We start from the raw sequence: 144,179 nt of genomic DNA on the forward strand, positions 1-144,179 counted from the left end.
TTACCACGAAAATCCAATGAATAGTGGTAGACCCTTGTCAATTCTTCATCTGTCTCTGTTTCTTTGAAATGAGCTGCGAAGTGGAAGAAGAAGAACCACGCTTTTCTCGGGTCAGTTTGATGTTTGTGTGGTGAGCACTGAGCAGACGACAGAACTCTTCTCCTTTGTGGAAAGGAAGCCCAGCTGCACGTACTACTGTTGCCAACTTAGTATTTTGGATCAAGGTTTGTCCAAATCACGAATCACACCAAGGAACAGGCACGTATCCAGAGGGGGGCTCAGGGGGCTCGAGCCCCCTCCGAAATTTTTCGATTTACACTAGATGAAATGAGGTTTTTGGCTTGTGTGTGTGAAATAAAATATTGTGATTATAATTTAAAGACAGATATAATTATCGAGGAAAAGCGGAGAATGTTCTAGAACCCTGAGGGATAACCCTGTTATTGATAATATTGTATGTAAACTTTTCTTGCTCTTTCGGTGTTGTCGCAACGAACTTGAGCATTATATAAAAATTTGTCAGCATTTGGAAGTTGCACAACAAAGCACTCTTGAAGGCAGCACCATGAGTCGGGCGATTCGTTGGAATTAATAATTCTCTGAAAAGCTCGAGAGGGATCGTTCTTGAATAGCAGGTGGAGTCGAACTACAAAACATTTTATGTGCGGAACATTCCAGAATATAATATGGATATAAATACGCGGATTCAATTTCACGGTTGGTCTGTACAAGAGAATCATTCAATAAGACTTGAGGAGTAAGTGTGACAGTCGATTAGTGATCAGTCAGTGTCCATTGACAGTTTTATAAGATGTAGAGCTTGGGGGGGGGGGAGAATTACTGACACATTTTGCTGGAAAGTGCTGAAGTCTACCACTATTACAAGTTCGGGTCTAAAGCTGAAGACATTGCCGACAGTGTAGTGCTAGTTTCGGGTCATGAGCCAAAGATATCGAAGGTCTCTAAAGTAAATATTTCAGCAGTAATGGGCATTGGAGCATCATTTAATAAGCTGCACAGATCGACTGAAAATCTAAGTTTTGAGTGATGATTTATTAGTGACCGGAGCAGCCATGAAGGTTGAAAATTTTATGAATGTCGAGAAGAGAAAGCAAGAAGATATTGCATATGTAGAAATTTTAGCGGAAAAAGCAAGCTCGACCATGACTCGAAAACCAGGGTCTCTGGCATATACCGTGCCATTCTTTGTTCTACCAAGTGAGCTGCCGAGTCACCCTTGGCTTCGCTTGATCTTTTGTTGTCGCTGTAGAGGAATGGCACGGTATGCCTGGTGGAGCCTGCATTTTCCGCTAAAATTTCTGCATGGCACATCTCTTGTGTATTCCCAACCGTAAGATGTTGCCTGTTTAATTAACAAGCACAGAAAAAGGAGATAGAATAAAACTTATAGACATTAATAGACATTCCCACCGGTTGACAAGATATTTTTCTTCTGTGGTCAACACGAGCTGCCGTTTCAAGGTGACAATGAGATTGACCCACCAGGTTTCACAAGCTATACGTGTCGCTTTAGGATTTCACAAATCGAATACAGGCTTGTGCAACCTGTCGTGCCGCTACGGTGTGAAAAGTTTCTATTGACTGGGTCACTCATTGCAAACAAGTGTGTGCCTTCGGTCTGAATTCTTCCTAAATCTTGAAGATCCAAGTCACAAGGATGGAAAATTAGGATTTTTGTTAAGGTTACGTTTCGAATGCAGGCGACAACACCATAAAGGATCATATCCAAACCTGGGAGAACACATACGAATGGACTGGACCCTGTGGCTGAGTGGTTAGCACATCGCGCTGCGGCGCCAAGGGTCCCGGGTTCGAATCCCGCTCGGGCATGGTTGTTTGTGAATGTCCATTCATCAATTTCATCACTCATCCCCATCTTCGCAAATTAGGCAAGAGGCACAAAACGCGAAGTAAAATGAAATAAATCAAATCAAAACATTCGAATGGATTCTCCATTGCATAACAGCTTCGTGAAACGGACACATACACATACTGAGATCGTTTTGGCACAAACACAACGTTCGTACATTGCAACAGAGGAGTCGAGTGATAAAAAATGTCCCGATATCACTTACTGAAAGAAAAAAACAGCAGCTTAAACAGTGGCAGATTTAGGAGACAGTTGCTCTCCATTTTTTGCCCCGCACTATGGCTTTTCAATGCTAACCTTTGTCTACCAAGAGAAAGTAAACTTTTCTTGCCCCCCCCTCACCGTTTTGGAACTGAATCGCCACCATCGACCTTAAACCTTGCGAGGTTCTATCTATACCCCTGTAAAAAAATGATGTTTAGCCCCCCCCCCCCGAAAATAATCTGAATACGTGCCTGCCAAGGAACTATATTTTCGTCTATTACTCAACTGGTCTCAGTTGAAGTTCAATCCAGCCTTGGCTCTGCAGTCTACCTCTTGTTGCTTCACAGAAATGGTATTACTGTTTTAGGAAGGATTTAGTTCTTTTCTTCCAATCCGATGTGACAACACTGGCTGCTCGGGTAGGTCTGAACGGCAACAGGGCCCCTTAACAGGCATATGAGTAACCCCATAGCACACTATGCCCCAAAGTCCTTCCCCGCTCTTTCCTTGCATCGGCGCCCTCTTCTCCCTTGTTGCCTCTTCAGGGTAGCGGAACGGCCTCCCTCTTCGCTTCTGTCGGCTGCAAAAAAAATGTCCTAGGCAATATCTACTCGACGGCAACGGTGTTCATTAACGTATTTAACAATGTTGTCATTTTATTGAAATTATTGTTATTGAAACAACTTTTTAATGCTTTACATTTTGCTGTTACCTGCGGTAACACCGGCTACATGCACGCCACACCTCTGAAGACGCTTCGGTGCAGAGTCAAAGCGAGTAAAAAAGTGTAGCCAACTAGACGGGGCTAGAGTCAAGCGTGTTTCAAGGTCACGAGTACAGTCCATTTCTTTGAGGGATGCGAAGGTTCTATTTCGATGTAAGTTTTCATAGAGAACCTTCAAGGGTTAAAACATTATTGGTTAATCTTTGTGTTTCGTAGCAAGATTTTTCACCCTGTATTCGGTACAATACTAGCTGACTGAATGTGATATAACGAAATGCAATTATTGACGTTTCTTTAACGTAAGTTTTGAGCAGTTTTGTGTACAATCATGGAAAATTACTTCCCCAATACAGCCTTAATACCACTAGGCTTATGGGTAGTATATCTTTCCACGACTGTCCATCTACAAATAAAATCATTGGTTTTCGATTTTTATCAAATCTGGAAGTAGGCTAAATTATTTGTTTCATTTCTCATCCACGACTGACACTGTCAATTTGAATATAAAGAAACACGGGAATTTACGAACACTTGTGACTTGTTAAGTTATTTAGAATTCTGTAGGTACCATTTTGATTGTTTTTACGAATACGTTCATCACACCCATTCTGTAAAAATAATTGTGTTACAACATAAAATCCAAAACTTTTATTGAAGGCACTTTACACAGCATATACTACTTAACAAATAAGATTGCGAGATTGAAATTGGAATATTCATTAGTCTTTTGGGCTGAATTATCATTACTTTGAAGTATCAACTTTTGTGTGGTTTTTGGAATACCGTATCACCTTTTCCCTAGAAACAGAAGGAAACGCAAGGTTTTTATGCTGTGATACAAAGAGCAGAATGTATTATTATGTTACTTAACAATGTAACACTACTAATTAGGTTCAATTTTTATAAACATTAATGTGTGTAATAACGATTTCATTTACCTTAATAAAGAAGGTGACTAGATAGAGAAAATTTATCTATACGTATGTGTCAAATTTAATAAATTTAACTAGGTTAAATAAAGTGTATGAAATATATTTCACTAATTGCTGAAAAAATTACAACACTATAATTTTCAATTTTTTAATGATGCAATTCGTGGTGATTTTTAACTAAAATAATATGGTTACATAATTACGTCTCTATTTATATTTATGATAAAATTGTATTTTTTGTATTTATTTAACGTTGTGATGAAACCTACTTTATGCGTTATTTTCCATTGACGTAATGTGTCATTTGGTAAGTTCTCGGTTTCTCTATTTTATCATATTTGATTTGTAATACGAAGCAAGGGTGATGTGCAGAAATTGTTATAATTCTGCTATTAAAGAAGGCTTGGCTAGGTAGCTATTTATTTTCCTGTGCTTCCCGGGTTCGATTCTCGGCGGAGGCACATAGTGGTTCGGATCCCACTTTAAACTGTAGGTCCAGTCCCGATTAGCCTCCCTGTGCATAAAGTGGACTTAAAACAACAAATCAATCCAATCAATCAAATTTTCCTGTGCAGTCTCTATCAGACATAATAAGAATAATTTCAATATTAATTCCTTGCCAGTCAGAGAAAAGAAATGGACTCGTTAAGTGTCGATTATGAAGATTTATACACATTTAGTGAAATTCGTTTATCAGTCACCGACATTCATGACGAAGTGGCTAGCCAGCACAGCGCGCTACAATACCGGGGGTTCGAATCCCCGTGAATTTCATCATATCAACACTCGTCTTCTTCTTCGCTACAAGCCAAAAGTGGTTGAAAAGCAAAGTAAGATAAATCAAATCAATCAATCTTTTATCGTTACCACTCTATAACCAAGTATATTCTATCGCAGTAAATAAAATCAATTTGTCAAAGAAGGAAGTGACAAGCATAGGAACATATTTTTCTTCAATATACAGGGTTCATAAAGTCCCGGTACCATTACAGAAAACAGTACCTTCCTCAGTTGGAGGAATTCCAGCCAAACATAATTTTTCAACAAGATTGGTCCAAGGATGTTCCATGTCTTCTGGATAGGCATTTCCCTGACAGATGGATAGGCCGTGATGGACCTATTCCCTGGCCACCGCGCTCTCCTGATATCACACCCTTTGATTTCTTCTTCTGGGGGGTATGTCAAAGATTGTGTTTACCACACTGCTGTTCCAGATGTTGCTACTCTTCGAAGAAGAATAACGGAGAGTATCCTAATTCTTACTGGTGATATGCAGGAACGTGTATGGACACAAGTGGATTTCCGCCTTGATGTTCTAAGAGCAAGTAGAGGGGCGCACATTGAGGTGTATGGCATATAAACGTGGAGAGTTGTAGCTCATTTTGCAATCAACAACATTGTTCTATTGCATGTAATTTCCGAGCTACGTTTTTTTGTAATGGTACCGGGACTTTATGAACACTCTGTATATTACGTATTTCTTGTGAGCTGTGCCTCATTCATGCAAAGTACCTCACATTAAATAATTTACGTTCCATGTTTGGTGGCTTAAAGTTTATTATACATACCTAATATTTTAAAGCACATTGGAATAAAAGTGTCAATCATTATTAAATAAAAGTTCTTCAAAATATGAAATGCATTTTACATGGTCGTACCAGTTAACTTTTATTTTAACAATTAAATTTAAACCTTGTACACTCTGTCCCGGGGATCTGTGGAGTAGCCGAATGAAAGCAAATCCTCTGCACGCGTAGTTATTCCAAATGGTTCGACCAGAGGGGAAGTGAGTACACGGAGGGGAAAACGTGGCCGCAGCTATCAGCCCTTTGCAGCAGCGGGCACCGCTTTGCTCCGCCTACTCGCTTTCTCTCCTTCCCTACCGTTTTTGCTCATCGGTGGTTCACAGATTTCAAAGACAGAGCGTAGGAATAATTTCAAATTACACTCAACTTACCGTTCCATATCGTTGGAGGCATGTTTCCTGTAATATACATACAATACAGACCATTAATATGTTCATAAGACACACACCATATGAAGTTTACAATCAGAAGAAAAGTATCAAAATGTTGAAAATGACAACCATTTTCCCTGAGGCATTCATCAACACGTTTTATCATGTTGGAAGCAACTTTATGCAAGGTTGATTGGTTTATATTGTTAATTACTGTGCAAATGTTCATTTCTAGATCATCAAGTGTTCTTGGGTTATTAATGTAAACTGTTTGTTTCAAATAACCCCACAGAAAAAAATCTGGAGACGTCAGAACCGGGGAGCGACTGGGCCATAAGTTTTTGCTTATAATGTGATCGCCAAAAAACGCTGCCAACATGTCTAAAGTTTCATTAGACGTGTGACATGTTGCGGAGTCTTGTTGAAACCAACAATCACGTTCATCACGTTCCAACAGAGAAATAAACTGTGTGATAAGGTCACGATAAACTATTCCGTCAACTGTTGTGTTGAAAAAGAATGGACCGATTATTTTTCTCCGCGAAATCGCGCACCACACACCGATCTTTTGTGGATGAAGTGATTGTTCATGTAACAAATGGGGATTGTTACTTGACCAGTGTCGAGAATTTTGACTGTTGACATATCCATTTAAGTGGAATCATGCTTCATCCGTGAAAAAAACCTTATCTAAAATATTCACACCATTGTCTCTAATAAAATTTCTAAACCACTGGCAGTATCTTACACGTGCACCTTTGTCTGCTTCCTTCAGTTCTTGCACAGCCTGTACCTTATATGCACGTAGGTGCAATTGTTTTAACGCTCGGTGAGTTGTTGTTTTTGATACACCTGACTGTGCAGCAAGTTTACGATCAGATTTCCTGGGAGATTGTGATATTCTCTGCTCCACATCATGCAGCACACCTTGTGTCAAAACTGGTGGTTGTCTGTGGTAGGGTTTGTCATTAACTGATCCTGTTTCACGAAATCTGGAAACAAGTCGATATATCGTCGAATTTTCTGGAACACTGTTATTCGGATATTTCTCGCGAAACACAGTTTTTACACTAGTGTACGATTTTGAACAAAAATAATGTTCCACAATGAACACCCTCTCTTCCAAAGAGTACTTCATTTCACAGAACAATTCTAATCTTCCCCTACGAACAATGCGAAATGCACGGCTCAAACAGTTCTGAGTACACAACTAACTGATTCTTTTGTTCTCGTTCGGTGGGCGCTCTTATCGCATTGCATGGTTGCCAGGAGTAGGTAAGTAACACTTTTTTCACCATAATTTTCATTTTCTTTTTTTCCTGTTTCCAGTATTTCCATGTCATAGACCATCACTAAATACACCTTTTGTTGCCTTCAAACATCAACAGTGTTGCCACTGTACCTCATAATTTTTTTTAAACACCCATTTGGACCGGTACGCCTTTACGAGGCATTTCAGGATTGGCTATACGCGAAAACGATCGGTTTTCTTCTCTGAACTATAGATGGCGAAATAGTCCACCTACCCAAGTTGGAAATTGACGTCCAAATTTCCGTACGAATGTTTGACATGCAATTTTCCATGCTTTGTGGAAAAATAAATGTACACTTTCATTTCCATTTGGCAACACTGCATGAGCAACACTGCACCCCGTTTGTTGTTTCTATGTTTAAAAATATCTACTTGGACAGGGCTAACATTTGGTGTATGACTTATGTATGTACAGGTTTCGGTTACAAAGTAACGCCACTCTTAATTCCCAGTTGCGCCGTTCGTGGGACACCCTGTATATACGTATATATAACTAGGGACTTTGATTTTTATCTCAAAAGCGCTTTTATTTATTTATTCTTTTTTACTTTTTGGTGTTATTCTCCCAAAAATTCCCGTTTTAATTTTAGCACACTTTTTTTTTTTTGCATTTACATAAAATTATGCCTCCATTGTGCTTTCACATTATACATTTTCATTTGTACATTGCATTCGTTTTGGTTCTGGTCGGAGATAGAGAGCGAACAATTTTGAACAACTCTTATAACACAGGTTAGTACTCGTTATACAATATAAATATAATTATCCACATGCTGAAGATATGTGCGCAAATAAGCTAGACGTTACGGGACGAAAATGCCGGCAACTGAGCAATGTCGCGCTCTATCTCGGCCCAGAGCCAAAACGAACGCACTGTATATCACGTGGCCTACGGATGTTCGTGACAGTTTCATACGTTCGAAACAATTTTTGAGGAAGTTACTTTCCGTTATTTCTCGATGTCACGGCTTCCGTGTGACGGTAGGTGCGCACTCGATCTTCCTACCATTTTGTTCGGTGTGTGAAACCGTTCCGATAGAAGGTGAATAATGTGTGAAGAATTTGTTTACACGTGGCTTCATGTAGCTGTAAGTATTAATCAATGTACAACACGCATCATAGAGTTTTGGGGATAAAATTGCGGAAAACGCGCACGTTATTTTCACATAAACATGGTACAATTAATTTTTAAGCCTAATACACAATAAAAGTTACACTTTTCTCGCAGTATTTTTTAGATTTTTGTGCACGAAATATGATGAAATTCGAGAAAAACATCGTATTTTATGCCAAATTTGTGATATTTCGCGATTTCGAAATACATTTAAAATTCGTTGAGAACATATCACTGCACATTTACAAGCACATTTTTGTAACATTTTCAGGGTTATCGCGTTTTCGAAAACTCTAGTAGGTTCCTAGTTATGTATAACAGGCTTGAGAAAATCGCTTCTGAAGGTCAACGATTGCTCTGTCCGGTGGGAACTTCCAGCCTGCACACAATACCTCAAACGTTCAAACCCAGAAAGTAGAGCAGGAGTGGGTGCCGGAATGAACTCTTGTGTTTTCTGCTACGATTACAATATCACCACACGATTCCGATTTGGTGAATTCATTTTCCGCTTTTCGGGTTCCCTGAAAATGTTTGGGCATACCCCTTGTGTTAATGATAACGGCAATTCGTTTTGACTGTGCAAAAAAGGTACCAGTCGTTAGCTGATTCAGTCGTCTCTTATTGAAAAGTACATTAAACTACACTTCTTATATATATAATTTAATGAATTAAAAATCTACATTTAACACTTACCAGGTGGTGAATTATTAGGTACATTGTAACGTAATGCTGTAAAGCAAGTGGGTATAACTTATTAAAATGAAATATTTCAAATTTAAAATAACTAATTACTTGATTGAATGCTTCAGCTTTAAAAAACTCAATATGCTGACCAAGGCAGAAATTTATTTTATTATAAAGCATGAACTAAACGTAACGTTTCAACCTTCTAGCAAGGTCTTCTTCAGACTCTGTATCAAATACAAATGTAACAAGGTACAGAACAGGACGATATATATAACGATAACACGTGATTTTATCGTTATTATTATTAGTATTAGACTTAGCTTTGCTTTTTAACTACAATTCGGTTGAGATAAACTGATTTCAAATATTAGTATATAGATTTTAATGTTTGAAGGAAAGAATATCCAATTACCTTTACTTTCTTTTATTACAGAAGAAAACTAAGAATAAACTTCAAAAAAAAGGTTCACACTGATTCGCTGGTGGTTCTTGGTTTACATGAGTAAACCCAATACAAGAGTTGACACCAGTACTTTAGATTATCTTGGTAAAAGAAATATAAGAAAAAATCACTCTCACATATATTTATAAAAAAGAACAAATTTAACCCTTTTACTCACGATTACATGGCCGGCCTTTAGAGAGAATTAGCGCTTTTCAAAATTTAGTGGGATTTCTTCATCAGAAGATCGAGCTTGTGGGGGTTAAAACACGAGAGCTCTCGACACTGGGGATCACTTCACTAAAATCCTCGTTGTTCCGTATTCTTTTTCCGACGTTCCTTGGTGTCTTGACGCTGGAGAAAATCCTTCTCTGCCATCTCGGCTTCACTGAATGGAAATCTGCTAAACTGCTGCAGACAGAGTTCACTCCTGCACGATCTCTTTTCCGGAGAGCCTTAATGCCGATTTAACATTTCTTGTGCCTCTGCAAACAACGGCGGACTAGCGTGGTCTTCCGACTGAAGAGACTACTTTACCACTTCGCCGGAAGAAAATGTCACCGGAGGTATGCAAAACTCAACAGACAGAGCAGTAAATTGCGCGACCACCTTCCAGTCAAAATCTCCGCGCCAACTGTTTCAACTACTCCGCGCGCAAATCCACAAGCGCTTACTTCCCTTTGTGTACCGGACTCAGTCTATTATTTCAAAAAGGGGTGTTTCGATTCCTTTTGCTTCTTTCTTCCCGGAACGTTCTGTAAACAATCTGTTACATCAACTCTTGTGTTTTCTGCTACGATTACAATATCACCACACGATTCCGATTTGGCGAATTCATTTTCCGCTTTTCGGGTTCCCTGAAAATGTTTGGGCATACCCCTTGTGTTAATGATAACGGCAATTCGTTTTGACTGTGCAAAAAAGGTACCAGTCGTTAGCTGATTCAGTCGTCTCTTATTGAAAAGTACATTAAACTACACTTCTTATATATATAATTTAATGAATTAAAAATCTACATTTAACACTTACCAGGTGGTGAATTATTAGGTACATTGTAACGTAATGCTGTAAAGCAAGTGGGTATAACTTATTAAAATGAAATATTTCAAATTTAAAATAACTAATTACTTGATTGAATGCTTCAGCTTTAAAAAACTCAATATGCTGACCAAGGCAGAAATTTATTTTATTATAAAGCATGAACTAAACGTAACGTTTCAACCTTCTAGCAAGGTCTTCTTCAGACTCTGTATCAAATACAAATGTAACAAGGTACAAAACAGGACGATATATATACACAAAAATACTCCCCTCCAGACTATTAGAAAGTTGTTCTGGAACATTATAGCAGGTGGCTTTCCCTTGTCAACTTTCTAATAGTCTGGAGGGGAGTATTTTTGTGTATATATATCGTCCTGTTTTGTACCTTGTTACATTTGTACTTGGTACAGAGTATGAAGAAGATCTTGCTAGAAGGTTGAAACGTTACGTTTAGTTTATGTTTTATAATAAAATAAATTTCTGCCTTGGTCAGCATTTGGAGTTTTTCATATCATGGAAACAAGGCTTAATGGTGTTATAATTCAGCTTTTATTGAAATAGAAACTGTTCTTTGAACCTCGCAACTGCTGCCATCTTTAAGGTCATAATAATGTTTTTCTCTTTGTGCATTATTTTATGTTATTTAACATCTCAAGCTCTCAAGCTGATTTTAGAATTTTTTTGTAGTGATTTGGCGATCAGACAATTGATGAAGTTAAACGAAGCTTAACGTATTGGTCAAAATATAAGCATGTAATTACAGAAAACCACCAAATCCGGTGACCAAGACAGTTATATTTACTTTATGAGAACAAAGCTTAATTGTAATTTTTAAAAATACTGTTTACATTAAAAATCATGATCTCACTTTTAGAGTTATGTGGTCCGAAATGTTGTATTAATTTTAAAATGAAACACGTGAACTATATATTGCTAATGAGGCAGGCTCGAATCGAATCCTTATTGTTTTATTTCTTTGCAATGAGAAAATATCTTTTTGCACAGATATAGACCCGGAGGATGAAGAAACAGTTCAAGTCTACATATTTTTATAGGAAGACGTATACATGGACGGTTGTTTTAACTAGCAATAAAAATTTCATTCCTTTATTTTGACATTTCAATGTTAAAATTTCATTTTCAGAATCGGCAAAATATATATTCTCAAATCTTGGTTTCTAAACCAATTTTTTCATATGTGTTTATTAGTGTCAATCATTTCATATGTGTTTGAACCGAGCTTCGTGGTGTAAAGCGCTAGGACGCAAGGTCCATGCGTTCGAATCGCGGCCTGGGCAAGGGTGAGTCATTTCCTTGTCAATTCTATTACATCACTCATTCTGAGTGTTTCGACAATCTGAGGGCACAATTTTCCATCCATGGCCAATTTTCCCCTTCAAATAAAGAAATCATATAATAATGATAAGCTCCGGTAATGGTAGTTGTCGCTAGTAGCCTATATTATTTTCATTCACCCATTTTGGTGTACATGAAAATCTTAATGAAATTAATCACATGCAATCTTACATCCAGCCTTATCGCTAAAGGGCCACATGTCCAGATTTCCAACCCTGGTCAGGCCTGTGCAGTTGTGTTTGTTCAATCGCCAATTTCATAAGTTCATCATTGATCCTAATCGGATTAACCGAAATAGTAGAAAAGTGACGCAAAGCAAACCAAATGAAAACATCAACAGACACAGGGTTTCACTAAGAGGAGCTGAAATATGTGCCAATTAATAGGAAAAAATTGTGATGGAATCTGATTTAATCTGTACTAACATTGAGCTTGATGTTATCAAATTTTCTTGAAATTTTTTCATCGAATTTACCTTCATGTGGCAACACTGCTCAGGGGTTAACGAACTTTAAAATCTTGTTTTTCAATTTAGTATTGTAGAATATCAAGCGGTAATGTAAGCTACGTATTAAGCGTATCCTAAGAAATATTAATAATTCCTAAATTTGCTGTAATTACGAACCAGTAAAATTCTAAAAATTAAATTACGAAATTAAATTGTTCTTTATTTTCATCATTATGTTCATCTCCTCACAGGACAAATAGCTACTTAAATGTGACATTGGTTGTTTTGCCGCACCCTGCCGCCTAGCGGAAATTGAGCGAATTAATCTAAGGGAGTAGTAAAATATTTAATTCCCCGCATCCAGCATACCGGAACGCCTCAATATTTAACGTACGTCGAGATATTAAATCAGGCTAGGAACTTTATTGACCTAGGTAACAAATGTTAATTACTCATTTAGGTTTCCCCGATGGTTTAGGGGTAACGTCTTTGCCTTGTAGATCCAGGGGTCCCGTGTTCGATACCCGGTGGTGGCACATAGTGGTCCGGATTCCACTTTAAACTGCAGGCCCAGCCACAATTGGCCTATCTCTACATAAAGTGGACTTTTAAACTCAACAATATTGGTCCTGTAAATAAAGCTATTTATTTTCTGAAATATTCGAATATATGTATAACTTCGTTGAGTGATGGAAATATAAGAATGCAGAGGTACCCAGCTCCAATCTGCGTAAATAAGTTATTTACCTTGAGGGCGAATGCCTCTATTGTTGTTAGTAATTCCATAGTTGGCATTGTTATACATGCTGGTAGGCGGTTTAGCATTTATAATACCAACGTTTCCACCATTGTTACCAGTCATTGCACCAGGTCCTGGCGAAGAATAGAAAACGGGGGGAAATATTATTATTTATATGGTAACAGTTAATATACAGTGCGTTCGTTTTGGCTATGGGCCGAGATAGGGCGTGGTCAACTTTGAACAACACTTGTAACAGATGTTAGTACTCGTTATGCAATATAAATATAATTGTCTACATGCTAAAGATATCTCGGCTCAGAGCCAAAACGAACGCACTGTATATTGAGTTTTTTGTGGTATAAATGTCAAAAAATATGTGTCACATTAAAAGCATTCATTCTTTATATAAATACTATTGTTCACGAATATATGTTAAAATCTATAAGCGTTGATTTCATATCATCAATGTTGTTACAGATTATGTTATTCAATGCTAAATTAGGAATCGCTTGCGGTGATAAAACCGAATTTGTAAAATATATAAAAGTATTTGTGTTTGTAATTATTAATTTCTCTGTTAATTAAGGCTTAAACATAGTGAGATTCAAAAGCAAGAAATATTAAACCTATTTGAAATGGAAGTGTAATAATACATGTGATTGAATATACAAATATTGAACCAAATTATAGATACAGTGTTGTAAATAAAATATAATGATAGGATATGTGTACACTATTATGATTATGAAACAAATAGTCATTTAAGCGTGTATTTATAACAATCAGAAATATTTGCATTATAGCTGAACCGATACCGCTATTTTTAGCTACTCCCGCCAATACCGATCCTTGAAAGTTGTAACAATTAAAAGTTTTTCTTTAATATATTCAAAATGTACATGGGAATATAAAAATACCTGTTAAGGTATTGCAAAATACAGTTTTTTTTTTTTACATAATATTGATCAAAGTAGGATGTGGAATCTTGGAATTTTGCATAACTTCCAGGATAGACTCTGCGAAAGTGTCACGCCGCATATTATGCGGGCCCTGCGAACGATCAAAACCGCTTGGATAGTATCGGCCGATATCTGTAAATAAAATCCGACCTATTTTCCAATACCGATATAATACAGGGTATCTATGAAAGAACTCCTGGGTTTTGAAGCTAAATATTTTATTAAAAACTGAAACTCGGGAAAAAGTAAATACATATTTTTGAAGGTAATGTTATCAAGGTATCAATTTAGTAAATTCCAATGTGTGCCCCGTTTGTAGCACGGCACACATCCAAACGATAATCGACTTCTTGCCACGTCCTGGGAAGCATGTCTGGGGTGATGGTTGCCACAGAAGCGATAATTCTTTGCCTTAGATGGTTAACATCTTGAATTTTCTACTCATAAACCATGTTCTTCGCATGTCCCCATAGGAAAAAGTCTAAGGGAGTAAGGTCCGGACTTCTTGGAGGCCATGCAATAGGCCCTTTCCTTCCAATCGACACTTCCACTTCCTTTAAACGCCTTAAGCCGTTGACGAATGGTTTTGTCCGAAGGCTAAACACCACCATACTCGGGTCGAAAGTTCCGCTGTACGGTAATAACAGATGCAGTTTCTACAAGCTATATCACGCACTGCGCCTTCTGTTGCGGCGTCGCCGTTGCACTGAACTGCACTGACTGGGTTCGGCAAGGTTCGGCCACTTCAAGGTCAACACTGCGCAGCGTTCTTACCTTTGTTGGAATAAACTCCAAATGGATTGAATAAAACTTGCAGACTTCTGGCTGGAAATTCCGTGCTTCGGTTCCGCACGTTCTCCTGTAGTGGACGTTATACCATTTCATTTCAATACAATCAGACAACAGAAGTTCTGTTGCCGGGTATTTCCATGTTTCACTGCGTCTCAGTGGGCGTCATGCTTTGGGGTCTGGGTACAGGACGCACACAGGTTCAAGTCTCCTGGGGGAAGAGTAACAACTTTTCTCCTGAGATTTCGGCCTGTGTAAGGGACCAGTGGCCAACCACCATCGTGAGGAAATTGGCGAGCTACGGGACTCTTCCCAAGCTCTTCCGTCCGTGGCAGTGTGCCAACGTAGCTCTTTTGGAACCCGATCTGGCTCTTTCGTGCACTCGTTCGGTTGTGAACTGGGACGCCCACCCCCCTGCCCCACTATGATGCCATCACTAGTTCCGGCCCACATAGACCAACTTTTGTCATAATTATACAGTTTGCACGTGACGTGATATTGTTATATTGGCTGCGTCGCCGTACCCCCTCTTACATCCCCAGCTACTTCTTTACATCGCCGTGTTTGACGTGAAATTGACATAATATTGTTATCAGGGAATTCTTCATTTTCGATTTCATACGACCATCGGTGGATTATTGAGATGGGCGATGCCGTCGGATCTAGATGTTGAAAACTAAGAATAAATTGTCATCAATTTAGAGTTAACAATAATAGCAGTGCCCCCACCCCTTTGACAACTAACATTACCCTAGGAGGCACTTTATCCAGCCTTCGTAAATCTATCTCCATGAAAATCAGTTTTAACTCCATTTACGGTGAAATTTAGTTCTTTTATGCGCATCAGGTTTAGCAACACTGCCAGGAGGCAAGGAGAAAAGCATTGATTATATGGCAGTATGATTTGATTCGTTCTCTTGGGAATATAGAACTTCCGATGTAATAGAAAAATATGTCAACGGGAAGAGGATAGTTTGAAGACTCAGTTTACCAGCGGAAAAGTCGAAACTTCCAATCGATTAGCCGTAACTTGATGTTGAAGTTGATTCCCCATAAGGAATACATGGAATTCCGAAAATTCTTATTCATCATATCGTGCCCAGCTTAATAATCAACATAAAAAGACGCTTCCACTTGCAACATGGAGAGAAATGCATACTCTTGGATACACCCAGGTTTTTTTAGTTTTTTTTTTTTTAGTAGCAGTGTCCATTCGGGACATATTGAAATAAATGCACAATTGGTGCGTAACTGTATCTCCTCCCCACGGGCGATATAATAAGAAATTAATAATATTTTCTACAAATTCAGACTAGCCTACAATATAATTGATTGAATGATTGATTTGCTTTATTTTACTTCGCTTTTGTGCCACTTTTGGCTAATTTGTGAAGATGGGTACGAGTGATAACATGATGAATGGACATTCGCAAACATCCAGGCCATGATTCGAACCCGGAACCCCTGGCGTCCTAGCGCGATGTGCTAACCACTCCTCCACGGGGGCCGGCAGAGTACAGTATAGATTTATGACAAATTACGACTCTGGAAATATTGCTTTGAATGTGATAAAATGTTCAATATTACGAGTACAAAGTTGGAATTAAGAAGAGAAACAAAGTTTCATCTTTGGTGAACATTTTAGCAGGCATATTCGATGCATGGAACTTCCATTCACATTTGTGGTTATGAAAATATTTCTAGTATAATTTCCAGATATATATAACTAAATTATTTAAGTAAGTTTATTACATTTTGGAAGAAATCAATTGCGTAATTGGTAGTTCTTGTATGTAGGTAGTGAATGTCTTTGGATAATTTACTGAAGAAATATTCACACTAAATTTACCTTGCAAATAGCCAGATCTTGTTGTTGATTTTTCTCCCTGTGAATTAGCACCCCCTCCACTATTAACACCGCCATAACCAGCACCTTCACTTTCTGTATCACCAGCACCTTCGCCTGCTGAAGAGAGGAGCAGTGTAATTATGTTGCATTACTAAATACTGTAGTTGATTTCAGTGCAAGACACGAGTGAAGTGTCGTTAAATAATAATAAGACTGCAATGTAACAGTAGAGCATACATTTCAGAATGTTTAGCACTTATTCAGTGAAGATAGACATAATTTGTGACCGATTTCCTTGAATTCCAAAATACCACTAATAACTACATACACTCCTACACCGAACACTCATGTAGGTCCGTCCACCTTGGCGTGGAAGTTTCAATATTATTTTAAGCGTCATGCAAGATTAATTAACCTACAAAATGGCGGTCTCGGACACAGCCATGATTTACATGCAGCTATTGCGTTACTGTTGCCAGTAACATTTTTTTAATCAATCAGTCCTTACTTTTGAAATGAGCCTCGTATATTTGTGGAACATTTACTTTGATTGGGATTTAACAATATCATATTTTTGTATTATTTTGTCATTATTTCGTGGCTATTATTCCGATCCATATTAATAATAATATATTCAAAAATGAATCCACACACCCAAAGACTAAAAAAAAATTAAAAAACATTTAGAATTTAACTTACTTTCTCCTGGACGACTCCAGCTTTCTCCTTCATATTCTGTAAATTTGATAGATGATAGGAATGCATAAATATTACTGGCACTGATATTTTAACTCCTCCTTACAGCTACCAAATCCTATGTTCTTATTTCCAAATGCTTTGTATGTAATTCATAAACTCCATATTGTGTCTAAATCCAAATACAGTATTAAAATAGATACATTTCACCCGCCGTATTTATCAAAGGATGCTCTCGTACGTACATGTGGATTGCAGAGCGAGCAGCGATACTGCAGCCTTGCAAGAGGGATGGAAAGGAGGCTTCGTCGGTCACGTTCGTGTCGCGACAAACCTCTCATCTGATTCTGGAGAAGCCGTACGCTGTGACACTGTAATTACGTAAGAGGAAACAGGACGTACATACAGTCACAGACACTTCTGGGTTGTAACCACACCATTGACTTTCAATTAAATCATTACAACCCAGAAGTGTCCGTGAGTCTACATCCTTGAAAATGTGGGCATAAAGCCTTCCTGTACATAAAGTGGACTTAAAGCCAAAAGAAACCCCCCCAGACTCACGCTTGGAAAATAGGGAACCACCTCCTTAGTGCACCAACATGTCTTCTCATATTTATTAAATCAATAACTCGCAACACAGATACATTTTTTGCTCCCATGGATTACGAAAATACTTGAAGTTCTTTTAAAATAATACATATCTATTAATTAATGTGAAAGTAACAAGTTAAAATTTGTACTTTTTTTGACAGAATATTAATAATTTATACAGGGTGTAACATAAATATATGTCAATACTTGGGGAACATATTCCTCACATGGAGACGTTGAAATAATGTTATATGAACATGTGTCCGGAAATGCGTCATTGACGCGTTAGAGCGCATTTTCGAAAACGCTGCACACTGTGTATGAGGCGAAAGCGGTGTAGTGTGGAATGTCGAAAAAGCTGTCGGATGCCACATACCCCACATCTGAACTGGCGGGAAACATGGTGGGAGACATTGGCGTTGACCCCGGGTGAAATGGGGGTGTTCGAGAAACACATCGTAGTCAGGAAACGCTTTATTGACAAGTTACAGTTCGTATGCTACATCACACAACACCCCATACCAGAACACGCAGTCCGCATGTAATGTAGTAGACGTTCTGGTGAACCCCCCGGATGAACGTATGGCGGAGGGGAAGGTACAACGTGTCAGTTCGGCGGTTTACCACAAGTGGTGTCCCGTGCGCACGTAGTGAGCTTGCCATGCGAATTAGCCTACGTCAATGCTTGCCGGACCAGCATCGAGGAAGTACTGTCAGTTGTTGTGTGTCCATCACGGACGTGGGTGCAGGTACAGTCAAATGTACAGGTATTCAAATGCAGAATTGGCCGATGCCCATTTCATGTATGGGTTAGCAGGCGGCAATAGTAGTCGCGCTAAGCGTTTGTACCGCGAGAGATATCCAGAAAAACAGTGCCCAGACAGGAGAATGTTTCAGGCAATACATCGTCGTCTGACGGAACAAGGAACATTCACGCCTGCCACACGTGACAGGTGGAGGCCAAGAAGAACGAGGACACCACAACCGGAGGAGGCGATTCTGCATTCTGTTGAAAGCGAACCGAGTGTCTGCACAAGACAATTAGCAGCCAGACGTAATGTGGACCACATGACTATCTGGAGAGTGTTGCGTGACAACTGGTTGTACCCGTACCGTTTACAACGCATGCAGCCACTGTCAGCAGCCGATTTCCCCGCACGAGTAGTGTTCTGTGAATGGTTTCGCCAGCAATGTGCAAACCCTGACTTTAGTGCAACTGTGTTGTTTTCCGATGAGATCTCCTTCCAACGTGACCAGATTGTGAATTTCCACAATCAGCACGTATTGGCCGACGCGATTGTGCAATCACGTCATCAACACCGGTTCGCCGTCAATGTGTGGACTGGCATTGTGGGTGATTGCTTGGCGGGGCCCTATGTGCTCCTCCCACCAGGCTTAACAGACGGACATACAAAGCGTTCTTACGGGACACCTTACCTGTGTGAATGTTCGTCGGTTTCTGCATCGACATTTCCGTGGTAGGTGGATCGGTAGAGGTGGACCCATTACGTGGCCTCCACGCTCTCCAGACCTCAACCCACTAGACTTTTATTTGTGGGGACATTTAAAGGCTCTTGTGTATGCAACATCGGTGCACGATGCTGAGAGTCTTCGTGACCGTATTATGGACGGATGTGACACGATACGGAATTCTCCATGGATTCACGAGCGCATCTGGGAGTGTATGCAACGGCGGGTTGCTGCATGTCTCTGTACACATGGCGGACATTTTGAGCATTTCTTTTGAATCTGTTTGTCTGTTACCTACAGGTCTGGTGTGCAGTGTTCTGCTATGGGGTGTTGTGTGATGTAGTACATACGAACTGTAACGTGTCAATAAAGCGTTTCCTGACTACGATGTGTTTCTCGACCCCCTCCCCCATTTCACCCGGGGTCAACGCCACCCACCATGTTTCCCGCCAGTTCAGATGTGGGGTATGTGGCATCCGACAGCTTTTTCGACATTCCACACTACACCGATTTCGCCTCATACACAGTGTGCAGCGTTTTCGAAAATGCGCTCTAACGCGTCAATGACGCATTTCCGGACACATGTTCATATAACATTATTTCATCGTCTCCATGTGAGGAATATGTCCTCCAAGTATTGACATATATTTGTTACACCCTGTATATTCAGTTTTATTTTAACTTATTAACTATTAATTTATTTAGGGTAATTCTTAAAGATAAAAGTGTGTAATCGCAATATCTTCAGTTACCTTCTTCATCCGGATATGCAGATGGTGCATTCCCTGAGCGTTCCCACGGTTGTCCATCTGATTGTGAAGAAAAGTGTGGTTATTTTTATTATTTTATATTAATGCAATAATAGGCATTTTCAATAAAACTATAAAAATTTAAATTGCTACCTGCAATATATTTACATTAATGTTACAGAGCACAATACGTGTATTTGTAATATTTGAAAATATATTGCGAGACAATATATATTGTACACATAATTATTTAATTTATACACGTTCTTGTGTGAAGTAGTTCGGTAAAGTAAAATTTGGTGACCATCAGTCTTCATTTGAAGACATTTTCTTACCAGAACACAGTTTCTGACAATCGTTAACCAATTATATGTACGTGTACTGTAATCTCATGTTCCAACGGCCAAGACGGTGGGCCCTGCATTAAGCCTCGGCTGGATGTTTCTCTCAACAGCTGAAAACTGCTTCTCGTTCTGTTGACAAAATCTCCTAACATATGCCTCCAATTTCGGTGATACTCTGCAAGGCTTTTCTAGAAGGATACACGAAGGGATGTATTGAATAAAAAATCGAATTGGGATTCTAGTTTAGCGTACAAAAAATTGGAAATGCAGCATTAATTGGATGTGAAAGCAGCTTTAAATGGGGCGTTTGAAGAATTTTAAACCATCTTACGGTTTAGGTTCAACATTGTGCATCTTAGTGTCGTGAATTTAGATAGATAATTCCAAGCGTTTGCACAATATCTTCAAAAAAAATTCATAATTTTATTACAAAAAATACAAGTATTTAGTTCCCACGCCTTCTAGAAGTTCGAGGATTTTCCGCTTATGGCGCTGCTGTCGCTTATGGGCAAGCAACCCTCTGAATGTGTATTCTCCCATCTGCGGCACCGGTCATGTGCCGCTCGGAGCGGAGGAGGGGGGGGGAAGGGTTAAACACCGCAATTTGCAAACTTATCTTGCTTTGACATCTGGTTTATGTTTTGTCCGCGCAAAGACCTTGGAAACTCAGGGAAGTGCATCCATTCCTTCAGTGGGTGGCTACGTTCAAAATACAAGACAGACAGTCTTGCAAGTCGAGGAAGTGAATCGCCATCACTTACTTTACACAAATTACGTCGGTTTACAAGTCTGATCCAAAACAAGAAAGCCAGTTACTTCGTTGACTTACTCTGTGATGCTCTCCGATTTTTTTTACATATCTAGGTTATGCATCATAATGGGAATTGAAGAAAATGTAGGATGGAAGAGAGTGGTTCAGAGATTCCCATTTTCGCATTTTGGCTTTTTTTTACCTAATACAATTATATTACTTATACTAAATCTTTTGCGGCGCGGTGAGACCCAAGAACTGATTTATTTTAATTTATTGAAGCTCAAAGTAAATAATAGAATAAAAATTTAAATTAACATTCATCATATTATTATTATTATGATCATCATGCGTATTATTATTATTATTATGAAACGTATAAAGCGCAAAATTTAATAGGACGACAATGCTCTGTCTGAGTTTGGTGTGAAGTAACAACATTTTAATAAATTTATTTCCAAACCATGAATTTCATCTGAAATTAATGCTCCCCGATCGCATAGTGGTAACGTCATCACCTTGTAATCAAGAGTTCCCAGGTTAGGGTCCCACTTTAAACTGTAGGTCCAATCCCAATTAGCCTATCTGTGCATAACATAGGACTTAATACAAAAATTAATGTAATATTATGTAAAAATTGACAATTTTGACTGACGTGTCGGCGTTAAATGAACCTAAAAATTAAAATACAAATTATACAAAAATAACAGAAAATTTACGAAGGGGAAAATTAAAGTTACTGGTTTGAAGATGTAGAGGCTGGGGAAAATGAGACAGGAGACACTTTCCTGGAATCCCCTTCAATTTGAACAGTGACTTGACATTGGTAACATTAACTAAGGAAGCATTCATTCATTAACTGACATTCGAGCCTATTGGACTTATGACTTTGCGGTGCATCACAGTCAGAAATCTGGTGAAATCTTAATATTTAGTTTCAAGTGGGATCCAAACCACTCCTTCGGGAGCGGCGTTCCTTCAACGGCTATTGAACCCGGGGCCCTCTGATTACAAGTAGGCCCTCCTTGGTAATGGTGCATAATATTTGAATACAATTGAATTGTATTCCTTTTCCAGCAGTTTAGCGAGTAAAATTTTAAAATTTCGTTTACACTCGAAACTAGGGCGACTTTTTTTTTCGCCTCATTTGAGCTGGAATGAGACTTGGGAGAGTCTAGAACTTGTAATACAGAAAACTCAATTTTATTTATAACTCTTTTATCTCTCTCTGTGTGTAAAACCATAGTATCTTTTTCACGATTAGGTCTTGTTCCATTTTCCCTCCTGCGTTCTTTGCTCTCTCTCCCTGGCTCTTCAGATATAGAGCATCCTTCATTTCTTGCCCTTCTCTTTCTCTCTCTCCCTCCACTTGCTCGTTCTCTATTTCGTTTTCTACCTTTTGTTTCTGTTTCTCATTCTCTCTTTCTATAGATTTCTCTGTATGCCTCTCTTTTTGTTTCTCTTCCTTCCTTTATCTCTTTATCGTTCTGTACTGTTTCTTTTCTTTGTTCCTATTCTCACTCCATCGTGAGAAATGTTTATCTTCATTTCTCTCAATCCACCCCTCCCTCTGTTATTATAGTATGTTTTGGTTGGTTTTCCACTTCCTTTTCTTCTCTTTCAGTCTGTTTTGCCTCTTTATTTCCACTGGAGGCACATGGCACAGTGGTTCGGATCCCACTTTAAACTGTAGGTCCACTCCCGATTAGCCTTTCTGTGCATAAAGTTGACATAAAACCACAAATCAATCAATCAATCTTTATTTTCACTTTCATTCTCTATCCTTTGGTTTTTAAGCATCACGCTCCAGCCTGCTTTAGCCTTCCCCCGCCCCTAGAAGTGTCGTCCTCCACTGGTACCTATTTATTTGAGAATGAGTGAACCCCAGAGCCGTTTTATGCAGAGAGAAGGCCGCAAAAATCCGACCTTACAAAACACGCCCAGGAATCTAATCTTAGTCTCCTGCAGGCCAGTGAGACGCCCAGCCGACTTTACAAAGGGAAAACTTCCCTGTTATTGTCCTTCAATACTTTCTTTTTTTCAAATCAACTTTAATCTCTATTTTCTCATTCGAAAAAGAATAGTTTCGGAGAATTAGAGATTAGAAAAAGGAATTCACCTTGGCTTTTCTGTCACTTTTGAGGCGAGGACTATTTAGGGGAGGGAGATCCAGAGGGCACTGGCATGCATACGCAGAGGGGGTGCTGAAGGATCTACAGCCCCCCCCCGAAATTTTTAGAAAATAAAATATTCAAATGAAGGTAGTAATAAAGTCGAAAAAACTCAAAATGACCCCCAATAACAATTTTTGTGTTTGAATTACTTTTAAAACGAAGGTTTAAAATTTTGAGCTCATACCAAATGAAAATAAAACACCAACACTGAAATTGATTTACGGCAATGTATTCTATCATTTAACCAAATATTTAATCTCCCTCTGTTCAGTAAAGGTTAGATTCATGGCACGGAACCCGCATTCACATTCAGTTGTAGATATTGGTACAATTTCAATTGAATTCACATAATACTTGAGTGAGGTGAAAATGTGTTTTGGCTGACATGACATGTTTCCATAAAACACACGTTCTTAATCATCTAAATGCCATGTGTGTGCATTTAATAGGACTATATTAAAAAATAAACCTGTCTTCAAAGCGGCCATTCATACTGTGCAACGAAGATTGAAAACAATGCTTTCAAACGTATGGTTTTCCTAGATCGGGGACCACCTCGACTTATTTTTATAAAACACAACAAAATACTACAGATCTCAACAAGCTCTCGAAGAAGATTAAATGACCAAGCAACTCAACATACGTCAGATACACCGCCCAGTTTTAGTGTTCGATACAAGAATACTTGTGAATCACCAGAAGTCTGAAAAAATACCGAATACATGGCATTTAAAAGAGACAGTCAGGGGTGCCAATTTTAAAAAAAAAAACACTGGGTGGGCTCAAAAATTTGAATTCACAAATCACATAAATTATTGGGTGGACTCGGGTCCCACAGACCCGTATAAATTGGTGTCACTGTACACAGTCACCATAAATTACATAACGAGATTTTTTTGTATGTAGCTATGGTGTGGTAAACTTAAATGAATCCAAATGGAAAACCATAAGAACGATATAGTTTACAAGTGGGTTCAAAATAATGATCCCAGGTTGAGATGTGTCACTCATAACTAGAAATTTGATGTTTCAAAACAAGACGGGGGGCAGAGGCGTGGCGTGCATGTAGCCGCTGTTACCGCAGGTAACACCAAAATATAAAGAATTGAAGAACCTGTCTTAAAATATTATTACGTACATAAACTGCTAATATTGTCGTAAAGTAAACATTGCAGACTGACATTTTTTCTGACACCGGCAAAAGCGAAGAGGAGGACTGATCCGGTACCCTCCTCAGGCAACATGAGGAAAGGGCTCTGAGCCCACGCAAGGAAGACTTTCCGTCGCGGCAAAGACTGTTACGGCGGGAGGAGGAGGCGGGTTATTGCCATGACTGTTTAGCCGCCGCAGTTGCCGGTGATCCTTACCGGATACAGATCAGTGTTGCCATATTCAATTGACAGAAAAGAGCTAAGTCGCCTAATCGGGTCTATCTTACTCTGAAGGTGTCCAGTCACACTGGGGAACGATGGCGCAGTGGTAGCGTTGCAGCCTTATAATCAAGGGATTCCGGGTTCGATACCCGGTGGAGGCACAAGTGGTTCGGATCCAAATTTTAAACTGTCCCGATTAGCATTACTGTGCATGAAGTGGACTTAAATTGCCAAATCAAAATTTTAAAAAATCAAATCACACTGGGGGAAAAGCAAACTACCAAGTGATATTTTGTATTTACTCTAAATATCAGCAATTACGAAAGTCCTCTTTGTCCTTCTTCGACATCATGGGCGAGAAGGAGAGGAGAGGGATGGGTATGATCAAGGGGTCCGCTGTCCTTCTAAAAATGTCAACCTAAAATTCTATATTTCACACATATAATATTATTTCGGTTACAGAAATTTCTGATAATTGTTGAAAGGTCCAATTGAGATTGACATACGTTGTCGCAGGAATTAAATAATTTCGGATTGAAGCAATGTTCTTGAGATGGTAGAACTGTTTTTTGGTGAAAACATTACTTACAAGCATAATTTCCCGATTGTTATCTTAGCACGCTCTGAAGTGTCAGGTGTCCCAGGTTCGAATCCTAAGCAAGAAATGGTTATTCAATGTTCGTTGTTATTATTTTACTTACATAATTATAAAAATTAATAATTACATACACAAATAAATAATAATTTTATTTCAATAATTCACCATGCATCCTCATCGTCACGATTATCCTATAAAGCGAAAGCCTTAAAGGTAGCAAAGGACGTAAAATATACGAAATAGTAGTGGTGTCAGAAATGAGATTTCAGTGGATTTAGCGAAACATGGGAGTGGGAGTAGTTAGGAAACAGATGAAGACTACATCACTCTACATACGTCTTATTTGAAACGAAAAGTTTCGCGATTTGGGCAAATCTGGTTTCAAATGAACTAAGATGGCACCAGTAGTAGAACTGCACTTCTTGCAGGTTCCGAAGGAAATATTGGGGAAGCGCCGATGCTAAAAGGGGAAGGGGCAAGAAGGGTGCTTCACGTGTTACAAAAGTAAACAACGGTTTGTGGGAGGGACTGTGCAGTGCGAGTTTTGTGAGTGGTGTCTTTCGTCTTTATGTTGTTTTCGGGCATTGTCAATTAATTAATGGAGCTTGCTTCGAGTTCCGAGGTGGCGGGTTCATCCTATCTGAACAGTGTGTGTAATCGTGCGATAGAAGATATTTTGAAGCAATCTTCCGGTTCGTTCTCTTGCAGAAAAAATCGAAATTGTGGTGAAAGGGAGGTAAAAGCCTATTTTGAACGATTTAAAAACCAACTCGTCTGCTGGATATGACCGAAATTTCAATGTTTCGTGGTATAACGACTATCCATGGTTATGTGGATGTGCGCAGTTGTCGAAACTCTTTTTTTGGCCATGTACTCAATTTTCGGGTGAAAAAAAAAAACGTGTGGAATTCAGGTGTGGATAACATGGACCATGACCATGACGCACCCAAAAATTCAAATTCAAATGAAAGACTTCACTTTATGACAGCATCATAGAACTTTTTTGATTTGATTTGATTGATTTTGCTTTCCTTGTGCCACTTTTGGCTAATTTGCGAAGATGGGGATGAGTGATGATATGATGAAATTGATGAATTGCAGACGTACCAGATTAATATTATATGAACTACTTGGAAGACATTGGGGGGGGGGGGCATGAGGTGGGGAGGCGCCCAAGTCTCCCTTAAATGTCCTACTGATAACCGGTAACACTTTTAAAAATCCCACGCCACGCCACTGACGGGGGAAAATCCTTCCTATTGTCCCTTCAAATGTCACCCTGCATTAAAATTATTAGAAATTCGCTACTTTCAAATGACAAAACTCTGATTTTCCGTTTTATATATATATATATATATATATATATATAATATTGAGGACGAATTTTGTACCTTACAGATGAAAAATGTTCCTGCGCCACTGTTTATGCACGATCCAAGTTCACAAGTTCAACCCCCCAAAACAAAATATATAGGAAAATATAATTATAATCTCTAATTCATCGTACACAAGTACTGAAATTAAATAATAAAAATATACGTTTTTAGTACTTGTTGTATAATCGAAGGTTATTTATTTCTGCCGAACTTATTGGAAGGCAACGATTATATTGGGAACATACGGTTGTTAAGGCCAGTGTCAAAGAAGATTTATGGAACTAACCAAGAAATTTACTTTTCGTCTACTGGATCCAACCTTCTTTTTTGTTATTCAATAAATATTCGATCCTTGATCTATTTGACATTTATTTCCCCATTTCATTTTTTTGCGATATTAACTACACCTAAATAAAGAATACGTTTTGTTATATCCCTGTTTCTACACCGTCTTTTTGCCTATTCAAGTAATAATAATAATAATAATACATTAATTTACATATTTAATTAATGTCATTAATCTAATGTGAATACTTTAATTTAATCATTTATATTATTACTAATATTATTTCTGAGACTTGGTTCGGACACCCCCCCCCCCCCGAAATATATTTCTTGATACGTACCTGCTTTTGACTAATCTTGATTGATTGATTTGTTGTTTTAAGTCCACTTTATGCACAGGAAGGCTAATCGAGACTGGACCTACAGTTTAAAGTGGGATCCGAACCACTGTGCCATGTGCCTACAACGGGTATCGAACAGACTAATATTGAGTAATAGAGATCCCGAGTTCGGGGGTTATGTACAGAATGGTATTTTAACGGGAAGGGGAAGTGCTCCATCTACTTGCTAACATTTGGTTATTGTGGGGAGACTATATATGTACAATTTATAATATATCGATGCTTCAAGAGTAGTTGCAGGAAATTTTGCAAATACCTCACTCTTTACGTGCATCTATCCATTTTGGACACTTATCAATATCACCAACTATTAGAGCACAGCTAATCATAATTGTGAACTGATAGCAAAACGTTTGTTTGTTAAACTTGTTTTAAGACCAATTATATTCACAGAAAGGCAAATCGGGACTGGACGTATAGTTTAAAGTGGGATCCGAGCCACTCAGTGGCGTAGCGCAGATATTTGGGCCCACCTGCAAGTAAAATATTGAGGGGCCCCATTAGTGTAAAAAAAAAAAAATGATGCCAGAGTGGGACGGAAGTACAATAGTTAGCTGCCCTCCCCCCTTCGTTGTACAAGAAATTAACTTTTACCTCAAATATTATGCCTTCCCATTTTTTTGTTATCGACTTATATCACTGTAGTACTTTCTTGAAACTAAATCAGGATGGGCTGAATCTCTGAAAAATAACTGGAAGAAGAATCTGGAAATATTTTCTCTACTTCAACGCAGCGACACAGCCAGGAATCACTTTTGGAGGAGGGGGAAGCTTCCAGCTGCCAAATATTTTGTTCGTGATGCTTTGTATTTTTGCTTGAAATATTTTTTATGAAGTTACATATATTACACAGATATTAAAAAATACTGTTTTGGTGGAATTGTAAAAAAATAGTAAACACTCCTCTTTCGGACTTTGAGGTGAATGTGCCTTCAGCCCCTGGTTCCTCCAGGCCAAGATTCAACGTAAGAGTCGCTCATATTAGCCTTCTAATACTGAGTGAGTAGCCCTAATATACTCAAGCAACAAACTTATCGTTCAGTAATGGGGGTTGAACCGGACATCTAGATTGTCGGTAGTAACCTATCACAAGGTAAATTTCCATCTGCTACGAAGAAATAACTGCGGACTCTAGTCTTTGAGTGATAGATAATAAAGCTGCGAAGGAACTCTATTCACTGAAAATTTATCACTCAATGAAATGCAGCTTCGAAGGACTGAGCCCATCCCAAAATAAAATAAGGTTGCCACAGGTTAGTAGACCTCAACATCATTATTCATAATTTTAACGCTGCCATTCTTTTTTCGATAGACCAGTGATCATACTTTCTTAAAGACTTTTTCATGAAACAAGAACCTTTTTATTAATAGACCATCAGTGCTCGAATTTGCATAATCATTCTCCTTCATCTACTTCATTATCTTCAAGTTGCTCCACACAAGGATCCTTCCTTCTATCCCCAACGCGAACAAGGAAATTTGCAGCTAGGAATTTTCCTTTCGAACACTGCAGATAACAAAATCGTAACACATTAGAAAATAAGAACTAGTTCGACAGAAATGTCCACAAAATGCCAAATTGTAAGAAATATGAACTTACAAAATTACACAAAATAATGGTCACATTCAACTCATAAGTTGTATACCCTGCGTGGCAGAGGATGGAATAATGGTCTTTACAGCAAAGGGATAATTTACTATGGGTCCCACCTTTAACTGAGGTTTTCAGCCCCTTTGAAGTAAAACAAGTGTAGACAATGTGGGAAATTCATTTCAGCTCTTATTTCAATATGAAAAGAATTGGGCCCCTCCTTGAAAATATTTGGTGGGAAGTTACATTTTAAATATCACGTGTAAAACTAAAAGGTTACGAATTAACAATTTTGATGTTTGTTGTAAAATAAGGATCGACTGGTTGAGCAACTGAATATTTCTACTGGATTCCTAACTGTAGACAATTGACACGCTACACTACGTTTACGACAAACTGCGTAGATACAAAGGTATGAGATGAGGGATATTTTCCTATCGATTGACATCTGCGAGCAAGTAAGTTAATTCTGCATTTCGGAGGGGGGCCCATATGACAAGTTACCGGGGCCCCTCTGGCTGAGATAATACGTCACTGCTTGTTATCGCAGACGTCGTATATGATGTTACTGGGAACCAGATTTCTGTTTCGTAAATCTATTTTTTTTTTATAAGCGACACTATCTGTGGAATTTCTGCGATTATATAAAAAAATCAAGAGCACATTGTGGGGCCCCTACACCTCGCCCCTTCGTATTTTACTACATAATCTATGTTAGTTGGCCATTTTACTGTAACTTAATGAATGTACCGACGGAAACAAAAAGAAACATGCAGCTTCACAGTGCATAGGCTGGTGATCTCAAAGGACGATGTGTAAGCTTTTTTTCAACTAAGGAAAGGAAAACAGTTATTCTTCAGGGTTCCGGAACATCTGTCAATGGCCAGTGGGTACGACCATTCCATTCTCCCCCTCCCTGCAAGATCGTAAAAGCAGCGAGGTAACGATGGTAAGAATATGGGAGGGTTTGTGGCTGGGAAGAAGGAGAATTTCTTGAAAGCGACGTCAGCGCCTCCCTCGTGTTCCCTTGGTACTGTTGTTAGAACGGAACTAACGACACCCTAGAAATTTGGTTTTCTTTCAACATCCAGCCGAGGCTTAAGTGTACGGTCCTGGATACGAGTGAATAGAAACATTATTTAGACTAGAAATGATTGTCGTTCTGGACACAAACACCAACTGTAAGAAAGAAGAAAGAAACAAAATCGTTGAAACAATATCGAACCGTACATGGTAGAGACAAAGACAGACAGGGGTAGAAAGAGGGCAACAGAAACAAGAAAGAGAGAATAGGGACAGAATGGCAGACACAGAGAGGTTGGAAAGGAGAGACAGAAAGACAAAGACAAACAGAGAGAGAGAAAGAGAGGCAGTGTCAACAAAATGAGTGAAGGGAGAGGGAGAAAGGGAAAGACAGACGAAGTCAGATAGTGAGACAGAACAAGCAACGAGATAGAAAGTCAGTGTCAACAAAATGAGTGGAGGAAGAGGGAGAAAGGGAAAGACAGACGAAGTCAGATAGTGAGAGACAGAAAGTAAAACAGAGAGAAGGGGTAGAAGAGATAGAAAGGCAACGAGAGGGAAAGTTGAAAACAGAGAGAGAGACAGTGTCTACAAAACGAATGGAGGGAGAGGCAGAAAGAAAGAGAGAAAAAGAGAAAGGGAGACGAAGTCATAGTGAGAGACAGATAGACAAACACAGAGAGAGAATGAAAAAGAGAAACCGGAGAGAGAAGGACAGAGAGAGGTAGAGAGAGAAAGACAAGGGGAGAGAGAAGAAAACCGAGAGGCAGAAAGTCAAACAGATGGGTTGGGGAGATCTAGAGGCCAATCCTAAAATGCAAATCCATCCAGGAGAAAAAATACTGTACATTTGACATGCTTGTACGGTTTGGATCCTTGAGATGTTGGTAACGTTGGAATGGCACACAGAAGAAAAAAAAATGATTTACACTTGGTGGAAGAGTGTCATTTTGGGTGAAATGGGAATGAAAATTATAGTTTACAAATATAGAATATTTTAGTCCAGCGGTATCAATACAGAATATCTTTACGTTGAGTGCTGAGTTCATAGACTAGCATATATCTGTGTCATGTCAATTATAGTTATTTAATAGTACCTAGTGCCACTGTTTACACCCATGATTTTGCATTTTAACTGAAGGAACTTGGAACAGTACTCATATGTGGGAATTTTATTTTCAGACGTCATTTCCCCATATAAAATAGTGTAGAAAGCGTTAGATCTCGCTAGAGTTCTAGATTCAACATTCTTTATTGTGTTATAACACATAATAATGGTATTTATTGTAATACTTGATAAAAGTACTTACTTGTATCACTTGAGTATTCTGGGTAACTTGAGGCTTGATTATTTGAAGGCCGTTCTAAAAATATTAATTAAGGCAATATTTAAACACTAAATAATGACTGTAGCTTAAAGATAGCTATATTTATTGTGTAATAATAAATAATTGTGTTCGAGCACATTGAATTTAGTATATTTAGTACTCTTTAATGTCGAAGAAATAATAATAAAAATATCTCATTTAGCACAACACATCTAGTTACATGTGTAAACAGGTTCAATAAATCACATTTAATAATATTTTTCTTTCGATATATACAGGGTTTCTATAAATTAGTTATACAAAAGTAACATTTAATTGTGAAGAAAGTGTATGTGTAACAGAAATGGTTTATACATCAATGAATACAGCATATCTTCAAGTTTATTGTCGCATGTTGTTAGTTTCAGACGCCGCCACTGGAGGCGTGAGCGTTTGTTTATCTTACACAAGTACCGACTTGGATTGGTTGTGGTGGAACGATTCCGTGGCTGCCTCGTCAACGTTGCTGGGAAGAGGGGGAACAAACACAAGTTCTTTAATGTAACCCCAGATAGAGAAATTCATGGGGCCTATCCAGCGAACGAGGTGTCCACGAAATCGTTCGACCACGACCAATCCAAGTCGGTACTTGTGTAAGATAAACAAACGCTCACGCCTCCAGTGTCGGCGTCTGAAACTAACAACGTGCGATACTAAACTTGAAGATATGCTGTATTCATTGATATAAAACCATTTTTGTTTCACATACAGTTTCTTCACAATTAGCGTTACTTTTGTATAACTAATTTATAGAAACCCTGCACCTTACATTAGCTTTCTGTGCCCAATTATACGCCTGTTAATGAACTATTTTGCAGAAGCACTACTTTTTTTCTAATTTCACTAATTTTAATTTAAAATTCATTTGAAGACAACCTTTTTCTTAAAAATAAAGCAATTGCTTAGCACATTTCACTCCGTATTACAAGGCGAAGCTTAGTGAACAATTTAAAGAAAGTTCAATGCAAATTGTTCAAGTCGTTACTGAGAAATTTGCTGTGAAGAGAGCGCTGCAAAAATTTCATCATGGCGGATTTCAAGATGGTAGACCTCGGCGTTAGACACTATTATGGATAAAGATGAGACATCCGAAATGTTGTGCTTTATGCGATAACATCACTTAGCGATTGCGCTTTGTACGGCGATTTTCCTCTCAATGTCCTATTTGCCGCCATCTTTAAAAGTGCCGAAGAGCGGATACGTAGTATGTTTCCTTACCGTGTTGACATGAGTTGTTCATGTTCGGGCTTAAAATATTATATTTTACTGAATGGCATTATTTTTTGCGTAAATGGAACTAACAAGAAGAGTATATGTAAATGTACTACATATATAAATTAAACGGCTGTACAACCGTTAATTTATAACTAAATGCCACGTTCCATAACATAAATTTAAACTTACAATCCATTTACACAAATCTTTCCTTCTTTAGCTTCACTTTAAAACCAAAAGCCGTTGAAATCGTTCCACTGGTTCTAGAGTACTGAGCTTTAAAAGGATTGATGCAAATAATCCAAGATGGTGTCGTATTTCAAGATGGCGGGAAGTCAGGTCTGGCACATCAACATAGGTCGAACATGTGAGTGCTGTAGATTCAATTTGGTGCTTTGATTTGGCTTGTAACGGTAATTTCCATAACAGACTACTACACATAGCACGGACAATGATCGTGTTGAGTAGTTCATCAAGATGTAGTAACTCTGGTTACCCGATTCGGTAACCTCATTGGTTTTCGCTGTCACAAGTGTTACAGTCCTGGCGCCAACAACATGCAGTTAAACAGGATGGACTTTAATACTAATCTACATATCCGAAACGTCTTGACAGAGAGTAGTATTGGAGAAAGTGACTTTGCATTTTCACGTGGCCCTGGCGATGAGGGTTTTAGTTGTGCCTTGGTTAAATGCTTCCGAAGTTCGCATTTACGTTTTCTTCGGTCATCGCTTCAAGCGTGTTCTATGTTATACAGGGTTAGCGTAAAAGAAATGGACAGGTTAAACGTTTTATAAATTGAAATATGTTTGTTACATCAGAAAGCATTTACGACCTCCGCTTTTCGTTTGTCTTCGTGACGTCAGCATCACGTGAACACCCTTGACGTAAGTCGAGCAGAATGGCCGCTCGCCAAGTGGAGAAGGCTTTCTGCGTGCTTGAATTTGCGAAAACAAATTCTGTTACTGTCGTACAGCACCGTTTTAGAACGCGGTATGGTGCTTTCCTTCCTACAAGTGTGAACAATCCAGGCGCGGCTCGTGCATTATTTTCCTGGGGGTTCACCGAAGTCATATGACACATACTCAGTTTCCCAAATAGATTTTTTTTCGGGAAACAGAGGTATGGGGAAGGGGCTTAAAAGATTGGTACATAATTTTTTCATAGAATGAGGTTTGATAGTAGAGGTGTGCGTATACATTTATGACTAAAACTAAGTACAATAAATTGTGCATCTTTGAAAGAAATTTCTGGTTTTTATGGACGTCATGGACGTCCTCAGGATTTGTTCCAGGGATGGAAAGCAAGATCATTTTTTTCCAGGGGGGACAAACTAGGCACATTTCTCCTTGTATTAGTGCGTTCTCTAAAAGAAACACTCCTTCAGTCCCTGCAACGTTTTTATAATAATCATCATCAATTAATGTGACTGAAATGAAATTATATGTGTGTAATAAATAGTTTTAGGTTGACATTAATTTTTCAGGCGGGTGTGGCCCCTTTTCCCCTTCCGGACGTCCATGCCTGCAATTATAAAACGACTGATCACAATGGTTCTACAATTATTAAAGGGAAATGGCAACCAATGGCATATACGTACTAGAAACCTGAGACCCTTTCATTGGAACACTACAGAGTTTCTTTCTTTCTTCAAATTTGGAGTTGGTCGACCAGCACCACTTTATCTCGAATTTTCTTTCAACAGACGAGAAAGTCTGTTAATTGTATGCATTTTAGCGGTCATTTCTTACCTGCGCAGACAGCAACACCTACACTGCATCAAATGACGTAACATAGTCCATCCTTTGGAGCATCAATACTTTGCAACAACTATGAAAGCACTTCGAAAACTTACAACCTTTAAACATTGACACCGACATGGTTTGTCACGTCTTCCTTTCTTGTCTAAGATCGAGCCATTCTTTTACTTTCACATATCCGAAGTGTTTCCATCTTTAAGGAAAAAATCTGAATTCCTGCACGAGTTATTTTAGTAATGTATTTCTTTTATTTTAATTCATCGTGTCGAATTCCAGCTTTCATTCATTTCTACTCATCCTTCTCTGCCACAATTTTGCATTTATGCCAAGACGTTCGGCACAAAAATTATTCAACAGAGAGGATAGAATATGTAACGAATGCGCTTCAAACTTGAACCTCACAGGGCAGCACTGGAAGGGAGGAACTCGCAGCGAGGACGGTGCCTTCTGGCTTCTGCTGCTGCTTCTGAGAAAGCACGAACTGCGCATGACCCTTGGTTGGAGATCGAGGTTCCTCAGTATCCTTTGCCATATATTTTGCCCATATAGCTACCCCGAGCTTCTGCCTGCCGCCCAAACCTTCACTATGGCAGGAGCTCTCCAGTGGGGGTTCAGCTGAGGGTCTGCACGAGGGCGGCCGCTTCGCGGTTTCTCTTTCTCAGCAAAAGAATTTGCCGTGTTACGGACACAAATACATGACTTCTTGTGTAGAAATTTTAGCGAAAAATTGTCAAAAGGTAAATACATTGTTTATTGTCCATTCTCGATGTAAATGCCGTATATTACTGGGGGTTCATTGATCCTGTGCGCTATAAGGCCAACCGCGCCTGGAACGATCTTAAACAGCGCATCACAACAGCTGCTGCGACTGTTGACATGGACATGCTTAGACGTGTTTGGGGAGAACTGGACTATGGCATTGATATCTGTCGGGTTACAAAAGGGTCACACATAGAACACTTGTAACTTACCAGTGTAAACTTCAAGACGTACTCTTCAAACCATGTAAGTGTCTCAGTGCCCTATTACTAAAACTCTTCTTTCTGTGAAAGTGACTATTTATTTTAGGCTAACCCTGTATAATCAAGGCCACACATATTTCCTCCATTTCTATCTTGGGACATCGGTTAAATAAACCAACCGTATTTGCAAACGATATCGTACACAGGATATTTTCGGAAGGGGATGGAATTGTAAAGGTGGATATTACATAGCTGAGTTCTAGGGGGGAAAGGAGGGGATATTCAATATTTTTTTCGTAATCACCATTTATAACCTTAGTTTTAAAAGTTGTTAAAGGATATAAAGGATAATATGGGGAGTCGTTTTAAGGAGGGTTGCATTTTACCAATTGACTTATCCCGAGTTCTTTACTAGTTTCATTCGTAAATTTTAATTTTTCAATTTCAGGAGGGGCTGTAGCCCCATTAGCTTCCCCCTTCGTATTCCAGTGATAATGATAATGAATCGGTTAATTTACATTCCAATCGTGATTGTGACAGCATAACAACTGCGATTGACGTACTATTTCTAATTTTCACCCAAATGTTCACTTATTATTAAAACTTGTTTCTATGTGTTATTAAGGTGAAACATTTGTTGGTCTGAGCTCCAAAGCCAACATGACAGGTGTTATGTTATATATATGTAAATAATTTTACGAAATATAAGTTGAAAATATATAGTCTTTAAGTATGGTAATAATAAAGTTACTCACTTGTTTCACCTTTGGATGATTCTAGATATCCTACTCGAGCGCTATCTTGTGGAAGGAAAGGAAAATGCTGTAATAGTTAATTAATACGAATAGAATAGAAGTAGGTCTTTATTTAAGCAGGGGTGCTTCGGCCTCACCAACCCTTGTCACAAATACAATTAATTAAGATACAATACCAATGACACAAACGATTGTCGTAATCTATCTATCAGCCATACATAATATCATATACGCATTGAAAAACTTGTAATTATTAGGAATGTATTTATTTTCTAGTTAAAAATCTGATTGAGGCAAAACTTTCCCTGCAAAATTGTTATTTAATTGGTGTAACTCGTTCGTTTATTTTGGAACCAGAACAGGTGTCTTTTTCATTCTATTGGTATTGATATTTCGAGAGTAACAATATATATATATATGTAGTTGAAAATATCGAACGTATTGCCAAATGTTAACCAGAAAAGATTGCAATTAAACTTTTACTCTTATAATTATTACAAAACCAATCGGAAGATGTCCCTCCGAATGACAAAAGTGCAGTATGATCTCGCTGGTGAGTTAGCAAAGCTTAAATATCACAAATTTGAAGTTTATTGGTGAATAAAAATATTTTTTAGAACTAGCCACTTACTTTTCTCTTTCGTTTCGTTCTTTTTGCCTAAAATTTTAAATACATTAGATTACTGCTATTGATAAAATTATTTCATTTAAGAATATATATTATACAACAAATTGTATCAGAAAGTTTCTACCCATAACAAGAATGCCCCATGTATTTCTTTTAATACAGTAATATTACCCATTGTGAGCAAACCAGGATTCAGCATCTTACTTATGTACAGGGTGTATCATGATAGAGTAAACAATTTTAAGAATTTATTTGGATTCAACTATGGAATACAACAATGATATTTGTTTTCTATCAATCAGTCTAATAATTCAAGTTTCTATGAATATCTACAAATGGCTACCAATGGCTACAAAAGTTCAATGTGGCTTACACGAGTTATGCGACACACATCCCATCGATATTCGAGTTCTTGCCAAACATTTCCCAAGAACTCCTCGTCCACCAAAGCAAGGGCGTTTCTTATTCTGTTGCACATTCTGTGGCATAGGTGGCACATAGACTTTGTCTTTCACAAAGCTCCAAATGGAGAAGTCTGGCGACCTGTGAAAGTCGCCATTTTCTTTAACACTACACCAGCGTCACAATGACAGTGTTTACAAAAGTCTTGCACATGTGAACGGAACATGAAGATTTTCTGATTGTTGTGTTTCAGATAATGTTTTAACAATAAACCTGATAAGTTGTCTACTTGATGTACTTGTGAATGCTAACGACGGGTCCGTGAAGTGCGAACGTCCCGTCTGCACACTGCATCTCAAGGCCAGTGAGCAGTGGAGTAGTGAGAGTTGAGAGTTAAAAAATGCTGCGAGGGGAGGCGCGTTCCTTTTCACTGAACAACCCCTGCTTACCCTCCCACGGTTCCAATGTCCCATGCACTGTCATTCACGAATCTGAAGACGAGAGGTTTCCCACTGCACGAACGCCACAGACGAAGCCTCCTTCCTTGTTCCTTCCCTTGTTTTCAACTCTCTGGTAAGGATTTTTATATAAGAAAATTTACCCCCGTGTACACTGAAGGCTGCAGAAAGCTCATATCTGGCAAAGCACCCAAAAAAATTACTTAATGGAATCATTCATTCAAATTTAATGACAATATAATTAAGCCTCGTTTCCATATTAAAAACGCAAAAGTTGCTGATCATGGCAGTTTATTAAGAATTAAAAACACTTTACATTTTAGTTTAGTTTGTCTGAGGATGACCCTGATAGAGGGTGGAAACGTTATACTCTGTCCCAGCTAACTGTAGAGCAGGCAAACGAAAGCAAGTCTCTGCGCAAGTAGTGACGCGAGATGGCTCCACCAATGAACACGCGAGAGGAACGGAATTGCGTAGAGTGGAGGAAAGTGATTGCCTTCGCAGCAGAATGTACTGCTTAGCTCTGCCCACTCAATTTCCCTCGCTTCTCTGACGCAATGCGCGGGCTTGCTCTATAGTTAATTGGGACAGAGTATACATATAAAGTGTTTTTAATTCTTAATAAACTGCTTTGGTCAGCAACTTTAGTGTTTTCAAATGTAATATTCCATAGCATTAAATTTAAGAAAATCTAAATTAAACTTCCATATCACATTATGTTATACCTAACCTTATCAAACTATTACTATTGCAAATACAATCTATGAAAACGTTTGTCGTACTAAGGTGAACTTGGGACCTTTGGAAAGTTCCCCCTTATTATTATTATTACAGTAATTTCAAAAGCTGTTATTTGTAAAGAATTGTAAATATCCATTCTTGCGCATACCGCTCCATTAAGCTTTTGCAGTTCCTTTTAGCTGTCTTATTCCGTTATGAGAAAATTGAACTTACCACCTTTATCACTAGGTTTAGTTATATTTTCTTCCTTTCTTGCTGTAGTGATTTTCTCTGCTTTAGTTACGTTACTTCCTCCAGGCTTCGTTTTGTTACCGTCTTCAATTCGAAAGGCTATAACAGATAATATGATAAACATTAAGAATGTTGTGCTATACATTACTCGATAGAATCCAGTAATTTCTTAAGTTATACTCTATTTGTACACTTTAAATGCTGTTATTACGAGTAATTGCGTAATTTTTCTGATGTCCCTTCACTAGATTAGCCAAAAATGAAAGAATTTCAACGTAAGACCAGATAAATGGAATAACACTGTGATCTGAAAATGTTACTTGATATGCAAAATAGTGTAACTCACTTAATATTATTATAATGACCAAGTTAGTACAATATTTAGCAAATAATTATAAATAGTGATGTCAGTGATGAACAAGAAATGGTAAAATAACAATTTATAAAGAAAGATGGCACTAGTGCCAAAATATTAAGAAATAATTGAAATATTTATTTTGTGCAAGTAAATGAAGTTAGAAATATGAAGGCAAATCGTAAAGATACTTGTCCTATGTTAGACAACAAAACAAAAGCAGTGAATTAATTGCGTAAAAATTACTGTGTGTTTATTATTACTAATTTGTAGACACATTCTTAAATTTTTTAAATTAAGATTTTCGATTTTTAAGATCTGTAATCTTTAAATATGATGAGAAATTCCACGCGAAACTTATAAGATTGATATGGTCAAAACTCGTACCTCTTCTGCCGTACAAAATCTTGTTAATTTGCCATATTACTTAAAATTATGATCGACAAAGCAGAATATATTTTGAAAAAACAAGTCTTGTTGAAAGCCTTTACCTCTTGCATTGTCATCAGACTCCTCGGCATAGTAACCTTCTAAGAAAATAAAAAGTTTGATGAATAATAATAATTTCAGGTGTGTGCATAGTCATAGTAATTTTATATTAAATGTTTTGGGCGGAGAGTCATTTTGTGTTTTGTCAAGTTCAAATTTAATACACAAAAAAGCATTTTCAACTTGGTTATTATACATAACTATAACCGTCATAATAAATAACTCCCTAGCACAGGGTATCTTCCCAGAAGCGTGGAAAAAGGCAATCGTTTTACCGCTCGCAAAATGCAAGCCTGTTAAAAATGTGAATGACTTGCGCCCAATAAGTATACTGCCCATAATGTCGAAAATTTTAGAGCGTATTGTACACGAGCAGCTATTCACACACGTAACAGCTACATCTAGTTTTCCAAAGCATCAATCTGGTTTTCGGCCAAATCACAGCACCACAACAGCCATTCTGAAAGTTGCTGATGATGTACAAAAAGCTATCGATGAAAGCAAAATCACCTTACTTGCATGCATTGATTTCTCAAAAGCATTCGATTGCGTGAACCATGAAGTTCTACTCGCTAAATTGCACAGCATTGGGGTTAACGGCATAAGCCATGATTGGTTTGCATCGTACCTTTCTGGCAGGAAGCAGCGTGTACAAATCAGAGGCAAAAATAACTGTTCCTCTGGGTGGTTAAACATTCGAAATGGAGTTCCCCAAGGAAGCATTCTTGGACCTCTCATTTTCTCCATTTATGTAATGGACCTACATAAGAGTCTCTCGCATGCGCTGTATCACCAATATGCTGATGATACTCAGATATACATACATACAAGGATAGAAGAGTTCTCAAATGCAGCATCACAACTACAGAAAGACCTGAACGCCATAAGTGAATGGGCACAAACTAACTTCCTAAAATTAAACCCAACCAAGTCAAAATTTGTCATAATGGAACGAAATTTCTGGTAAAAAAAGCTTAGCCAAAACACAGATAACATGATTCTCCCCAAATTGAATAGCCATCCGTTACACTTAGAAAATACTGTCAATAACCTTGGCGTTGTCATGGATTCCCACATAGAATGGTCAGGTCATATTTCAGAGCAGATGAAAAAAGCCAACAAATCTCTTCGAGCACTACATCACTTGAAAAATATTGTAGGCATTGAGGTTAAAAAAATTGTGCGAGAGTCTAGTTTTATCACGATTAATCTACGGAGCCACGGTTGCTTAAAATGCAAGCAGCTCCATAACTAATAAGCTACAAAAGCTACAAAATGCATGCATAAGATTCATTTACAAGCTGAAAAAAAGGGACCACATTTCGAAATACTTATTCAATGTGAATTGGCTTAACACCAAGAATCTCGCGAAATACCAATTATTAACTTTAACACATAAAGTACTAGGCAACAAACAACCTGCATATCTCTTTAAAAAAATGAACACAAATTCGAGCAGACATGAACATGTAACACGACAAAAAAAAATATTGTCAGTCCCAGTACATAATACGACCACCTATGGAAAATCATTTACCGTAACTGCCACTAAAGAATGGAATTCCCTCCCAACCTCCCTAACATCCATCAACAGCCATAAGATATTTAAAAAGAATCTCAAACAGTATCTACTGGCAAGGCAGCGAAATATCTAATCATGAGCAACTTGTCATTCATAAAAATACGCACTGTAACATTTGGCAACTGTGTGCACATAAATCTTATAATTTCATAATTTTATTTCACTTCATTATTATTATTATATTTTTCATTGTTCCAGATTACTGAATATATATGAATATGTACTAAAACAAAAGCAAACAACATTAGATACCTATGTTCAACAATTTATAGGTAAATCTGTTTTTCTTTTTCATTATCTATACATATAAGCGTACATACCTATGTATTGATATGTAATCCTTTTCATGTTTTTATTTTTATTTTTTTCTCAATGTATACTCTTTATTCCATTGTATCAATCTCCCAGACAAGGGCCTGTTGTAAGAACGGCCATAGAGGCCGAAACACGCCCGCTCCAATAAAGGCGATTTTATTATTATTATTATTATTATTATTATTATTCGTAAACTGTTCGACTTTATGACGTGGAAAGCAGTTTTCAATTTTGTTATACAGGGTGAGCATAAAGTATTTCTTTGATTACAAACTTTTATTGCTAAAGAACTATGCTAGATACAGATATGCGGTTTGTTGGAAATGGTAGCTTAACTCATAATGTTTTTTATCAGTACACTTCGACGTGTGCTCCCTTTATTGCCCTTAGAACGTCTAGGCGATACTCAATTTCTCTCCATTTGCCAACATCTCTTCCGTCACCGTCTCTATAGCATCCCGTATTCGAGTCTGAAGAGTTTGCATATCAGGAACTGGTGAACTAAACACTGTGTCCTTAACGTAACCCCATAAAAAAAGTCAAGAGGGGTTATTTCCGGCGAATGCGGTGGCCATGATATGGGACCGTCTCTACCGATCCATCTGTCTGGAAAGGTGTCGTGTAAGAACTGGCGAACAGTTAACTCCCAGTGTGGCGGTGCACCATCTTGTTGAAACACTACCCATGGTTGAAGTTCCTGTAACTGAGGCGCAACGTAAAAAATCATAAACAGGGAAAGACTTTATGCTCACCCTGTATTGAGTTAGATTTGATTTGATTTGCTTTATTTTATTTTACTTCACTTCGCTTTTTGTGCCACTTTTGGCTAATTTGCGAAAATGTGGATGAGTGATAATATGATGAATGGATACTCACAAATATCAATGCCCAGGCCAGGATCCGAACCCGGGACCCCTGGCGTCGTAGCGTGATGTGCTTAGATTACGTTAGAACCTTATTTGCTAGGTATTGATAATATTTCCACAAAATGCACATAAGTGAAGACCACATGTATTTAACCACTCTACAACCATGAATTCTTTTCGTAGCAAACCGAATAAATGTTATTTAAAATATCACTTTTAGTCGATACATGTGTGGGCCTCCCCGATGGCGCAGTGGTAGCGTTGTCGCCTTGTAATCAAGGGATCCCGGGTTCGATTCCCGGTTGAGGCACAAAGTGGTTCGGATCCCACTCTAAACTGTAGGTCCAGTCCAAATTAGCCTTACTGTGCATAAAGTGTACTTAAAACACCAAATCAAGCAATCAACCAATCGATACATGTGTGAGTGAAGAAATTAAATCTGCTTAACTGATTAATCTTATAACAAGTAGCTCTACATTTACAGTAATTGAAAATGACATAAACAATAAAATTTCAAACTTACAGGGTGAGTCAAAAGTCCTTTAACACCCACCATAAAATGTAAAGGATTAATGCTGTAATCAGTTGGTCATGACTCGTAATAGAAACAGGTTAGATCTAGGGGGAACTATAATCGTGTGTGTCAAAGGGTCTCCCCTATGGCGCAGTGGTATCGTCGTCGCTTTGTAATCAAGGGGTTCAAGGTTCGATATCCAGTGGAGGCACAAAGTGGTTCGGATCCCACTTTAAACTGTAGGTCCAGTCCCGATGAGACTTACTGTGCATAAAGTGGACTTAAAACGCCAAATAAACCAATCAATCGTGTGTGTCAAGTCATGGTCCGCCATATTGTTGGCCGCCATATTGAATTCAACTCCAAAATTTTAAATGGGAAAGGGGGTGATATGAAACATCAGATCAGGCCAGAATTTCACGAGAAATGCAGTGGTGAGGGTTATTTCGACGTATCTTTAACCAGTATAAAGTTATGAATGAATTATTGTACCAATTTGCTCCTTTTCGAGGTTTCAGAAGAAAGCATTAAAATACCTCTAACGCGTCAGTAACGCATCGAGATCATACTGACGTCTAGGGAGAAACGTTCTCATGCCATTACATTTTAATAAGGGATATTCCAGGAGGGATGAATATTGTGAATGGTTGCCCCGAACGATTACAATGTAATGAAAAGGCCTTTACAGTGACAAGGTTAATTTTTATGATCATGGGGAAGTTCATCTGATAACCAACATTGGGCATATTAAGGGAAAATTTTGGTTCGCCCTGTATATGTTTCATCTTGTAGTGAATATAGGTTACAACCGTACAGTAGGTTTGTAACTCTGGCAAAATTTACAATAACCCTTAGTACGTACCCTCATCATAGTTCCATGCAGGCTGTGACTCAGGGCCTTGTCTCTTGGTAGAATTAGCTGCAATAAAGTAGAAATTAATTTCCTGATACAGGAGCCACAGTGAAAACGATACCGTCAAAGCATATGTAATATTAGTATAATGTAGAAACCAATCGGGGATGGTATATTTTTCTCGATTATACTAAAGACAATAAACTCTATTCAAAACCCTATTTTTTAATAAACCTGATTAGCACACTTTTATTTTATTTGTAAATTTGGGGATCTCATAATTTTCCGGGTTTGGGAATTTATACTTTTACACACCGTTTACATCTTGAAGCAGTTTTTTTCCGCGCATAATGCTTTGGCCAATTTTTATTTGTCACTCGGTGTCTCCTAAGTGCTGCACTTTACGGCTCGCCTCACGCACTTGTATCCTGCACTTTGTTATTGATTCTGAACGTCGTCACTTTCTAATCAAGGGCTCCCGGGTTCAATTCTCGGTGCTGCAGGCCCATGGCTAGGGGCATGCATATTTCGTTTTTCACGAAAAAACGAAATTTGTAAAAACACATTGTAGTGTTAATTTTTCATGTTTTTGAAAGGTGTGAGGTGCATTTTGTGACCATATTTTGTCACTAAATAATGCGAAATGAACTGTAAAAAGCGAAATTAACTCTTAAACACGAAATTCAGGGTTTATTCACCGACGCGACACCTTCTGAGGTCTGAATTATCCTGAGAGTTATGCAATTCCCGGAAAATTGATTAATTCTGCTGTTAATATTGGAGAAGCAAAAATGGACTCCTTTACACAGAATTAAACTTAATACTCTGATAATGTGCTATTAGAAGTGAAATGTTAATTCTGTGGAATAAATGTAGTTTTTAAATCAAATTTAGGATTATTTTCACAATTTTAAAACCAATATGTCTTTTTATATACCACTTTTCATCAATTTTCTCACCGCTATAACACCGATATTTTATTTTATTTACCGCTTTTGAACCAGAAATTGACTCCGTTTTTGTACCGAAATTTTACTTTTTTATTTACCAAAAATATGTGTCTCTACCCATGGCACATTGGTTTGGATTGACTTTAAACTGTAGGTCCAGTCCCGATTAGCCTTACTGTGCATAAAGTGGACTTGAAACAATCAATTAAATTATTGGTTCTGAAAATATCATCGTGCTACAAAGTAAATTACTCACCAGATAGTTCACGTATTTCTGAAAAATATGATATCATAAGTTCTACATATTACGATACTTACATTTAGCGTTTTTATCTGGAACTGGATTCTCTTCTCTTGCATTCTTATCGCGTACAGCTATTGATGAAAAGTAATAATTAGTTAATGAAATTATATATATATATATATATATATATATATATATATAATCTCAAGTGATTATTATCATATATATATACACGTCAAAGACAAAGTTCAAAATTAAATAATAATACGATTTGGAAATATTAAACTTTATTAATGATTTTTTTATAGTGTGTACTAAAGAGTATCGTACTGCACGAGTTATATGCAAGGACTGAATTTCAGAAGAATCTAACATAACAAAAGCCGATCAACGTTTATAAATCTATATTTTCGCAAAAATATTTGCTATTCTGTCTTGAGACATTAATGAGTCTCAGTTAAAATTTCTAAATTTTGCTGATGCTGCCATCTTATTGATATATTTTAATATTATTCTTTGCCTTCATTAGGTAAATCGTGTGACAAATTTTTACTATCTATCATATTTCGAATATGTTTTATTTTAATACTAACTGTGGCCATTTTAGAGGAGTTTCTTATGAACTCTTATTACCAGTCATATAAAGGAGAATTGAGTGCAACTTTAGGTTGGAACAGTTGGATTGGTGGCTTTCCACCCATGCTTAATAAATGCATGAAATAATTTCCTATTGGTGTTTATATTTACAATGATCCTTAGTGTTTAACCTATCCCTCACCATACCATGATCATGGAGGATTCTGGTCAGATGGACAAGGTGTACATTTTGTAGTAAATATTAGCTACTTTTATATTTTCGAACATGCTGCTTATGTAATATGCAGTACCAAAAATATATAAACGTGTAACATAATACTTATTAATACTTTACTTTTAAAGTAATGTTTTGCACACTTCCTGATGAACACCTCTTGCCTATCGTCGTAACTGGCTCGGTTTTATTATTTAGTTCTGTTGACCAGTTTTGCGTGAATGTAAATTTTTAATGGAAGTATCCACGTGCTAATTTCATCCTACCTCTACACACAACTTTCGGAACAATTCTTTCAGTACATTTTTAATACATTTCTTTCTAAACTGACACAATATCATAAGAAGTGTTGCTCACGTGAAGATAGATTTGCAGATTTTTTGTTCTTTCCTGATAATGGATTCTGTGTAGTTGAGTTATCTTCTTCGTCTGGAATGGAATGTAATTATTAGGTAGAATTTCTCTAAATTGAATGTACATGTGAAAATAACATAACCCGTGACGCAACAGCCCTTGAGGACCAGTGCCTAGCTGCCGACTGAAGCCTCACTCACACCAGAGGTGGGAGATCATCTAACTAGTTACTGGATGACGTGTGGTCAACACGAGGAACCCCCAGTCGTTGCTGTAGGTTTCCGTGACCTTCGTAGCTCTCCAATTTCCTCACGATAGTGGCTGGCCACCGGCCCCTTCCTCATTTTCCACTTCAGTTTTCCACCTTACTTATAAGCAAGAAAAGTATGCTTCGTGAATTGTTTTAATAGTTCAAAGTGTGGAAATATAAATTTGTTTAATTAGTTTACTAATATTTTTAAATTATTTTGCAACAGATTATTATGTTCCCTAGAATATACCGTGCGTCCATTTCCTTGCGAGGCCGAGAGATCGGGAGAAGTGGCGGGCGGCGCTAGCGGAGATGCAGACATTTTCGACCAGTAACGTCCTGCTTATTTTTATGGACATATCTTTAGCATGCAGATATTTACATTAAGATTGCAGAACGAGCACTAACTTGTGATGTCCACCTATATTCACACAATCCTGGCATCGTTTGATGAAATTTTGATTCACACGCAAAATTTCTTCTTCCGAAATTCTTCCACGTTCTGCCCTTATATTGTCTTTTAGTTCGTCGATACTATGAGGGTTTTTTTCGGTAGACTCTATTTCACACAGTACGAAATTAACACGCTCTTAGTTCAAGGTCTGTTCCTCACTCCATTCGCAGCTCTGTCCAGGACACCTGCAGTCGCGAAGGAAAGAACAAATCAAGCTCGGAGCTTTCAGATTGCAAACAATGCTCACGGAAACCATTGACTTTTAACGGTTTAGTCTGCAACGTATCTTGATACAGTGTTGCACATTCGAAACCTCCAACCGATTCCGAGACAAGCAAAACGCTTTCGAGGGTAAACTTAAACGGGACGTTACTGGTAGAAAATATCGGCATCTCCGCTGGCGCCGCCCGCCACACTTCTCCCGATCTCTCCGCCTCGCAATGAAATGGACGCACGGTAGTTAAAACCTTTTTGCAAAGGACATTTGTTTTTTTATCAATACCTCAAATATTCTAGTATAATTATTTTCTTTAATTGTATTGTTGAAACTCAGCTTATAAATATAAAATTTCCTCCGAAATGTTCGGATTATCAGGAAATTCGGATTATCCGAATTGTCCTTATTATCAGGATATTCAGATTACCCGAATTATCCGCATTATCAGGATATTCGGATTATCCGAATTTTCCGGATTATCAGGATATTCGGATTGTCAGGATATTCAGATTATCCGAATTGTCCGGATTGTCAGAATATCAGATTATCCGAATTGTCCGGATTGTCAGGATATTCAGATTGTCCGGATTGTCAGGATATTCGGATTATCCGAATTGTCCGGATTGTCAGGATATTCGGATTATCCGAATTGTCCGGATTATCAGGATATTCGGATTATTCGTATTGTCCGGATTATCAGGATATTCGGATTATCAAAAATGTCGGGATGGGAACGTGTATAATATCCGGACAGTTTGATCGTTTATCCGTTTTACGGACTATACACACATTCTCTTTTTCGTTATGTTCGCATTTCACTTCACATTCTTCAGCGAATCTGTACTATCCGGGCAACCAAATTATCAGGATATTGGGTTTATTCGGATATCCGTACTATCCAGATATGCGGATTAACCAGATATCCGTAATATTTGGATCATGAACGGATATCCGAATAATCCGTTGCATCCGAAACGGATAATTTTTATGGCTGAGCCGATACCGATACCACTTTGAACCAATATCGATGCCGATACTCGTACCGATTCTTGAAAATTGTATTAATAAAAAAAATCATTCAATATGTTGATTAATATTAGTGTGTAACTATTCCTCTCTGATTATTTGCATTAATTCACCATAATTTTTATTTTAAAATATTAAATTACATGTTATGTAATAAAAAACCCAGTTCTTCCACACACAAATGCTCAAAATTAGAAGAAACCTTGAATTTTGCAAAATTTCCAGCATAATTTGGAAGAGTATCGGCCGGTATTGGTAAATAAATTGCAACCGATATTTTGCGATACCTATACATTGGCATTGGTATCGGATTCAACCTAATATTTCGAAATCCGGAAGTCCCTTATCCGAATTTGTAGTTCGGATACGGGGGAGATGATGGTGGTGAATGTGCAAATACAAATTTAAAAAGCAACATGCGAAAAAAATCCTGCAATGTGGAGTGAAGCAGACGACGACTGCTGGAGGAAGCCAATAGAGTTGAAATAAACCTTCGGGTTTTGGAATGCCACAGAATTAGCTAGACGGGTGAGTAGTTAACTTACATTCATCGTACCATGGAGGGTACGGGTCAGGACCTTGTCTCTTGCTGGAAGATGCTAGAATGGAGAAGCAATTAATTATAGTGTCTGCACGAAATATATTTAAAAAATGCAATTGAAACAACATGCTTAGAGCGTAATTCTTATTGCATTTATAGAAAGATGGGCTCAAGTTTCTTTTGTTTTATTGCGATTTTTACGTGGTTCTATTTTGATTTACGTCTGCTAACACATACTGCGGAGTTTTAGCGATTATAGTCGACGCGCTAGCTTCGTTAACGACCGGCTGGCTTTGGAGTCAACGGAGCGCGCCCACCAGCTGCAACAATCACATTCACCGCACAGTGTTGCCACACATCTACCCTTCATATCTACTCTACGCCACCTTGTCCGTCCGCCTTCCCACGGTCTCCACATTGAAGTTGCAAAGTACGGCAACAGCGTATCCACAGTCATGTGAGTAAGTCTCCACGTGGAGTAGACGAGCAGAATGACAACTGCGCCCATTGGCTGAAGGTTGAGTGTGATTGGACGAAAACAACTCGCCCGCTGTTTAACTCCACCCACGCTCGTGGCGGCGGCTTGCTTCAGTTCTTGGACGTTAACGAAACAAACGCGTGGACTATGCCAATAGCGTGTTTCCTTGACACTGGTTTTTAGGAGGTCAGGTTTAGTTTTCTTAGGATTAGAATAAGATCCCTAAATGATTTCTACTACTGATCGCGACCAAGAGGTCGCGATCAGTACCTTCTATCAACTGAGAATGCCCTGTCCATGGGGAGCACACATGCTTGCATAAAATAAGATTTTAAGTTCTTTGTTTTTTCAACATAAATAACTTTTTTCGAAACTCAAACTGTGCTCATTAATTTAAGAAAGGTATAATTTTTGTGTGACAATGATTGCTAAAATTCTACGATAATTAGTCTTTCTGATAGGATAATTTGAAACAATCTAAAACAATTGGAACCGTTACCTAAAGATGTATTTGAAAATTGTATTAGTCCTTGCTAGAGTTGGCGACATGTAACTTTGTGGGTGAGCTCTGATGAAGCCTGCATGCACAGTAGAAAGGCGAAGAGCTACGGGCTGCTTAGCCACTGCATATCATTTGCCTTTACCACTCAAACAGCGAGTAGGTGACACCTATGGAAATGTCTCTCCAGGAAGCCACGGTGTTGATTGATTGATTGAATTAAAAATTTTGGGTGCATCGGCACTTAAGGCGATTTTGGACCCTTCTATGTGTACGGTGAAATGTCCCCTTATCTAAAATTATGATTGAAAAAGTTAAAATAAGAGGTGTAAAAAGCCCCCTGGGAAAAAAATAAAAGTGCAAGGTTGTAAAAAGACCTGAACTAAACAAGCACAACACATTAAAAAGTCAGAATGTATTAAAAGCTTCCTCACATATGGTGGAAGAGACCAGCTCTTCACAAAAATCTAAAAACATTTGATAAAACACTGTTGTCAGGAATGACAAACAGCTGGGAAAATTAAAAGCCTGTCTGAGGATATCACTTACAGCAACGTTCCAAACACGGTGTTGAGTCTTTATCTTCATGACAGAAACGGATACACACTTATCAGAAATGGAAGGTTATATATACATACATATTAACATATTAACCAATGTGGACGTACAGTTTTTACATATAAACGAAGTCTATATTTGTTATTGTGCACAGACTATTAGATTGGCCATATACCTGCTAGTGCACCATGCATAAAAATACAATATATTTGATATGTAACACAAAGTTATCTGTAAAGTTACAGATTCTGAACTGTATTGTCAGGGGTGGTCCGTGAATTTTACAGCAAGGGAAGCATATGCCGTAAGAAATAGAAACAAACATTATTATTATTATTATTATTATTAAGTCCTTTATGAATTCTTCTATCTTTAGATTGTAGAATCAATTTTCATTTCAGTTTTCAGCTTCTTCTCAATTGCTGGCTTTGGGTATCTCTGCAGTAACTGTGAATTCGGCGATGTGCTGAAAATGACACTAGCACTAGACACCGGAATTGTTGAAAACAATTAACACACGTAACTTGAAAAAAAAAAAAACAGAAGATGCCGAAGCGCTTTTTACTCCCTTCTAGATATCAGAAAAATTTGCGACATTTATTGCTCTTCTGAGACGAGCGAAGACAAAATGTTGACCATTAACTTAATTTCAAAGGACAGAAAGTGTCTTCAGAAAAAAACTTTTTTCGCGTTGCTTTTATCAAACAGTTCTGAGCTCAAGTTTCCGCTGTTGGCCTTGTTGCAAGTCTATTCTCATAGTTTTAAATGCTGCGATCAAATTTTCAGTGCGGGTGTGAGTTTGGCATGTTTTAATTGATCATGTCATCGAAACCTGAACTGCTCCACACACTCTCTTTATTTGAAGATAGACCCTCTCGGATGGCATAATGGTAACACCGTCGCCTTGTAATGAAGGGGTCTCGAGTGGATACATATTTTTCGGTTCCCACTTTCAACTGTAGGTCCAGGTCCGATTAGCCTATCTGTGTATAAAGTGGACTTCAAAGAAAAACGCATTTGAAAATAGGACGCAAAGCCAACAGTAGAGTTTTAATGCTCTTCTGCAACCAAACTATTATTCCACATTGGTCTGGATTAAAATGAACACGTTCTTTTCTGTATTACACTCGGTAGAATTTAAATCGGACATTCAACACTTCTCGATGTCAGGCGCTGGAGGAAGAGTGTTTCCAGAACTCGCCTACGCTTTTCTCCGGACCATCAGCTGGCTGCCGCAAGACGCGGAGTGAGTTCTGCGGATTCATTCCCTTCGAGTCCATTGAAGCTCAGTGATTTGGCCAACTATTAAGAGTGATTTTTAAACATGTGTTTTTCATACAGATTCCAGGAATAGCACACATGAAATTCACTGGGACAGCTCACAACACAAAATTCGCTGTAACTCAAGAGAAGATATTACAATATAAATATTTTTTAGGCACATTTAACTCGCAAGAAGCTGTGAGGCTGGAATGAGTTGCGGTCGTGCGTTCCCTATGCCGAAGATGCACGAAGAATGCCGAGGCACGAAGCATATGGCCGAAGGCTACTTTCCCCCCGAAGTGTCACGAAACATGCCGAGGGTGAGCGACATACGGATGAGGAGAAACCTCTCGTGGCTTTTACAACAACCCTTAGAAGAAGATATGTGAAAGAATGGTCTGAATGAAACTGTAAAAATAAATTGACAACAAAGACACAGTTAATAAATAAGCATGTGTTCTACTTTATAAGGGAATGGGTCATTCCCTTCATTCCACGGAATAACCGCCCATGCTATTGATATTCTTATTACGTATGTTACGAATAGCTATCACAGCGTCCGTATGGATGCATTTAAGAATCTTGAAATCATTACAAGTGATAACTTACGTGATGATTGATTTGAAGGTTTGGCATTTTCCCCTGTTGCTGGTTTCTGCTTACTAGTATTCTTATCACCTACGCCTAGTAACACAAAATTAAATTATAATTTAATTCTCTTCCAATTTTTATGTTGAATTGAAATTTTATATGCAAAAACCAGAGTTTTCTGTGAATAAATTTCACTCTTTTCTATACCAAGTTAATGTAGTGTATGGATGGTTCCAATATATACTAAAATTTTTTAAAAAAAGTACAAAGTTAAATTAGTGCAGTTGATCTCATTGTAGTTCATTGACAAATGTTTAGTTAACATTCACTACTTTTTTTCTGCATGAATATTTTTGTTGTATGACATATTATATTGACATATCATACTCACGTGAAGATCGGTTTGCAGATTTAACATTTTTCCCTGGAACTGTGTGTCCTTTACTAGGATTATCATCTAAAATCATAAAGTTAAATTATAACTAATAATTATTAGTTAATGTGCCTCTAAATGAGTTTCTAAAATTTTCAATACATTAGGTTGAATTTTATTTAAATATAACTTTTTTTTTATATAAACATGAACAGTACAAGGGTTTCAAACACAATGTAATCAAAGGGTTCAAGTTTGAAATATTAAATTTTGTACAATATTATTAATGAGCTCCCACCTTACCAAATGTTTAGTGTTCTCGTCTTTGTTACGGATGACCCTGGGTTAGATTCCCATATGAAAGGTCTAAACTATCAGTATTATTAATATTTAATTTTCTTCAGAGATGTTCAACTGTTTGATGATATTGTTAAATGATGTGTCTGTTTATAAGTTCGCCACTACAGCTTGTGCCAAAATAAATAACTTAATTGTTATGGAAGCTGGTACTCACTTTGCAGGTCATGAATGAAAGTACTCAACGAGGGAAGTATACTGTAATTGGGCCAAAGAAAATCTGGAGAAGGCTTTAGACTTGATTAAAAGTAAAATAAGCATTTTGGCTTATCTGTCAAATGTAATATAGTAATTTATTGTAAGAAATCTCTCGTTTCGTAGTTACTTTCTGAGAACTAAGTATAAAGTAAATGCTCATTTCTTCATACATATTACAATTACAATCGCAGTTTTGAATAATTGAATTAGTTGCACATAATGTACACGGAATTTCTTGCTGAAAATTTTTTAGGTAGAGCGTGGAAAACTCGTATTCTTAAGTAAGATACAACTTCTGCGTGAAATATTATGTATGCTGAAAGATTCTTAGTGATATATATTTTTCATCTCAATATGCAGTAAATGATTTTACATATGCCAATGTGTTTACAAAACTTATGAGAGCTACAGGGTGTCTACCAGTCAGGAAAAACCTGAAAATTCTGGAAAAGTCAGGGAATTTACTTTTTCTGGAAAAGTCTTAGAAATGTTAGGGAAAATTTGCTGTTCCTATAAAAATCAACATTTTTGTAGTAGTGCACCAAAAGTAGGTTTATGAACAAAAATAATGTCAAATAAGAAATTTTCAATTTATTACAGATAAACTATTCTTCAGTTTTTTCGTATACTGAACGTTACTGGTAGTTACAGTAGAAATTGTATATTTGGTCCTTCAGAAAAAAGGGCCATGTTTTGAACTATTTTTAAGTAGAAATCTATTGGCAATTACTACTTTCTCGTTGCATTCTTTTGGTAGTGTTTTGTTGATATGATTAATACATGTGTTACAAAATTTTACTATTATTTATTATTTACGCTATGATTTTGAAAAAGCAAATTCTTTGTTTGCCAAAAGTCAAACTCTGGCAAGTACGTAATATGTAAAAACTTACCCCTGATACCTCTATCCAACAGTCAATTTCTCTTCAGTTTCTCCTCTTATTGTTACTTGAAACATGTGAAGTGAATATTCTAAAAGCTTGGTTAAGTGGGATTCTAAGCAGGGTTGTTAAAGGTCCAGGAATTTTAAATGAATTCAATTCCGGTCCAGGAGAGAAAATCAGCAATCGTAAATGGGTTCTGGACCGTAAAGAACTGTTTTATCTGTAAAGTATTTCAATTCGGTCCAGGAACCTTTTTTCCAGCTCAATTTAAATACGGTCCATGAACCTTTTTTCCAGAGTGAATTAAAATTCGGTTCAGGAACCTTTTCTCCGGTTCAATTTAAATATGGTCCAGAAACCTTTTTTTCGGATGAATTTGAATTCGGTCCAGGAACCTTTCTTTTCTGGATCAATTTAAATTCGGTCCAGGAACTCTTTTTAATGATACAATACGCAACTTGGTCCGAATTTAAATTGTGCGAGTAAAAAGGTTCCGGTCCTGCAGCGGAACCCATTAGAATGTATGCGTTCCTGGACCTTTTACAACCCTGATTCTAAGCCTGGTGTTAAGTTAAAATGTAGTGACCTGTAGTCACATGTTTAAATACATGAATTTCCCTAACTATTTGCCCTAAAAAAATTGGTTTTGATTTGGACAACCTGGAAAAGTCATGGAATTTTGTTTTTACAAAATTGTGGACACCCTGAGTTAACTTACTTTCATCGTCCCATGGAGGCTCAGGACCTTGTCTCTTGCTGGAATACTCTAAGATGAAAGAAAGATGAGTTACAGTTGACACCAGCAAATGTAGAATCATATATCAACCAGACATCTAGCATTAATTCTGTATACTCTGCATGTACTAATGTAACCATAGACTATTTTTATAGTTAACTAACTTGTTCCAAATAGAATTTCTGAACCTCAATTTTCAATACTACATTAATCAATTCATTGGTGTTAAATATTGTCGATTAAAACGTATACATATATTTTTGAAATTACTTTCCCGTGATCGATATACAAATTACAAACATTTAAATATCCATGGTGTTTCGCTGAGATATTACTTGCCTCCATTCAAAGTTGCGTCCCATGGTGGAATCGGATTTCCATATTCTGAAACGAATTAATTTTGGATTTTATAATACTGTTATTGTTTTATTCACTCGTCACTATTTATGGCGACAATTATTATATGTTGTGAACACATACACGTACACATGCATAACTAGCTTATAATATTGACGAATTCTAGCATAGACAAAGCAGTTCATGAAACTCTACATTTGAGTTTGGGAGTTTACAGATGCAATCAATGTCCTATAACAAGATGCTTTTGAATTTAGCTACCACTTCTAAGACAATTTGTCCAAATGTTACGAATAGAAAGTTTATATGTTACAAGATAAATATATTTAGAATCATAATGAAGTAGATACATACATTTACATGTAATTAGTTACTTTTCAAACGTACAGACATCATTGCATGAAAAATATAGTCACATTTTTTAAAGAAATGTTAAGTATTATCAAGACATGTATTTCTCGTACGATATTTTTATTATTCAAAATTTATTTATAAGAAAATTAACAAGGCTCTGACGTCTGGAGTCACAGCCCGAACAATCCTCTGTTGGATTTGTGTTGTGTTCTGTCCATGCGGGTTTGTTATTGTCCCTTCATCAACTTCATATCATCTTCCATCATCACCTTCGCGATTAGCCACATATGGACGAAAATAGAAGTAACATAAAACAAATAAATCAATACGAAAATTCAATACACTTACACATCCACAATAGAAAATATAAGTAGATACACATTGCAAAATATTGATTTTCTGATTTAGAAGGATAAATGGTTGGTGGGACACAACATATATTTTCGACAAGTGTAGATAAAATTTCTCATGCCTCATTGAAATAATTAATATCTTTTAAAAATTATATTTTTACCATCATCCACATGAAGGTCCGTAGTTGGATCGAAAGGCTGACCTGAAACAAAAACGTGAGCTTTATATTTCGGCAGACGACTTTAGAGAAATATAAGTATCTTGTAATAATTGAATTCTACACGTAATACTGTTTTTTTACTACGCTATTGAAATACTTCTCAATGAGACAGTCTGACTTTTTATTTTATTGGCAATTCATAATGTTCATGAATGCAACAATAACAAATATGCTTTAAAGGACAAAGAGACTAAACATAGTATTATATGAATGAAATGAAATTTACTTTTATTTCTACTTACCTCAGCTTGCTTTAATGGTTTCCTGTGATAAGCTAAACTCTGATGTGAAATTCAAACAATATCTAGAAATGTTTTTTTCATTAAATATTAATATTATTCTACGTGAACGCGTGGATAATTAATAAAACAAATGATAAAACTCTCCGAAAATTACAAGGGTCGTTCAAGGTTGACCGGGACTTTTATTTCTGCAGAGGAAATAGGTAGCAGAAGAAACACCAAACTATGTCAGTTTTTCAAAGTATTCTCCGTGCGTGCCGAGGCACCGTTGTCATCGTTCTGGCAGCTCCCGAATTCCTTTGGCGTAGAAAGAACTTGGTTGTTGTCGTAGCCACTGGAGGACATCGCTCCGCAGTGCTTCGTCCGTCGTGAATTTCTTCCCTCCCAGATGGTCTTTAAGGGGTGCAAACAAATGATAATCACTGGGGGCTAAATCCGGACTGTAGGGGGGATGGGGCAGAACTTCCCAGCGCATGTCGGCCAGAGTTGTTGTTGTCACATTGGCCGTGTGAGGGCGGGCATTGTCATGGAGAAGAATGACATTTCCAGACAACATCCCAGGTCTTTTCTTGCGAATGGACTTTCGTACAGCACCACTCAACAATGTGGAGTAATACTGGGCATTAATCGTGCTCCCTTTGTTCAGAAAATCCACATGGATAACGCCCTTCATGTCCCAGAAGACACTTGCCATGATCTTTCCAGCGGACGGCTGCGGTTTGCTTTTCTTGGGGGGCGGGGAACCTTTATGCCGCCACTCCATGCTGCGTCTTTTGGTCTCTGGGGTTGAATTGTGCAACCATGTTTCATCACACGTGATGGATTGCAAGAATTCATCACCTTCTGCTCGACACCGATTCAGAAGCTGTTCACAGACCGTCCTGCGTGTCCACTTCTGATCTAATGTGAGCTGGCGGGGAATCCACCTTGCACAGATTTTGCGGAAGCGTAAGTGGTCGTGAATGATTGTCTCAACACTCCCGACACTGATATTCACCTCGGCAGCAATATCCCGCACTGTTACTCGCCGGTTCTCAAGAATCATTTGCTCAACACGTGCGATATTCACTGGTGCGACTGCAGTCGGGCGAAAGTGTTCATGCGCTTCATTTGTCACCAGCTCCCGTCCTTCGCGAAACTGCTCACACCATTCGTACACTCTTGTCCGCGACATCGTTTGTTCACCATACTGTGCTTGCAATCGTCTGAAAATCTCAGCTGGTTTCACTTTCTCCTTGACGAGAAATTTGATTACACACCGCTGCTCCACAGCCACAGACACACTGCTTGCCGCCATGTTCGCTGCAACTGCTGCGCATGCGCGAAATACGTCATGCCGGGCGCTAGTTACTCGCGAAGGAATACATTACGTCACCCGCACGTTTCATCATGATCCGGCTATTCATCGATTTTTTTACGTACGAGAATCCCGGTCAACCTTGAACGACCTTTGTACAACAATTTTATTATAATTGAAATTCACATTGTATGTGTTTATTAAATATCAAAATATGGACGAACTTTATTATTTCTAAAAACTGACCATCTAGATTCTCGCGAACATATCCTCATGTTAAATTGGTTGACAGTCATAACACCATATTTGGGAAAAACATGCTTCTTTATTATATAAAAAGGAAAATTTGTTGTAAATGTGATTCCATGGACAAAAAGGAATGTTTTCAACACAGTTCACAAACAAGATAAATACTACAACTATACCAGAATTAATTGGGTTTTGATTCCTTCCATTCCTAGGAGTCTGCATGTAACCATGACGATTTGTCTGGGTTGGTCCTAGAAACAAAAAGCACAATGGAGGATATGGCCACTAAATATAACTTCAAGTATATTTCATGTGCAAATTTCGATTTTGGCCTATTAAAATATAATGAATCTAGAAGAGAATCTATAAGATTTCACCTCTGTTGGCTCAGTGGCCAAGCGCATTGGTCTTGCCACTAAAATTCCTAGTTCGTTTCCCGGCCTGGGCATGGAAACTCCCTATTGCAGCATCCCTTTGAGGGCCAGGGCCTACCAAGCCATTAAGAAAGATTCAGTTAGTAATGAGAAAATGACCTAGTTAAAATATCATGCAAAATACAATTATTTGAATTGGTATTTTTGTTATTTATCACCACTTCTCTGCCACTTTTTGGCTAATTTCGGCGATGAAGTTGAGTGAGGATTAGATTAAATTGAATGGTACACTCATGCCCAGGGCTAGACTCGAACCCGGGAACTTCGGTGAAGAGATCAAAATTCGACCACTTAACGCGTTTGAAGTGATAGTCAATAACATTTGAGTTGCATCCAAAAAGAATTGAATATTCAATTTACTTAACACTGAGCCGGTAAAATACAATTATAAAATGGATAACTTTATTTATGAATATGATTGGGAGGCAGTAAATCTTTCTTTTTAAAAATGGCAATCAACATTTATAATGCCTGTGTGAAAACACTAGGAATTTGATGCAACTAATATGAAATCATGGACGACAGAAAAAGGCTAAAGAAAGAACAGAAAAACTGTCAAAACTGTCGAGCCTGTAAACACACAGGAAATATGAAAATGCCCATCTCTGAACAGATTCAATAATATTACATGGAGGTGATCCCATGTTGTGGTTCCAGAGAAGTAAATGTTTTAAGTTTCAAGTGTTTCTACAATTTTCCAAATTCTCTTATGCATTTGTAATGAGCTTCGCTAATAATTCTTACCTCGTTGACCTCTTAAACGCAACCATCCACCTGTAAGAAAGAAAGCATAGAATAATGATTTCCACTAAGAAATACTCAAATCCGATCTGCTTCACGTTGTAATGTAAAGTCATAAGTGTGGAAACGTTCGATTTCGACAGTGTTCTCAGCATTTTACTTCTCTCCAGTGTTCAATGTAGAGTATCCGCCCTGGGACATACATCCAAGAGAGATCTGCTCAAAAATTTACACATTAGACATATATTGCAGATATGAAATTTCAAGGTCATAAATACACATTCGAGATGTGTCATCCCAGATCACGAACAGTTCCTCAGAGCGCAAGTCCACACTGCAACTCCCAGACTCTCACTCATACAACGTTATTTATTCCATAGGCTTCCTAATGAATGTAACAACATCTCAAACGAAATAGATATTTTCAGCTGTTTTTCGTCTTTTATTAATAACCTACAAAAAAAACTGTACGTACATAAGTAAATACTATTGTGAAACTAAGCTCTGATTATCTTGGTTCTGTTTTGTTCTGTTTTACTGTTTTATTAATATTATTACTTTTTCCGGCTTAAAATGGATTGTGCTGTACTGAAAATTTCACTAAATAAATACATAAAAGAAATATGGATAAGGTGACTTGAATCAAGCTTCAGGACTCATGAATAGGGATAGGGGGGTTCAAATAACATAAGGGCTATAGTTAAAAATGGCGTTTTATTGTGAAAATCGTGTGAGATATATATATATATTTTAATGAAAGCCAAATTTTAAATCACTACATGGCACGTGAACCTCACAGAGAATTTGAAATTTGGTCTAAAAATTAGTTCGTAAATTATGAAATAAAACTTTTACCAAACTAGACACTCTTATTTCTTATGCTTTTTTCCCTTTCCTCTACACATGTTACACCTGACACCATACAAAGTGCATGTTTTGTGCATCAATATCTGACAGTCTGTGGAATCTTGTGGAATCTAGCCAGTCTACTCTTGTACTGTTACAACGTTATAAACATTCAAAGCACCTGAATTTATTTTGTATTTGTTAGTCCACTTCTTCTTTAACACATGAGGATTCCAAAGCCAAGATTCCTAAGTTACCATCAACATTATTGTTTTGACTCAGCTTTTTCGTCATGCAGATTTCCTTTAGCCAATGATTTCTTACTCTTTGATTGCAATTTCTCAGATTTGACTTTCAATATATTATTTTTATCATGTAAATTCATTGTTTACTTACTTACTCCAGGACTCTACAGCCCATGCAGGGCCTTGCTCTCCTTGGTGATAGCTGCCTACTTGTCTTCTTGGTTCTTCGCTCTAGTTCTCGACTCTCTTATGACTATTCGTTTGAAGTCTTCTTTTGCCTGGTCGAGCCATCTCTTCCTGGGTCTACCAACACTCCTCTTTCCTCCTTGTTTCCCTTGGTAGATCTTATATACTCCTCTTTCTCGTTGAATCCTTTCTGTGTGCCAGCCAGCTAAGGCGTTTGGCTCTAATTTCACTTGTTATATTTGGATTCTGGTAAAGCATAGCTAGTTCTTTGTTTGTCCTAATTCTCCAGATGCCATGTTCATTGATTGGTCCATATATCTTCCATAAAACCTTCCTCTCCCATATATCTAGCCTTTCCTCTTCCTTTTTTGTGAGACACCGGGTTTCCGAACCTTACATCACTCGTTATACGAGTAGTTCTATGTAGCCTTAGTTTCAGCTTTCGGTTCACTTGTGTGGAGTTTAAAATATTTCCAAATGAATGATAGCATCTGTTACCTGCTGTTTACTTGCCTTTACCTCTTCTGCAATGTTATTATCTTCTGTTAAGGTTGAACTTAGGTATTTGTAACTTCCAACTCGCTCAAACATTTGACTGTGTGTGGTTCAAACTCATTTATTGTTTGATATCTGATCTTGTTTCTTGTTCTTATCATATATTTTGTCTATCGTGGTTCATTTCCAGTCCAATCTCATGTCCAGCTTGTTGTAATTGTTTCAAGGCATCTTCTGGTGCTTTTGGTGTTCTGCTTAGTAATGCAACGTCATCAGCAAATGCAAGGTATTCTATTGTCCTACTTAAGGTGGTTCCTCCAGGATTTGTTTAAATCTTTCTAATTACATATCCCAAACTTAAGTTAAATAGCAGTGTGGAGAGGCTATACCCTTGTTTTAGTCCTTTTGTAATTAGAATTTCTTCAGATAGTTGGTTTTGTATTCTAACTTTGCATTCTTAAAGTAATTTCTACGAATTTTACTATTTTTCTTGGGATGTCCATATCACTCATTATCTTATAAAGTTTGTCTCTTTGTATGCGGTCAAATGCTTAATGAAAGTCAACATGTAATTGAAGAATATTGATATTGTGTTCAAACTTGTTTCTGTAATATCATTCTTAACACAAAGAGTTGGCCTATTGTTGATCTATTACTTCTAAATCCGCAGTGCCAGTGCCTCGACGTATGGCTGTAGTCTTCTTGCACAATATTTTGTAAAGATCCTATGCCTCCGTAATTCTTACAAATGTTTTGTCATTCTTTTTGCGTATCGGGCATATTTTTGCTGCTCTCCACTCCTTTGGCATTTCAGCTTCTTTCCAGATCTGTTTAATAAGCTTAAAAGTTTGTTTCTATAGTTTTAGTCCTCCATATTTTAGCATTTCAGCAGTAATTTGATCTTCTCTTGGTGCTTTGTTATTATAAAGCTTTGTATGGCCTTTGCGACATCTTTGAGCTCTGGCAAGTCTTATTCTTAATCCAAATTCATTACATAGGTCCAGAAATATATATATATCTACTATTTAATATATTTCAAATAGTAACACAATACAGCTAATGTAAAGCAAGACAGTGGTAATTGATATATATTGTAAAACAATAACACAACACTGTTCACTTCGTGTTATTTTTTGAAAATCACATCAGGCATTTCGTGTTGTGCACTCACAGAGTCGACGAACAAAATTATCCATTAAAGACACCAGCATTGCGGATGGAATTGGATTGACTTCTTCTCTAGTTCTTCTCTTCAGGGTTAGGGATACGTGCAAAAAAACAACCTCTGATCTTGAGTTGCAACGCTCCATTGCATTCCTCGTGCTCACATTCTGGGTTTTATCCCTACTGCGGGGCCGTAGGGACTACCAACCTTTGAAAGTGGTAGATATACGTATATTGCCAGATTCTGTATAAATTCTTTGCTGACTGCTTTGTCTTGCCTTTTTCTGCGTCACAGGGACAGGAATAATAGCATGCTTGAATTTTGAAGGTGTGGAAAATTCCTTGTTTGGCGGTTTGGCTTTTCTTAGATCTTGATTGTAATAAAACTTCACGTTAGAGCTGCTTGTGGAAGGAACTTCAGCTGGTTGGTCTACACTAGAACAGCCTTCCTGGTTGACATGCATGTCACCAAAGAGATTTGAATTTTGTCCACGCAAGCAAAGAACCTGACTGAATGGTTTCACAAGAAGATCCTTGGACAAGAAATCCCTCACTGCTATCAGAGGGAGAAGGTGAAGCAAAATATAAGTTGTACTAACATTCAACTAAATATATTTGTAAGACTTTTACCTGAAACAAAGTATTTTATTTTTCATTTTTGTTAATAAACACAAGTAATATTTTAAATAAACTTATGAATAAAGTAAGCTTGGAAATCCCTTTTCGCAGAAAATTACTGGGGCATGTCTCCTTTCTCTAAGATGAGGTATTATTCCTATTGTCCAAGGAGAGATTCCCGCTCTGTCATGCTCCTTGAAAACACAACATGGCCATACAATTATATCAAACAATACCGTTGTACGTTTCTTGCATTATTTAGCATACAGTGAGGTTAAATGAGCCATTATTGTTCAATTGTAATTAATTGACATTTTACTGCAGAGGTAGAAAAGTAATGAAACTTACAATCTTCTCGATTACTTCTAGAAATAAAAGACATATCAAACCAGAAAGCACACACTATATAATTAAAACTCCACCTCAGAACATCGAACATCAGATAGCTTATTCTGGTGGAAACTGCCTGAATTACACCACGTGGGGCAATTTTACAAGTAAAGAAAAAAATAATTACTGTTACCTGGATACAAATTTGAATTTCTCATTCGAGTCTTAGGACCTGAAGGAAAACATCTAAGTTGTTGCTTTCAGAAATAAAAAATAGTTTGTGCATGCTAAAGATAATAAATTTGTAACTACCCAGTAGAACTTTCATAAACACATCTCAAAATTAACAAATTTATGAAATATGCGCAACTCGGCCACCTACCCTTTTTTATATTTTTAATTTATATCAGTGTCATCACAAGCATGAAAATGTTCATCATTTTGTTTACATTTCAATATTATTAAGCTCTTAGGACTAACCTGTATGCACATGTATTGCATGCAGTATGTATGTGGATGGATTCATTAGTGACTTCATAATTGTGAATAATTTCTTCATAAATATTAGCAATGAGACTCTATTGAATAAACTTTTGTGAATAGATGCATAATAATTTGTATGTGTATGTATCTATTGTTAAAAATGTGTACAGGAACTAATTAGTGAAACACGTTGATTTCCAGTTGCTTACCTACACGTTTGGACTCTGTTTCAGTTTCACCTGAAATATTCAGTAATTAGTTATTTATTTAGCCTGTGCTTCCGATTGTGTTCTGTAATGAAACAAATTTACGTTCAGAGTATTTGATGTAATGTAAGTTAAGTTACTCAAGGAAATTGTTTAATGCAATGTGTATGTTGAAATTTAGCACTGTAGCTAATTTAATATAAGAAATACAAATTCAGTGATTAATTTCATTTTGCAATTTTTCCATTATTTTCTTATATTTCAGTAGTATATTGATGTTATACAAATAAAGTAAACCAGTTATAAATATTTAGTGTTACTTTTAACTTACCACCTTCTACAGTGTCATCACTAGCGTGGGAGCCTGTGTAAGAGAATCACGTATAGGTATAGTATTCATATATTCCAAAATCACTAGTAATGCATGTTTCAATACATTCGCCAACACATGTAAAATCTTGTTAAAATATTGCATTTGTCAAAGTTCTTAAAATCAAATTTTCAATTAAAACAGTAACGCGGTCTTAATAATAGCAATAATAATTTGCTCTGTGGGAAACATTTTCATTGTAAACTAGGGTATTCAAACTAATATTATGTTACAGCTCATAAAATGGTTTCGAACGTTTATCATCCTTACTTGAGGCACGTGAAAAATCTAATGAAGAGTTGCACTTACACGTGAGCCTCTCCGATAGCGTAGTGGTAACATCGTCGACTTGTAATCAAAGATTCCCGGGTTCGATATTCGGTGGAGGCACATAGAGGCTCGGATACCATTTAAAACTGTAGATCCAGTCCAGATTAGCCATATCTGTGCATAAAATGGACATAAAACATCAACTCAAATCCAAACATGCCTCATGAATAATGTTCAGAACAGCTCATTGATGAAATTCACATTCACACCAGGTGTACTCAGAACGGTGATCCATGACATTAAGACTTGCAACCATGATACAACATGGGTCAATTCGACATAAAAATGAATCAGTGATAATACTGCTTGCTCGTATAGTGAAGAAATTAAAATAAGATTTGAAGCTGTTCTAATTAAAATAGTACAATTATACGCCTTTCTCACCTTTCGAATTATTAGCTTGTTTTGATGAATCTGAGACATCGGATCCTGAAACAAATTATAAATTATATTCTAGAATTAATTTAGATTAAGCTGATCTTCGTGATTCAGTGTGATCTTAGTGGAAATTGTGGTTGTGCACAGCCACATGAATAAAATGATAAACTTATGTTCTGAAATATTCACTCCCGTGTATTGCGTTACAGACACCACCGTAGATTTAGGCAAGACACTTAACTCCATGCAAGGAAATGACTGTACATTTTGAAATTCTTGAAGAAAAGTGCTGCGAAAAATTCAGTTTAATTTTTCTCTGATGTTGTTAAATGTGAAAAAAAACGTTTTAGTTATTGTAATTGAATTATATGTATAGATATAATTTACAACAACATTTATTTCTGCAAATTCTACTTTAATTCTTATGATTTTATTTAAGGAAACTCGTTTCCATTCCTCATTGAGTCCAGTTGAGATATAATTTTAATCTGTAGGTTCAGATCTACATTTAATCTATCTGATCACAAAATAAATTATCTTGCGAAAATTGTTTTAAATCCTTAGGAAAAAATGTTGCATAAATGTTGCCATGTTCTTGTATCTGCATTTCTGGCCGAACATATTGAGTGTTCCACTCATGATTTCGCAAACAAACGTTCCGAGTCTCACAATGGTTAAACATTTCAAGGGGAATGTCCTTTTGTTCGAATTATCCAAGTTCGAATTAAAGAGAGCGCACTGTATATTCGGAATTATGTAATTGGAATTTATCATTTCCTTTATTATATCTGCTTCCGAAAATTCAACTCTTCCGTGTCAAATGCAACGCAATTAAAATCTTCGTAGTCATATACACGATGAATGAGATTTTCATATCTTGTTAATATTGTATTGTATTTCATTATAAATCCTAATCTAGTGTGATGATTTCAGTAATATTATTTTTAACTTAATATGGTACAGATAAATTAGAGTATAACGGGATAAGAGTGCGTACTTAGCTTTTTATTCTTTATATATCTAAGCTACCAAAGCAGTCAGAATCTTAATACTTGTATCTAACAAACCTTGAACATTATTCTTTCAGTTTATATATGCCTCAGATAAATATTTTGAACATATTTGTTGTAATGGCGAAAATGTACATTTGCCTCACCGGTGGGGTAAAAGTTCGCATGCAGGAAGAAATTTTAATTTAGACTGTAAAATCGGTTTAAATGTTGTTGGAATTTTTGTGATGGTAACTAATTTAAATTTAAGATGATTTCGACAGGGAGGACTGATTTTTATGCTCGAGTTGATGAATGAGGTACAGAATCCGAATCAGAATCTGAAAAATTTTGCACAGATTGAGATGCAATTTCCACAGTTTCGAGAGAACTTTTTCCCCACTGTAATATGTGAACTATTATCCCCACAGTTATCAGGAGGTGCTACCAATCATGGAAAATCATTTGAAACATCTAGAGCATTAAGAGCTTGTTGTACCATCTCCACTTAACGTCTTATCCCGCACTAAACACCATTTTGCGGTTGTTCAATGTCCTACTAACGTTACCTAGCACTTAAAGTCCCGTGTAACGTAAGTGGCGGTCGGGGCTCCGCCTAACGCGTTAAGCGCCAGGTAAACATGGAAAAGCAGTACACTGTGCAGCCAACAGATACGTGCAGTGTCTAGAATAATCTGTGTTTGCACTTTTGCAGTTGATAAAATGGCGAAGTCTCGATCAGCTGTTGTAAATTGCGAAAGTTTGCTGCATGTTTGGTATTACCACAATAACAGCAAAAAGGGCGGATTTGTTAATTATCCCAGGAATGGCAATAAATAAAGCAACGTTTATAAATATATGTGTAAAAATGAATATTACTTGGTGTCCCGAAAATGTTGTCCTATTTTTTTCACTATTTAATGATGTTGGAAAGTATATAATTACTTTGTGGTTCCTTTTTGTGTGACCGTGACTGCAATGCTCCTGTCGGTCTTCCTCCTGGGGGATACGTTGATGGTGGTCGCAAAGGTTTTTGCTGGGCTGTCGTTGGATTGCTTCTTCCAGCATAGCCTGGGGTCCATGGAGAAGATCCTGAAATCAAAACGCCACTCGTTTACAATAAATGAAGATTTGTAATTACCATTAGGCTAAATGAAAATAAAAATATATCTCTTTCTTGCGAGCACGTACACATTCACACACACACATACATACGTACGCGCGCGTGTGTGTGTAGGCACACTCACACATGCATGTTATTCCGTTGGAAGGATTCCAGAGACAACATTTTGAAATATAATACTCTTTTCTGTTGTATAATAATTGTGGTCACTTTAAGCAGGAATCTTTTCTCAATAATGATTTTCACATTCATATCTCCTTTTATACGCTATATGCCCCCGGAAAAGCAAAACACTTACCTTCTATGAATGTAACCACGTGACACGGAATGACGGTCACCATTGACATTTATTTTTCTCCAAAAGCGCAAAAAAAGAAAACATAAAATAGCTATGTTTGACCATTTTCCTCAGTCAACCAAAATTTAATACTGGGACGTTGAGAGTGCATGGCCGAGTGAACATGTGTAAGTTCTGCTCCCAGAATTTTGTTATACAAAGGCAGGTGTAAAGAGGATAAGCGGTGTTGTTTCATAGAAACTGTTTCGTAAGTGACAGTGTGAACTATTTCTGTATAGATATACTTTCCCACCCCAGTCACTCTATCGAAATATTGAATAGTTTCTGTCGCTTGTGAACGCGAACAAAGCAGCAACTATGGCACCCAGAAAACGGGGAGCATCTGCAGCAGCTGGAGGTCAGTCACCCCTGCAGGACACAGCGCGCTTCATCAGGGAGATCTGCGAGCAAGTGAAATCAGCGATGCAAACTCCAGAAGTGCAAAATCTGATCACAGATTCCATAATTGAATCGATCACAAAAGCTGTGGTGGATCGTTTGACAGAGACAATGAAGTTAAATTCGAATGAAGTCAATTCTCTTCGCGCTGAACTAGCGGACAGAGACGAAAATATCGGAAATTTGCAAGAAAAAAACAGAGGATCTGGAACAATACCAGAGAAGAAATAGCATACGTATCTTCGGAATTCCAGAGACCGAAGGGGAAAGTACCGACAACATCGCCCTGTCTCTTTTACCTGCAGCACTGCAAATCGATGGCTCTTCTGGTATGTCAACCATGGCGGAAATTTTCAATGTAGAATCACACTTTTACACCAGGTACAAAAACACGACACAAAGAACAGAAAAAAACAGCACAATATCACAGTTAAAAACAACACGCATCCGCAGCACCCACGCTTCTAAATTAACCTTCCCTTTCACCCTTCCTGCAGTGTTACATACCCTCCATATTTCCGAGTAACTGACCACATGACGAATATCTTCAAGTTTCGACTGTGATTTTATTTCTTATAAATTGCATACGACTGGTGATCACTGGCTAACTTCATAATGTAATTTGTTGATTATTATAGAGTTTCAAACATGAAAATTGTACCGCGTTAGGTGGTGCTACGGATGCACAGAAAATTCTGGAAGTTAGCAACACTTGTGGCCAGTGTGGACGAATTCTTTCCAACACCCTTGCCAAAGACAGATGCGGTCTTGGTGTTGCTTGCCCTCGGCCTTTTTTCTTCGTATACGGGGATGGACAGTGTCCATGCAAGAACTGCATAAGTCACTCGAAACGCGGGGAGAAAGGCGAGTAGTCCTCTTCCTCTAACGCGGTCAGTCGTGTCGCATCGCCCAGCGTCGTCAAGGGTGTAGCCGGTTTATGTTTCAAGCCAAAATAACAGAAAATAGAGGAAATGAAAATTCTGCAATGTAAATATCTTATAGTAAATAAATTCCATTCTAATGTGTATAAAGGCATTGAAAAACACGAACTTAAGATATCAAAAGTGCTTTAAAAAACAACGCAAGCGGCGCTTGCCCCGCCTTCCCTTACCGCGCGCTTCTGGCCTATACAAATCTCGCCATCATGGAATAAATTATTACAGATGACTATGACAGTGCAGACACTTTCCTTATGCTAGGCGATTTTAATTGCGACATGCTCAGCACACAAAAAGCGGAGACCCTGTTTCTTAAAGATATTATTAAATCGTATAGTTTAACACATTTGACTGATAAACCCACTAGAATAACCCAATCTTCCGGAACATTGTTAGATTTAACAATTGTTGGCAACCCCAACATTGTATCTTCTTTCGAAATCGCGAGTCCAATCGGAACTTCAGACCACTGCTTGACGAGCGTGTCACTGCATTGCGCAAAACCCAGGGATAAAGCCAAGTACGTTACGAATCGAGATTTTAAGAAATTTGAATATGAAAGTTTTTATCTAGATGCTGTAAACATCAATTGGAATGAAACGTGTAAACTTGGAAACATCGATTCTAAAATAGAATTTCTTGAGAAAAATCTCGTCGACCTGTTTAACGTTCACTCCCCGTTACGAACGGTTAGGGTGATGAAAGAGCCAGCTCCGTGGCTAACGGATAATCTTAAGCTGCTAATGAAACTGAGGGATGGTGCGCTGCGTAAATATAAACGAAGCAAATGAATTTTACATTGGGACGAATATAAAAGATCAAGAAATTTTACCACCTCTGTTATGAGGCAAAAGAAAAAATCTTATTTTTCTTTTATTGTAAATAACAATAAGATAAATTCAAATTATATGTGGAATAGCCTGGAGACAATCGGCATCGGTAGCAAACGGAACGCGGGAGAACTTCCGCTTCACCTGAGCAGTCCCTCTGAAATTAATCAACATTTCGCAAATGTCTACGACAGTGTTCCTCGAGACAACGCCCTGCTTTCGAAACGATGCAAAAGAAGTATCCTTTCGCCAGGTTCAGGATTCTGAGGTTGAAAAGGCAGTGTACAGCATTCGATCAAATGCTGCAGGAGTGGACAACATTAGGTGCAAAATGCTTAAACTGGCCCTTCCCTTCATACTTCCGGCACTCACACATACTATAAATATTTCTCTGGAAACCGGCCAATTTCCAAATGCATGGAAAGAAGCTAGAGTTATTCCGCTCCCCAAAAAGCAGACGTTAACCTCTCTAAGAGATTCAAGACCAATCAGCGTTCTATCAATATTTTCAAAAGTCACAGAAAAGATAGTATCTATACAATTGAAAGATTACATTGCAAAATATAAAATCTTACCTTATTCTTAATCAGGTTTATGTGCATCTCATAGTACAACCACGGCATTATTATGTCACGGAGAATATTTTACGTTCGATTAACGATAAAAAACTAACTATGCTAGTATTATTAGACCTTTCTAAATCTTTCGATCTTGTCCATCATAACCTTCTCCTAGCAAAAATGAAATACTACAGTTTTTCGAAGCCTGTAATAAACTGGTTTGACTCATATCTACACAAAAATTGAGCATAAGCTCGTACGGCTAAGCAACAAGAATCAAGTAAAATAAAACCATGTATTTTGCAAACACTTATCTGACACAACGAATATTCCAACCTGTGTGCATGCTATTTTAGTATCGATTTGAAAATTGCGTATATACACGTGTGTGTGTGTGTGTGTGTGTGTGTGTGTGTGTGTTAATGTATCTGTCTTTGTATTCTCTGAAAATTTTATTATTTTTCATTTATGCCAAATTCATTCATGTTACGTTATATATTTGATGTCAGTATTATAAATATATGTATTGTAACTTGTAATCACCATAGTTAGGTGGTAGAGCAGCCCAAGGCTGAATCTCGCTCTGTAGTAAATAAAAATACTTTTCAATTCAATTCACTTCAAAATTGTTCTTCACTATCTTCATTCTTAATAGCCCATGTGCTTATGTACCCACACTAGATAAATCAATCTATGAATGTAGGTCCAGTGTTGTATGCATAAAGTTGACTTAAAAACAAGCTCAATAATAGAAACACTCAATCTCAAAATCTACTTTCACTTACTCTACTCAAATTTCAATTATTGATTTGCCCTTTCTGTTAATGCAACTTCCAAATTTATAAAATTGCCTTCAGGTTAAAAACAGTTACATGAAAAAGAGGTCGAATCCTTCATATATTATTAAAATGATCAGCTTTTTCTTAGGAAATTAGGGAGAAAGTAAGTGTTGTGTAGTACACTTACCTCCACGCCAAACACTGGGATTTGGCGGCCTTTGTACTGGAGGAGGAGGAAATGGTGAATTCGAGCGAGTTGGTGGATTATATGTAAATGGAGCATTTGATTTTACGTTCCTTTGAGGGTAGTCTGAAACGAATAAAATAATTAATTTAAAATTATGTGCCAAATTGTTATTACTTTAAAAGTAATATTTACATCAGAGTTAAAATGAGAAAAAAAAGTGTTGCTCGAGTTTTTTGAACAAATGTAAACTTGAAGTAGTAAAATTTTCTTATGTAGATATAAATAAACATTATGTATCTAATCACTCATATATTCTGCTCTTCAGATGTAAGTCCAATGTATTGCAGGTCGATTGAACCTTACTACTGTAAATTTAAGTCATATTAACTCTGGTTACAAATACAGCAATCATGTTAATAAATGTTATTAACATCCGAAAAAAATGGAGAAATTGAAACTTCCGAAATCATTTGACAGTTGGAAATGCATTAGCGCACACCTTTATAAAAATATTCATTCACGAATGAAACAAATTATGCTTCTACGTTTATGTATTATTTGCACTCTTTCTGTTAAAAACCAGGTCAATATTGAGCATAAATTTTTAAATTAAAAATGTAATATTCAAAATGTAATATAGTATAAAGCAATGACATATTTTCAGATAGACTATAATTTCGTATTACTCATATTGTCTGGTTTGAGTGACAAATTATTCATTTTACTCAGCATAATTTTAAACTATCAATATTGTCATAATTAGTAATCTGTTATTATTTTCCGTGAAATGAAAATACGTTAAACTACTTAGGCGTAAACATATTTTAAATTTGACTGCATTTTACAAACTTATAATGTTCCATCATATATTTGTTCTCAATGACGTACAGTCGTAAAATTCTGAAATGTATCCAATTTTAATTTGATTTTTGTCATTTAATATCGCTCTTCAACTTTTGGCTAATCGCAACGCTTAGGAAAATACTGATATGCTGAAATGGATGATGGGACACTCACAAAGAACACCTATGCCAAGGCCGGGATTTGAACCCAGGACACCTGGCGTCGTAGCGTGCTATGATAACTGAAAAGTATCTAATAGATTTCTCCAATAAATTGACAAATATGAGGAATATGTTGAAACTATTGTTTGAATTCTGCTGGCTTCCACATCTATTCATGTAAATATATAAAAATATATTATTGTGTAAACAGAAGAAAAATTACAGTATTAACATTACAATTAATTACATATCGAGAAATATAATAATGATATTACTTGAGTTTTGTCGAGATGAATATGTTGGTGCACTCCACGAACGACCTGTTCCAAATAAAATATTTAAAAGTAAATTATTAAAATATATGGAATGTATTTAGTGATAATAGAGGATGGTAATAAATATAATATGTATATTCTCCTGAAAGCAACATTCAAAGTTTTTGTTGGACCATAGAAATCATGATCGTTACGACAGATTTCGTCACACTTGATATAAATGAGTGATTAGTAGGTCTATTTCTAAGGTTTTTTTTTCCAAATTCTATATTAATATATGTTTCCTACTAAATATGCTTTAATTGGTACGAACAACCGCAAATTTTTCTTGAATTAAATCTTTTATAAGGTAGAATGTTTTTAAATGTTATTCAAATAGATTATATGCCGTTTTTTAAGTGAGTCCAAATTAATTTGAGCTTTTAAGAGTGTTCAAAATGCATTCGTTTGCACGCTATATCGATACATATTCTGGAATGAAATAAATGATATTTCTATGTTTAAATACCTTTTTGCAGTTTGTTGATAATGATCTATAAATTAATACTCCCTCTGTCCCATAATTATTGTCCGGTATGCCAAAATGGAAACTTTTTATTTATGTTATTTTGGATACTTGATCGGCCAATTTGTACGATTACGTGGGAGGAGCGCACGTGAGATCAGCGCACAGCAAGATTTCGTGGGACTAACGCATAGGATCTCATGTGTTAGTGGGATTAGCGCATAGTATGATTGTCAATAAGAACCTTCCCTTGACACTTTTCTATCCAGACTTGGGACTGGACAACTTGTAGATTAATGCACGAAGGTGGTTTAAAGGTTCTTCTATCAGCAGCTTCTATTAGAGCTTCGTCAACTTTTCAGAACGATCTTCATTCAAACTTTGCAACGTACGGCAGAGAATTGAGGCAACGAAATAAATCTTCAGTTTCAACATATATGTCTAAAATTGTTTTTATATGCCTGTCGATTTCAATATACTGTTTTCTTCTCTTGCGACCTGGAATGCCTAGGTCCATATGTAGATTTCTTGTTATCTTCTAGTAACACACAAATTGCTGGCCAGATGTTTGTTTCCTGCATCAGCATGAATTGAATAAATTTGCTCAAACTGTTTCGGATAACTTTTGAATGTTCCGTCAAGGTAGAAAAAATCAAGATGTTAATAATTTCTTGCCACTGTTACTTGCAAACACCAGACATTTCTTTTCGTTGTCCACTGTCAGGTCAAGCATAAGGAAGCTCGTCCGTCGGAAAGTCTCAACACATTCTCATCCAAGGAGATTTCGGAACTACCAATCGGATTTTGGGTTGTTCCCAGTGTTTTCCTACGTATTTCACACGAAGAGGTTTTTACGTTATCATATTTTGGAATTTCAGTAACTAGTTCATAATCTCTATTCGTCAATTTCTCAAATTCTTGTTTGTAGACGACGTTCACTGGCGTAGACAGTTCCTTCTTTGCTCTTTTTCTGCATACAGACATGGTTTTTACAACTTCCAACTCTGCAATATTCGGAACACACTGATGAGGTTTTTTTTTTCTTCCAAAACCCCGTTGTTTAATGTTGTCTTTAGTGATCCCTTGCACTTCGGCCGGCGTTCCTTTACACATCTCCAGTAGATAACATTTTCAGTCTTACGGCCAACACGATACTGATGTCCGTCCGACAAGGTTTACCCTTGGCACTGGTAATAACTTCCATTGCGCATTCACCTGCAAGGAAAGAAAGAAGAACGTTTGAATGTGGGCTTCACCCACGATCTTTTTCTCTCTGTGCGCAGATCACACTGTGCGCTCCTCCCACGTGCGCTTCTCCCACGACACCATTTGTACTGATCCTTGAGTAATAACGTTGTATGACTCATTTCCGTGTTTCATTTTCTTCTTCTGTATACACCAATGTCACAGTTTGAATATCGGACAATTATTATGGGACAACAAACAAAAGTGTCCCGGACAATAATTATGGGACAGAGGGAGTACTAATTAAACTGTTCTAAAATTTTAATTACTCCTCAAAACAATTTTTCTACATCGATAAACTATAAAATAAAATGTTAATATAATTAATTAATATAAATATTAAACAATTGCATCTTAACAGAAAGACCAGTTTCCTTCAAAGCACAGATTTTCTGGTTAGAACGATAAATTCATCATTACGTTTACACTGCGAATATTTTCTAAACATTGAAATTTGTTCTATTTTGAAAAAATGAAATTAACATAAATTACTTAGATCGTATCGGATTTCAAATGTATCTGTATTTGAAATTCTATCTTTCCTTCCAAAGACCTACGGCTGTAAAATACTGAAAATGATATAAATTTAATAGATTTTCACCAATAGATTGTGAAATATAGGGAATACTTAGAAGCCGTTGTTGAAGTAATTAAACCACCATATATCAATATTTTAAAATATAATTGTATAAGGAGAAGAGAAACCACCGATAAAAAAACTATGTTCAATTTAGAAATAAAATAATTATGTTACATACTTGAGTTTGGTTTGATTGGTTCTATTTGTGCATCCGGAGGAGGACCTATTACAAATAAAATATTTACACGTAAAATATTAAGATGTATGGAATCTCTCAGTAATAATAATAATAATAGAAGGTTGTAATAAATAATACATGAACGTTTTCTTGAATATAGCATGTAATGAACTTATTGGATCATAGGAAGAATGATTACTACATTATTTTTTCACTCTTAGTATAGGTGAAAAATTATTTGCTCTCTAGACATGTTTTATATTCTCCACAAATATTAATTATGCTTTTAGGATAATAGTAGGATTTTTTACTAGCTCCGTAGTACCATTTTTTACTAAGGAAACAGACTCGAGAAAAACCTAGTACGATAAACACAAAATTTCTATCAGTGATACACATCATACTGTATATTGTCTTTTAAAATGAGAAAGCATCCTACAGGAATTCAAAATTCTAATATTACAGTATGAATCAACCTCATATATTTTTAATTCAAGTTTAATAAAGGTTTAAAAACTATACTACCTTACCTGTGCCATTCTGTATGAGATCTGCAGCTGGAAATAAAATTATATCTTCTGAGATACATTGATGAGAGTATCAGGGAAAATAAAACAAAAATGCACATTAAATAGTTAATCCATTATTATTGGTAAAATAATATTTATTGTAGAAAATGTGTGTATGATCACACGGCTGAAAAGGCAAATAGCCTACATAAAACAGAATTGTTTCGAGCCATTACAACATAAACCAGTCTTAATTTTTGTTCAATATCATAATTTTGTCTTTTCATCGTATCTTCGCTGATCTTCATTCGCGATCAGCCAAAGGTGGTAGGAAAGAGAAGTAAAATAAACCAAATTAATCAATCTATTATAGAAATTAATGAAGTTGAACATAATTTCCGGTCTAATGAAAATATTAGGATTAAGAAGATTGTTTTACAGATTTATCATTTATGATGCTTACGCTTGACTATTCCCTGTTCATCAACATTTTTATCTTTATTTTCTTTGTTTTCATCTTCCGTCTTGCCTTTACCATCTTCTTTCTTCTCATCTTTAGCCTGATCTTTGATTTCTTCTTTTTTCACATCCTTCACCTCGTTCTTCTCATCCGTTTTGTTATTAGTTTTGTCTTTCTTTCCATCTTTCTTCTGGTCCTTCTTACCACCTTTTTGTCTTCTCTGTCCAGTACCTCTTCGAGGACCTGAAACGACAATGTATATAGTCTGCAATTAAGGATTAGAGTCACATCCAGAAGGGTCTTGTCTGGATTGGCTTATATCAGCTTTTATTTTTATAAATTATCCGGTTTCCTAATTTTGGCATGGGATTAGTTTCGTCCATTGAGTGCCAAGACTTGGCTTGGTCACCCTACCTTATTTGACAGAGCGATACTGTAGCATTGTAAGCGGAACTTAAAGAGTCTTCATCGTCGCGATAAGCCAAACGTGGCAAGAAAGAGACGCAATTTTTTTACGAGGGAGCGAATTTAGAATACCGGAAGCATCTTCAATTGCTTTCAAATTCGGCATACTCATTAATTTGAGCCTAGTAATCACGAATCTGCAGTTATAATTTGGCGGTCACGTCTAGAAATTGCAAAATAAGTCGAAAAAAGTGGGTCCGTGATCGGAGTAAACACCCTTGATTTATGAAGAAAACAACTATTTTTTGCAATGATTAGCGTTTCAAAACTATGTTTATGATGACTAGAGCCCGGAAGTTAAGGTATTTATTTTCGTTAAAATCGCAGACAAAGAGGCATTTATAATGTGGTAAATAGGCATTAAAAATGAAAAAAAGGCAAAATAAACCGAAAAAAGGCACATTTAGAAGTCGCTTACTTTTATCTATAATTTCTGGCAAAATGTTAAAATCTAAATTGGGAAGAGCATTTCAATTTTCTCCGTCTTGATTGCACATAACTACAAGGTGCTTTTTAAGTTCTCAACATTCATTGATAGTCGTCTGTCAGAGAGAATGTTTTTCATAATAGAATATGATCTTTCTACTTCGACAGAAGTTATTGGAGCATACATATAACAAGCTAATGTAGATGGACTCATTTTGGTAACAGCATTTTCACCTTTTAGAATATCACAAATTGTTTTCAATTGTTTCAAGTCCTCATTTGCACTCACTACCCGTTAGCACTTTTCCGCAACAGCTGACCCCTTTTCTCCTGGCACTTCCATCATCTGCTGCATAGATTCCTCGACGATTTTCATGGATGCTATAATTGTAATTGTCTCTGGCAATGCACCATAATGTGCAAAAGTAAACTTGAACAGCACAGGAGTTTTTTTCATCACGAATTGAAGCCGCTTCATTTTCTGGAAGAGCATCGATCACCTCACTGATTTTTTTAAGGTTGTTAGCATAATATATAGCTGCTGATATCCAGATTCCCTATCTCGTCAAGACTGGTTGCTGAGGTAAACTAAGCTCAATCGCAACTTCCTGAAATTTTCGGGTTGGAGGGGGAGATTTCAGAAATATTTTCTTTGTGTTCGAAATCAACCTGTCCACTTGAAAGCAATTGGAGATACTTCTGGTATTGTAAATTCATACCTTTACGAGTAAAAGTATGTATTTTAAATTTTGTTATACAGCGTCATTTTCTGCCACTTTTGGCTAATCGCGGGGATGAGGATCACTGACTATGTTATGAAAATCATGAAAGAATAATGACCAAGAACTCTCATGTCCACACCTGGATTTGAACCCCGGAATGTAGTTGGCGAGATCGATAGCCGTCTACTTACTGCACTCGGTTACCGAACCGGTTAGGAAAAATTCAAATACGCACAAAGTTTGCTGCTTGTATGGACTCGTACAGACAAGGACAGTTCTGGGTCGTAACAATCCCATTGACTTTCAATGGAGTCGTTGCAACCCAGAAGTGTCCGTGACTGTACAATAGTAAATAACTCAATGCAATAAAACTGTTTGAATCGGATCGCCTGTCCCTTCATCACCTTCAACATTCTCTTCACTTGGATCTATTATTAGTAACAAGCAATATAAAGGAAATACATAATTTATTTGAGATGTTGCCCTCGTAAATATTAGATTAAAGTGACCTCGTATAAAGCAATTTACGAACATAAAATTTTAAAATTTATAAAACTGGAAATATTACCTGGTTGTGCATTTCTTAAATAATCGTTTGGAGCTGCATAATCCTGATATGTTATGGGAGCTGCAAGAAATATTTCGCATGAATTTTAGCAAATCTATAGTTAGAATCTTGCTTAGGAATTGCAAAAGGAAGTTTAAAAATGTTCAACTTTATTCTTTGATCACAATGTTTAATTACTCATCTTCAACCAATAACTATGATATTTGAAGTAAAACATATAAATTGAATTTAATAGAACATTCTAATACACCCTGTAGTTTATTGCTAGTAGTACAGGGTGGTCCACAAAAACTATACTCAACACAAATATGGTAATAAACGATTAGGTATAGTACTTTATATCAAATAACAAATGCTTAATGCTCTAGAACATTACACCGTTTACATTGCATGTATTACAATTTACACCGTTGCTCCTCCCATGTCATGAAATTCAAAATCACAAGAACGCAGTTTTGTCAGTGTTTTTATACAGCCAAGAATTCAGCTATTTAAAATATTTTCGTTGCATTTTATACTTTAAATATTCTGGTCCATATTCAAATACAAATTTGAACTAAGCATAATTCCTTTCAAGAATTGTGAATATTTATGTACAAAATAAAACACAACAGAATTTGCTGTCTCGGTAAAAAGAAAAATGTGTGTACGATGTACAGATATATTCGAAACTTAAGTGTAAGACAAATAACAAATGCTTAATGCTCTAGAACATTACACCGTTTACATTGCATGTATTACAATTTACACCGTTGCTCCTCCCATGTCATGAAATTCAAAATCACAAGAACGCAGTTTTGTCAGTGTTTTTATACAGCCAAGAATTCAGCTATTTAAAATATTTTCGTTGCATTTTATACTTTAAATATTCTGGTCCATATTCAAATACAAATTTGAACTAAGCATAATTCCTTTCAAGAATTGTGAATATTTATGTACAAAATAAAACACAACAGAATTTGCTGTCTCGGTAAAAAGAAAAATGTGTGTACGATGTACAGATATATTCGAAACTTAAGTGTAAGACAAATAACAAATGCTTAATGCTCTAGAACATTACACCGTTTACATTGCATGTATTACAATTTACACCGTTGCTCCTCCCATGTCATGAAATTCAAAATCACAAGAACGCAGTTTTGTCAGTGTTTTTATACAGCCAATAATTCAGCTATTTAAAATATTTTCGTTGCATTTTATACTTTAAATATTCTGGTCCATATTCAAATACAAATTTGAACTAAGCATAATTCCTTTCAAGAATTGTGAATATTTATGTACAAAATAAAACACAACAGAATTTGCTGTCTCGGTAAAAAGAAAAATGTGTGTACGATGTACAGATATATTCGAAACTTAAGTGTAAGAAAATTATTTGGTCTGTACATTTTGTGACGCTGTTGACATCATTTAATATTCATGCATGATTGGTAGTATAAATTCGGTTTCTTCACAATTGAAGGCACTGAAACTTACAGTTTAATGAGTGAGTACCTTTGTAACGTAGCAATTTCAAAACTTTTTATATTCGTAAGTTGTTATTATATTGAATCGCAGTAAGGCAAACGAAACATGTGTATCAGCAAGAAAATTATTCGAGAATTAATTGCAAAATTTTTATATCTATTGTATTCTCAAATCTCAAAATATTTATACATGCTTTTTCAGCTATTTCAATCTTGTAAGCCTAGGGTGTGTCATTCAGTTAATTCCATCATCTATTTTCGTTATTCATGCTCAGTATCTCATTCAACCCCCAAGGCGGAAAAAGTAATTTACGGATATCAAAGTAGAAATACTCGGTTGAGGCACATAGTGGTTCGGATCCCACTTTAAACTGTAGGTCCAGTCCCGACTAGCCTTACTGTGCATAAAGTGAACTTAAAACGCAAAATCAATCAAAGTAGAAACATTTTATTTGCATAGTATTTTTTTAAATTTACATCATTATTCTGCCACCTTTATCACGACGATGGAGATAAATGATGACTAGACAAAAGAGATGCTGAACACTTATCCCCGAGCCGGGACTCGAACCTGGGACTTCGAGATCAAAATTGTACCACATAACATGATTGACCACCAAGGTGGCAAAGTAGAAATATTAATAGTTATATAGTACATACTTGGTCTCCATTCGTTTGGGATTCCACTGTTACCTATTGAGTGTATATGTAAGAAAAGATATGAATTACACATTATCTTTTAGTAAAATAAATACAAATATTAGTGATTTTAATGTTTATATATAAATGAATGGCTTATTGCAGAAAGGGACCTGAGTCACATTTTTGAGGTATGGGAGTTAATTTTTTCATCTCCACTGTGTCTAGCAGCATACTGCAGGGGGGTGCATTGAGAGGTTGCAAAATTAACTATTCATTATGTTGAATATTTGAGCCAACAACGGCACATTTCTTTCTTACACTATTAATATTATACGATTTTTCATTGTTTTTCTCAGAATTGTGCAAAAGTGACTCAGGTCCCTTTCTGCAATAAGCCATTCAAATAAACTTACAACACCTTACAGGTTCTAAATATAATATGTGATATATGTCACACCATCATAAATTCACAAGTACAATCTAAACCATTTTATAATATTGACTTATTGACAAATATAATTTCTGAAGAAATATTCAAACTTCCATTTTAGTAGCTTTATCAATTTTCCTGTATATAAAAATCACTAATATCATACATTATTTTATTTGGTTTTATGTCGTATTTGCACGCTCATTTATTAGGAAAATAAATTTATGTTTCTATAAGGAAAGAGCCCTTACCAAGAAGAAGTGGGCGTCGAGATCCTACATGGAGAGAAATATGTACTAATTATATTATGTGTTAGGGTATCATGTTCAAGTTATTTCCCACTGAAATAATATTCATATTTCATGACCAAGTTGCAAGTTTTATTTTTTACATTTTACATTGACGTACAATGCTGTTACACAGTCTACTGCTTCTAAATTATTGGATAGGGACGAGGATGGAACTAATAAAACTTATCTTACGGACACTGGAATATATTTATGTGAATATACATGGTGTCCTAAAACAACTTCAGTACTGATTGAGTACTGGTAGATGTCATAAGAACAAGTAACCTTTCATTATAAACATTACCTCGAAAGCACTTAGTTTCTGCGATATAAGCGCCTAAAATCTAACCTGTATGTATGCAACCCAGCACTCTAAATGATCGCTATGACGTAACGTACAGGGACGCGTGGCAGGATTGCCACTAGCATCTCTTGTTAATAGAGACTACTTGAAAACAACAACTTGGGAGTCTTGCCTGAACAAATTCCAAACGAATAATGATACTTGCGATGTTGTGAAAAGTATTTACAGTATTTACAAACTGACCAAGACAAAGAATTTCCAATAAATGCGAACTGACATCCTGAGAACGAGGAGCATCTCTGATAGTGAAGGATGTTGAGCTCTCTGTAAAACCTTGACACCAATAGCTAAAAGAGGATTGGAATAAGTAAAGTAAAACTAATACAGAATTTAGTTGGAAATTCTTTGTCTTGGTCGTACATATATTGAGATAACAGATTACATTTTGACATTTATAGCTGTCTGTAAATAATGACATGAACACGTAATGCATATTTGCATAACTTCCAAAATAGGGGAAGAAATTGATAACGTACTTTCTCAATCGTACTTACTTGGTCGTTGTCTCCAATATTGTTGATTGGTCCCTATTAATATAAAACTTATTATTATGTGTAATTTTATGCTCAAACTAATAATACGTGTTTCAGAACAAGATACTTTTATCTAAAAACTCAATATGCTGACCAAGGCAGAAATTTTTATTTTAAAACAAACTAAACGTTACATTTCAACCTTTTAGCAAGGTCTTCTTCAGACTCTGTACCAAATACAAATGAAATAAGGTACAAAACAGGAAGATATATATAAATACAAAAATCACTCCCCTCCAGACACAAGATTATTAGAAAGTTGTTTATCTGGAACATTCCTTTCCAGGTATTCCAGCAGGTGGCCTTCTCCTATCAACTGTTGTTTCACCTGACAGGCGATTTTGATAAACATTTCCTTTCATCTGGAACGTGGTTGGACTATTTATCTCACGCTCTTTTCCCATATCCTTCATTTCGTCATTCCTCTTCGTTCTTTTCTCCTCATTCGCTCTTGTCCTTTCCACTCTTTCCACTCTTTATAACTTTTATCTAGTATTTAAATATTTAGAATGTTTAAACAGTAAAAGTTTATTGTGATACTAGATAATAACACCGGCCTCCGTGTCGGAGTTGTTAGCATATCGTGCTACGACGTCAGGGTGCCCCGGGTTCGAATTCCGGCTTGGGCGTTGGTGTTCCTTGTAAGTGTCCCATAATCAATTTCATCATACCATCACTCATCCTCATCTTCGCGATTAGTCAAAAGTGGCATAAAAGCGAAGTAATAATAAACAAAATCAATCAATAATCTAGAAAATCATCGAAATAATATGACTATATGGTTTGGAATTCATTTTTTACTATTGTTTGTATTATTAATATTTTAAAAATGATACAACTTACCCTGCCATGGCATCCAATGTTGTCGATTATCATCTGCCAAAATATAACACACTTTATTTTGGGGGTTGGAATTATAAAATCTATCTAATAATGTAATGTTTCAATTTTATATTTATTCAACAACCTAAACACACTTTTCGTTCTATTTGCCTCTCTAAATATTTGAATAAGTTCCAGCATTTATTTAAAATTAATATGCGATTAAAACCAAATAAGAAAAGATAGAATTTAGTCACAGAGGATAAGATCTTTATTATGAGCATGACTAAATTTGTTTGCTATTATGCCACTCAATGCATAATGTCTGAATGTAATGCTTGTGCATGAAATTGTTATATATATATAATATCTGTTCTTACACATAAATACATTATTCCAGTGCGCTACTATGCTTTTATAGAAGGATTAAAAATACGTGGCAGCTATGTAAATTTTGAAGTGAATAATGACTAATGTAGTATGCATTACCGTTTAAATACGATATTGAGGTGATAATTTTTAACATAACAAAGTCCATTCTATTTCATGAAATTCTTCAATATTTACATACTTGGAAGCCATTCCTGTGGATACGGTTCAGGATCTGCAAAAATATATTGTTTATTTTAATGCTAACTTAACAATTGTTATTTCACGGTAGCAATGAAGGCAATATAACTATAAAGACGTGACTTATAATTTGCTTGTTAATTGTTTAATTCTTATGGTGGGTGGTCTATCGATACATAAGTCATAAAGAAAAGAGATCCCACAACTTCACAATTATCATAGTGGAATAACATTCTCACGTACAAGATTCCTATGTAAGAGCTGATATCGGAATTAACCAATAAGATTTCTCGCATGTAGCACGCATTTCATTCCATTAAAATCATGCTCCAGTGGATGAAGAGTAAATACATAACAATATTATTCAAAATGTACGCATTGGACTAATGTCAGCAGTATTTAAGAGTAATATTTACTTAAGAACTGAAGAGATATTTTTCTAATATTCGGATCTAACAAAAATAAAATTTAACATAACAGAATCAGATAAAGTAAAAAAATAGTGATATATTTAAAGAATTAATCATTAACCATAGATGTTCAAATTGCATATTTGAAAATAGAGTTCACAATGTGTTTGTTATTTATGCCCCAAATGAAAACAAGTATGCTTTAGAGGCTGAAACAAAAATACCAAGAAAACTATACTATGATTCTTGGGGAACTTAGTTCATAACCGATGAAGACTGAGTCGATTACAACCATTGCGTAGCATTATAAAGAAATCGTTTTCAAGAAAGAAGTTCTAAAATACATACTAGGCCTCGCCACTTGCAATGGATTCCTCTGATCTGCAAAAGAGTGGCTGCAAATTACTTGTATGATTTATCTGTTTAAATCTAGAACGATTAAATTATTTCCAATAATAAACATCTGAAATGTGCAGTTTAAGTGAGTGAAAAACAATTTTGCAGGAGCAATATTAATATCAAATATGATTGGAATTTATATAAATTGTATATCCGTGTAATTAGATCATGTTGGGCTTTTACTTAAACTACTGGATCATAATTCGATATGAATGTTCAAAATATTAGCGTATTTTGAAAGTAATTGAAGGAAAATATTTTTAAAGGTCAACTTACTGTTCCCGTAATCCCACGTATAGTCATCTGAAAAACAACAAAATAGTACAAAGAAACATTTTTTTTTAGTTCTGAATTATGGACTTTTGTAATTGCGTTTCATGAAATAATTTTCCACGAAAAAACATAATTGTTTACTATTTTCATTATTTATGTATTTAGTAATATCTCGAATACAACTGTACTCAATAATTTTCAGATTATCATGAAGTATAGGGGTATCTTAGGCAAAAATAATAAACTATAATTTGGTTCTATTTTATAAACTAATTATTAGTAATAATGAATGACAAGTTGTGGTTTGCAGAAGATAGAAGATCGAAGATAGAAATAAGTAACACTTACTTGGAGGGCGTTGATAAGTTCGTTGTCTGTTGTCTGCAACAAAATCCAAGTTAAAAATTTCAAGTCATAATGTACAGAATGATATAATCAACCCGATATGTAAAATACGTCATCATAGAAATTAGAAAATCCCAAATTTGAAATACAAATTTGAAGTAAAATACTTAACAGAAAAAATGAAAATATTAAAACAATATTATTAAACATAGCTCTTGAAGAGCCCACTTTATGCTTAGTTAGCTAATCGGTTGTGGAACTCAGTTTAAAGTTGAATCCGAACCACAGTGAAATGTGCCTCTACCGGGGTTTGAACCAGTTATCCTTTGTTTACTAGGCGACAGCGTTACCTTTATGCCATTGTGTGGGATAATAAAATAAATATTTATGATATAGGTATAATATTGTTTCCTATCTTCAAAAATTGTTTCCCACATCAGTCCCAATAAATAGTTATTAATTCTCTTTATTGTCGCGATTTTTTAAAATAGGCAGGAATGTAAGGTAAAGCAGAAGAAAACGATATAAGAACCAACCATTCCTAAATTTAACTTACATGTCTGACGTTTGACTATCTGGTCGTCATGGAGCCCTTCGCTACTCTCACTTAATGCTAAATAGATCTGGAAAACAAACCAATAAATTGAAAATTATAACGTTTATTATTGTGTTATATCAGTTTGCATTTAAATCTGAATATTAGAAATCAATCTATGTTAAATTTGTTATAATCTAGCCAGTGTTCACGAAACTTTATTTTTAAAATAAATTATAGGTATTTATTTTATAAGGAAACTCAGTATCACCAGAAAGTCATTTTAGATAAATATTTCTTCATTTTTATTCCTCAAAAGTAATTTTTTTAAGTAATGCGCATTTGTTTTATCACTTTCGTTCCAAAAGTTATTTTCTTTATTAACATTCGTCAAATTTATTTTTATTAAATCATGAATTATTTTATTTATTATCATTAATAATTTTTATATTAATTAATACCATTGTTTTCTTAGTTTCTATGTATCAACTTCATGGTCTTTATTATTAAAGTTTTAGGTACGAAAAAATATGAACCGAAATTTTGTTCAAATTTGGAACTCTTTATTATCTTTTTAGACACTACATTCTATAATGTTTGGTTTCCACACAATTAATAATGGCTTGTCAATGAACACTCCTAACTTCGTAAACAAAATACCAACTGAATTCTAATTTCACAATCCAGATTATGAAAAGGTGGTTATTTCTTATGACATTTAACTTTTCTACTTGATTGGATCATATGGAAAAGCTAACTACAAAAGAACCCTTAGGTAAATATCACATGTTATGAATATTCACTAAAATGAATAAAGAATAATATTGGCAATTGCAACATTGCACTCTTTCTCTGCTTTAACACACATGATTGTTGTTATTTGAATTTTAAAGAAATGGAATTATACAAGTAAAAACAACAAACCAGTATTCAAAATTGAAAAATAATTCTTCAATAAATGTTATATTTTAATTGTATTAATTATGTTATAAGAAAACACAAGAAGTTTCTAATTACAAAAATTGCAACTCAGTGTTATATGCTTTGGTTTCTATTCTGAACAAGGGAAAAGTTTAAGCAAATCTTGTATGAGTTAAATTAGATTGAAATCACCATTTCTATTTCTACATAATTCTTTCGAGTAGTCAAAAATGTGGAAATTCATCCGTCGAAGGAAGTGATAAATAATTTATAAATATTCTATTCTGTATCCATTCTGCCGGCCCCCGTGGGGGAGTGGTTCGCACATCGCGCTATGATGACAGGGGTCTTGGGTTCGAATCCCTGCCCGGTCATGGATGTTTGTGAGTGTCCATTCATCAATTTCATCACATCATCACTCGTCCCCATCTTCGTAAATTAGCCAAAAGTGGATAAAAGCGAAGTAAAATAAAGCAAATCAATCAATCAATGTAATTCCATTCTAATTACAATTTAATAGCGCCTTAATGTATCATTTCGCCGCAAAGAAGTGCAGTTCATTTAAGCACAATTAACATTAAATCTTAAATTAGCAAGACACGCCATTAAGGTATAATAATAATCGTTCTTGACCACTTACCTGGCAGAATAATACAAAATTAATAATGTAGTAGAATTTCATCTTCAATGATTAAAGTAATCTAATATGGTAACGCGATAATGAAACATTTTGTACAATGTAAGTGGTTGGTTTGGTGATTAACTGCAATATTAAATATGGTTTTGTATGATGTAAATTTTCACCTCCATGTAAGGCGAATATGATCATTCCATACCAATTTCGAGCATTTCGTTGATAAATTATGAAAGTGATTGATCAAACAAGTTTGAGCATGAAATAATATTATGGAAAACTTACTCTATTGTTCTGTGTGTTGTAAAAACTACGTTTGGAAAATCTCAGTAATTACAAACTATAAATTATGAATTATTTCAGAGTATATTTTGTATTTTATTTACAAACATATTAACACGAAATAAAATTTTAATTGAAACATCTATGCCAATAGCAATACACATTTGCAAGATTCCAATTCATGTTGTAATTTTTAAGATTCTGTACCTATCGTGTTAGAAGTGTGAATTATAAGGTGGTTTGCTTGATGATTTTATTTTGTTACATATTATTTTGTAATTATAGGTTTTCATAAAGCTGACATACTTACAAAACAGTTCCTAATTTTTATTTTGTGCCCATACCAAACATAACTGTAACAACATGAACAAAGTTCCATTTGTGTGTGTGTGTGAGGCTGAGATGGTTCAGAATCGTATAATTCTTTCAATTATTGTATTAGTACTATTTGTGAGTTGTTTTAAGTTACTTATCCATTATTACGTAGATATTATATTTTGAGCTTTTCCAGAAGTAGATAACATTTTAATTGTGCCTCCTATTATCTTTTAATCACAAGGAACTATTAATGTCGAAATCCCAATTATTTCTGAATTATATTATATTTTTCTCGATAGCTATCCCACAGTAAATGTCTAGTCAGTTGCATTTTGTATCTCTATCAAAATGAAATTTCGTAACGTTACACACACTACATTAAAAAACCTAACGACTTTATTTTCATTAAATTAGTTCTTTGTATCTTGATTTTTCATTTAAGAGCTGTGAACTCTTTAGCCACGTATGAATCAGTATGGGGAATAACTTTTAACCTCTTGTTGATGTTAATATTCTTTGAGGTCTTAATATAATTTTTTTATTTATAAAAATGCTCAAGGCACACTTTCAAAAGTGATTGAAATTTCCAGATTCTTGCTTAGTTTTTCAATTCATTTTTTTTAAATACTTTTCTACTAGTTACTATTTTTTAAATATAGTGTTAATTTTTTTCATTTTGGAATTTAACCAAATATTTTTGGTTTGTATTATGAGGCTTTGAATCCTGTTGCGAATGATTTCAGTCGTATACTTCTCTGCTACACCTCTCTTTAAGACAAATATTAATATCTACCTTTAAAAGACGTACAGTTTTAAGAAATCAAAATTGTATGTAAACATTTTGTACACATTTAATTTTGATTTCCAGAAATTGTCTTCTTTCAGTCTTTTGTATTTGTCTACAAGATACTCAAATTGACAAACGTTCTCATCTTCCATGAGCCAAAAATGTTACTATCAAGGTCTCCGCAACAGTATATTCTAGGGGATCAACCTATTGCTAGATTTAAATATACGTTGTATATGCCTGGTGTTCCCTTAAAATACTTAATATTGTTCTACCTTATTCTTTATGCATGTTCCTCAGAACTGGGTGGGACATAAAACCATTTCAATCTTTCAGGATTATATAATTGTCTACATTTAAGATTAAATAACTATAAATAGTGCAACTTTTACTGGTGTACAGAAAGAAAATATTGTACATAATCAGCAAAAAATATACTACTTATTTCTGTCTGTAACATGTGAATCTACTGGAAGTATTTACTGGAAGAGATAAACATTTTTTTATATCCTCAGAAACACCATAAAATAGTCAAGATAAATGATCCAGTTTATTGCTTAAGGAATATATGCCTACATAAGCTTTCCATGGCAAGATTGTGTGTTGTACTCTTACAGTTACGTATTTTTGGAGTGGATGATTGATCATTTATCTCAAAAGTTACTTCTATGTTTCTCATTCAAATATTGGTCTTGTACAAGGACAGCTATAATAATGTTAATTCTTCCAATAAACATTTTTACATAGAAATATAAAAAAGATTCAAATGTCTGAAATATTAAGCTCTGTAGAATTTTCAGTGGGAATATCACGTCGCTTATGAAATTGATTTTTGAAGAGACAATGTCCAGCATAACAGTGAAAACAAATTTTATTTCTCGCAAAACATACCATACAAATAAATATTTCATGATACTGTCAAGAATTTCACAATGTAAAGACATACTTCTTGTACTATGATATTTGTTTAATTAATATAATTAGAATTAATCAAAATATTGAGACTGGAAAATAATTCCTGCGACATGAAATGCGAACTAAGTCCTTTTGGTCTAGTATGGTTTAACTTAAGTTGAATATTGCGGTGTTTACATAAATGTGAGTTTAACAAAAATATTATGAATATATGACATCATGTTTCCTGCTTGTAGTAGGTGGTGACCAACTTCACATGAATTTTCAAAAGGAAAATAAGTATTTATTTATTTTACTATTTGATCATGAGTGTACACACTAGAAATTGTCATCAAATTGTTTTTAACAGCTAGAGCATCTTGAAAATACATTCCTTAGATAGCGTTTACATAATGAAAGAAAATCTAGCTATAATCAAACACTTCCCTTGTGGTTGTTTAGCAATATCAATTTCGTACTACATTGATATTCAATTTTTCAAATACATAACTATTGACCAGAAAATATTAAACATTTTATGAACTGCACCATAATGTTTGGTTAATAAATTTATGCGTACATCGATTTTTTTTTAAAAATATTGTACATATCAATACTCAATAGAAGATACACACTGGTCAGAGTTTTTGTTAACGGTTTGACAAGAAGGATGCTCGTGAAAATTTCTTTCTTGGCTTTTCAGTCTTCTTGTGGTTTCTATCTTCGTAACTGTTCGACGAGTTTATGTCCATATCATTCCCTATAAAATGAAACACCAAGATTTAAAATATAGAACAATTTATATTATGTGATATAAAATGTAATTATATAATAATGCAAGTTGTATTCAACGAATTTCAATTAATAAGAGTAGTTTTACTTAAAGGGGCTTATCCTTGTATTGTCCGACGGGAAAAAATAGCCGCTGTGCTGAAATTCCCATAATATTTAAAACAATCAATATATGAAAAAGTAGTAAGTTTTGAATTGAAACTCTCTTAAGTTAGTAAAATATATCTGTCAATGTAAAACACTTATTTAGCATTATACTGTATTAGCAACAAACATAAATACTCTCGTTGTTCACAATTACCAATTCAACACAGAAAATTACAAAACCATTACTTGAGATGTTGGTCGGCTGCCAAATCTGGTAAGTTATATGAACAAAGAGAAATAGCCAAGTTTTTTAGACTATTTTCTTGACCCCAAATTGACAATTCTTGGAGATCCCACAGAGTTCCTACAACTTCGTACCACTAACCGGGGTGCGGTGTGTCCAAAAGTAGCTAGTTACAGCTGAACTAGTGCTTCTACTAAATTCTCTCTAATGTAGGCAATGAGTAGGAGAAGCGACGAGATTGGACGAAAAATCTTTCACTTTTCTCACTTTCAGCACACAAAAAACATTGTTGACAGGGAGCTTCCAACCCGATGTTCTATATTTTCTTTGGATTACATCGTAACTGTTTCGGTCATGTGCATATTTTACATATTTATAAGATCCTCTCCCTGTTTCGTGTGGTAGTTGAAGCAAAAAGAACTTGCTAAATACCGAAGAAATATATTTTTGCAGATTAAAGTTTGTTAATGAACAATATAATCATCATCCTAATAAGAATAACAATTCTTATACCCTAGGGACATTGTACCCGCTGGAGGCACATATTAGTTAGGATTCAACTGTATGTCGAGTCCCTATTAGACTTTCTGCGCATAAAGTGGATTTTGAAAAACCCAAACTTTGCAAGGATGGAAGGACGTATAATGACATGCCATACCTTGTTACATGTAAGGTTCAAACAACAGTGTTTGAAGAATGACGTTTGAAATTCGTTTTCCTCTTCTTACATTCTGGTGTTGAAAAATACTACTTACATTCGCATCAATAAACTCTATCACAGGAAAAGAATGAAGCCTGATTCTATCCTGCTGCATAGATAACCCAAATAACAGTACTGCTATTCAGGTTGTATAAAACCTAGGATGTTAACCACGTTAATGGGAATTTTGCTTCTCAAAGCACGGAGATTTTGCATTGGTATAGGAAAAATATTATTTGAAGGATTTGTAATTTTCTTCTATGTATTGGAATATTTGCATTGGAATAATATATTAAATGTGGACTTCATATTCAACATTTGTTATAAGTTAATGCGGGAGAGCGAATAAGAAACCCAAAGAAAAGTTTATTGTATTCTATGTTGTGAAAGAGTTTTTTTTGTAATGTTGCACAAATTAATTCAATATGACATACGCCTCCTAAAAAGATTTAATTTGTTAAAACGTATGACAAAAGAAACAAGTATACTCAATATTGTAAAATCATAGATTTAAATGGACAAAGTGTAAAGCTAAAGTAGGAAATTGTCTTCCTACGAATGAAATACATGGATGGCTTCCTTACAAAATTGAAACAATCAAAATTCAAGAAACACTAATACAACTTTTAAACTAGGATACTTAAAACAATCCAAACATATTATGTACTTATGAGAAACATTGTACGTACCTGCATTACTTTCTGTTTTCTCGTTGTCTTCTTCTGTAAAGGAAAATTAGAGGCTAGGACAGATCTAATCGTATTTCAACTGAGGCAAAATTGTTCTATTAGGTAAATTTAAAGCGCTTTATAGTTCTTGTCACCTTGTCAAATGTGAAAGAAGCTAGTTCTAATTCAGTTCGAAACGTCGTTTTCAAATTTCTATTAAGTCCAGTTAATGCGTAGAGTCAAATCCCAACTTGGCCAAACCAGGCTTGAGCATGTCTCTTTCACCTGTGGAAGCCAGCGAGCGCTCCATGCGGAGCAAGCTTCCCACCTACACACCTCACCTCAAGTTCAGTACCCCTACTATCTGGCTCTGGTGTCTTCCAGTTCCGTCGCTTCTCGAAAAGTGGGCGTGGTTGGTCTCGATCCATCGCTCCTGATAACGAAAGTGTTTCTTCCGGGTCAGGTGCTCCCGATCCATCACCCCAGAAGCGTCAGTTGTATTCAGTTGAGATAGATGTCTGGAGTTTGTCACCAGCATGCCGTCACTATAAGGCTTGACGTCGAGCATGTATAGAGCTCATGTAACATCCCTAGAAGTTAGGTTAGGTTAGGTTTTTACATTTATTGTGTACCAACTGTTCATTTATTTGTTTATTAATTGAATTTATTATTGCGAAATGCTCAATTGTTTATTTACTTCTTTTTACATATTTACGTGTGTAACAACGTTTGTTAGTTTTGTTTATGCGTGTGGCACAGACTTTTATATACATTCTGTGAGTGTTCATTTCCTTATTTTCGGAAGCGATGGGTCGGGAACATCTGACCCTGAAAAACCAGTTTCGTTATCAGGAGCGATGCATCGGGACAATCCTGGCTCTTGCAGCTACTTGCTCTGTAGTTTACGCGCACATACAAGAGCTCTCTTTCGCAAACAAGCTGACTTCTAGGTTATCGAATTTTGTTTACACCGAATGCACAAGGCAGTTTAAGTATTACCTAGAGCTCATTCTATTTACGAAAGTGTGTATGGTATCTAGAGCCCGTTACGTCAAGCAAGTACATATATGCAACTCAGCAAGTAGGTCACAAACGTTTATTAAAAACAATACTAAGTGAGATACTAACTTAAAAACCTTTTTTATTTTTCAACATAATTTTCACCAACATTGACAGCCTACACTTATCCCATCGCTATACCAAGAACCTGCTGCATAAAAATCTCTGGGCTGCTGCCTCAGCCACAGTCGCACCTCCGCGAAACGTTTGCCGCAACCGTGTGCATACTTTTCCGAAATTCAAACGATCGTGCATTATCCTGTAGGCTAAACCATGAGAACACCCTATTGCATTCATACTGTCTATCGTCACTTGCCTGTCAGCTCGAATCATCTCCTCCGCCCGTACCATCTCCACGTGCAGTCCTCGAACACGGTTGCCATTTTTAAACTGAGCTGCCCATGCGTGTGTCTGCTGTCCAGCGACTGCTAACTGAATATCATCAAGTTGGATTGTGCTGCCACCTGATGGTACCCTTTAGAAATTACTCACTGCCATGTTCCGCTATCCCATATCAGTTTGTGGCCTATTTACTGACTTGCCTCGTATTTCATCGAAACTTTTCTGTGTTAAGCACACACTAACCTTCACACACTTATCGCACGATACACGGCTATCTATCTATTCTGTACATATATATACACACACAGACACACACACACGAAGACACCCTGTTTACGGCATTGCAAACTCCGACAAGCCTCCTAAAATATTTCCTGAGCACGCTCTGTTTTTATATATATATATATATATATATATATATATATATATATATATATATATATATATATATATATATATATAAGTAGTATCAAAAATGTGACTCCCACTGCAACTCTGATTTCTTGACCAAACGACCACAAAAACCTCAAAAACTCACTTTCTCTCCCCGTTTCGCGCCTCATTTATTACGCTGACGATGTTTCACGGCGCAGAAAAGCAGTGATGAGTGAAAGATGCACTCTCATCCTCTCATCCTCTCATCCTCTCATCCTCTCATTCTTGAAGTATGAATGCACCTTATCGTAATCTTCCAAGTCTCGGGGACACCAATGTTTGTATATCGTGACCTTTGTAAACCTCTCTCGGGAACGATGTGCCACACATACGCGCGCGCCTATTTATCTATCATGGGTAGATCATGTTCCGCGCATTTATTTGTTGTGCTGACACAGCGTGATGAGTAAATGCACTTTCTTATTCTTGAAGTATGAATGCACCTTATCGTAATCTTCCAAGTCTCGGGGACACCAATGTTTGTATATCGTGACCTTTGTAAACCTCTCTCGGGAACGATGTGCCACACATACGCGCGCGCCTATTTATCTATCATGGGTAGATCATGTTCCGCGCATTTATTTGTTGTGCTGACACAGCGTGATGAGTAAATGCACTTTCTCATTCTTGAAGTATGAATGCACCTTATCGTAATTTTCCAAGTCTCGGGGACACCAATGTTTGTATATCGTGACCTTTGTAAACCTCTCTCGGGAACGATGTGCCACACATACGCGCGCGCGCTGGTGCTTCTTATTATTTTCGTATTGTGACGCAAGCAAAACAAATAATAATTGTTGTTTTTAGGATGCCTGGCCCCTAACCCCGCCAGGGTGCGTGGTGCCCAACCCAAAAAGGTTCTAACGGCTGCGGTTGTAGATTACCGCACCTCTGTAGAGTTTCACGTGTTTTTTTTTCCCCCCAAACTTCCATGAAACCCTACAGAGGACCTCCGTAATGCATGCAACGTGTACTAACGACTTTAGTGTTATTTGATGTTGTAATATTTTGGATATAGAGTTTTATTGTGTGATAGATAAAAATAATTATGTTTATTATAATATTTTTTTGATGAAGATGGAGAATGTATGTGTGTGTTACAAATAAAGTTGCATGCTTATTTTTTTAGTGTGTTTGTATGTGTATGTGTTTTTGATGTTCGACAGCATCTGAAACGATAAAAAAAGAATTTTATTGTTAATTTTCTCATGTAAAAACAACAACAACAAAATTTTTGTGCAAAAATTTCTGATTGTCTCGTGCTATAGTGCAAAAACTGATGAGAAAAAAGATATTGTAACTGATAACTGATGAAATTGATATTGTAACTGATCTTGAATTAGTGAAATTTTTGTATTGTGCTATTGAAACTGATTGTGCTAGTACAAAAATTTCTTATTGTGCAAGAAAAAATGTTAAAAACTTGTTAAAACTGCTCTGTGACCCTCTCGTTCTTCACGTCGTGGACGAAGGACTTCTCGGCGACCAGGATCACACTGCATACGGTGTCCTCGGGCAAGGGTTCGTGGAACTCGCAGACGACCTTGATGTTGGTGCGATCGTTGACCACCACCTGCTTTCTCTTAGATGTGTTGATGACGAACATGGGTCTGCGGGTTTTGAATTCGCTGGGCGTGTAGTACATGTCCATGCTTCCCTCGGTCACGCGTTTAAAAGAGGTGTAAGCTTCGTAAAGTTTGAGGTAATCGTTTTTGGTCATGTCGAGGTTGTAATTCTCACGCGGGAACACTTCGTTGCGTCCATTTTTGAGATAAACGTTCTTGATCTTGCAGTCGTCGAACTTGCTGGAATCTTTTTCCTGGTTGTTATCGCGTCCGGTCTGAAAAAGCACTACGACGAAATCTGGCATGTCGAACTGTATGTTGTTGAACTGTGTCGTCACGTCGAATTCCATGTGACTTCCCGACGCCATCTTCTGCACGCATTGGTAACCGTGAAAGTGAATCGGTACCTGCGGACTCTTCAAGATCTCCGCTTTGTACTTGAGGGCGTAGTTCGTCTCGTATTCCACGATCGGCATTCTCAATTCCAGGCTCCGGATGACGCACTTGGCCGCTTCAGGTAATGTGTTGGCTATCGGCGTGCCGTCGGCGTTCAAGTTGGTGTATCGCATCAGTGCGTCGTTGTCGTTGGCCGCTCTTCGAAACGTGACGCGCAATCCACCCTTCCACATGATCTCCTTGTAGTCCGAGAAGAAACCCGGTAGCAGACGCATGGGAAAAAGCACCGTGTGACTTCTAGTCGATATTTTGGTCCCCGCTTCAAATCCTCCCACCTGGTAGTATGCTGCGTCCGTTTTGGATAATTTCAATGTTCCCACTGCCGTCGACGTGATGCCTGGATAGTCTATTCTGTCTATGACGGTGTTGTGTTTCCTCACCTCCACCTGTGAGAACAGGTGAGGCACGAAGTTGTCCACGAGTATCAAATTTGCATTGGGCGGAAACGCGTCTCCGCTTTCCTTCTTCACCACGTCGAATTGAAGGTAGAGGTCCGCTCTGTGAGGATGAACGAACCCGTCGCCTACGTCCACGTCGTATTCGATCTCCCTGTTCGCTTCGTTGAGATTGGCGAACGTGCGACGGTTGGGAGGGAAAGATTGCAATTCGTAACTTTCGATTTGCTCCATTTTCACTATGCATGTTATTTATTATACGTTGATCTCCACGATGGCCGTCGTAGTGGCACCTGCGAAATCCACCACGTCTCCTTTCTCGTTTGTCACCACCAACTCTATGTCGTCTATGCGGTTGCGGCATACTGGAAAATAGATCGGCGAAGAGGGTGTGTAGATGATCTGTTCCATGAATTCGGAACTGGGTTTGAACGTAGCTATGATTCCTGTCTGCTTGTGACTTCCTAACAATCCGTCCGTGGATTTCGTGATCATGCCTTCCGCCACGTTGCAGTGAACGTTCAGAGTCTCTATGGCTAGAAATTTAGGAATGTTGGTTGCCGTATGCTTGATGCCAGCTTCGAGTTTGGTGTCGTTCTCGAAACCTAGAAGTTCTCCCATGGTGCCCAGGTCCACGGTCTCCGTCGCCGACACGATTTCCACTCTGTGCGTGACCGAATTTTGAGAAAGGTACGTGCCTTTGGGTAACTGAGCTTGCAAAGTGGAAAGATTGTATTGGCCTGGCGTGACGACGATGTGTTCGCTTCCGACGCTAATTTTATTATTGTGCTGCGTGACGTTAGGTATGAGGTACATGCTGTAGAATGCACGCAGAGCTACGGATTTAGGATAGACGATGTCGTCGTGCAGCGTGAGTTTCAAGATCGAAGATTCGCTCGTGAGATGGAACACGCCCATCGTGTTTAAGATTCCACAATGCTTTTTGAAAATGTTCCACCGACGGGTTATTTATTTTAGACATGTATGCGAGAACGGAAAGGCAAAGGTGGCCGCAGTTAACATCGGTGAAACCCTGGATGCGTTGGTCATTGTAGTAGAGGTTGGCAACACTGAGATACTTCACCAACCTGGCAGGTGGTGTGCCACCGAACGAATCGAAAACAAATGCATTGTTATCGTCAATTTTGAGGTAGCATATCCAATGTGTACCAGGATTTTTGTAACTGTCCAGGTTGACCACGCCATACTCCTTTTTCTTCACAGCAGAGGGTAGAGAATCGGACATGAAAACACCCCTGAAGTTTTTTATTCCCAACAGTTCGATCAGAGATTCAATATCGAAGTTGGACAGGGCTTCTTCTTTTTTTTATATTTCTTCAAAGCATCGAGGTTGCTTTTTTTGTTTTTTGGTTATACCTTTCCCCTTCTTCTCCATAGCCAGGTTGTGACGTTTCTGTTCTTCCAATTCTGCCTTGTTCTTCTTCGAGTCGATGACGGTTTTCGCGATGGCGGCACTTCCGCCGGCCAAACTTCCAACAGCCCCCAATGCTGCCAGGATGGCTGGGATGCTGAATATGAAACCTCCGATCTTTTGCTGTTTCCGCGAACGCTGCAAGCGTCTCAATTGAGGTGTGCTGAGAAGTAATTTCATTCCGTGTCCTTTCGTCAAGCAAGAACGTTTCTTCTCGCGTTGTTTCTTGGTGAGTAAACCATCGAGGGCACCTAGATTTTTCAGATTGGAGTATGGTATCTGGTACACGACACCTTTGGGCTTCATGTTGATGCTCTATATGTTATCTTCACGGTATGTTATTTATATATATGTTTTGAGATTTTTTTTGTTTTGTGTAATTTTTTTTCGGTATGTTATTTATATATAAATGTTCTGAGATTTTTTTTTGTTCCGTGTAATTTTTTTTCAAGGATATACTCCGCGCAGAGCCGTTACACAAATTCTATTACGTGCTTTGTTTTCTTACCAAGAAGTTCCTTTGTACCCTTGTACACGATTCGAGTTTTGTTCTCGATTAAAATAGCTAGCTTCTCGTCGGATAACATGTTAGCGTATCGATCTGGTAAAAATAGACTGTATTGTGCGTTGAGCAACAGACGCGCCTTGGGACCATACTGGGTAGAAACAATTGAACCGGAAGTTATCGTGTAAGGTTTGTCCACTTCCAATTCCTGAATTTTTACATATTCGACTGATGAATTTAGCATTTGTTTTAATGCTTGGGCGTCTAGTGATTGTTCACTCATTTTTATAAGATGGCAAACACAACTGGAGTTTTTTTTTTTTTTTACCTAGTGTTATTTATATACCGAAGAAATTTTTTTCACGGTTCGAGAATTTTTTTTATTTCTACACACCCCATCCAAATTTTTGTTTCGTGTTCATGGCGATGGTGGTGCCCAGTGCTGCAACTCTTTCTCCCAGCGAAGCATCTCTGCTAACGAATCTTTCGAAAGCTGCGTGCTCTAACTTTCTGTCTGCTTCGTGACGTGCATCCAGATCGGTGCGAGCGGTGTTGTAGGCGATGTCGTGATCTTTGCATGCGGCGTCCAACGGATTCACACCCTTGTCTCCTCTCTTCAATCTTTTCTCGAGTTTGGTACCCGGTCCGCAGAACTGGTAGCCGGGTAAATGCATCTCGAAAGGTAACTTGTTGATGATGTCGTTCACGAGTCCCTTTCCTTCGGCCACGTTCCAGAATCTCGGAGGCAGCGTGTTGATAATTTTAATGAGGTAACCTATGCCCTTGTCGTTGTTCACGATGAAGTTGGAAAGTTTTGTGCTGATCATGTCCACAATTCCTACCTTCTCGTTGTAGAAATTACGATTGCCAGCCTTCTCCTCTCCTGCAATAACCAACAACCTGTCTATGAGCTTGCGCACGTCGTCCACCCACACAAACTCTTTGGGCAGGGTGTTGTAGAGTTTGACGCCGCTGCCTGTTTTCACCTGGTTCCAAATCGGCTTGATGAGATTCCTGTACTTCTCGCCGCTGCTGGATTTGACCCTATTCTGCGTAGCGTCGTTGTTTTGGTACAAGGCATCCGTCATGATCAAAATTTCCTTGTAACTCTGGTAATCTTCGTCGGTGTAATCCTTCGGCTGCTTTTTGGCAACGAGTTCCCACAGTCCCACCGTACCCGGATACCTGTTCCAGCTATCCTTCTCGCCTAAATTAACTTTAATGTCGTTGCCTTCGAAGGTGACTTTCGATTTTCCAATCTTCCAAACCACACCGCCGCCTTCGTTGCTCTCCATGCTCGGATACAATCCGAACACTTCATCCTTGTCGAATTTCCCCGTGCTCAGGTAGTCTCGTGCCAAAGGTCCCAACTCGATCTTATCCAAAGACGACGGCGTGCTACCTATGGCTCGACGTCGTGCCGGTACGTCCTTCAGTTCGAACGGCGTCGAAGGAATGCTCGAAATAGGCGTGGGTACGGTGTAACTTTTAGCTGCAAGTGGTACGAGTTCGTTGATCAAATTTTTATTTTGTTCCGTGACGCCTTTAATTTCTTTACCTAGATCGCTGATGGCGTCGATCACAGGTTGATCTTGACGTTTCTTCTCTTCGTAGAATCCGCGATTCTCGGATTTCCAACCTTTGAAACGTTTCGCGAGGTAATCGCGAAGCTTGAGATTTTCGTCTTCGATTTTTCGTTTCGTCATAGCGTTATTTATACACGTCGTTTCTCACAACGTTGCAACGTTTAGAAAGTCGTTGATTTTGTTTCTGTATTTTCCGTCGTTGGGTTTCCTCGTCATGTCGATCGTCGCGAATCCGAAATCGTCACTGTTCCAACAGTGGGAGCAGCAGCGTTCCGAAAATTGATTGTAGTTCATGTCTCCGCCTACGTAGTCATCGTACGCGTGCTTGAGGTTGGTGTGATCTTGACGAAACAAACATATGAAATTAGCGTTGTCGCGTACTAACTGTTTTGGAATTTTGGAAAATGTTTGAGCTAGGAAGAAGCAATCTATTCCTTTGTGACGACCTTGCGTGAAAAAATTGCGAATTTCATTTTGATTTTCTAGGATAACATCGTCGAACACAACGACTGAATTTTCACGACAATCGTCGAGTGGCTTTATTTCCGAAGAGAACGTTGCAATGTCCAGACCATCGTACAGTTTCATCAGTTGCTGGTATTTCGCTTGCTCCAAACTTTTCGAGAACACGTAGAGGTGCCTGTTCTTCCAATCTAACCAATTCGGTGCGAGGAGAAAATTGTCCACGAGCAGTGTTGTTTTCCCACACCCCGAAGGACCTACGATCAGACAGCGGATGCTGTCGGGAAGCAACTCGCCGTTCTTTTTTTTTGTTTGACTTTCCGAATCCGGTAGACGTTTCACCACGTTCCACGTACTCACAAGATCACTTCGTTCGCGTCGATCCAACTCTTTTCCGGAAGTCCCAGCCATTTGACAAACAGTTTGTCTCCTTTCCTACGCAATACTTTCTCGATGAGGTACGTGTCGGGATGTTTTGTTTTAGAGAGTTCCTCTTCGTAAAATCTTCCTTTCAAAATCTCGCCGCTACTATCTTTTATTATATACGTGTGTCGGTTTCCGGGTAAAACTCGAACCACCGTAAAAAGTTCCGTGCTCCAATTTTTTGTGAACCCCTTCTCGAAGGTGCGTTTGAATTTGCTGATCCTCACCTGGTCTCCAATTTAAATTTTGATTTCTTGGTAGTCGTGGGAGTGTACTTTGGACAGTAAACTGTAGAAATTAAACGCTGCTCGTCAGATTTCGTAACATCAGCTGGCTTCATGCCTATCGTTCTGTGTACCGTATCATTATAGGTGTCGACGAGTTCCGGCAGTATGTCGACCCATTTGTAATTTCCTCGAAGCGTGAATCGTTTCCACATGTGTGTTTTCAAGGTTCGATTAAATCTTTCCACGATGCTGGCTTTGATGTGACTGAAGGTTGAATAATGTCGAATGCCATGTTTTTGAATAAACTTTTGGAATACGGCATTGTAAAATTCCTTCCCCTTGTCTGTTTGCAAAAACCGAGGTCGTCTGCTGCTTTCGCGAAAAATTGTCTTGAATGCTTCCGTGACGCATGTCCCCGTTTTGGCTTTCAAAGGTAGAGCCCATGCGAATTTCGAAAACGTGTCTATGACGGTGAGGAGGTACTTGTTGCCCTTGTTCAATTTATGCACATTTTTTAGATTGCCGCTACTCATCTCCACGAGGTCACTTTGCCAGAGGTCATCGATGCCCTTGGTCACCACCGCCAAACGTTCGTAGTTGCGGCGTGCAGGTTTATGCAATTCTTCGACGATGGCTTGCCTAGACATTTTTTAAAGATTACGTTTGAAGAGAAGCACCAGCGTGATGGGATTCAAAGAGGGTGGCACTTCACTCGTGTTTTGAATGATCAGCTTATCGCCGGCACTCACGTCAAAAACGGTAAGATCTTCGTCTTCGTGTATTTCATATACGTTGCGCGTTTCGTTCCAACGTGCCAGAGGAATGTTTCCTGCTTTCTGGACACCGCGATTCGATATCAAGGTCATGGTGGGAACGCTAGCTTTTCTGCCGTGAGACCAGTACGAAAATTCATTTATCTGAATCGTGCCATCGAGGAGAAACTTGTAGTACGGATGATAAGGATGCAACATGTACAGTTTGTTACCTTCGACGAGCGTGGAGATTCTCTGTTGATTGGGTAGGCTGTTGATTTCGATGGCTTGCAGAGAATGCAGTTTAGCGAATTTAGTATCGACGCTAACGAGGTTGCTGTGAAGCTGTCCCAGTGTATTTTGTACGGGCAACAAATGTTCGACGATGGTATCCGTTACTGTAGAAAATGACGGTTTGATTTTCACTTCGACGTTCAACTGCTTGAAGTTTTCGTTGAGTTCTTGTAATTTGGCACCGAAAGAGGCCAGCGTCGATTCCTGCGTGGATTCCAGCACTCCAACTTGATCTCTGATGTTAACGACAATACTCTAAAGGTTCTCGACTTGATTCAATTTCGAGCTCTTCTCGGTAAGATCGTTCACGATGCTTCGCATCTCGGTAAACTGCGTGTGAAGGTCGGCGACGCTCTGCGAAGTGGGCAGCGTCGACACCAGCGAAGCAAGTTCGTCTCGAATCTGTTCCACCTTCGCCGTTTCCGTTTCTAGTCGTTTCAGCATACGTGATATGCTCCTTTTCAAAGCGTGTAATTCTTTTGAGGTGGGGAGATTTGCCACCCTACTCTCGAGATCGCTCAATGAACTTTTGACGTCGCTCGAATCGGATAGTGCCGTCACCGCCGTTTTCAATTTTTCCAAATCTTCGCTCGAAGGTACACTCGTCCGTAACGATTCCAAGTCACCCTGTATGTTGTCCAGTACGTGATGAAAATGAGCAAGGTTCGATTCGACGTTCAAATTTTCTAAATATTCGATCTTCTGCTGAACCGTGCTCAACGTGTCTTGTATGCTCGTCAACGCACTTGCTTCAGCGTGAATATTTTTAATTTCTTCGTTGATCAACTCCAGAGACGCCTGAAGCGTAGCGATGGTGGTTTGAATGTGTTCGAAATCTTGATAAGCCTCCAATTGAATTTTTATGTTCGCGACGCTTTTGCCGATACCCTGCAGTTCGTCTGACGATGGTAGGTTCGTCATGGTATCTTCCAAAGTCTGTAACTTGGATTTAATTTCTTCCAACGTGCTGGCGAATTCTTCTTGTAATTTGGAAACAACGACGTGCAAGCGTTCTACATCAATATCCTTCACGACGGTTTGAAGTTCAGAGAAATTATTTTCGATTGCCGAAGTTCGTTCTTCGATTTCGAGTTTCAATTTTTCCAAATCTTCATTTTTCGATTGAAATTGCTGCAATTTGAGCAAATCATTTTGAAGCTTATCCACGCTCAACTGTATATTTTGAACGTTGTCGTAAGAAGGTACGTCGACATAATTTTTTATGAGCGTTTTCAGTTCGGAATCGATTTTCAGAATGGGGTCGAGACATTGCGTTTGGAGCGTGGCGATTTCCGACTCTAAACTTTTGTTTAAGGTCTCCTGCAAAGCGATCAAATCGCTCCTCAACTTTTTAATTCGGACGTCGAGCATGAGAATCTCTTCTGCGTGGTCTACACGCTTGGTGTTGCCGAAAATGTCGTTAGGCATTTTTGGTTAACGGTTATTTATAATAGGATAGACGATTCGTAATTCTACGAAGAGAGGAACGAGTGTGTCGTAATCTCCAAGGAGTTGAACGTAAAGATAATCTCCTGCAGAAACATCGTACGTAATGTTAGAAAGCATCTTGTCGTGCTTGATTCGAAAAATGTTCTTGCCGGTAGATATTTTGATTTCGCCTACGTTTTCCGGATTCACGGTGATTTGAAGTTTTCCATCTATCGGAATTTTGTAAAAATGTAAATTGTTGTTGAAGACGTAAAACATCTTGCCCACATCGTCATCCAGTTTTGTCCAAATGCTGTTAAGGTGAACGATGAGTAGACCATTGAGTTTAGTTAACACAGAAGGTAAGAGGTTATTGGAATTTATTGGTGCAGTTTCCATAATGGTCTGTTTGCGAAAACCGAAAAGATTCATTGTTCCTGTTATTTAAATTAAATTTCTACATGCTGTGCCCCTTCATAGATCGAATAAAGAGAAGAGAAGAGAAGATTTTCCTCTGCGGCGATGCAATTCAAAAGGCTCGAGAACATGTAATTATGAAGAAGAAAAAAGTAAGAGTTGAATTTAATGAGCCTCGTGTTTAGAGCGAGCCTTAACGACATAATTACAACTTGCAACTTTTCATCGCCCGAGGGCCCCTCTTTTCCTCCGTCTGTTTTTGAAGAATGGCAAAAGACACACAGCGGACTTCATGGCTATGGGGTTACAGTTAACACACGTCACATTTATCGCTTCCATTGCAGTGGCCCCACTCTCTCGTGTGGATTTGACAATCGAGAACACGTAACTTGTTGTCTCTGCCATCCAATGCGACCTTGGTTACACGCGTCGTGTACAATTCGTGTAATTTATTCGCAATGCGATGATCGGTGCTGAGTTTTCTTTTATCTTGAAACAGGCATTCTTTGTAGTCTTTCATGGTAAATTTACTGGTACTAATTTTTCCCACCCCCTTCGCTTTCTTGATCTCTTTCTTATCTGCAATCTTGACGCAGTACATTTTGGCACGAAGCCCCGCAAATTCGCTGATGTAATTACCAGCCGCTTCGTCTTTGAACTTTCCTATGGTTATTTTATTTTCCGTCGAATGCAAGTGATGGCCTGATGGTAAGTTGCTAAAATCAAAAAGATGCTTCATCTTAGTCAGATCATGTTCGAGGCTTGGTGTGTTTTGGATTAGAAAAATGAAGCTATCCGTGTCAATGTAACATATTTGGATGTTATCTCCATAAAAAGGTTGAAACTGATCGTAGTACGATTGGTACATGTGCAATTTTGATAGTTCAAGGACTGTGGCACCTATGGCAATCGGCTTGTTGAGCATCACTTGCTTCTTGTTCTTCTCGACGAATACCAGATTCTCGTCGAAAATGGTGAAGTTCTTGAAGTAGGGGGACGCGACAATTTTCTCAAATTTCTTTTCGTCCGTGACCAACGTTGCGTCGATGTAATTACGCACGTTCTCCATCGTCTTGCCGTAGATGGCGTTATTGAACAGTTTGTACAGATCCTTGTCTGCAGGCGATGTCGATTGCGCTCTGCGTTGCGTGTTCTCGGTTATGTACGGTTCCAGCCACCTGCTCTGCCTAAATTTCAATCCTCTGTGTACTTTCTTCAACTGCAAGCCGTGACTCACGTAAAATTGGAGGAGTCGGTAGTGCAGAACGTAATTCGACTTGTTCTCCATGCTCAGTATGAGTTTTGGCTCCGATGATCCTCCAGGTGGCTTCTCTTTGGTGGGGGCCAGGGCCAATCCGTGATGTTTCTCGTGCAGCGTTTCGGGATAATCGAGATCCACTTCCAAGAAACAGCCCCATTCGCTATCTTCGCTCCAGTTGAGAAAATCATCCTCGCAGGTGAGTTCCTCTTCGGTCATCCACGCGTAGTCGCCGATGGGAAGACACTGGGACATGGAGTGGCCATACAGGTTGTTGACATCCCAGTAGACGATGTAGGTGTTGGGCTTCGATGTATCGTAACCAGGCGTATGAGGATTATTTGCCTGAGCATGGCGTCGGGGACATTGGACGATGCCACCGCGTATCGCACTCTCCATGAAGGCATACTGTTCCTTCTCTGCGATGAGACCCAGTTACACGTTGGTGTATTTCATCATCGATTCCCAAGTCAATCCCGGCGTCGTGAAGAAATACGCAGGATCCAACTTGTAGATCGAGATGCATCTCTTGCGAAACGACTCGAAAATGTCCATGAGGAGAGTCACGTCCAATTTCAAATACAGGTCGTGATAATCACGAAAAGTTTGGCAATTGAAGGCCGTCCACACACTACGAGCGTGTTCGTAGTCCTCTTCGGAACAGACGTCCTCCGTGAGATGAGAATAAAATGCCTCCCGGGGTGGAAGTTCCGTCTCGTCAAATTTGTTGAAATCGTTGACGTACTCGTAGGGGTAGACGCCCTTGCGACGCAACAGATTCAAATTCTCATCTCTCCCCGAAGAACACTTTTGCTTGGTGGCCACAAGATCTTCGTCGCCAAGTTGAGCTGCAAGGGAGGCCAGGCTGGAGGACAGGAAATTATAAGAATCCAGGATTCTAACTTCCACACTTCCTCCTTCTTCGAGAGGGATCCACACTCTCACGGCGATGTACTTCTCGCTCGTTCTCGGAATGATCCTGATTCGAGAAGTTATGTTGTAGAGCTCTTTGACGAAGAGATGCGTATCGTACTTCTCCGTGTAGTGCAGAAACACGGCAACGAAATGCGACTCCTTAATCCTAAGATTGCACGAATTACAGATCGTGCTCAGGAATAATCCATTCTGGTGGTCATGGTGTACGACCTTGTGATTTTCGGGGGTGAAAGCCTGGTCACACTCCGCGCATCTTGTCGCCGTGTCATGTCTCCGCTGTTGTTCCGTCGTGAGAGCAGGTGGAGAAACGTAAGAACCTTTCAGGCTGGGTGCAAGTTCTCTCGCACATTCCGCTATCTTCTTAACAAAATGTTTTGCCGCATCAGGTCCGCAATACAAGATGACATCATTCAATTTTTCTCCGTAGATGGAGAAACTGCAAGGCTCGTGGTGAAAAATTTGGATCGTGCTTGAGGTAGAGGGATCAGGGTCGCAAGACGTCATGGGAACTTGGAAGCTTTCAAAGTCGGCATAAAGGACAGCGGGATGGTGGAGAAGAGCCTGGTGTTTCTGAAATTTCATCTTGGTTCCGGGTTCCGGCATGACATCTTCGGGTTCTGCATTCACGGAGCCAAAACACTTGTGCTGTTCTTTCGTCTTCTTTCCCACGCGAAAAACTCTCAAGCATCGATCCCAAATGTCGATCTTATCGCGATTCTTGCTCATCTGTCTTCCGAGTAATCGAGAAAAATTCCGTATCAAACTGTAACGGCCATCTACAAGCAAGAGTCGAATTACATTTTTCTGGCTTCTCGCAGGTCTTAACACACGAATGTTGTCGCAATCGTCAACCCCAAACACGGAAATATCGAGATCTTCTCCTTTTTCCTCTCTATAGTTTTTTCAAATTGATTGATCTCATTCAGGGGCACAGGATAGGAAATTCCTCGCATGACATTCTTGTATCCCCCCTCATATCCTCTGTAATTGGACAGGCGTTCGGGGTTAACATTATTAGCTGGGTGTAATGCGGCGATGACAGACCATAGGAAACTCTTCTGATCATTACTTTGTATGTTTAACACTGCATTTTGCTTTTTTTTTTTTTTTGTTTTTTTTGAGCGCTGCGTAACGGTTTGAAATTGCAGACTCGAAGCTGTAACATGTGGCTGCGACCGCAAAGACTCCATCCACTTCCACGACCTTCAAACTCTTCTTGTTTTTGTCCCAAGTGCTCGAATAGCCGTGTCACAATTTCCTCCAGATCGTCGTGATTGCTCTCATGTAAGCCTTCGCACCCTACGTAAAAGCTGAAAGTGCTTGACTCGGACGAGACAACTTTCTCATACAGCAGGGTCAAGACGAGATGAATTTTAATTGCAACATTAACGAGGCAATCCCGTAATTGATCGACTATCAGAGATTTCACATTGTCGAGGAAGGTGCTCGAGTCACATTTTTCGTCACCTCCAGATTTATACGTCATGATGCGTGCACTTTTATTCAAAGCACCGCCGCATTCATGCCCATCTGTGCGAGATTTCTTTGCCGGAGGGACTACGACATCATGTTCCGGTAGACGACATTTTTTCAAATGCCTAGCAATATTAGGTTTAGAAATTAATTTTCCACAGTTGCGACATGCCACTTTCCCGCAAAGACCGGAGGGACCTGGTTGCGGTTCCATTTTTCCTCTGTTATTTATATATACAGATAAATTTTTTTTTGGGGGGGGTTGTGGTGGTGGTGGTGGTAGGGGAAAGCACACTGAAACAGAAGGAAAAAAAAGTTGAAAAAATGCTAGACATTTTTTTTTTCCTTCCACATATATATATTATTGGCGAGCCCAACTTAAGAGTTCAGTATGGGGCTTATGGCAACAGCGTTGCCGCATGGTGTGCAGTAGAAGAAAGCTCCAGCGCACATCGAGCGTCTGCTGTGGTACACGCAACAACAAAAGTTAGTGGTCAACGGGGCTGTTCACTGCCAAACTTTTCCTCTAGAGGCGCCACCCCTGTTTGTCCCTAAATAATTTCGTACGTCATCTGGTTGCCCTAAGCTTTACATTGGAGTGCGATAGGATGGCTATTCAAACGTTATTTTCAACGAAGGTAAGAACTTCTTGTGTAAATCGATAACAAAAATTGTTTAGCAAAGCTTTAGGATTATGTAGCAAGTCATAAATTTCTGAAAATTACGTTGTCCTGAACCTAAGAATTAATATATTAAAGCGCAACGACAGGGTAGCTCAGACGGGCTAAATATAGTATATTTATGCACAAAGAGCACTAAACTAGACGTTATTTTGGTCGTCCCTAGCTGCCATGGGTCTATAATTTAAAAAAAATAGATTTCTGCACTACGGTTTTATGTTTCCTCTTGTTGCAACTTGCGAGTATGTGCAATTCAACGGCGGGAGTAGGAATCGGGGAAACTACCCAAATTACAAAGAGAAAATGTATTAAGTGGATAAGCGCATAATATTTATTATTATACACTATGCCCTATTCTATAACTTAATATTAACATATGTTTTCTTTGTATGAAGCAGACATTTCCCCCTTGTATTTTTGTTTTTTTAAGATTATAATTTCTGTAAATAAGAAAATCCTAGAGGTTGCGAGATATGAAACAGAATGTAACATATTTCTTGTAATAACTATTCTTCTCAATAAATGTGTATGTATAAAATAGAGAACCATATTTACTAGCCATGAGGAAAAGTATGATATCACGATAAAAAATAAGTCGGGTATTAATAACAACTAGCTATAAAAAAAGTGCAGTCGCGTGGAATTATTATGTATTATTCTTTACCAGATTCACAAGAATAAAGCACTTAAATTGTGAAAATTCAAAGTGACGTAAACAAGTGCTGTGCAAATTTAATGCTATTTTTAGATCCGATATCTTTTCTGTTATTGACGATCGTCTTATTAAAATTCTTAGTTTCACAACACTGATGTTCCGATATAATTTCCGATGTTAAGATGAAATTAAACTTGCAATTTAATGTAATAGCAGCACGTTCAGCATCAAATTCCTCTTATATTTAAATATGGGAGAACAATTGCCCATCAAAAGCGTGGGGTCACAACATGGGTGCTGGCACCTACAATAGTTTGCTTTGACTGGAACATACAAGAATGCATGACTTGGTGGGAAGCTGTTCATTCTTGCAGCTGTTGGTCCACAATAATGACGGTCCGTGGAGAAAGATTTGAAAATAACTGTTTCCGAATATACTTTTTATACGTCTTGCTCTCTATTTTATCACAGTGTTTTTCTTTCCTTTATGCACATAAAGGCAAATCGGGACTGGACCTACAGTTTAAAGTGGGATCCGAACCACTATGTGTCTCCAAAGGGTATCAAACCCGGGACCTCTTGATTACGAGGCGACAACGTTACCACTGCGCCATCGGGGAGGCCTCTTTCACATTTTTCGGTGCACTGTCTCATTTGAAACGGAACAGTGTTCATTATAATACCGGCATACACCAAAGCACCCCGGTCGTCGCATTTTAATTAAGGGATTAGGGTTCCATACCCTGTGGAGGCATTTAAAGGTTCGTATCTCACATAAAACCGTAAGTCCGTCCAGTCCCAATTAACATATCTGTGCAGAAAAGTGAATTTAAAACTCAATTAATCAAAAACTAGAGGTGTGAAATAGATGAAGTTCTGTTGTATTTGTGTAAACAATGATAATAGAAAGAAAGGACAGACATTGGAAATATTCAATCTAAAATGCTCTCGCTTTGTGTCCATCAGTTAACGTTATTGCCTTTCAAACAACAAGTTCCGGATTAAATTTACTTAGGTATCTCATAAATCTATTCCCTATTTATGCATTTGCGTCAAACTTTACTATCTGGAAAAGAACTGCTCGATCATTTTATGTTCTTTTAATATAATGCTATCTAACTTTTTATAATAGTTAGTCATCCTTTGGGAAGAGCAAGTGAACCGGGGGTATTCCCGCTAGATCCGCCAATGCATACAATATGCCTGTTTTCAGAGAAAAATTCCCCAAAACGAGAAAGCCCACACACAAATAATAAATTTCTTGACCTGGCCCTAAGACGGAAGCCTATTCACGAACTTTTGCCTGGCCATTCCCCACCCCCTTCCCTCTTCCCAACACGTGTTTGCAGCGAGTGGCAACAGGCGGATGGCTGTTATTTTTGACTCCCCAAATCGGGCTTAACATAAGAAAGGAAAGCACATTTTTTGAATGTTCTGAATTGTAATAGAAGGTATAGAGCATCAAAACCTTACATTTCCTCTCCTTTTTGCATATTTATTATTTTCTCTTCGCATGTTAATGACTTTTGTTTCTGGCAGAATGGGGATGGGGATCTCAAAAGTAAAAGCCCATAACGGCCCATACTGAACTCTTAACTTGGGCTCCTCTATAGACGCGAACAGTATGTGTGTGTGTGTGTGTGTGTGTGTGTGTGTGGGTACGCAAATATATTCTTCTTAGGACCGGCGTATCTTTAAACACCTTTCTTAATGGGACCAAAAAAAATGTTGGGACTTTTTGCCGGTCCCAATAAGGAAAAGGCATTTCGAGACTCCTGAGAGCCCTTGCGACCTGTACGCGAAGTATTTCGAAGGTACCAAAAAGTTCATATTTGTTGGATTAGTGTTTATGTCGCTGTGTTACACTCTGCCACCTGCTGGTGAAAGCTGGTACCTTCAAGGCTGTGTAAAACTGTGGTGTTTAATCGCATCCCTTGGTACCGTGAAGTGTGGGTGTGTAAAATCTTGGATCTATTTCGCATGTATTGGTACCGAACATCCCAGGGGGTTGAGAGGCGAGGAAAGGTACGTGCAAATGCCGACGGGGTTCCCCTCTCGCCTGGCCGTCTTGTTGCTTCCGAGCTGTCAATGTTGCCAACTTAAAACTTCGGAACCAGATCTGTTTTTCTATTATCTTCTAACCCTCCAAGTGTAATTGTAATTGATTTGTTTTGTTTTACTTCGCTTTTTGTACCACTGTTGGCTAATTTGCCAAGATGGGGATGAAATTGATGAATCGACTCCCACAACATCCATGCCCAGACCGGGATTCGAACTCGGGAACCCTGGTGTCGTAGCGCGATGTGTTAACCACTCCACCACGGGGGTCGGCTTTAATCCTTCAATCAAACAAAATGCTACAATAGAATTTATTCCTCCAAATGTGACCGTTCTATATGTGCCTATAACAAATTATTAGTTGGGTTTTACTATAATACTGGTAAACAGAAATCCATTTGTAAAGCTCATTTTCTTCCATTACCAGGAAACAAAGAGTAGAGTTATCAGATGTTATCAGTAGAAACTCGTTACTTGTCTCCTTTCGGCCATGATGAGGATAAGAATGGAGATTTCTGACCAAGGCGACAAGCGATCCGGCAAAAAAGGGGGGGGGGGGGTTCATATCGAAGTGACAAGTGACACGATACCTCTGTCTACAAGCAAGCGTTCTTCTCAAATGCTCTAACAGACCAAGGCGACACGCTGCATGACATCCATGACTTTCAGAAGCGGAAGCCGAGAAGCGAAACGTTTCGAAACGAAGAAGCAAGTCTCGCCTGTTACTTCCGTTTGTCAATATCCTGAATTGGGTCGCCTAGGTCTGGTGTTCGGGCTTTAACAGTGAATGTTTACTTGAAGACTGAAGTGGCTTGTCTTTCTTTTCGCTTGTCACTTCGGTATGAACTTCAGTGTCATTTGCAGCCATCGTTTGCTACTTGTTGCCTGTCGTTTCGGTTTAAAATCTCTCGGCCAGAAAGCATTCAATGCGTAGGCATGACCACCAGACCGAAGCAACACGATAACGTCCCTAGTGCGTGAAACATGCAAGTGGCACGTGTAGTTTGTCATATCACATTTGTTAGAAAGTTTTATTTATTTAAGAATTTTTGTTTCCAAAGCCATTTATCGCTTCGGTACGAAAGTTCCATTGGGACGAAGCGACGAGCAACGAGGGGTTTCTCACTGAAGTAACACTACCCGTGCAGCATAGCATATATTATTGAGTGTTTGTTTCCAAGTGACACGTGTCGCGTCTCGCTTCGGTCTGAAAGCATCCCAAGACTCGTACGGTATTCGAACATAGGATCCCTATTCGTAGAACACGAACACAAACGTTTATACTTCTCAAAGTTAACGGCTTGATTGCAATCCTTAACTACATTTAATTTCAATGCAGTTCTTTTTTTAACAGTCGTGTTTGGCAACACTGATAAGTGAAGCGAAGTTTTCACTCTCGCCTCTGCAGCCGCGCCGAAACCGTGGACAGAGAGCTGTGGATGTCTTTTTGCGACGTTGCATGCTACACGTATTTGACGTCTTCTGTACTCGCTCGCTCTGTTTAACGTGCGACTAAACGAGAGGGGAAAGTCTTCACCCGACAACGTCGCAGGGGCAAAACAATCCCTTCCTTGCTTGTAGTAAGTTAACCGCGCATTTTCCCCCTGTGTCTGTTGTCACGGTATCTTACGCTTGATCTCTCCATTGCGTTATTTTCACAAAGTAGGAACTGTGTCCTGCTCGTCACTTCGGTTTGCGTGTGTTTCTTCATAGTTCAAATGTAAAAAGATAACATACAAATGCTTACGCAGAGATATTCGCATTATTATATGCGTATAACGCATTTGCTTATACATAATTGATTGATTGATTTGGTGTTTTAAGTCCACTTTATGCACAATAAGGCTAATCGGGACTGGACCTACAGTTTAAAGTGGGATCCGAACCACTATGAGCTTCCACCGGTTATCGAACCCGGGATCCCTTGATTACAAGGCAACGACGCTACCACTGCGCCATCTTATGCATAAAACAACCGAGAGAACAATGACATGTACATTTGATAATGTTCCCCACCAGAAAACTTTAAGGGAAAAAGCTCGAGTTGAAGACATCGATTCAATTTTTTATATAATGCCTGGAAACAACATATTTGCCTTCTATGACCTTAACGAAAATATTAAATCCACTGTAGTAAACATTACTTTCTAGATGGCAAAATAAAATGTAAACGACATAAATACTCTTCCCGTTTCTAAACCTGACAATTTATAGCCGTGTATTTGATTGCACTTTATAATTAATAATGAAATTAAGTAAATGGTCACAAAGTATTCAGGTTTAGTGAACGATAGCGTATTCCTTCCCTCAGTGTGGTCTTTATATAACAATATTTACAAAGTTACAGAAGCAAATGTACTTGAAGGGACAGCAAAGATTTTATGCCATCAAAATATATGTGGCGACTGCCTGTGTTCTCCCCTGTGTATGGCAGCGTGCCGTGACACCATTCGAGCAAATGATATGGCTCCACACATTCTCGATCTCTGCCGTAGTGAAAGAGACATGAATGATCAACACCACGCTCTGATGTAATCTAGGGGTGGCGGGTTCGACACGCGGTGGAGGCACATGGCACAGTGGTTCGGATCCCACTTTAAACTGTAGGCCCAGTCCCGATTAGCCTTACTGTGCATAAAGTGGACTTAAAATTCCAATCAATCAATCGATCAAAAACCACGCTCTGATGAAGCATTATAAAGGGAAGTCTCCTTAAAACGAACATATTCAGTAGATTCGACTCTATTGCAGCTCACCTGCGTGAAGGAAAGGTTAACACAGTGCGTTACGACGATACGTGGTTTCAGGTTCGAATCCCGGCCTGCTCATGGGTGTTCCTTTGACGGTGCCCTTCATCAATTTCATCATATTCTTACTCATCCTCGTCGTTTGGATTAGCCAAAAATGAAAAAAACCGACGCTAAAAATAATCTAATCCAATGTATTCATTTGTTACCTTCTGGCCTCCATGAAGAAGTAGCTACGAAGCCAGAAGCCCTACTTTTGAATCCTGGGTGAGGAATGGATATATCATCGTGTTCGTTCTAATTCCACCATTAATTCTTATTAACGATTAACCTACGACGTAGAAAAACGCTTAAAATTAACGTAAATATACGTCGCATTCTTCTGTCGCTACATTGATGTGGATCATTTCTCTATCCTAGGGGGAAAATGTTAGTTTAGCAACGCGAAGAATATTCGCTTTCGAGGCAACCCAAGGCATTAAGAGGCAGTGGTGTAGCAAGGGGTGAGGGAAGTGCCCGACCGCATGGCTCCTCGCGCGTAAAGGTGCCTCGCGTCGAATGAGCTTGAAACGAAAAATGTTATAAACAGAAGTGGGGGGACATGGAAAATGCTATTTTTGCGGGAAATAATATTAAAACATTTATTTATTATTTATCTGGTTTTAAATTCTAATTAAACGTTATAATTTGAATGAATACGTCAAATCAGAAGCATAACATACAGGCAGGCAGGTCTTAAGCCTAAGGGGCACGAAAGAAGTAAAAAATGATCGTCGTATTTCTCACGTGAAACAGTTAGCAAAAATTCACGATAACTTGCTTAGACATTTTTACCCATTTATTCTTTCATTGAATAAAAAGCCCGTTGTCTTGTATTCTCTTCTTTCTCTTTACCTTTCACTCCCGAATTTAATAAGTTAACAACAAACACCTCCAACTGCCACGAAGCAAGCGTGAGGCATTTAAATGCTCGCGTTTTTTCATTCCTTCCTAGAACAGGCCTGTACCCAGGATATTTTTGAAGTGGTTGGAGACAAATCCGAAAATGTGGAACAAAAGAGAACATCCGAAATGCTGTTGGATTTGTTGAATTAGGCTATTTTACGTCGATTTTCTGACACTTTTGGCTGATCGCGATGATGAGGATGAGTAACGATATGATGAAATTGATCAAGGAACACTCGCAAAGAACATCCATGCTCAAACCTGGATTCGAACCCGTAACGCACGGCTTCGTAGTGCGCTGTGCTAACCACTCCGTCCAGTTGGTCGACCCTGGTCGGCGAAATGCTGTTGGGAGTATAGGATGTGACCACCAATGTTATGGTAGTATTATTGTACGAGCTAGTGCTAGCTCGTAGATACAATGCTAAGTGTACACTCAACGGTTAAAGCAATTTGTCCATCTCCTTTGAATTGTCATTCAGTCTGTTTTCCACAGTGTCATGATAATGGGTTGAAATAGGAACGCAGATGTCAACATAAACTTCGCATGAAAATAATTAATGACCCCGTAGAACAACACAAGTTGTAGAGTAAAGAGAGAATGAAAATGGTGGTGAACAAATTGCCTACTATTATCTTTCCTAGTTGTAGAATTGTAGAGTTGCAATGTTACGGTCCAAAGTATCGGGAAAAATCAACTCACTGATAACCCCCTCCCCCCTATCCGACAATCAGCATTCAGCAACGCAATCGCTTACAGACTAAAGTTGTCACAAGGCGTACAGCTTGGTGCTTATTGTTTACGTTCAATTCTCAGAAGTATTCGAATATTTCTGTCTTCCGCAAACTAACAATATTTTATTTTTTTAGAAATGTTCTTGTACCAGCACCATTGAACAGCCGTGAAAATTCTATGGTTAGAAAATAATACATTTGTAAATGAAATGATATACATTAGCAATCATTATTAAAATGAAGAACATGTCTAAATGTGGGTTAACCCCCCACCCCCACAAATAAAACTCGAAACATTTTGGTAAATACGACTTAAGTTTGAAATAAATTGGGACAGGGATTTGGAAGAATGGACTGTCTCGACTAAATTAAATGTCTTGTAAACAGGCATCAATGATTATAAAACAAAAATTACAAGGACAGTTTACTTTCCCTTGGTAGATAAGGTTTAGCATAGTGCTGGTGCAAAGGTGGAAAAAAAGAGGGGAGAGACTACTCGCCCCCCATTTCCCCTTAATTTCCGCCACTGGATGGGGGCCTCGCATTCTAATCTCTTCCAGGGCGTCGCTATATGTTGCTACGCCACTGTTGAGAGAGGATTACTAAATTCAAAATTCCATCTTTCGAAGCGTCATACATGTTTTGTGCACTAGTTTTTATACAAGTACTTATTGTTAGTTGATTTAATTTATTTGACGTCGCATTTCTACCACTTCTGGCTAATTGCGAGGATGCAAACGAATGTCAGAAATTAATGAAGGGACAATCACAGATTTAAGGTTCTTATCAATAGCAACCAATTTTCGCGACGTGTGCAAGTCGCAACTGGACGTGTTCATTGGCAAAATAGGGGTGACGGAACTATGTTCAGGAAGTGAGTTTCGTGAAAATTGTCTGCTGTGGAAACAACAATGAAATTTCAAACGTAGTAACATCACCATCAAAATACGTAGAGATGTTTACGAATTATGTAAGGGTACAGAATGAAAAAAAAATAACCATCCATATACTACTATATACGCAAACGGAACATATCAGGAAAGTATTCATTACGTCACATTAGTAGATAAACTTGTTTGTAAACCAGGAACTTTATTTTGGATCATTCACTTAAATTGGTCTCCTTAGTAAATCGTATAATCAGCACAAATGCACACAGCAGTAATCAGGATAATATTCACTAGTAATAGTGTTCACAATAAAGAAAATGTAGTAACTGAATGTTTTTTGGCATTCTGTATTGTATCGAGGGCGTTTGTAGAATGTGCAACAGGGACCAAAGCGTCACAGTTTTATTTGTTCCACTTCGAAACGGTTTGTTACGAATTGTAAGAGATATCACAAACACAACACAGAAAGCAGTAATAAACACAGCAAGCGAACCTTAGCAAGCAAAAGGCACAGGGTGGTTTGGTGAGTGTTCTACCTGCTTCCCCTCTCGCGTTTGGAATCGTACTTTCCAGCTAGTTTCGTTTCCCTTGAACGGACTTTACCAGTCAAATAATTTAGAACTCCAAGTTACTTGGTGACAAATAAAAAAAATACTACACTAATCCGAAAAAAAATTTACCTTACTTCACAGAATATAATACTAATATGATCCTTTCTTTAACATGGAATTATCATTACCCGCAGACTATATGAGTGTTTCCAAAGATCTGCTGCATATACCCTTTCCCTCATAACAAACATCAACTAAAAAGTAAAACACGAGCGTTTCTCTATTTGCAGTCCGTCATTGTTTACGTGTAGCACGCAAGGTTAAAGTTTCAGGGTTTGAATCCCAGAAAAGCATGTTTTTGCACTTGTCCTTTCTTGCATCATGATAAGATGTACAAATGTCTCAGCTCGACAAAATTCGACGGCAGAACTGTTCTGCTGCTTGCAGGAGTGTATGTTATCTGCTTCAGTAATCTATACTCCCGTGTTCCACCTGCCAGGCTGCGAGAGTAGTGCTTTCAATTATTTTGACTGGTATGCAATTTTCGCTGCTGGCTACAAGCAAGGTGTAACAAAATCATACCTCATGTGATATTGAATTTGAATTTAAAAATTTTGGGTGCGTCAGCACTTAGGCTATTTTGCACCCGTCACAATATACGGGGTCCAGCTCCTTACCGTAACTAAAATAGCATTATTGCACTGTCTTGTTACTAAATTACAAAAATTTTCTGGCTTTCGTTAAAAGCTGAGGCTGCAAAGTGGAACTCAGCACACACAAGGACAAAAAACAGGACAAGACACACAAAATTATACTAGCCATAGTGCCAGTCGCCAGAGCCTCGTTCGTCTGCAAAATGTAGTGTAGGGTGTACTACTTGACAATTGGGTGTACTACGTTGAAGGCCACCCCTTACACCCCACCTCAAGTGGGGATTGTTACAGATTAATTATTCGTTAAAATTAACATCAACAAGATAGCAAACAATGAACTATGAATCAACGAAATTAATAACAGCGTTTGCTTTTCTTTGACGGTTTACTCAGGAAACTGACCAGTGATCCAATATTTTGTTCCCAGTTATTTAAATTCATTATTTTATTATTATTATTATTATTATTATTATTATTATTATTATTATTTAAATCTTGTATCTACAAAGAAAATTAAAAAAAAAGAAACATAAGGACGTCTTATTTGAAATTCTTAACCCGTAGCGTGAAACAAAGGATGGGAGGGACTTCGAAATGCAACAGTTAACTTTCGTACTTGGTTCTTGGAGAGAACGTGCGTAATATTAATTTAACGAATGGTTTGTCCAATGAATGATTAATAATTGTGACAGACAGGCGGAGCAAGGGGCGAAAATCCCGTGGATAGAACGAAATTACTATTTACATTGGGAACCATCAAACGTCATGTAGTTACCTAACAACCACTGCATAGCCAACCCAAATCTCGACAAATTAAAAGTAAAAGCGAGCAAATGTAGAAATATTATGCAATAGATATTGGTCCATCATTCCCAGCTGAATTGTATCCCCAGACATCTCTCACAAGTGACTTATCAAAAGTTTCATCTCCACATGATTTTGCAAAACTCTACCTCTCCAATTCTACTTCCCTCTCCAGAGGTATACCATGTTCGATTCCCGGTGGAGGCACATAGTGGTTCGGATCTCACTTTAAAACTATAGGTCGTGTCCCATTTAACCGATCTGTGCATAAAAGTGAACTTAAAACTATACATTAAAAAAAACTCGAGAGATATTCCGATCTCCGCACGGAGTGCTTAGCAGAGAGTTTACGAAGCCAATGGTTACGGTTCGCATCAACCCCTGGACGTGGGTGTTCTTTGTAAGTGTTCCTGCATCAACTTCCTAATTTCTTCCTATCATCACTCATCCTCATCGTCGCGATTAGCCAGAGTGATAGAAAAGCGACGCTAAATAACAAAATCGAATCATTCCAGACACACACACACACACAAACAACATACATACACTGAAGAGACTGAATAGTAGGAAATGTTTTGACATTTTTTATCACAAGTATGTGTGTTTTACATTGAAGGTAACTTCAATAATGCTTTGAGTTGGGCCCAAGATATGTAGATCCGTCAATGACAGTCATTTGTTTTCTCCTCTCTCTTCCTCCGCATTGCTTTTACCCGAGAACCGCCGTGTTGCCAGTTTCCTTCAGTGCTTCGTTGTCAAAAGCTTCAAAAACGATAAATATTACATCTCTACTTTCGATGTCTAAGGTTCATGATGATACAAATGCTTAGCATTGAATAAAGGCGACGACCATCTGTTCAAGAATGCTTAACATTTTGACAACGCAAGGAAAGGATTCTATTGTAAAGAGCTGCTTGCGTCACCCACGCTCCGACCGCTCCCTTACTGTTGGACTTATGCACGTTGTGGTTCGCATACCACTTTTAATTATAGGTCAGCACCGATTAGCCCATCTTTGCATAAAGTAGACTTAGAACTCAATTTAGCGTGATCACAGGTTCCATTACCGAACATTTCGGTTTCTTGAAGGCAATTGGGGAGCTACGTGAAGTAGAGGATAAAGATTACAGGGGCAAAGGGATTCGATGTGCTGACCACGTGTCAACTTATAAGAAAGCCACTTAACAGGCCTTTGTTATTCAAGGCCGTTTCGCCACGGAGTTTTTTCATCGTAACTGTTATGGAGATGATTAATTTTATATAAGATTGGCGAGAAAATATTAACAAAACATCCTATTATTGTGTTTCACGCTAATCGGAGGTGAATTCTGTTACTGGGTGATAGATGGGTGTTATGATATGTCAGCTGTAAAGTTAAGAACAGTGGCGTATTTAGAAGGAGTTTTAGAGCTAGGTAGTCTTATTTTTGCTCAACTTTCCTAAAAAAAAACGTCAAATTTAGGAAAAGATGGCATGATCTAGGAGTGGTAAGAAGTAACTCATAATCCCTTTACTGCATTTGTGAGTACGCCACTGGAAGCGTGGGGAATACTGCTGCAAATGGAGAGGGTTCCTTACATAACGATAACAGGAGCGAGGTGTAATGAATGGCTTTCCTGCAAGAGCCTAAATGTCAACCTCTCTTCCACGTCCTGGACTCAGGGGGGGGGGGGGAAGGTTGCCATTAGGTTATCCTAGGCTATAACCTAGGGCCACACAAAAATGAGACACTGAAGGGACAGATTTCTTAATGTTGTGATAATGGCAAATTAAAACATGCCAAATCCTATTACTTGCTTATTTCGTGAACGAAGGACTATCTAGCGCTTAAATAAGTTCTTACACAATGACCTATTTTCAAACGTCTCCTAGATCATACAAACAATATGTACCGATATTGTATCAATGTTTTAAACTTTACAAGTTTTATTAGTACAGAGCATGCAGTTAGTGAAAATAAAGTACCATGATATCAAAATTATTAATAAAAATGTCTACAGTGCCCGAAAGAAAAGATAGCCTAGGGGCCCAAATTCTATTACTATCCCGCTCTGCATTGGCTGCATTTTGCAGACAATTTGGGCATTGACGTCTAGACTCACATTCAGTCTGTTTGTTGCGTACTGTCCAAACTTTTTTGTCATTGCCCTCACATCAATTCCATCCTAATCTTAGCGATTGACCAAATGAATCAGAAGCGAGAAGTGAAATTAGTTAAATCAATCTGTAGATAACAGCAGAAAATGGCTGTGCCTTCCTCAAATTGAAGATTCCTATCGCAAATATATAATATAACATGAAGGATAGTATGAATGATGAAACAGATTGTTGGAACAAACACAATTTCATGTCAAGGTTTTCCAGAATGCGAACCTAGGACCCCGAGTTTTGTAACACGGTACGCCAACCATTCAGGCACAGAGCCGACCTGAAATACTTTTTTTATTATTATCTAAACCTCAAAATAATATGTTAATATTGAATCAATGCTTTTTCTTGTTCACATCACATCACCTACAAATTATCAGTGATTGAAGGGTGTGTGAGGCCCTACACATCGTTTTATATATTCTGTTAGATAGTCTGGTCATTGTTAAGAGACTAAACAAAATGCAGGACTACATTTAGAATATAATCGTTATATTTGCACCTTCAATCACTGCCACAATCACTGTAGATGTAATGCCTATAAAGTGTGTTTACAACACGCTCCGAAACGTTTGCCGGAATCATTGCAATGGGTGTGATTTCGCGCAAACAATTGTGGGGGAAGTTGTTGGCTGAATATCATCCAATGGTAACAGCCGCTGAGGCTCTAATGGTGTACAGCAAACTTGAACCATATTGGGAGTACTGCATTCCCAACTAGTTGCCCCCATGCAGACGCCACTGTTGCTTGTGTATATAAGTGTTCACTCACTTACAAGCGAAACCGAAACTCGAGCTCTCAGCGAGACAACTCCAGGCGCCGTGAAACAGATAACGGTTGAGCCACTGACGTTCGTTGGAACATGCATTTATACAGTCGTGGCGTCCCACTGCTTTGGTTGCGTTGAAGTATTTTGACAGGTGTCCGTATTTCGTTGCAGGATACATGCAAGACTTAACAGAAGAATGTTAATGATATACATATGATATAAAATGGTGATTAATTATTATTCGGAAATTAATAGACGATTTCTCTTCTGCAGAGTGTAAGAATGTTTTCTTCCGATAAAATTAACGACGAAATAGTAAAAAAAATATTTAACCAGAAATCAAAAAAGTGAATAACAGCCCTTGCTTTTATTTACCTTTTGATATATTACCAAAGCAATTACTGACCTTTTTTTTAATACTGTCGATACTGTGCGTAAATGCAGTCAGTACCCCTGCCCCCAAAATGATATGTTTACTGTCTCCTTATATATATATCTCTCTGCCTCTAATTAATTATATATTTGCCACGTAAGACAGATGAAACTGACATAGGAATTCGAACCTAGAATTTATTGTGTTCAGATAATGAGTCGACCGACATTTAACAATCGCGACGTCCTTTAACTTCTCCAGGCACAAATAGCCTAGATATATAAATTTACTTTCTTTTGATCTATAAAACACCCGATATTAAAACAATTTAAAAAAACATCTTTTACATATGAAGCAAATTAAAACTGATTTGTGAGGGCATAGGAGTGCGCACGTGGGTTGCCAGTGGTGCATGAACACCTCCAAATGCGTCCTCAAAAAATTAAGAATGTAGAGACAACCATTATAATAATGAAAATAATGTCTCCCCTGCTGTCTCGAGATTTGAATTTAATGGTCGGACCTTTCTAAAGTTAAAGCCAGAAGAGTGAAACGACTTGCAGCCAAAGATATCCTCTTCCCTAAATTTAAGCTGCTCTTGCCTATCCTCTTCTCTACTCTGCTTCATAAATTACAAACGTGTCGTGAGGCTAACGCTCTCTTCATTTTCGTCAGTTAATTTTTGAACAGCCTGTGTAATTTTACTTTTCCTCCTTGATATTTTGCTTTTCTGACAGTGCGCAGCATATCTTCAAGGAAAAAATTCTTCTAAATGCAACTCAAATTTCGTAAATTCTTCTTCGCTCATTCCCGTGCAAGATTTATGGTACCACTTTTTACAAAAACTACATTCTATTGCCCCCTCATAACAAAGTTCCTTGACGCAGCATTCAAGTATTTTATTCCAGCCTATTTCGGCTGCTTCGTCCTGAGACTGAGAGATCGACGTTCGAACCATGTTTGTACCACTGACCTACTTATCGCTAGCTCCCTAATCCCTTAATCCTGTACAGCTGCAACGAAAGAGCCTGCTCACCCGATCAAACTGTACAGCTTTTTTTCACTTTCTTACGCAGGACACAAATATCTTACACACAAATAATCCTATCTCAACTTATTATTAACAAGATTTCTTAAGTTAAATGTATTATCTCAAAAAATAATCAGAAGGAACTCCCGGTACAAGGCACCATGTAGCGTTATACAAAATTGATTCGAAGATGAATTTTTTGTGGACTGACGTCAAAAGCAAAACAGTAAATAAAACCAACAGTGGATTTATATATATATATATATATATATATATATATATATATAATTAATAGAACTGTGCTTTATAGGTGAGGTTTCAACATACAATATTTATACATCCAGGCCCAGGTATCTGACATCAACGGTTTATAAACGTTTTCCGGAATACGTTGAGGGCCAGCTTCCAGAATAGATTTGTTGAGATACAATACGATTTTTTTCAATAACTCTTTGTACCGTACAGAAATTTATTTTTTCTTGTTGTAACCAATGTTGCCTACTACACATGGCAAGAAACTACCTACCCTGTCGTTATTTATTTATTATTTTATTGTTACTATATATTTTTAATTTCATCACTCCAGGCGTTAACTTCCTTAGCGCGCTTAGTAAATATACTCAACACTAAACACACTAATCAATGAACACACTGAAGCACTAAACACATGGAGGGAGTTGGGGGGAATATAAACCTGGATGGTGACTAAAATCCAGTTGTATGTCTTCCATCTTCCTTAGTTCCGCTGTCTAGGGGTCCCGGGTTCGAATCCCGCTCGGGCTTGGTTGTTTGTAAATGCCCATTCATCAATTTCATCATTTCATCCCTCATCTCCATCTTCGCAAATTAGCCAAGAGGCACAAAACGCGAAGTAAAATAAACTAAATCAATCAATCAATCATTCAGTAAATTCGACTTTATTGCTAACGGCCCCCATGGCTGAGTGGTTAGCACATCGTGCTACGTCGGCAGGGGTTCAGGGTTCGAATCTCGGCCTGAGCATAGATGTTTCTGAGTGTCCAGTCATCAATTTTATCATATCATCATCATTCCCATTGTCGAAAATTAGCCAAAGTGACACACAAAGTGAAGTAAAATAAAGTAAATCAATCCGTCAATCTATTGCAGCTAACCTTCGTGGCGGAAAGGTTAGCACATCGCATTACGACGCTACTTCGGTGTTCCTTTGTGGATGCTTTTCATAAATTTCATCGTATCATTACTCATCCCCATAGTTTCGACTAGCCAAAATGGGTAAGAAAAGCGAAGCTACATAATAATAATCTAATCAAATCCACTTTATTTTGTTCATTTTTTTACCTTGCTGCATTCAGGAAGGAGTGGCTACGAAGCCAGAAGTTCTAATTTAGAATCATGAGTAAGGTATGCCATTGTGTTCCTTCTATCATTTATATCTGCATTCCAGCATTAATGGTCATTAACGATTAACTAAAGAAAAGCGACTCAGATTAACATTAATAGGCTATACGTTTAATTTTTACTGTCGCTTCATTAATGTGGATCATTTCACTATCCTAGGGGAAAATGTTACTTGAGCAACGTAAGGAATACTTGCATTCGAGGCAATGCAAGACATGGGAGGGGGATTACTAAATTTAAACTACCACCTTTCGAAGCGTCACATATATTTTATGCAGTTTATGCTACACTGAGAGCATTTTATTGTTAGTTCATTTAGTTTATTTAGCGTCGGATTTCTACCATTTCTGGCTAATTGCGAGGATGCAAATGAATGTTAGAAGTGGAGAAGGGACGATCAGAAACATATAACGCAAACCCCACAGAGGATGATTATGTATGGCAGTTGGCAGTGGCTGAAAACAAAAATAAAGTATTTAAATTTTTCCTTCCGAATTTTTATGTGCTGTTTTATGTGCATGCATTACATTTCAAGCTCTTCTTGGTGATTTTGTTTTTCTACCGACTTGAATTTATTTGGCCGTTATCTCTTTGTATCGATGTCACGGACCCAAACAGCACAGGTGACGTCACAGAAAGTACAGTAGTGCGTCCCAAATGGCGCAACGTTACCGTAATACGTCAACATATTATGCGCCGCTCAGTGTTCTGTTTTTTACGCCGAACAACCGATTGGGAATTTTAGGTTTGAAAATTAAAGCCTTAACCTCCAAAAGTATCATATTAATATGAAAGATTAATCTTAGAAAATGAAAGAAACTCTTCAACAAAGTTTTAAACTATATACGAATTGTAGTTATAAAAACCTACCGATTAAATTATATTCTTACACCAATATCCATATTTTGAAACATATTTTTATAGAAATAAATTACGGCTTTTCAACAACACTTTTAATGTCAGTTAAAATATATTCATATTTTCAATCATTGATTGACGCATAGTCGTAACGTAATTTCCTGAGAAATATGGTGTGAAAAGATTAATTTCCCCACTTCTAAAGGTTCGACTCTGTGGACGAGTGCGTTGAGTGACCGTACACTCCGAGTTCGAGTCCCGTCAGCCTGGACGAGGCTGTTTTGTGAGTGTCTCTTCATCCATTTAGCATAATCATGATCCATCGTCGTGAATAGTCAAAAGTGGAAGAAAAGCGACATAAAATAAATATGAAATACAAATGGCTTCTAAACAACACTGGCCTGGAAGACGACAAAGCTTCGTATTGTCCATAAACTCCACAAATGAATTTCGCAGTCCATCACCCTCCCCCCCCCCCACTTCCCTTTTAAACAGGGGATCATTTCGTGGGCTTATAACTGTACAAATATAAGACATAAAATAGAACAAAGTAGGTTTCACCGGTGACCAGTAGCATAGAAGCAGCTCCCTCAATGCAGGGAAGGGGGAGGCTAGGGAGCTGGAAATGTTGTCTATGCCTTCAAATATTGGATAATTTCACGTACATATTTTTTTACACTAATAAACCGGTCTAAATTGTCCATTTTAACCCTAAATTGAGTAAAGAAAATTTCCTCGCTCGGCTCACAATGAGAGCTTTTCTTCATATAGAGTATATATGTTCTAAAATAATACTTTCGACAGAAGCAAAAGTTTAATGATGTGTAAAGGGTGTGTCGAATTGTGTTGTTCTCTTTGGCATACAATTCTTAACCTACGGCTCTCTGAATGCACAAATTTTAAACAATATTCACTGTACAACTTCTCTAACTGAATGTAATGTATTCGCTATATGTTATACGTCTAATAATAATAATAATAATAAATGCATGTTAACTGAATCAAGTCTTTTTCGGTGTAATGGGCTTTCGATCCCCTAGAAATCTTAAATATCGATCTTTATGTGTGAGACGAGACTTTTTGCCCCTGGAGGAAATCTGTCGACGCTAACTAAACAGATTGGTGAAACTTCAACTTCCCTGGGAAAGCCAAGGTTTGCCAAGCAGTTTTTCAATGAATAACACCATGTCAGTGTATGGAGTCCAATTAATTTTGAAAGAAAAGCAGAATGAAACGATACCAAAATAAATGAACAACCATGAGTAGAAAAATTGCGAAAATAATTAAACACGAACACTTTCAGCACGAATAGAGGTTACATGGAAAGAACCCCTGCAACAATTCTATGCTGTCTTCAGCCGAAAAATATACGCAATGTTAGTGGTATAGGTGACTTCGCACACACCACACTGCGAGAGGAGGGGCCCGTGCCCCAAGACTCCATTCCGAGACCGGAAAGTGAAAGAAAGAAAATAATTATGATGATAGATTGAATTCTTGAAGTGCATCCGATTTGGAACACCTTTTATTAAATAATTCTGAATTTTGCGTACGTATTATGTGTGCCCATATTTCTATTATTCATTTAAATTATGAAACTAATTAGTATATTAATACTTGCTATTTAATCAAGTTAAAACATCATGACACTTTGCTGAATGACTTGAAAGGTGCTTAGACTTAAAATGTGCTAAGGTGACAAGAGAACAGGCGATTGGTTTACATGCTGTTAACGAACAGCGATATCTCTTTATATGTAATCATCACGATCTCTCGCACAAACACTGCGTTATAAAGGAAGCAATAAAGAAAGATTCTGCCGAACTACTCTCCAATTAAAAATTATGGCTACTGGAGTTTGCACTCAAATTAAAAATTAACCACTTAACTTATTGAATTCTGATTTAAGCTAAAAAAAACCTATTTTTTTTCAAGTATGCTCTCAATTTCTTATCTTCGTGAGAACAAAAAAATGCAGCTTTTTTGTTGTTTTTCAAACTATGCTCTCTTTGAGATTCTGTAATTAAAAAACTTGTGGTCCAATCGGGACGAAATTTAAATACGTAGCTCTACTGGTTAATTTTTAATTGGAGTTCAAACTCGAGTCTCCATAATGTTTAATCCGACTGTAGACAATCATTCGCTCTCAGGCCATAAAGCAGAGAAAACAGGAATGGCATAGTCTCACTTCTGTCCGTACTTTCAAGCGGCAACCCTCGAATCAGCCACGAACGGCGTCACCAACCCCCTCCCCTCCCTTAACGTCCCCTCGCACTCAAGCAAGAAGCACAGCGTCGAAGATCCAATTGCTTACATGGGCCAATCCTGAAGGTCTCAAACAATTATTAAAATTCTGGTTTGAAAGATTGCGTTAATACTTTTTCACAATTTTCCGCAAAGTTTAGCTAAATCTAAAGAATAAACGCGATAATATGGAGTCATGGACATCGTGTTTGTACCTTCATAATTTTGTCATTCCACCTCATTGTCTCGATTTATCCACGAAATAGACCAGCGGCGAAAAATAAACAAAATAGAAATAGCTATGTAGGGAACATTTTAATTGAATAGGTCGCTAATTCTTTCTAAATAATGTGACGTGTAGAAACGTTTATATTACAATCGAAGCAAGCAAGAAATATTATTTTGCAAAATTGAGGGGAAAACCGGCAATTTTGACCAAATATTTAGTCTAAAATTTCTACTAAAGTAAAAAGTTGTTAACCGTAAGTGGCTGCTGGGAGATCAGAATGTAATCTTGATTTATTTGGGAGATGTAGGAAATGTCTCGTCTGACCACCCACTTCCCCCAAGAACAAAGTGTGCCTGTATAAAATGAGTAGGCATAATAGTCCTTCCATTAATACTGGCCATGGTTTGATTGCATTATCTTTCAGACATCTGTATTTCAACTGACTTGCAAAAGCGTTTTAGCATGATTTTTCTTTTACATTTGTTGAACAAAGAAAACTGGGAAACATTGTTAACTGTTCGACCATTTCTTACATTAATAATACGCAAATGCGCGTAGGCGTGGAACTAAACGTACTTGCAATCACACGTGTAGGTACTTTAACTTTGTTTCGGGCGGGGTATAATACTAGGAAACTCATTAACTTGTCCGGTACCCCTAGTGTCGTAGCGCCATGTGCTAACCAGTCCTCCACGGGGGCCTGCCGCGACGATATATCGCCTTCATGATAAATATCGCCAAATGTCGTGACTATATATCGCTGACACCTTATATGTCGCCAAATATCGTGACGTTATATCGCTGACACGATAGATGTTTTAAAATTTATTGACGATATGTTGCGCAACACTAGTAAGAACTAATAACCTGGAAGTTAAATTGGAAGTTTAATTCGAAAATAAACGAAAGAAGGCAAGGAGAGGAAATTTAAAATTACAAACAGATTTAATAAATGATTCAAATGTTTGTAGATAAGCGAAGATTTGTGGCCACCGAGAAAAGTGAGTTTACACTGGATATAAAGCAAAACAAACAGCCCGACTATTTCTTAAAAGTTCTTGAAAGAAATGGGCCGGAAAAATCAGACCATCCCATTGGCTGGTCGCAAATCTGAGTTAACCATTTTTCAGGACCAAACTTGAAACCAAAGCTGAAGAAAAGAAAACAGGCAGTTTCTGGATCCACCCATCTTTGAAATCTCCATTGCCGAAGTTGAAATTAAAAGATTGTCGAAGGGAATGTAAGGACACTTTATTTTTTGAAACATAAAAATGAACAAAACAAATTTTGCACTTTCATTTAGCGTATCGAACCGTACTCTTGGTTATTTGTTAGTTTGATTTTACAAGTAATCCTCTGCTCCAACACACCACACAAACACGTGGGGCCTCTCCGATGGCGTAGTGGCAACGTTGTCGTTTTGCCAAGAGGTCCTGGCACACAGTACAGTGGTTCGGATCACACTATAAACTGTAGGTCCAGTTCCGATTAGCCTATCTGTGCATAAAGTGCACTTTATTAACAATTCAAATCAACCACACATTCATATATACACATATTTGTGTGAAGTCAGGTAGAAGTCGTAGAAATAGTATAAACATATGTTTAAACGTTTTGGTATTATATTATCAAAGCTCAATTATTGTTTTCCCCTCCAATAATTCCCATCAAGCATCGTGTCACAACCCCCTCCCTCCGGACACCCCTGCCTCCAGTTTGTTTCACGACTGAGTTCACTGAAAACCTAGTCCGGTCAACTTAAGTAGCTGTTTTGTAGGGATATAAGAAAACAAATGCAGAAGTTATTAACTTTGAGCATCTCAAGAATTCTCAGAATTCAAGATTAAAGAATTTTTACTTAGAAATGCAGAAAGTGATTAAAAACAAATTCTCACGATAACTTATGACATGTGTTTACAAATTATTTATCTCGGTCAATAAGACTTACGAGCGAAAAATATGTGCGACTTCCAGAAAAGATAATAATGATTTGAGATTTCCCCGCAACATGCAACACAGTGGCCACAAGCGATAAAATAGTAAAAATGTACACATTTTTGTAAGTACTGTATACTGGTTGTATACATTCTGAAACAATAACGTCTAAGATTACATCATCAACTTCATACATTCTCTCTTTCCTTTTCCCCCTACTGAAAGAACTTTTCGTTAAGCACTTTGGTTAGCGTAATTTGCATTGGATACCAAACTCTAGATTGAATTATTCTTGTAATAAATTGTTGACTATCAGCCAAGACATCAGAAAAGCGTCTTTGTCGTATTAGAACTTTCCTAATTTTACGCCTCCTCTCTGACAATTTTGATTGATTCCGACGATGAGAACGAATGATGAAGACAAGAAATGACAAAAAAAAATATTTAAAAATTTGTTTTAAGTCAACCTCTTGCAAAGATCGGACTCCACAATGTGCCTCCGCAGGGAATAGAACCTAGAACTCCTTGATTACAAGGCAACTGTGTTACCCACTGCACGATACACTACACAAAAATAAAACAGTCATTCCCAAACAAGGGGTGTATGCTTTATGTGAATAAAGTGGCCTTAAAATTAAAACAAAAACTAAAAAAAGAAAGATAGAAAGCAGAAATAAACTCAAGGGGTTCAACCTTGAACCGTTGGTGATGATATCTACATTCTGTCATTTGACATCTGAAACCTTTAGTCGATTTCCGTTGCGGAGTAAACGGCGTAACACGCTGTGAAGCCTCAGGCTCCTACGTACCTGGTCAGGCGTGGATGTATCATTGTGTGATCCATCACCATTTCATCGGTTCGTCATTTATCCTCTTCGTCGCGATTAACCAGATAGGTAGAAAATGGGCGTAAAATAGAAATACACTGAAACCCTTAGTTTAGTGTTGTATTGGCGATGCATGGAAACTGTAACCACAAATATTCGTTCGTGTATTAGACGACCAAGATTTGAAATGTGTGCTCCTTTTCGAAGAATTCAATTGCTACTTTTTTCACAGAAAGGCTATTCGAGACTGAACCTACAGTCTAAAGTGGAATCCGAAACACTGTACCACGTGTCCCCACCGGTATCAAACCCGTGACGCGACCCCTTGATTACAAGGCAACGCTATCGTTTTCCAAGACCACAGCAAAACGTCCTTTTGCTGTATACAGTCAACGGCAAAAATTATAGCAGGCAAGATATCAATAGTTTTTTTCAATTATTTACTTTCCCAGACAGGGCTTTTTTTTAAGAAGCTGTATGACGATTCCGATCCTTGAAAATCACATTGAGGAACACAGACTTAATTAACATAATGATGAGCAATTTGTCTATTATTATATTTGCCTTCGATTGTGCGCACAACACAGGAATTCTGCATTTATCGCAAGTTACACAGGAAGAGCGAGAGAAACCTGGGAAGTGCTTTTACATATAACATCTAAAAGCAACACCGAGTTGTTTCCCCCCCCCCATCCCTTGTCTGCGAGGGGCTTAGTGGGCATGGTTGCCACTGCTTCAGAAACACATTCAGGCCGTGTGGGAAGAGAGAGAACTAATAACGCTCACTCCCGTGTTCTCTCAGCATTGCTTCACGAAACGTATAACAGAAATATTTTCAATTTAAACTTTGTAAACAAACTTTATGCTTTAATGTTGAAAAAATAACGTTATTTAAAAGCAGCGAAGTTAATCATAAAAGATGAGTGTCTGGCAACCTTAGATACCGATAGAAGAGAAACAAGATCGCCTGCTTGACAGTAAGGTTGTCCTGTCTCCTGGTTGCAACGTTGCAAACGCAAGCTGCAGAAAATGCAAGCTCTTCGAAAAAAGTTTAGAAAACACCTTTTTTTATAATCAATCGGTCTACAAACCGAAGGCAATAGCAATTGAATAGAATGGCCATATTTTCACGCAACAACTTTACTTTTTACTCTACTTTTTTTTTGTCTGAGAGCGTACCGGGGGTGGGGTCTGTAGACTCCCCTAATACATTAGCAATATTCAAAGAAATTTAAATGCAGTATTTATTCATTCATTCAGTATAGGTTATATACGCGTGACTTACAAAGTACGAAATTACCTTGCATATAATTTTGTTGTGGATTTGTCACATTTTACATTGTTATAACAATTTTCTTCTGCGATAAACAAGTGCTTAGCTTTCCTTAATTTGTCATTGAATATAAGTCAACTAAGGGGAAAACAGAAATCCTCAGCATTGTACGTACCAACATGTGACACTGACGACACCACACAAAATTAGATAAACTTCATAATACAACGACCTCGTACTCTAAACCAAACCAATGCAATGCTCAGGTTATAATACCAATAATATGGCTACCGTTCCAAGTATTTTTTTTTGGTGAAAGTATTGTGGATTGTGTGGATTAGTACGAGGTGAAGGTAACTAATTTGTACCGTCTGGTTAACCACGACGCGGATATGAGAGGACGTGCAGAACGGAAGAAACGGATTGTTTCCTGCAAGTTATCAAAGGTTCTGGTCAAATAATCGTCTGCAATAAGTGAGAAATAATTCCAAAGGGCGGAATCACAGTCTGATTTACTGAAATTGCTGTTCTCTGCTTGCTTTCCTACTCAATAACATGCAACTCGCTATCACTACAATTCACGAATGTTGACGAAAAGAAGATTTAAATAAGATAAGGCATTTTGCCACCCCAAACTCGTGCACCCCAAGGTCCGGGCTGAGACGTTAAGGCAAAATAAATTCATTAAATGAAGGGCTCTGGTGTAAAACATGGTAAGTGACATCTTACCATGTACATCTTATACGTACCATCTTACAAAAATGATCAAAATGTCACAAACAGTTCAATCTGTTCTTTATACTTAATTTTTTGCGATTTTCTTGTCACTTGAAGTGAAGCGAAGGAAGGTTTTTCACCGTAACACTGGATTGCTCAATATCCCTCGAAACGATCTCCTCTCAGCGGATGATAGTGCATGAGAACTATTGGGAGCGAAGAGGTCCAAGGGCAAGGTGCAACGGTGGCATTTCCACAACAATCTCTCTTTCAAAAGATCATTAACAGATCTACAGCAATAGCAACGTATTCACAATTAAAGTGAAACAAGAAAGGACAATAAATATAAGAATGAAACCTAATTGATTTATATTAATAGCAAAACTAAACACAATGTTTCAAGTGTTACGCCGACATCCGTGGAGGAGTGGTTAGCATAGCGTGCTACGACGCCTGAGGTCCCGGGTTCGAATCCCGGCCTGGGCATGGTTATTTGTGAGTGTCCCTTCATCGGTTTCATTGTACATCAGCCATTTCCATCTTCGCGATTCGCCAAAAGTGGCAGAAAAGCGAAGTAAAATAAACCAATTCAATCAATCAATCTTTCAGCTGTACCATAATAAAACAATTTCATCAATTTTGAAATTAATTGACATCTTTAACCACTTAGTAAAGAAATCAGTTTGCTACTTTATGCAAATCTGATATTTATGAAAGTAAAAAATAATTCTTTAAATGTATTTAATAATGTTATTTCTAAATATTTAGTTATTTAGTAATTAGTAATGTTGTATTTAATTACGTATACATATTAGCGCGCACGTACGTGTAGATTAAGATCTTTGTAAACCTCAACCAGTGATTTCACACCATGTACACGAAGCAAAAAGAAGAAGAGTCAGTATTGATTGATTGAGTTGATGTTTTAAGTCCACTTTATGCACAGTAAGGCTAATCAGAACTGGACCTACAGTTTAAGGTGGGATACGAACCACTATGTGTCTCCACCGGGCATCGAACCCGGGACCCCTTGATTACAAGGCAACGACGAAGAGTCAATATGATGATGTTACACCCATATTCTGCCTTCCGTTCCAAAGATATGGGCCTTCCTGATTGTTTCATGCCCAACGCTGTCGCTTTGTAATGAAGGGATTCCGAGATCGAACTTTCATGCCTGCTTGGGGTAGATTGATCAGAGGCTCGAATCCCACTTTAAACTGTAGGTCCTTCCCGATTAGCCTATCATGCAAAACGTGGACTCAAAACAAAGTTAAACCACAGATGAATGTGGTTTGACCAAAGTTTTGCTTTGACACGTACGCCATATTAAACGATGAAACAACATTGACCCCCCACCCTTCACTCATCCGTTTTGCTTTGTATTTCGCATGTATTGACTTCAATTATATCCTACTTAAGTGGATGATGAACCAAGTTTGATGTACAGATATTACCAACGATGGCAAAAACGAAGTACGTAGTGACTAGCAGCTAATGCAAACGCAATTTTGAGTCTGTAACTTTTCCGAACGCGGGATGAGACTTCCTGGCGCCATTCTTTACTCCGCAGACGCTGCCAGCAAGGGAGGCCACGAAGCAAGTTGCACAGAATTATAAAAAAAAACCGCGTTTGGTAGAACCTGTCCCGCTTCCCGCGCTAGGGAGCGCTCGACAGTTTCGGTGCCAATGAGAAACGAGGAAAAAATCGTCTGCTGGGCAGCGAGGAGCGAATGGAAGCCAGAAGAGAGGCGCTTACGTAGACGCTGTTGCGACGTTGCGTATTTTAATTGGCTGCCTGGCTTTGACTTTCCCCAGCACCAAGAAAAGCCAGGGAGCATCTAGCGCGGGAAGCGGGACAGGTTCTACCAAACGCGGTATAGTTATTGCTTGTGGCGTTCTGAAAGACCACTGTGGAAAGTAAAGGAACCCACCACAGAGTGTTTTCTTTTTACTTTGTACAGTCAACAGCAAAGAATTGGTAGGAAAATTGTCCATTGCTATCTTCATTACTTTTTATTCTATATCCTGTGCTGTTTTAAGGAATGACACTATGTTGGTTCGAAGCAGGCATTGCCCTCTTCATATTGACGTCATTATTTCAATTCAGTACCATCACATTGTGTAATACAGACTTAATGAAAATGGTGGTGGACAATTCGCCTACTGTTTCTTTCGCCGCTGAGTGTACAGCAGAACTATTAAATACATTTATAAAATGATCAGAAAATACTATAACTTTAGATCAATTCGTATTTTCTTTAAAAAAAAATCAGCCTGAGGCTATCCAACTACTCTTCTTTAGCCAACATATTTAAAGACGCTAAAAGCATGAAGCTTGTACAAAATTATGTAACGAGATTGCTAATTTGAAGCAAGTATATATGATAAAATATTTTGAGACTCATTTTAATCAACGCAAAGCAATGTTCATTTTCTGCAGCGACCAATTTATTCGTCCAACAAACTTATGTAAGTTATTTAGATAACTATCCGCTTCTACTCGTTCCTCTGGACCGGCACCAGAAGGCAGAGTGGTTAGCACATCGCGGTACGACGCCAGGGGTCCCGGGTTCGAATCCTGACCTGGGAACGGAAGTTTGTGAGTGTGCATTCATCAATTTCATCATATGATCACTCATCCTCATCTTCGAAAATTAGCCAAAAGTGGCACAAAAAGGGAAGTAAAGTAAAGCAAATTAATCAATCAATCGTTCCTTTGGGGCAGGTAGGAGATTCAGTTCAGACGCGATTGAGTAATGTGCAACGGTTTCACCCCTAAATAGAACCGAGACGTAGTGCGATAATATTTTCTTTCGCCCATCTTTTTGTTAGATGTTTGACTATGCATTATGGCAATTGCCAGTGAGTCACTGATAAAATAAAAACATTTAAATATGAAGGATAATAGCAGGTTGACGTGTGAATATACAAAATTATTAATTTGGAGTACCTAAATGTAAAATCGTCGCGATTAACAAAACAGGAAGAAAAGCCACGTAAAATATACAGTGCGTTCAATTTAAAATTGAACCCACCGGAAAAGCATCATGAGAGTAAGTATTAATTTCCTTTTCAATTTCCTTGCCTCTAAGTTCCACACCAAGCTACGTGACTATGCAGCCGTAGTGTTACCATTACAAACATATAAATGCATTGCGTTAGGTATTCGTAAATGGGCGGACTGCGGTACAATTTTAAATTAAACGCGCTGTAAATAACCGAGTATAAATAGTTGTTTATTAACTTCGGATTTTCCTTTTGTGTTGCTTACGAATTTAGAAACAGTACCTGAATACTTTCTTCCGAAAGAAGCACTGCACAGGCACACAACCTCCACGTGTGTACATAAGTATAAGTGTGTGATTTGAAATTAAATATGAATGATAAGAAACGTTATACTTTTTAAAGATGGTGGAGTTATTGATTTACCGTTACTTGAAAATTCCGGAATCTCAGGTATTGGCAACGACGAAATATCGATATATCGAAAAGGTACCTTCGTTATTTTCCGGTACTTTCTGCATCTTTGATGTAACCGGTAGTTCGAGATATTGAACCAGGGTATCTAAAACTCACTCTATTCTCGTAATATTCTGAGACTGACTCTTGCAAGGTATAAGTTTACTCTCCAGCACTTGAAATGAGAAGAGAAAGGAAAGGGGGGGGGGGATTTCTCGCGCCCATAAGCAAAGATGAAGACATGGGACTGGATCGCAATTCTGCCATTGATGGCAACAACTAGGGTGATGTTCTAGCCCCTTTTAGCCCTAGTAATGAGCATCACCTCACGTCACGAAGTCTCCGGGGTGTCACTTCGCGAGGTTTTCTTTCTCCTGATAGGAGAGGGAGCTACTTTTTTAGTTTACCGTCGGGGCAAAACGAGCCGACATCTGGACAAAGCCTCGGGTTCGAATCTCGAACGTCCCCCAACCTTTACGTTGCAGAGAAAGCAATGGCAAATGGGCGCGGTAGGAAGAGAACCAACGAAACGCACGCATTCATGTAATATAAGATTTTCATATAAAACGTTGTTAAATGTTTAAAAACTCATACTTGACTGATCGAAATCAAATTATTTCAAGGATGGGGTCGACTTCTCAACTGATCACTCTTTTGGTTTGCCTCTAATTATGGTCATCCATTCTTAACTTACTTATTTCTTTTTTCCATTGCTTTTGAAGTGGAGATGAGTGAAGTGTCAGGAAATTTCGTTAGAGGACGCAGTTGAGGGGACAAGAAGTGCCAAAATTTGAGGAGAGGCAACTACCCCCACGCCCCCATAATCGCCGCCACTGTGTATAATCCTATTCTAGTTAATATTATTAATAATAATATGTTAATGTAATTGCCCTTGTTCACCAAGAAGTGATTCCATGGCTGATGGTTACTGTGGCACGATATTTAGGGAGTGGCCTCGGCTGGAATCTACGATGGAATTATTTTTATGTAATCCGCTTCGAGTTAATTACTTCATTTCCTTGTTTTTAACTTGCTGGTGTATATAGTGCACCGTAAAGCAGGCAAAATTAAAAAAAATATCCTGAAATGGTCACATAAAGGGGATATATTTTGTGCTGTTAAAACTATTGATTTATTTGGTTTATTTTACTTCGCTTTCTGCCACCTACGGTTAATTGAGTTGAGGACGAGTGATCATATAACCTAATGAAATTGATCAAGAGACTCGCACAAACAGCCAATTTCTGGCCAGGGTTCGAACCAGGGACCCCTGGCTTCGTAGCGCGCTGTGCTAGCCACTCCGCCACGGAGGCCGGTTGCTGAAACCATCGATATCCGTTATCTGTACTCGAAAATATGACCTCTAAATATCGATATACTGAGAACCTACATTTTCGGTATCTTCGGTAACCAACATAAAGTACTCTCTTTAATGGTGACATTCATTTATATCTTGTAAGGTTGAAGAGTAGAGGCACTAACGTTAGGCCCTACGAGAATATTTGTGCGCGTCTGAATTTATTTGCTCTCATCTACCAACCACTTCGACTCATTGTTATATTTATGATAGAAACGGATGATTTGATTTGATTTGAGTTGATTTAGTTTATTTTACTTCGCGTTTTGTGCCTCTTGGCTAATTTGCGAAGATGGAGGATGAGTGATGAAATGATGAAATTGATGAATGGACATTCACAAACAACCAAGCCCGACCGGGATTCGAACCCGGGACCCTTGGCGTCGCAGCGCGATGTACTAACCACTCGGCCACAGGGTCGGGCTAGAAACGGATGAAAAACGCCCGCTCTAGTAAAGACGATTTTATTATTATCACTATTAATATTATTATGGTTTGTATATATTCTTTGCCCCAACAGGCAGCGAGTAGCAGAAGGGCGATTGAGTTGTGTAGAAAGAGCCACAACTGATGACCGAGACGCACTGGGAAAACATCCCCCACCCCCCTTTTTTTCAGAAGCGTGCGGTAAAGGAAACTGAGCAAGCACCACTTGCGTTTTTTTTTTTTAACATTTTTGTTCATGTCTTTCAATGCCTTTAACACCTTAGAATGGAATTAATTTCTACAACATATTTACATGTGCAGACCTTTCAGTTCTCCTATTTGCAATGGTATTGCCTGCAAACATAAACCGGCTCGCTCAGCCACGCGGGTTAGCTGATCGCGTTACAAGGAAGAGACTGAAGCTTGACGCCCAATGAGACGCGGCGAAACATGGAAATTTCCGGCAACAGATCTGCTGTCTGCTTCTACTTAAATCAAATGGTGTAACGCCCACTACAGTGAAACGCGCGAAACCGAAGCACGAAAATTTTGGCAGGCTATGTTACAGATTATCGCCCACTGAGACGCCGGAAACGGGTCTGTCGTGTTCATTTGCTGAGTTTCTCCGCGTCTCAGTGGACGTCATGCTTTATGCAGTACTTACATGGTCACTGTCCGTCCCCCTTCACGCTAAATAAAAAGCGATTCCAGGCCCGTGTTTGTTATAATAAGCCGAAATGGAAAATTGACCCGTCGTTTGCCTATCACGAAAAGTCACGCCCCTTTCCCCCTTCCTATGGTTTAGCTGTTTGACTGTGCATTCTGGCGAATGTCAGTGAGAGAAGGGTACGCTTAAACTAATATATTTGTAAAACATTACTCACATTATTCACAGTTTAGAAGTATATAAGATCGTCACGGTTAACCCAATACAAACAAAAGTGCCATAAAATTACTTAGTATAAATAGAAGTAATACTTAATTTGTCTAAAGTTGCATTATTTTCATAAAGCTTATCCCTTTTGCGTTGATTCCCAATTTAGTAAAAAAAAAAAACGAACGCACGTTCACCCATCATATATTTTTAGTTTTGAGTTTGTATTTTAAGGCCACTTTATGCATAGATAAGCTAATCGGAACTGGACCCACAGAAGTGCAGAAATGCAGGACGTTGTCTGATTGCAATATAAATACAACTTGTAAGAAACGTGATACTCATTACGGCTGCTGGAAATATCAATATAGCAGACCCCCAAGTATTGGCATCAAACAAATATGTTCTGCATCTTCGATGTGACCTGTATTTCGATACACCGAAACCTGGTATCTAAAATCCATAACTGGCTGTCCTACGCATTTTATTCTGGGATTGACACTTCCAAGGCACAGTCAACGGCAAACATAATGGTAGGAAAATTGCCCAACGCTATTTTCATTACATTTTCATTCTATTGTACATCCTATGTTGTTTTTAGGAGTAAACTACGTTAGTTCGAAGCCTGCAATGGCCTCTGCTTATTGATGTCATTATTTCAATTTATTATTATCACACTGTGTAATACAGACTGAATGAAAATGGTGATGGATAGTGGCGGCAATTGGGCGCCAAAACTGCGGTGCAAGGTGCCAAAACGGGGGGAAAGATGCCAAAACTGGGGGGAAGGTGGCAAGGACAGTTTAGTTTCCCTTCGTATATAAGGTTTAGCATAAAAGTTGCAAAAAAAGGGAGGAAGTGCCCCCCTTGCCACCTCTGGCGATGGACAATTCGTCGTTACCAGGATTTCTGAATAATAGAGCTGTCCTATGTTTTCTTGATGTTTTGTGCATAATAGGTTAGACGAACCAGGTGATTTAAATTGACTTGAGCTTTTATTATAAATCAACTTTGTGTAGAAATAGGCTAGTCATGGTGGATCTACAGTTTAAAGTTGAATCATAACACTATGTGTCTCCATCGAACACAGGACATCTTTATTACAAGACAACGAAGTTGCCACTACACCATCGGGGAGAGCCTCTAAAGACACACCAGCCAAATTATAATCGAGAACTCCAAATTACTTAGGGACAAATAAAAAAAAATAGTACACTAACCCGAAAATGTAATACTAGTATGTTCCTTTCTTTAACACGAAATTAGCATGACCTGCAGACTACATGAGTGTTTCCAAAGACCAAAGATATGTTGCTTATACTCTCTCCTTCACAACAAACTTCAACTAAGAATTAAAACACGAGTGTTTCTCTTCGTCATATTCTGGTGAACCTGATTAACAAAAATGTCAGATCTAAATTTTACTTCCAGTCCGTCTTTATTTACGTGCAGCGCGCAAGGGTAACGTTTCAGGTTTCGAATCCCAGAAAAACATGCTTTGTACTTGTCCTTTCTTGCATCATGACAGCTGTACAGTCACGAACAGTTCTGGGTTGTAACGATTTCATTGACTTTCAATTGGACAATTACAAACCAGTAGTGTCAGTGACTGTACTAACGTCCCAATTCGATATTTCAACGGCAGAGTGTTTCTACTGCTTGCGCAAGTGGGTGTTATCTGCTGCCGTAATCTACAGTCGTTCCCCTTCTCCCACTGGTTTGGCTGCGAGAGTAGTGCGTAAGAATTATTTTGACTGGTATCTAATTTTCGCTTCGGGCTACAAGCAAGGTGTAACATGATTGATTGATTTAGTTTATTTTACTTCGCGTAAAAATTGCCTCTTGGCTAATTTGCGAAGATGGGGATGAGTGATGAAATGATGAAATTGATGAATGGACATTTACAAACAACCAAACCTGACCGGGATTCGAACCCGGGACCCTTGGCGTCGCAGCGCGATGTGCTAACCACTCGGCCACAGGGTCGGGCAACATAATTATACCTAATGCCACATATAACATGACGATTATTATTAGAGATTAATTATGATTGCCCTTTTGCGGAGTGAAATACTTTTCTCTTTCGCAATAACTAACAACAACGGGATAGCAAAGTTATGAACTATGAATTAACGTAGTGAATAACAGCGTTGGTTTTTCTGTGACAGTTTACTTAGGAAACTCACCTGTGGTCGAACGTTTCATTCCCAGTTTTTCTAAATATAATATTATTATTTTATTATTTTTCTAAATCTTGTATTTACAACGACAATCAAAGAAAAGTAAGAATACCTTATTTGAAATTGTAAATCCCCCGAGACAAAGGGAGACTGAGTTCGGAATGCAAAAGTTAACCTTCGTACTTGGTTCTTGGAGAGAACCTGCATAGTATTAATATTACGAATGGTTTGTAAAATGAATGAGTAATAATTGCAACAGACAGGCGGAGCAAGGGACGAAAATCCCGTGGATAGAAAGAAATTACTATTTACGTTGGGAACCATCAAACATGATTTGCTTACCTAAACACTACTGCATACCCAGCCCAAAGCTTGACAAATTAAAAGAAATAACGAGCAAATGTAGAATGAAATGTATTAAGAAACAGTTATTGGTCCATCATTCCCAGCTGAGTTTTATCTTTAGACATCTCTCATAAGTGACTTATCAAAAGTTTCATCTGTCCATGATTTTGCAAAACTCTACCTTTCCAATTCCACCTTCCTCTTCAGAGGTATACCTTGTTCGATACCCGGTGGAGGCACATAGTGGTTCGGATCTCATTTTAAAACGTTAGGTCCAGTCTCATTTAGCCTACCTGTGCATAAAAATGGACTTAAAACTATCCGTAAAAAATCCAGAGATATACCGACCTCCGTGCGAAGTGGTTAGCACAGAGTTTACGACGCCAGTGGTAACGGGTTCGCATCTCTGCTGGGCATGGCTGTTCTTTGCGAGTGTTGCTGCATCCACTCCGTAATTTCATCCTATCATCACTCATCCTCATCGTCGCGATTAGACACACTCTGTAGGCGACGCTAAATAACAAAATCAAATTTTTCCATGGGCCCGCACGCACGAACAATATATACATACATTGAAGAAACGGAATAGCAGAAAGGTTTTGACATTTCCTTTCACATACTTCTGTATTTTACATTGAAGGGGCCTTAAGTGATGCTTGCCATGGGCCCAAAATATGTAGATCCGTCACTGGCAGTCATTTGTTTTCTCCTCTCTCTTCCGCATTTACCCGAGTACCGCCGTGTTGCCAGTTTCCTTCACTCCTTCGTTATCAAAAGCTTCAACAACGATAAATATTACATCTTGACTTTCGGTGTGTGACGTTCATAATGATAATGCTTAGCACTGAATAAAGGTGACGACCATCTGTTGAAGAATGCTGAACATTTTGGCAACGCAGGGGCAGGATCACATGGTAAAGAGCTCATTGCGTCACCACTCTCCGACCGCTCCCTTATTGTTGAAAATTAAATAACAGGGCCAGTGGATTTTTCTCATCTTGGTCAAGCTTAAACATCAAATTCATTCTCTCTATTTTTCTTAGCTGAAGTTCGACTTTCAATCATTCTTCGGCTAATTCCGTCCTTTGCAGCTGATACGTTTTCACCTTTCAAGTAAATGCAGGATTGATTGATTTGGTGTTTGAATAGCACTTTCTGCTAATCGGGACTGGACCTACAGTTTAAAGTGGGATCCAAACCACTGTGTGCCTCCACTGGGTATCGAACTCGGGACCTCTCATTACAAGGCGACGACGCTACAACTGCGCCATGGGGGAGACCCAAGTAAATGCAGGAAAAATCATGCCTTGTGTAAGAAATAAGAAGCTAAGAGGATGAAAAACGTTTCTGCTCTGTCACTTTGCCTTCCTGCAAGAAAGCGATAAGAACTGCGTGCTTTTTTTTCCTTTCGCCAAACTACATTGTACATGCAGTACAAGAAGACCTGTGTCAGGTGGTGCGGACGGAATAGATAGTCAAAATGCTACAAAAGAAACGTTTGACCCATCTTTCAGTGCTGACGGAGTATCTTTGCGAAACTTTTCTTTGGTTTGTTCAAAAGATTTACTGGTAATTCATTACTGCAAAGATTACTGTAACTGTGTTTGCTTTATCAATATTATTTCCGTACTCAACCCACGATTTTCAAAGTGCTTTGAAGCAGTCGAACGGTTATTGCCTAACATATACGGCCAACCCTATGTAGTTGTGGTAATTTCTTCGGCCTGTAATCAAGGAGATCCGGGTTCGATACCCGGGGGAGACACACAGTGGTTCAGATACAACTTTAAACTGTAGGTCCAGTCTTGATTAGCCCATCTTAGCATAAAGTAAACTAAGAAATCAAGTTAGCGTGATAACAGATTTATTTACCGGTGGGAGCTCGAACATTTCTGGCTCTTGAAGCCAGTTGGGAAGCTACGTGAATTAGTGGGATCCGATCGAGAAAACCAGATAACAGCGGCAATGCGATTCGATGTTCTGATCACGTGTCAACCAATCAACAGGCGTTTGTTATTCAAGGGCAGTTTCGCCACGGAGTTTATTCATCGTGACTGTTATATAGATGATTAATTGATAAGATGAGCGGGAAAATATTGAAGAATCAGTCTGTTATCCTAACCACTACGTCAGCTTGTATTGTGTTTCACGCTAAACAGAGCCGAATTCTGTCACTTGGTTATGATATGCCAGCTGGAAAGTTATGGAACAGCTGCCTATCTACTCGTACAAGGGGTTTTAGAGCAACTTTCCTTTTAAGAAAACGTCAAATTTAGGAAAACAATGCATGATCCAGGAGTGGTAAGAAATAACTCATAATCTCCTTATGCTCACATCCCTTTACTACATTTATAGGCACGCCACTGAAAGGGTGGGAATATTACCCACAAACAGGAGCGGGGTGTAAGGGATGACTTTCCTTCAAGCGCCTAAATGACAACGTCTCTTTTTAGGTATGACACGATGGACTCAAGGAAGGGAGGCGGGGGGTTCGTACTAGGATACCTAGGGCCGCACAAAAATGAGAAGCTGAAGGAGCAGAAGTGAAGAAGACCATGGACTATTAAAATGTCTTAACGTTGTTATAATAGCAGAATAGAACATGTCAAATCCTTTTTCTTGCTAATTTCATGAACGAAGGAGTATCTGGCGCTTAAATAAGTTCTTACATCATGACCATATTTTCAAAGGTCACGTGATACAAACAATATGTACAATTTTATTGCTCGAATATAAACAATTGTTCCTCGAAATAAGAATGTAAACATTTTGAATGCCAACAATTAAAAGTCAAGTGGAGAGATATTGAAGGCTGAAATCAACATCCTTGTTTCTTGGTTCGCGTCCAGTGTGGCTATTGTTTTCCTTTAGTGCGTTTGCGGTATTTGTGTTATATGGCGAAATATATATTGAAAGTGGCAGTTTTAAAGGACAACGAAGTTTAATGAATATTTTTAATCAGATGTATCGATATTTTAAACTATACAAGTGCTATTAGTACAGAGTGTGCATTTTGCAGACAAACGGGGCTTTGGCGTCTAGACTCACACTCAGTCTGTGTGTCGCTAACCGCCCATGCGTGTTCGTCATTGCCTGGCTTCAATTTCACCCTAATCTTCGCGTGACCAAAAGAGACAGAAGCGAGATGTAAACTAATCAAATCAATAAGTAGATAACAGCAGCAAATGTTGTGTCTTCATGCAAATGTCGCATATAATGTGAAGGCTAGGATGAATGATGAAACAGGCTGTTGGAACAAACACAACTTCATGTCCAGGTTTTTTAACCGGGATGCGAACCTAGGACGCCGTGTGTTTTGTGGCACGCTACGCTAACAATTCAGCCACAGAGCCGGCTTGCGGGAGTGATTTCCGATACGTAAACGATATAACTGGGAAGATGAAAAGAGACTGTTGCATTGGCGTCTTCAAGTCTGCACGGAGCGTTCACCACATCAGTTGCAAAACCTTAACTTGATTTTGCTGTTTCATGGGTGATATTATTTATTCCCATATTTTCGGTCATTGTGTTTCTGTATAATCAAGGGGTCTCGGGTTCGATACCCGGTGGAGGCACTAGTGGTTCGGATCCCAATTTTAACTGTAGGTCCAGTCCCGATTAACCTGACTGTGAATAAAGTGGACTTAAAACACCAAGTCAATTAATTGTGTTTTTGTAGTCGAACTTTGAGATATGCATGCGAAAAGAAATGTTAATTCCACGATGGTGGATTAAGGGTGTATGCTTTGTTAACTGACTAGCAATTACAATTATGGAAAATTAAATCTTTGTAGGTAGGCTCACCTAAAGAATACTGGTAAAATGTTTTACTTTTATGTAGGAGTGCTGAATTCACCGCATTATTCCTACAAGGGAAGGGAAACTATGCCTTCAAAATGTAAATACTTTTATCCAAAACCCGATTAGCCTTCCTGTGCATAAAGTGGACTTGAAACAAAAAAATAATCAATCAATCTTATCCAAAACGCTAGTAAAAAAAGTAAAAAAGAGGGTGGGAAAAGTTGTTTTCAGCACTCTGTCGCTGTCCTCAATATTTCGGCATCCATGTCTTACTTCAGAAGCACGGACTTGAACTTTCCTACAGTATAAACGAAATATTACGTGCAACCCTCCCCCACTCCATCCGCCAAAAAATCTGCTGCTACCAGGGGGCTCTGGGTTCTACTCTAACTCCGCGCTTTTAATCCGAGGAGACGGGGTTCTTCACACATTGACTCACATGCTAGCCTTTCATGAAAATTCGCGCTTTTAGTAGGTCATTCCCAGTGAATAGAACTGCGGAGGTGTAGCTCGCGCACATTGAAACAATGTTTGTTAAAAAGAACTTACGAAGCTTGTTTCACGTCAAAATAGAGGCCTAGCAGTCTTTGTCGAATTGTATGACTCGTTCCCGTGTGTCTCCATATCGATGGCGGGGCAATCGTTTCACGGTTAAGCTCTCGAAATTAGTAATATTTTATCATTACTGCAAGAATTGTGCGTTACTCTTCCTTTCCTTTATGCTTACTTGAGAAATGTAGATTTATTTCAATTTCACTGGTTTTTATAGTTTTCACTTTGTTCTACAATACGTATATCCTATCAACATACGTATTTTGTATTTTTACCTGATCAAATGATATAACTTGGTTCTCTAATATCTAGAGTTGAACAACGGCCAATTTGTAGCCATTTTTATACCTTACTTAAAACTGTTATTCCGACGAAAATTATTTGTGTTATTGAAGTCGTGACTTTACAATTTTATGATCTGTAGGAATCGAAGATGAAAGAGTTTCAAATTACATCACCTAGCCTATACCTTTTTTCGACTACATTTGAATTGTATTCTAGCTCAGGAGTAAAAGACAGAAGAGGAAAGGTGGCAGCCAAATTGTTGATTGAATGGGAATCTGACCAAAGCGAAGAACCCTTGCAGCAATACCATATAATACATGATTGCAAGCATAAAACCATTGTTTTACAAAAGAACTACAGTTAAGACTGGAATAAGTTTGGTTTTTCTTATCCCTAGCTTCCCCTGGCGTACAAGAA

At 37.8% G+C, this 144,179-nt stretch overlaps 2 protein-coding genes across 21 annotated transcripts in view; both read right to left on the reverse strand.

The window, feature by feature from the left end:
- Positions 1–3,452: 3,452 nt before the first annotated feature.
- On the reverse strand, positions 3,453–85,975 carry LOC145991216 (uncharacterized). 10 transcript variants are annotated; one of them, XM_083127142.1, is made up of 45 exons: positions 85,768–85,975; positions 84,228–84,294; positions 83,675–83,707; positions 83,330–83,356; positions 83,003–83,035; positions 82,246–82,278; positions 81,696–81,728; positions 80,814–80,846; positions 79,917–79,940; positions 79,254–79,286; positions 77,128–77,187; positions 74,950–75,189; positions 74,508–74,534; positions 73,978–74,022; positions 71,470–71,514; positions 70,191–70,313; positions 65,983–66,129; positions 64,055–64,099; positions 63,302–63,334; positions 62,974–63,003; positions 62,475–62,513; positions 58,401–58,430; positions 57,399–57,473; positions 55,375–55,416; positions 54,489–54,533; positions 54,132–54,179; positions 51,993–52,058; positions 51,620–51,694; positions 48,217–48,270; positions 45,728–45,799; positions 44,634–44,690; positions 43,375–43,431; positions 39,238–39,276; positions 38,374–38,490; positions 36,563–36,589; positions 35,932–35,976; positions 31,183–31,236; positions 19,960–20,016; positions 17,147–17,182; positions 16,448–16,561; positions 12,856–12,981; positions 10,293–10,328; positions 8,828–8,863; positions 5,709–5,735; positions 3,453–3,617 (listed from the first exon to the last, which is right to left on the reverse strand). In XM_083127142.1, exons 1-45 carry the CDS (start codon positions 85,807–85,809, stop codon positions 3,607–3,609), a joined length of 2,538 nt encoding a protein of 845 aa, XP_082983268.1. In that variant the 5' UTR covers positions 85,810–85,975; the 3' UTR covers positions 3,453–3,606. The 10 variants fall into 10 exon arrangements, with proteins under 10 accessions (XP_082983268.1, XP_082983267.1, XP_082983269.1 ...); XM_083127141.1 differs by having other exon boundaries at positions 16,448–16,564; XM_083127143.1 differs by lacking the exon at positions 83,003–83,035 and having other exon boundaries at positions 16,448–16,564.
- Positions 85,976–88,001: 2,026 nt separating this feature from the next.
- LOC145991218 (uncharacterized) overlaps positions 88,002–144,179 on the reverse strand; it is an 88,009-nt gene continuing 31,831 nt past the window's right edge. For 10 of the 11 annotated variants that reach the window (XM_083127162.1, XM_083127157.1, XM_083127163.1 and 7 more), the window contains 2 exons: positions 90,555–90,587; positions 88,002–88,802 (listed from right to left, as the gene is read on the reverse strand). In XM_083127162.1, the coding sequence (XP_082983288.1) occupies positions 88,693–88,802; positions 90,555–90,587 (143 nt within the window). In that variant the 3' untranslated portion in view covers positions 88,002–88,692. The remainder of the gene's footprint in view (positions 88,803–90,554; positions 90,588–144,179) is intronic. The other variant, XM_083127154.1, reaches the window with a different exon arrangement.

The sequence above is a fragment of the Lepisma saccharinum genome, chromosome 8, assembly GCF_977018435.1.
Source record: "Lepisma saccharinum chromosome 8, izLepSacc3.1, whole genome shotgun sequence".
Lineage (NCBI taxonomy): Eukaryota > Metazoa > Arthropoda > Insecta > Zygentoma > Lepismatidae > Lepisma > Lepisma saccharinum.

Excerpts from the sequence above, each read along its gene's own strand:
- LOC145991216 (XM_083127141.1), bottom strand. The coding sequence starts at position 85,809 with ATGAAATTCTACTACATTATTAATTTTGTATTATTCTGCCAG. Across the intron at positions 44,691-45,727 it reads ATCTGCAAATCTATCTTCAC|CTGTACGCGATAAGAATGCA; the intron begins GTGAGCAACACT and ends TTTCATCAATAG. Across the intron at positions 39,277-43,374 it reads TGCATGGAACTATGATGAGG|AAGGTTACTATGCCGAGGAG; the intron begins GTACGTACTAAG and ends TTATTTTCTTAG.